We start from the raw sequence: 139,882 nt of genomic DNA on the forward strand, positions 1-139,882 counted from the left end.
TCTATGCCTTCGGCCTTTCTGGATGGGAGATATGCGAGGGTCTGTTTATTTAAGACATTGTATATGTAATTCAGGAGAAGTTGAGGATGTTGTCCATTATTTATTGAGATGCCCATTGTATAATGCACTTAGGCTCAAACTTTTTTCTCCACTCCGTCACGTGCTGTCAAACAGACCACTGCTGGAGCAAACTTGCGTTGTTGCGCAGGGAAATTGAGAGCTAGATATTTAAAGCAAGTGCCGTCCACCTCCCAGGTGTCCTTAAAGTAGTATTCTTAACTTTAAATCCTCCCCGGGGGTCTTAAGATACTCAAATGGGGTGTTATTGTCTTTTTATTATGTTGTAATGAGTTTATGAATCTTAGCCTTTCTTATCTTAGGATGCTGTACTTTTATCGCTGGTAATTTTAATGTGCTTTTTAAAACTTTCTTCTTTTTGTATTGTATTGTGCTGGCCTTTGGCTAAAAACAATAAAGATCATCATTCATTTATGTTAGATGCAATCCAGCATAGTGCACCATCAACTCACTGATGCCAGATGTGGAGGGGTTGGCCACTAGCTTCAGATGGCGTTAAAAGGGGGGGGCACACAGAGGAAAGTTGGGCCCTTCTTCTGGCTGCCTCTCACTTCCAACCGCACCCTGAGGAGACAGGTGAGCCTGTAGAATCTACTCCCAGATAGCACAGGTGAGCCTGTAGAATCTACTCATAGAGAGCACCTGCAGCAGGAGTTTGGAGCCAAGGCCTCAACTATGACCTCCTGGGAGGCTTTTCCCAGCAGCCAGGGTGGCCTAGTTGGGAAGAGCTGTGGGTAGCAGAGCCAAAGGTTGCAAGTTCAAATCCCATGGTGAGATCTTTTCTTTTCTAGTGGCCGCCCAGGCCCTTTGGAGCCTCAAATATTAGTTCCGAAGAGTTCCTCCCAACGGCTGGTGTAGCACGGCAGGATGAGAACTTGGCTTGGGAAGCCAGAGTTTGAGAGTTCAAATCCCCGCTTGTGCTCCTGGGTCTGAAGGGCCAGCCAAAGATCACCCCCGTGAGTGGCTCAGGGGTTACGTGCCCCGCCACCTGTGTAGCCCTGGGCAAGCTGCACAGTCCCCAGGAGCCCAGTTGCCCCCCAGCTGGCAGTTGTTGCGGACAAGGACGGGGGTGGCCTGTGCAGCCGTGGCAAGCTGAGCAGGTCCTGGCCAGCTGGGGAGGACAGCCTAAGTAACCTGGGAGCAATAGTCAAGCTCCCAGGTGAAAAAATCTTGGGACTTAGTCTCTTGGGACAAGAATACAGGCCGCCCCGGCCGCAAAACTCTACTTTTCCCCCCCCTCTTTGCTGCCCAAGGCTTCCCCCACCCATCCTTCGAACGACAGGGAGGGGCACTTCGCCTTGGCAGGGAGGGGTGATCTTTGGCTGGCCCTTCAGACCCAGGAGCACAAGCGGGGATTTGAACTCTCAAACTCTGGCTTCCCAAGCCAAGCTCTCATCCTGCTGTGCTACACCAGCCGTTGGGAGGAACTCTTCGGAACTAATATTTGAGGCTCCAAAGGGCCTGGGCGGCCACTAGAAAAGAAAAAATCTCACCGTGGGATTTGAACTCACAGACTCTGGCTTCCCAGACCAGCTCTCTACCCTGCTGTGCTATGCCAGCTGTTGGGAAAAGGTCTTCGGAACTAATATATGAGGCTCCAGAGGTAATTTCAGCAGGTGTAGCTTCCATGATAAGTCGCACTTGCTGAAAATTCTCTTACACGTGACTCTTAAAGGTGCAGCAGACTTGTTTGGGCAAGCTGTCCATCTGAAATGCTCCTGACATTTCGGATTTGGCTCCCACATCACCCAGCCTTGTCCCTAAAGTGGAACTGATGCATTAAGACACCTCCATTTCCTGTTTTTTTAATTTCCAAGCTTTGTACAAAAGCACTTGTATGTGCACTTTGCCACAACTTTCACTGCCGCTGTTTCCTTCGCTCGCTCACTCTCCCCCCACTCCCCCTCCATGCGCGCTGAAAAAACACAACCTCGTTGTGGTTCTGCATGCCCCTTGCACGGAGTTTCTTTTTGCGCAGTGATTTACCAAGTGCTTAGGAGCACTCTCTCCAACGCTAAAATGCCGTGCCGAAAGAATCTTGCTGTAGTCGTCACGCCTCCAAAGTCTGCAGCCTTGCAACCGACCGTCTCCGCCAGCGCTATTGCGATTGCTGAAATCTGCAGGAGGGATCCTAACCTCTGAGGCGATGCCTTGGGTGGGGCCCAGGCAACGGGGACGAGATGAAAGAGAGAGAGTAAAAACACCAGGCCGCTGGGGTTGCCTAGAGAGTTGTTCTTCAACCTTGGGTCCCCAGACATTGTGGGACTACAACTCCCATCGTCCCTGACCGCTGGCTGAGGAGAACGCGAGTTGCCGTCCGACAGCATCTGCAGACCCAAGGTTGAGGGACGCTGGCCCTCGGGTAATGGAGATGACAAGGTTGCCTTGGCCCTGGGTGAACAAGAGGCCTCGGCGATGGGGACAAGATGAAAGAGAGACACCTGGCTGCTAGTGTTGCCTTGGGAACTGGGCCTCAGTGAACAAGCCTCTGACGTTGCCTAGGGGCTGAGGTTAAAAAGGCGCGCTCCTTTCGAGGCACGATGACAGACGAGAGGCTGGCCTACCTTCCCGCTGCTGTGGCTGTTGCGGAGGAGGTTGCTGGGCTGTTATCGTGGCTGGCTGTTGCGGGAAGGCCGGGCTGCCCGGTCCGTAGGCAGTGGGCTAGGCGGCTGTGGAAGGAAGCGGTACAGAGTGACGGGCAAGTCCCTTGCGTTGGCCGAGTGGCGGGGCCTTAGCCCAAGAGTGAACACCAGGCCTCCAGTGTCACCTAGCCCGGAGAACGCCACGCAAACATCATGCTGTAGGCCAAGGATGGGGAATCTGCGACCGGGGGGGGCGGTGGGGAGACACTGGAGTTAGTTCACAGTGAAAGGCGAATCTACCAGGTTTGCACTTTCTGAAGCAAGATGAGAAAACAAACAGAGACACCCTTCGACATTCACATTCATCTGATGGTTGCAGTTCTCTAACCGACCCACGTTTGCAGAAATGCGTACATTAGGAGAAAGTATGCACAAGACTGAATATATTGGTGAAAATAACATACAAAGATGCACCACATTAGGGAAGGTTGTTTGCACATTGCGTAAAACTGCATACAAAAATGTGTTTATTGGGAGAAATCTGCACAAAAATTCTGACGAATTTCCGTGAGGACTACAATCATCATCATCATCGTTGCTGCAGCATTGTGGAGAACCGAAGACTGGAAAAATGAGGAACGGAGAGAACCGAAATGCACAGTGCCTTCTGTCCCAGCAATGGACCAATCTGTGAGTTTTGGTTGTTCCAGTCTGCTACATTTCCACATCTGTTGATGATTTTTTAAAAAGTCCTCATGAACATTTGCCAGCATTTTAGCATACCTTTCTCCTAACGTTCACATTTTTGTATGCAGTTTTACGTAATCTTCACGTTTTTACAAGCAGTTCTTCCTGACTGTGATGCATTTTTGTGTGTGCTATTTTCACCAATATGCATTTTTAATGTACACTTTCCCCTCACAGACACATTTGTTGTTGGAGACCTGCATCGTAAAATCCAGAGAAGTGCGGATTTTGAAGGATGGCTGCGTTTCAGGACTCGTATTGTTTCAGTGTGTGTGAATTTGATACATTTGGCTTTAAATGCAAACTGAAACGATGGCAACAACATGTCAGATGACTATCGACACATACGATATTGAAAAGCATGAGCCGCTGGGCTATTTCTACTGGATTGCTGCACTGAAATCCCGCTGTTTCCTCCGAGGAGCTTGTGGCGACCTACACCCGACCTACTCCCTCTCCCCATGTTGTCCTGACAGCAACCCCGTGAGGTAGTTTTGCCTGAGAGACACTGACTAGCCCCCAAGGCCAGGGGACGGGGACGGGGGGTGAATCCGAGCCTCCCAGGCGGGGGTGCTCCGTTTGGACTTATGTCCAATTTTATCCTCGCAACGACCCTAAGAGGTAGGCTAGGCTGAGAGACTATGACTGGCCCACAAGGTCACCCAGGGAACTTCACAGCTTCTTGAGGACCTTTTTCTGTAGACATGTCTATGTTTTTAATCAGCCAGTCACTTTAATGATTTTGTTTTTATTATGTTTTGTATTTTATTGTATAGATCATTGTACAGCGCCACGTTACACTGTATGAGCTGGTAGCATGTAAACACTTTCACAACAAACAGACAAGCCAAAGTGAAGTGGCTCCCACCTGGCTCCTCTGGGAGGATTTGCTGCGGTGGAGGCCTGTGAGTGGCATCCGTCTCCCTTGGGATCTGCAAGGAAAAGAGACCAGCAGTGACGCTTGCAAGAGAGGGTGGGAAGATCTGGAAACATTGGGTTGCACTTCCAACCATCTAGGTCAGCAGTGCCTGCACTAACCGGCAGCAGCTGTCCAGGGTTTTAGGCAGGGAGACTCTGCAGTCCACCCGGAGGGTCCAGAGATCAAACAAGAGACCTTCTGCACGCACGCAGATGCTCTGCACCTGAGCTATAGCATTAGCGCTCTAACCGTTCAACCCCTTCTAATCGTAAGACCGCAGGGAAGTGCATTTTAGTGTTGGCTTGCCCCCCCGCCCCGCCCCTGAGCCCAAACACACAACATACAGTCTCATACCAGGGATATCTTGAGGTGGTCTGGACTGATGTGCGGCATGGTTGGGCAAAGAGAGGGTGGGCTGCATTGACCGCACACAACTGGGAATGCCCCTGAGGCAAACAGAGCGGAAAATCTGGTCCCACGACATAGAGGACTTTTCTCTTTCAGGCCTGGGGACTTTGTCAGTCCCCATTGCCTTCTGGAGGCCACATGCAAGTGGTGTCCAGGGCCAGAGGCAAGAGTGGGCGGAGCAAAAGGGGTAGAGATGACCTTTCACGGTAGCTGATTTTCCACACACCCTCCCCCAAGTATCCTCCATCCAGACACAACCCGGCCAGGCACAAGCGGCCAAGGAGGTTGTGAAGAAGGGCCAGGGAGTGCGCAGCCCGGGGAGCGGCAAAAAGGCCAGGGAGAGCGGCCCGGATCTGCAAAAGCGGCTCTGCCTGCGTTCTTGCCCCCAGAGTTTGGCAATTCTGCGGCAGACCGTCTCTGAAAGGGAAGGCTCCGTTTGGAGGGATGCGTTTGCCACCCACAGCCCTGCCCTGCCGACGTCTGCTCGGCCTGAACATGATCTCCGTTTGAGTGGCTGTCCGCATCCAAAGAAGCTTCAAGCTGCGCGTCAACCGTTAAGCATCCGGACACCACACTCAGCCACGCACGCGGTTCTCCTGTTCAAGGCTGCGACAAGGGGGGCCATTCCCTGCCTTCGCAAAGTCTTTATCCCCTCAAAGGGTTTTAAAAATTGTCCCCACAGGAGGGCGCCATATCGCTATCTTCCCATGTTTTTATCCCCCACGAAGCGCTTCTCAATTGTCCCCACAGGAGGGCGCCATATCGCTATCTTGACATGTTTTTAATCCCCCCAAAGTGTATTGAAAGTCGCCGCAACGTTTGTCCGCGGTTCTGTTATTCTCCCCGACCCGTCCTCCCGGCAAGGAGCGACAGCCCCTCCCGCCCACGGCTGTGTGCGCGTGGGTCAACATGGGGGGGAGGAGGTAGACTGCGCTTGCACGTGGGAGCTCCTCCGCCCTCCCTCACCCACCTGCAGCAGCTCCTGGGCGTTGGCCACGGCGACCTGGACTTTGCCTTGCTCCGTGAGCGCTGCGGGGTCCCAACGCGACCCCGACCCGAAATCCCCGTTGCCCGCCGCCATCCCCGCAAGAGCGCATGCTCCGTCCGCCACGAAGGAGGAGGAACAGAGAGCGAGAGGCAAGGCGAGGAGGCTGGGGCGTCCCCGCGCGACACTTCCGAGACGCTTGCGCCACTCCGACAAGGCCGCGCCCGGGCGACCTTGCTGGGTTCTTGTCAGCCACCCTCATTCCCCTCCTGCGAGCTGTCATCTGGCAGACGACGCAGGATTTACAATGCGGGGCACCCTCCCTCCCCTCCCCTCCGCAACAATTCAGTCCCGCTCCCCCTCGCCCCCCAATCCTCTCTCGCAGGTTGCTAAGCAACGGGACTCTGCTCCTAAGAGGAACACGCAAGCGTGGTCTTGTTGACAAAAGCACCGGCTCCCTTTTCCTCTCCCTGTCCGCTGATTGGACGGTGTTCACCATAGAGTTGCGAAAAGAAGAGCGACTACCCCCCCCGCGGAGCCAAAGAGGAAGCGGGTTATACTACGTCAGACCGTTGGTCGATCTAGCTGAGTTCTTGTCTGCACCAAGATGCCGTAGGGGCGCATGCGCAGTGCGCCATGACGAAAGAGGGCGGTAGGACTACAGGCCCAGCCGGATGAAGACTTTAACTCCCAGCAAGCCCCGCTTGATCGTCACCGAAAGCGACGCTCCTAAAGCGACTGGGAATACCCGTAGAGATAAGATAAGAAGGCTGTTACTGGTCATGCTCGCCGCTTCCGGTGCGTTTCTGATGTTATGCGACTACATTGCCAAAGAGGGAAAGGGCCCGCTCCGGTGTGGATTTTAAGCGCCTGCAATGACAGCGGGGAAGGCTGCCCTCCTGTGGGGATTTTAAGCAACTACATTAATTGTGGGTTTTATTGTTTTATATTGTATTTTACTGTGTCAATGTACGTCGCCTAGAGTGGCCGTTAATTCGGCCAGATAGGACTCATAAATAAAATTTTATTTATTTATTATTATTACATTGCCAAAGCGGGAAAGGGCCCGCTCCGGTGTGGATTTTAAGCGCCTGCAATGACAGCGGGGAAGGCTGCCCTCCTGTGGGGATTTTAAGCAACTACAATGTGCAAATGAGTGTATACATGCAAAGGGTGCCATTGCTCAGTGGCATTTGCTTTGTGCGCAGTAGGTTGCTGGTTCGATCCCCGGCAACATCTCCAGGTCGGAGTGGGGAGAGACCCCTGCCTGAAACCTTGGGGAGCGCTGCTGCCAGTCAGTGCAGGCAACACTGAGCTAGATGGACGAAGGGGTCTGGCTCAGGAGAAAGGAGTTTCCTAAGTTCCACAGTCCACTCGGATCCTGAAACCCCTTTTCCACCAGCAACTCGCTTCTCTTTAGCATACCTTTGACTTCAATGTGGGTCAAGGGTCCGACCACCTCCCTAGATGATCTCCTGCTTTTAATGTATTTAAAGAATTTATTGTTGGTCTTTCATGTTTTTAGCAATGTGCTCAAGTTCTTATGTTAGCATCCTTCTCTGTCTTCTTGCAGTTATTTTGCCAGCGTTTGCATTCCTTTTTATTCTTCTAACTTGGACAAGACTTCCATTTTTTAAAAGAAGCCTTCTTGTCTCCAAGAGCATCTTTGATTCCGCTACTTAACCCTGCTGGCATCCCCTTGCCCTGGTGGCACCCTTCCTGATCTGCAGCGAACACGCCAGTTGAGCTTCTGATATTGTTAGGTTCAAACAGCTGCCAGGCGCTTTGCAGTGAGTACACCTTCTGGATTTTGGCCTTTCAATTTCCCTTTTTATCAATCCCCTCGTTTCCCTTTTTCCATCCACACACGAGAACAGGCTGTGATCAGTGTCCTATTTGGGTAACAACAAAGAACTCCCAAACAGGCAGGCGTGTCCTCTTCGGAGATAAGGCCTCACTGCCAAAATCTCGTGTCAGAGGGAAGCTTTGAAGGTTACGCAGTTGGGTCATTTGATCAGGCTCCATGAATGTTTTAAAAGCGAACACCGCATTTTTATTTTTGGCAGTCAAGATAAGCAGCCCAGGAAACTCTGCTCAGTATTTCTCAGCTTCCATCTGCAACTATTTTTTTTAAGGGTGCATGTGTGGAAAGAAAACTCCCAAGACCCAGAGGTGGAATCCTCAGGTCGGTCCCCTTGCAGACTCTGCCTCTACAGAACAGCACCATGAAGGCAGTGAATTATTATCCACTCCATCAACATGGAGACTTCCACCTGCTTGTCTCGTGTGCTGGTGAGATGGCAACCCCCCCCAGTTTGCACCTCTCCCCTCTTGGCTTCATCTCACGCCACACTTGGGACCCACAGCTACTCTCTGTGGGTTTCCCCCCTCTGCTACAGTAAGTGTAAACCTAGGCTGGCTTCCCACACATCACTTCACATTAAACATCAAGGTTCTAGTCCTCAAAGCTCCCATTCTCCCCAGCTGCTTCAATTCATTTTGTTTTTTTCATAGGTTCCCTCCTTAGCCCTAGCTCCGACCCACGCCTTGTTCCCCTCTATACCAAGAATGGCCGCCTTTTCCCTTGACCGAGTACTTCTCTAGTCACCTCCACCGTTTCCTCTCTCTTCCTCCTCTGCTCTTGGTTAACCTCTCGGCCTAGTCTTGCCCTTTTCAAGGTAGATTGTAAAGATTTGTGGGGCAGGCCCCGCATGCCACTTCACCTGTGTAGCCCAGTGCGCAGAACACCTGCTTTGCATGCAGAAGGCATCAATCCCCAAGGGCCACTTCAGGAGAGACTCCTCGCCTGAAATCCTGGGGTGCCGCTGCCAGCGAGAGTAAACAATATGCAGCTGGCTAGACCAAGTGGTCCGACTCAATTTAAATCAGCACCAGGACCGTGAGGACTGGAATGTTAATCTTTGAGGGGGGGGGAAGATTCAGATCCCCTGCCTAAAACCCTGGGGAGCAGTTGACAGTGAGCATAGACACTACGGAGCTAGGTTATCTGAGGCAGCTGGTGTCAGGGAGCGTTCGGTGTTCCTAACCAAGCAGTTGGGAAAGAGCTTTGGAGAAATTTCTGGACCAGAGAAATGTATAAACTCCACAGCAGGGGAAGAGGCCAGACAGAGGGGGAAAAAAGTGAGTCTGCTTTATTTGGAGCTCGTTTTGAAACAAGCAAAACTATTTCCAACAGTATCCGCACAAAGGGGGCCGCCCCGTGAATCTCTTCTCCTTTCAGGCTCTGGAGAGCCACTGAATGAGAATGGCCCAGGTACTTGGGGGTGTCCTGGTCCTAGCCGCTGCAGACCCCTGGGCAAGTGGAAGAAGCCATTTAACACCCCCCACTATCTGCCAGCCCCACAACAGTGCCACCACCAGCAGCAACAGATGAAAAGGAAATTAAATGCGTCAGCAACCCCCCAGCCCAGCTCTGGCTTCAAGCTTTGAGGGAACAGGGAGAGGAAATTGCTGCTCACTTCTGAGCCTCCATGGCACAATTATATGTACGTACTTTTTTGTAGGGTGGAAAGGGGTCACAGGAGAAAGCTGCAAGGGGTCAAAAGAGATTTTTTGTGACAGAAGGAGATACAAAGCTTTCTCCCTTTGCCTTTCGCTCCCTCCGTCTTATCCTGGCCAAGCGAGTTGCTGACCACCGGGCATGGTGTCCTTCCCAAACTTGAGAGTCATTCTTAAAAAAAGGGTTGGGAGACAAGCCTCACTCTACTGCCCCGTTGAAGTGGGACCACTTTTCAGCAGCTCCTCCTGTGGTTTGCAGCTAGAGAAAGAAGCCACTGACTCGGGGGTGGCAGGGAGGCCAAGAGAGGAAGGTGGACCTTAGCTGTCCCTTCAAACACACCTTCCGTCGCATGGATTTTCTTTTCCTAAGTTCCCTCCCCAACACCCGAGGCTCAACAGTGAGAATTGTGGCAAAAAGGACCAGAAATAAAACCACACGAAACAATAGGGGGAGTGTTAAAACTTATGGGTAAAAAAAGACTGGGTTTTGTTCCTTTTTTTAAAAAAGAAGAAGAAATCTTTTACTCTACGATTTTAACTTTCTCTTAAAAAGTGAAGTGAATTGATCTTTGCGACGATGCGCTAGAATATTCTTGGTGCTACCGCACAGTACGGGTGGAAGGTACACCGAAGCGATCTGCTTAGCTGTCATGTCACCTGAAAGAAAAGGAGGGAAGGCGCACAATTAAGCTTTGCTCACCACAGCATGCCACTCTGGAACAGACTGCCTTCACGTTGGGAAAATACAGGCAGAACGTAACCATGCTTAAGGAAAATAACCCATAATTTTTACGTCAGAAAAGCCAAAACCACAGTGAAGGATTCCCTCAAAACTAGTACGAGAAGCCATGGTTTGAAGAGTTTGCAAACCAAGGTTGCGCTGGACAAACCACGGTTAGGCAAGTCTCTCCTCCCAGCCCTCTGGATTCCCAGTCTGCAAGCTGACAAACGGGTCCTGCTGGTGTCTCCCCCGAAATACGCCCTCTGTGGCACAATTGGGATGTTAGCCAGGGTTAGGGCAACATAAGCCATGGTTAGCCCTAACTGTGCTTATGTCTGTATTGAGGGCAAGGGGAATGTGAAGACTTGTCATCGTTAAGAGCAGATGCCTAGTTTAATACAGTTGCTGGTATTTAGCTGTGTTAAAGGATGAATACCCTCCACCCCACCCAATTCCCGAAATTCCACCTTGGCCTCCTCTGCCCTCAAAGGATATTCCATGACTATGGCTTAGCCTATCAAGCTCAAATTAACTATAGATGCCTACTCATAGGCATTACGCCTCTCCCCATCTTACACAAGCACAGCTCAATCCACAACAGCATCGCCCAAGTCAGTGCCCCTATCTGTAAAATGGGCGTAAGCAAGCTCCTCCACAGGACTACAGCAACCCCAGGGAAAAACACTAAGAATGTATGAAGCATTGACTGTGTTATCGTCTGTGCCTGACCACCATCCATTAGCCCACGGGAGTGACCAACCACATTTCTATCTCGCCCTTCTCAGGGTGGCACACTTGTGAGGAGCAAAGCAGCATCACCCCACAACAACCCTGCGAGGTAGGCTGGGCCGAGAGATGGTGACTGGCCCAAAGTCACCCAGGGACTGGTGTGTGTGTGTGATGGCCGAGTGGAGACTCAAATCCAGGTCTCCTGGGGCCGAAATCAACTACAGCACTCTGCAAAGGCTTCTACTCAGTTGACCGCTGGAGTAATTTTCTACGCCAGAATGGGAGAGGGGGGATTGTTTTTGGTTCTGGAAGTGACTCTGAAAGCGCAGGCATGTCTGGGAGAGTCCACTGATCTCCCCCCCCCCCACCAGCCCAGACTGTACCCTCACCTTGTCCTCTGCTTAATTTGCGTTCCTCTGGCGCACGTTCTTGTCCTGATAATTTGTGGCATTGCTTTTCCTGGAAGGGGAAACAGGAGCAAGGGCACACACGTGAGACTCAGTAGAAATCTTGTCAAAAAAAAATAAAAACAAGCCCTGGACGAACCCAAAAGAGGTGTTGGTGCTCCAAGCAGAAACAGCCAAATATCCCACCCCCAAGTTGATCAATGCAAGTTCTCTCCCACACACACCCAGTCATACTGCTAGAACTTGGGCCCAGCCGAATGTTGGACGATTCAGGACAGGCAACAGGACAGATTTCCTTACACACAGGACAGAGTTAAAAATATGGAATTTGCTCCCACAAGAGGCAGAGTTGGCTACCAACTTGGATGAGCTTTAAAAGGGATGAGAGACATTCACGGAAAAAGAGGCGGCCACCGGCGGCTTCTAGTTCTACATCCACTGTTGGATCTGAAGCCCAGTTGAAAGTGGGGAGAGTGCTGTTGCGTTTAGGGCTGGGGTGGCCGCTGCGGCAACGGGCCCTTTGGCCTGATGTAGCAGCCAGGCTCTTCTGATGTTCTTCCAGAGGGGCGGTGCAACACCACCACCAGAAATACCAACGGCTAGGTCAGCCTTGCAGCTGCAGGCTGATGAAGGAAGAGGGATGGCTCCTCTGGAACTCAGGCCCACTTGATCGTTTCCATGCTGGCTGTGGAGGGAGGGGTTCCTCTCTTCCACAGCCAGGATAGAAAAGCACAGACTCCTTGTCAATCAGCAGGTTAGTAGCTTAGGCGGGCTCTTACAAGGCTGGGCTGGGGAGACAGATGGGTCTGACTCAGTTTAAAGGCCTCTAATCAAAACTGGCTCTTCTCCCACTCAAAGATCTGCCCTAGATTGCCTGTCTCTTCTACTGGCTTTCAGTCCAAGTAAACACTGATGCTACCAGCCTTGCTCTGTCATTTTTGGATAGGTATATCTTGGTATATCTCTGTTTACTGCTCCTCCTGCTTCTCTCCTCTGCTTTGCAACATCACTAAGCATTTAAAAATAAATAAATTGACAGAGAGAGAGAGAGAGAGGGAGAGAGAATATAGCCAAAATAACTCGGGGCTTTTGTAAGGAACTACGCAGCCCCCTTGGAGAGCCTTCAGGCCGCTTGAGTGGTGAGATTGTTTCTGCCCGTTTGACACCGTTTACATCATTTCCCACCCACAAGAGGCACAAATGATTCGGCAGGAAGAAAAGACAGGATCGTCTGGGTACTCACAGTGGGGCGGAACCTCCATCGTCATCTGTGGGTAGATGGAAGCGAGGGGGAGAAAAAAAGGGAAGAGAGTGTTAGGACACGAGTTTTGCACGCCTTCCCATCTCTCCCCTACCTCAAGGCCACCTTGAACACAAGCCTTCGCCAACCTCGTGCCCGCCAGATGGCTGGCAGAACACACACGCATGTGCAGCAGGCAAGACCACCGCCAATGATGCCGGGGGATGGACAGGGACACCTGGAGCTCTTCCACGTACCACAAGCAGGAAACATGCGGCAGAAGAAAGGAACAGCACAAAGATAATTGCAGCAAGGATGCCACACTCCAAGGTTTGTTCTTTTCTTAAAATCACACACAAACCTTCCTACCCATTGGGGGCTTCACCATCTTAATCCCCCCGTGATCAGACACTTGGCCTCCCACCCTGCTTTCAGCACTGGAGGGGGGGTGGTGAAATGCCTGAAAACAAGTCTGTATTTTAAAAGCATTGGTGGGGGCAGCCTGTGGCCTCCAAGTCCTGCCGCTGCCGCCGCCACTGGTCTATAGCTCCCATCATGCTCAACCACCGCGCCCATGCTGGAGCTGGTGAGAGTTGGGGGGCCCAGCAACCGTCCCCTGCATTGCAGGCTTCTTGAGGCAGACTCTTCAGCAGCCTTAGTCCCCAGAGATGGCTACAAAGTACTTGCGAAGATGCAGAACGTAGAGGTCCTGTTTTTAAAAGAATTAACGGCTGGATCTACCCTTAGACCTCAAGTGCAAAGGACTGTGGAGTTTAACAGGCAGTTAAAAAAGGTCACGCTTGCAGCAAATGCACAGTGAGGAGAGGGGAGGGGAAGGAGTGAAGGGAAGTGCACCAGAGCTGTACGGGTAAACGCTTCATTTTATGATGGGCAGAGTTGTTAAACAGGTACGATGGACACTTCCATAGTAGCTGCAAAAATAAACATCTCTGGCCCATTGTTTTGATCAGCCACTGGTCTGTCTGTTTCACGAGACCTTGGAAAGAGAAAGGGGAATGGGCCGAAACCTCAAGGAACAGAATGTTGGCGGCCCGTTTCCTCTCTCCACGCTCCTTCCTTTGCCTACCTATGTCATCCCAGACAACTGCTGAGAAAAGCGGCCAAGAGAGGCACGATAACGGCAGGTTAGCTAGCCAAAAGGAAGCAGCTGCAAAAGATCCAGGGCTCTTGGTTGCAGCCGCACTGAACTCTGGAAGGAGGTCCGTACTCCTGATGGCGCCCCGACTCACTTTCCCTGTTTTTAAGGATTCTTCCTCTCTCCAAATGCAAGGCCCGTCGTCCCGCTCGCTCCCTGGGCGACTTACCATCAGGGACCTGGTTGGGCTGCCTCCTCTTCTCATAGATGAAGATAATTGTGACGAGGACTAGCACTTCGGCCACGATCCCCAGGAACGGCCACAGGGCTGCCAGGCGGCTGCGCACCCGCAGGCCCACCAGAGCGCTCCCTTCGCCCAGGTCGTTGGTGCCGTTGCACAAGTACTCGCCCGGGTCCTTCTGAAGGTTTAGGGAGACAATCCGCAGTTCTGTCTTGTTGCCTTCAGATTGAATGAAGAACCGTTCCTCGGAGCCATTGACGATGAGCTGGGGGAAGGTGGGGAAAGGAGAGAGAAAGAAAAGGCGAGATTTGTCGGACAGGGCTGTGTTTTGGATTGAGGGGCCAGCAATGCAAGGTCCTTCAAAAACCACAATCCAGTGTAAGCTCAGCCTTATATTTCAGCAAAAGCCTGGCAGCCGGAGGGAACGAGGGGACAAGCGAACGAGCAAGCAACTCAAATCTAATTTATGATGAAACAGTGAATAAAAGATATAAATGTGCAAGACTTGCATGCGTAAGCAAATGGGTCCTGTTCACCACAGTTGCCGGGCCTGACTTGGTCTGCCTCTAACAAACATATGCCCTATTGAAATTCTCTAACAATACCCAGGTCCAGAAGCGCTGCTTCCTGTGCACGTTTAACATTTTGCCTCGGACGATCCTAGACGGTGGATTTGCCGAAGTTCCTCTCAAGGATCGGCGCTGCCTTTGCAACCTCTAAGAGCGTGAAGTGGTCTCTCGCGTGTTTCTCAATTGTAGAGTTTATCAAGGGGTTAAAGACCGCCTGATTTTCCCACTAATGAGGCGATTTCCTTGTCAAAGCCTTAGACGCCCTTTTGAGCCTCTTCCTTGATGGGGGTCTTAATAATTCTATTTTAATAATGCTATTACTGAACGGGGGGCCACTTAGCTTAAGGTGGTAACATCTCTTAGACCTGCTATGATGGAAAATGATGATGGACTGCCTTCAAGTCGATCCTGACTTATGGCGACCCTGTGAATAAGGATTTCGTGGTCATCGGCATTCAGAAGAGGTTTACCATTGCCTCCCTCTGAGGCTAGTCCTCCCCAGCTGGCTCAGCTTGCCACAGCTGCACAAGCCAGCCGCTTCCTTGTCCGCAACTGCCAGCTGGGGGGCAACTGGGCTCCTTGGGACTCTGCAGCTTGCCCACGGCTGCATAGCTGGTCCATTTGAAACCCCAGCATCGCCACCACATGCAAGAGAGCAGAAAAACTCAAAATGCTGGGATGTATCTGGAAACCTGTGCCTCCCCCCCGCCCGGGTGTTTCAGCACAGCCAATGAGTCAGAGTCCAGCAACATCCAGAGGGCCCTAGGAGACTGAGGCAGCAGAACAGAAGTGGTGAGCGCGCGCGTGTGCATGCTGTCAGCACCATTCCCGCTGCACAGAACCATTTTGCCAGGAGAGGGGCACGGGGGCGCAGAAGGATGGTTGCTTCAGCAAGAGACTCACCTGGAAGGCCTCGCCCTCCACCTTGAACCAACGCCAGTGGGTGACAGCAGGGTAGGAAGTGCTCTTGCACGTCAGCAGCCCCATGTCCCCCTCGTTCCCGTGCTCTGACTTCTTGTAGGCGACCACGTGCGGCTTGACTGAAAAAGGGGAGAAGAGAAGCGAGGTGGGCCCGGGGAGCAGCAAAGGCCAAGGAGAGCTGGTTGTTTGCAAACTATCTACTCGCCTATGGCAAGCAAAGGTTTTCCAGCAGGGGACCAGGGAGGTCTGTAAATTGGTCTCTGCCTCCTTCACCCCCTTGGTTCTTTTTCCTTCTTCTTCTTCTTCAGGCTACAGAGGTCACTAGCAGATGCAAAACCTCTGAGGGCTAACTTCCGCAGACTTATTTGCAAGACCGCAGGAACATAGGACGTTGCCTTACACCGAGCTTGACCACTCAGTCATCTAGCCCAGGATTGTCTATCCTGACCGGCAGCGGCTTCTCTAGGGTTTCAGGGCAGGGGGAAATTCCAAGCCGCTGTGGATTGAACCTGCAACTTTCTGCACTCAAAACAGGGGCTCTACCCACTGAGCTCCTGCCGTTCTCCTTCAGCCTCAGGGGCCGTTCTGATACCATCCCAAGCTTGTCATCAGAAGGACTTGGTAACTTTTCAGCACCAGTGCACGAGCTGGCTTCCCTCCCCCTTCCTTCTCTCCCTTTTTCCTTATGTGTTCCCTTATGTCTTGTCGATCGTAACCCTGAGGGCAAGCACTGCCTTTACGACTTATTTTCCCCTTAAGTTTCTAAGTAGTCATGTCCACTACCTGGAACAAAAACTAGCCCTGGGGCTGGATCGGGGCAAAGGGGGCCCACCTCGTCCAGCGCCCCGTTTTCACAGCGGCCAACCAGATGCCCCAAAGGGGAGCCCCGAAGCAGGATGTGAGCGCAGGAGCAACTCTCCCCTTCCTGCAGTTTCCAGCAATTGGGATTCCGAGGAAGACTTCCCCTCACCATGGAGGCAGAGCGTAATCGTGACGGCTCGTAGCTGTTGACAGCCTCCTCCCCCTCCATGAATGGGTCTAGTCCTGTTTGAAAGCCGGCCAAGTTGGTGGCCATCGCTGCCTCCCGTGGGAGCGAATCGCAGAGCTTAACTGCGCTGTCTTTCTCTTCCAACAGGCGGGGGGGGGAACTCTTATCCATTTTCCCCCCACGCCATGCATCATTTTATACACTTCTATCACGTCACCTCTTTCTAGCCTCTCTCTAACCTAAAAAGCCCCAAGTGTGGCAAGCTTTCCTCACAGGGTCTACTCTGAGCAGGGCTGATGTCAGATACAACCCTTTGGCACACCTCCATCACGGCTACAAGAGTAAGGGGGAGGCGATGCGTTTCATCTCAATGCGGACCCGAAGGTGAGAGGCCAGCAGCAGTTCAATCGCCAGCGAAGTGGCCACGCAATCATCATCATCATCATCATCATAAAAGTAGTACTAGCAGTAAAAACAAGCCCTTTGGCAGAAAAACGGCAGCAGTTTTGTGAAGGCAACTCACCTTTCACGTACACGGTCCCTTTCAAAGGGGGCACTGTGTCAAAGATGCAATGGTATTCCCCTGAGGTCTCGTGATCCACTTTCGGGATCCTGGAACGCAAAAACAAACAAGCAAACGAGTGAGGAGGAGGAGGAGGGCGAGCAAAGCACACACATGCACAGAACGTGTTACACAAACCGGCGACTCGGAAAGATGCCTTCGTGGGCAACGTGGGAGCTTTAGAATGGGGTGGAACAAAACTGATTGCGGGATCAGGGTAGATATTCTACCAAGTGCTATGAGAAGGAAAGAAAGGAAATCACAGGGACATCGTCCTCATGCAAGAATATCCAAGATTTGCTGGCTTTAGCTGGGTTTATCGTTGAACAGCCCAATCTTCTCCAAGTTCCCCTTTTGAGGGAGGTTGGAGGGCTGTGTGACAAAGGAGGGGACCTACTCAGTGGTGGCTCCGTCTGTGGAATGCACTCCCTGGCGAGGTCTGCCTGTCGCCTTTGTTGACATCCTTTCAGTGCCAGGTAAAGACTTATCTTTTTACCCCAGGCTTTCAAAGATGACACTGCTTGTTGTCCATATGCTGCCAAAGCTTCCTGGGGCTGTTATGAGAGGAGCTGTCATTTTGTTTTCAGGGTATGACGTATTTATTTGTGTTTCTAGCAACGACGTATGTCGCTTGGAGACTGTTGGGTAAGAAGTGACTAACCAATCTAATAAATAATAAACAATGCACGCTGCCCGGTCGATCCCCCACCCAGTGTGAGTGGGGCAAACGAAGCAGAAAGGCTCCCGTTAACACCTGACACGGGGCTCGTGGTTTATCGCTGCGTACCCAAGCCAACAGCAAACCACGGCTTCAGGTTGGGTTAACGAATGTGGCCTGTTAGGGAGCAAAAGGCCGCAATCCCTGGTGCGGACGCAATGGGAAGCCACGTTAATGGAATGTGGTGACGGCCATTAGCCTGGATGGCTTCCAAAACAAGGGGATTAGGAAGACTCATCCACTAGCAAATACTGGCCATGGTAGCTGAACAGATCCACCAGGTTTAAGGAGCAGTTTACCTTGGAAATACCAGCTGCTGAGGAGGAGAGGCCGACTGGCCTTTATGCCCTGGTTGTGGCCTCCCCAAAGGCGCCTGGCGGACCATGTTGGGGAAAACGGGGAGTAGGATTAGATGGGGGCTGTTTGTCTGATCCAGCAGGTCTCCTCCTAGGGTGGCTAATAGGAACATTCAGAGGCAGTCTACCCCTGAGAATAGGAGGCTTGGGCCAATCAACAGGAGAGGGCTGTTGCCCTCGTGCCCAGCCTGTGAGCTCCCAGAGGTATCTGGCTGGCCCCTGCGGAGAAGGGGATGCCGAATCTGAATCTGGCTGCAGAGGCAGGAACCAGGGGCAAATAAAAAAACACCCTGCTTGTGTTGGGCCTGAAGGAGTGCTTAGGCCCCCCTTAATAAATAAATAAATAAATGCACACAATCCTGTATGCTTGCGTAATGTAAACCCTGCTCCTGTGGTCCTCGTAGGTTTGAGTGCTTGTTTTGTCAAGAGGGATGAGATCTCCAAGTGAAAAAAAGCAGGTCAAAGAGAAAGGACCCGATATACTGTCAGGCCTGGAGTTTGTTCCTTTTTATTTCAAGACATACACACACAGACACACACAGCCAGGCCAGAGAATTGAGGGCACATGAGTGAGGCTGGTGTGTGTATGTATAAATACTCACCCACCTCCCTGCTGCTATGGGGAGAGGCACGTCGGCTCAGCCACGTGGGAAAGGACGTGATGCCTCTCCAGTCGGCTGGGCCCCTGCCAGTGGGGAGACAGAGACAGTGATGAGAAGCTGGAAGTTCAGTTCACGGGAACCCAAAAGGCCTGGTGCAGAGAGCCCTCAAGGGTATGCTCCGAGCACACAGGGCAGAGGAAGTGGTCTGCAGGGAAACAAGACTCGGAACGCAGTGGGCACGACCCCCTACGCTGGAAACTCCTGAAGGGCAGAGTGGCTGCATCATTCCCTCCCCAAAAAGCCCTCAACACTGTTTATAGCAAGGCAGGCAGAGTCGATCTCTTCTTAAAGGGGTTGTAGGAAGTGCTCCTTGCAGTGGGTCTTAATGGGTAGGCTGAAGAACTCAGCTCGTTTCCCAGGACACTGTTCCTGTGGCTCTGCATCTTTTTTATTGGGCACAAGGCATTGTTGTTTTAAGCTGGTGAGGCATGCAAAAAATATATATCTACAGACGACAGCGAGAATTCCTACCCCCACCCCCCAGGGACATTTCCCCTTTGCTTCAGCAAAGCTGGCTGACGAACCTTCAATTGTGTCAAGCCGTTGGCGAATACCAACAATGCACGGCCAGAGCGCCGAGTTGCACATGCGCTGGTTGTGAACAAGGCACGTGGGGGGAGGCGAGAACAGTCTGTGCTTCCTCAAATACAGCATGTCACCCCACTTTCTTTGCAAAACACTGCAAAAGCCTGTAACGCTGCAACTGGAGTAAAACCAGCCTGACAGAAGCCTTTAAGGGATGGGTGGGGAACTTCAGGCCTGGGGTCTGAATTTTACCGGGGGGGGGGGTTGTGCAAAGCTTTGACACACCAGGCAGGTGCCTTTGCAATATTCATTTCAGCACATGCTTAAAAAAGTCTCTGCTTAGGCAAGGCTATCCAGACACGTAGATACTTGTGTGTTGTCATCTCTTTTTAAGTCTACTGTTGTTTTTAAAAACATTTTTAAAAAGTTTTCATGTTTCTTGTAAACTGTTTAGAGGTTTTTCACAATCGAGCGGTGTGTAACTTCTGTTAAATAAACAATTCCCCAGACGCTCAGCTGGATGGCACTGAAACAAGCCCCTGTTCTCCTCCAAAGTTTGGAGTTGTCAAGAGGAGAGTAGGAATTTCCTGTAAAGGTGCTGGACGATGTCAAGGAGAAGCTGCAGCCCCGTGGATGCTTCCCAGGAAACAGGCCCCACTGAGTACAATGGGGCTTACTTGCAAGCAAATTTAAGGGTCTGGGGCTCAGTGGGAGGGCACAGGTTCCATCTTCAATGGCATCTCCAGGCAGGGCTGGGAAAGAGTCTGGAGACCTTGAGGAGCGACTGCCAGCCAGGGAAGACAACGCTGAACCAGAGGCCTGACGGCTTCCTGCGTGCATAAGATTGTGCTGCAGGGAAAGTTTAGCATGTGTTTTTAAATTGTTTTAAACTTTTAAATTGTGTTTTAAATTGTGTTTAAAAGACGTGCTTTAAATGTGTATATCTGTTTTTAATGTTTTTAGTTACTGTAAACCACCCAGAGAGCTTCGGCTATGGGGCGGTATATAAATACAATCAATCAGTCAATCAATAAAAGCAAAGTCTTGGTGACCTCAGAAGTTTGGCTCGACTTCTGCAAAACTGAGCGGGGGATTCCTTCTGGCAGCCTCAGTACGTGCAAGGCTTCCACAAGCTAGGTTTGACGCTGCCCTCGGATCCTTCTTGCGGGCTTCTCAGAAGAGGCGTCTGACTGCTCTTAACGACTGTCCAGGATGCTGGACTAGGCAGGACACTGGCTTGACCCAGCAGGGCTTTTCTCAGGTTCTTAAATAAGCTTAGTTTTGTCGTTCTGGATTGGGAAGCCACTGCTCTCCCAGAGACCGTGGCGACCCGAGAGACAGCATCCTGAATTTTACACAGACACAAATCAAAAGATACGTACAAGTAGGAGGTAAATTCCGGCGTAGTCTCATTTGAATCAAGCTTCGTTTCCCCCTTCATCCAGTAGCCTTTGGCGGTAGTCCGTGGTTCACTGATGTTGCAGGAAATGATCACGTTGGATCCCGCAGTCACCTCGGGAGTGGCTGAGATCTGGGGCCCTGGGGTTGTTGGGGAGGAGAAGAGAAGGAAGCCGGGTTAGGACAGGACCAAGACAGGCTGCTTTCAAACAAGGAAGGGGGTGAGGAAGAGAGAAAGGACACACTCGAGGCATGGAGCTCAGCAGAGGAAAAACAACCGAGTTGTCACATATTGGCTTATTTCTAGGCTTATTTCTTCCCCTACAGCTGTGCCTGCCTTCCAGATGCTTTGGACCACAGCAGTCTGGCTGGGGCTGATGGGAGTTGTAGTCCAAACCATCTGGAGGACATCAGCCTAGGCTTTGCATCGTCCCTCCCTTTAAAGCCTCAAGATTTCAACCTTAAACCCAGCGTGCCTGCTGGCCGTAGGCTTGTGAAAAACGCAGGGGGAACCTCAAGTGGGTTCCAGAGCTTAGGAGGCTGCGGCAACCACCGCCTCCTGCGCTCACTCCTATATCCCAGTGCCAGCCAACAAATGCCAAATATTGCTACCCACCTTGGAAATCTAAGTTAGTAAAATCTGGCCCATTTGCACAATTTGGACACAATGTCTGTACACGCACGCATCCGCTCACACCCTCCCAAACCCAAATGTTCTGGACACTGTGAAGAGGGTCTTATGTTCATTCGTCCAACTCAGTATTGTCTACACTGACTGGAAGCGGATCTCTGAGGATTTCAGGGGTCTGTGGGTGTCCTCCAGCCCTACCTGGAGATACCGAGGATTGAACCTGGAACCTTCTGCATGCCAACCAGATGCTCTAACACTCAGCTACAGCCCTTCTCCAAACAGAATTTGAAAATCACAAAGAGCGCGGACACTCCCCTTATAAAAACCCAAACCGAGGCACGTCAAATTCAATTTGTTTGTTCAGTGCTATGACCACAAAAAGCAAATCATTCCTCTTGTTGAACAATCTGGACCTTTAGCTCAGCATGGGAGGGGAAACACAGTCTAACTAGCCATTCCACAGCACAGACAATCTAGGCACGTTGCCAGCGTTAGAGAGAGACAGCACAGCCATTTCAAAAACGGTTGCAATTACCACAAGCAAAATGAGACTGTTTTTAACCCAGCCCACGAAAACTAGCACCCCTGGCAAGGTGGGGAGAGCGTCGGCAAAAGGAAAACATAAAATAATGAAAAAGCAAGACTGTGCAGGAAAAGAGGTTGGTTCACTGGCGGCAGCTGGAAGGGGCTATTCAAGCGGTTTGGGGTCCAAAGAAGCTACGTAAGGGATTTGGTCAGGACGGTGTGTTTTTGAGGGGGAAGTTACATCCCTTTTTGTGCAGGGCTGCAGCAGAGCACTCACCAGGAGTGGAGAGTGGGCCGGTCACAGGAGGGACAGAGGGGAGTCTTCTGTTTTCTACACAGTTAGGGGGCAGGAAGGTATGGACGGGTTCTTGGGAAGCCACGGGACACGGGTGAAAGGGGTGGGGTGCCGCAGGTGTGGCAAAGCTAAGAGACACGGCCCTGTCCAAGCAGATGCTGACCCGTTGGAGGGTTCTGGCGGGTGGGGACACTGCCACTCACGCTCAATGACAATCACGTTCGCTTGGGAACTGATCCACTTGACTTTGGGGTTTTTCGACAAGTGGTTGCGGTCGGGGTCGTTGCTGGACCGGCACTCGTAGGTGCCGGAGTCGTTCAGCGTGAGGTTGGCAACGGAGATGGCGCTGGTGGAGTGCTGCTTGTAGGTGGCGTTGATTTTGACCCGGTCCTGCCAGGCCCCATCCCACAGCTGGGCGGCCATCTCACTGGGCTGGGCCCCCTCAAACCACCACTGGATCTCGGGGATGGGGCTGCCGACGGCCTCGCAGTGCAGCTCCACGCTGTCCTCCGAGGCAACTTTATGAAGCTGGCTGCGAGGCCGCAGAGGGGGCCAGTGGAAAGTGTTAGTAGTACAAACGAACAAACAGACAGCACGTTCAAAGGAAGAAAGATATTAGCAGCTTTTAAAATGGTTATGAAAGGAAAAGCATAATGGTAACTCACACAGGCACCCCCCCACACACACTCCTCAAATTGTTGCCTCTGTTACAGGATGCTGAAAATATTGAAGGATTGTTATTCCCACAAAAGGCAATGGTTTGCGAGGAGTTCTTACATTTTTATGTTAACATGTCCTGTTCATATTTTTTCATAAGGACTTGGAACATACGAGGAACCGGTGGAAAACCTACGTAGGGCTTATTTCAAACCTTCTTGCGCTTTAACTTTCATCCAGCGGCGGCTACTGTGGCGCTCTGAGTAGGAGTCTTAGGTATTTTGGTCTGTGTCGGGTCACTGCGGCCTTATCCGAGTCACTCTGCAGCCTGACAAGCGCCAGAAGCGGTTACACAGACTTGGACAGAAAGGGCACAACTTTGCACATGCTTTAGAGCAGCGGTTCCCAAGCTTCTCCCCTCCAACAGACCGCCTGAAAATTGCTGAGGGTCTTGGTGGACGACTTCATGATTTTTGTGCCTGTCGCAGCCATGCTCTGCGCTAGAGGCTGTACACTTTGGAACTGTACTCATATTGCTTCGTTGGTTTCTTATCCTGCAGTTTATTGTGTTATAATTTGCATTCCACAGGCGTCAACGTACAATATCAGGAACAAAAGCAGCAGCAATAATAGAGTTGAAATTCAATGTGAACAGTCAATGTGGACACGTCGTAGACCACCTGAATGACACTCACAGACCTCCGTTTGGGAACCCGACTTAGAGGACGGTGAGCAACCCAAAGGTGCGGCTCCAAATGCTTTCCTCGCACAGTGGTGCGTCAAGGAAGAGGTTCTTAATCCACCTCCCCCACTTGAACATTGCTGGAGGTCGAAGTGGATTATTCCCCCCACCAATGAAAAAACACACATCTCTTGTATCTTAAGCGACACATGCTAACGTGATGGAGGAGGAAGAAGGGAAAAGATGTAACGTCCCCTTCAGTGCCAGCAGCAAGATCAGCGCAGTATTATCTCAAAGGCCAGGCTGTTGCGAAAGGGGCCCCTCTAAACTGATCGGCTTGTATCCAGCAAAGTCCTACTCAGAACAGATCCACTGAAATAAATGAACCTAACTTAGTCATGTCTATTCATTTCAGTGGGTCTGTTCGAAGTGGATGAGCACTGAGTACCACCCACAATTTCTTCATTTTTTAGGGAAGAATTAGTAGAGTATACCAGTACTGTATTATTAAAATCATGGTTAGGGTCTTGTTACACTATTCAATAATCCTGGCCCTCCCCGACCCAAAAAACCAAGCAGAAGTCTACATACAGATATCCAACACTTCTGCAAACATTCTACAGGCCACTGGGATGGAGCAAGCAGACCACACAGTTTAAGACCCAATACCTTAAACAGGAGCCTAAACTCACCCGAGTTTTGCATTCAGCCAAGGAAGTTAATATATTCCACACTCGTAATGGACACTTATCTGTCTCTGTACTTTTTTTAAAAAAGAAGAAACTCTTTTCATGTTTTCTGCAAAGTGTTTATGGGGAAGGTCTTGACTTAGACATCTGAGCCTCCAGCCAGAGGTCCACTTGAACTCCAGTCAAAAAATGTACCTCAACCCTACTTTTGACCCTTGTCTGAAATACACAGAGTGGAAAAAACCACATCCCAAAGTGCCTATGTGACCTTAAGCACAAAATCTACCCTTTTTCCCCCCTAACATGATGCGAGTCCTCACTCAACCCAACGTTGCCCTGAGGCGCCTCTTTAAAGCCTTCCCAACTTGCTAAAGAATCATTTCTAGCTGAACTAAATCACAGTCCTCCCTTCCCATCCAGGAGAAATTGCTTCACTGACGTGAGCAATAGGGGTGGGGTGTGGCATCATATCCTTGCAGTCACAGCTGCCTATGCAGTTCTCTGAAAAAGTCCCACATCACGGGCTGGGGGTCCGTGGCCCTCCAGACGCTGCTCGACTCCAACCCCCCCCCCCGTCATCCCCAGCCAGCATATTCAACGGCCAGTCCAGCAAGATCTGGAGGGCCACAGCTTCCCCATCCGCTACCTGACAAGCTGCCTAGAGTTGTCCAAAGGGCTTCTCTGAGGATGTCAGGAATAGGGAACCTCTGGCCCAGGGGCCAAATATGGCCCTCAGGATTCTGACTAGGCTGCACCCCTGACCCGAGTGTTTTTGCCGGGCTGGAATGTGTCTGAGACGATCGGAATTGCCTCTTGCATGCGAGGAAGGGCCGCGGCTCAGTGAAAGGGTGTCTGCTGTGAATGGCAGAAGGCCCCAAGTCTCCCAGGCAGGGCTGGAAGAGAACTCTGCCCAAAATCCTGCACAGCCAGAGCCAGGCAGTCTAGGTGGGCTAATGGTCCGACTCAGAATAAGGCCTATGAAGCAACCTTATTTTATATCAGTTGGTGAAAACTGCAGGAGGGGAGAGCGCTTTTTTGGTGTCAGCTTGAGGGTTAGTTTTTAAATATTTTTGTCTTGGCTTCGTTGTTGAGTTTTATTGCTCATTCATACTTTGTTGTATATTTTCTTTTTACTTAATGTTGTAATGATCATACCTTTTTCTTACGTGTTGTGCTACAGCAGTTGGCCTGATTGTGTGAACCGTTTTGAGCGCATGCGTATTTGTGGGAAACGTGGTATATAAATAAACTGAATAATAACAATAATAATTATGCCTTGGAAAACAAAGAGGCCCTGCTCCCAAAGAAAACCAGAGCGTGAAGTCACTCTGGGGTTACGGAGCTTATTTAACTTTATGGAATTGGTTTTCGTGATGATAAACCATCCTGCAAACAGTTTTGTGGCTGAAGGGCAGCGCAGAAATGCACTCAATAAATAAATAAAAAAGGTTAGAAGGGGACGGCCTCTTTTACGTGGCCCCGGGGGGCCAGACGACCTAGCTGCCGTTTCTTTCTCCCAGCACACCCTAGAATTCACAGGGGAGACGGGATCTAAAATAGCACATTCCTGACTTGGGGTACAAGATGTATTGAAAGTAAAGGCCAGGCTGGAAGGCAGGTTTCCAAGGATGTCCAAAATGGGCTGTTAGCCAGCAGGAGAAGGGAGCAGACAGAGAGAGAGAGAGACCTAGGCAAGCAGAGCTGCGGGTTTAGGAGCTGCTGACGGACAGGCGACAGCGCAATCCTCAGTACTAACACGCTTTGCCATAAGCAAGTGGGCAGAAGAAGTGGGCCAAGCTTTCATCTGACAGGAGGGGGAGAGAGAGAGAGGGAGAATGGCACAGTCCCAAGCATGCCTACTCAGAAGTAATTCCAGTTGCAGAGGTTGGGAATGCGGCCCACAGGCCAAACGCGGCCCTCCAGGCCTCTCTCCGGTCCTGCTCTGCACCCTGCTTGAGATGTGTCCTCGGCCTCTGAAAATGGATGGAGAGGAGGACGCATGCAGAAACCTCTGGCTTGTACTGTACAGAAGTAAGCGTCACACTTGTTGCTGCACCCATTTCTGTCTCTGCCCTACAGCCCTTGAGAGGTTGCCTGAGGGAACGAGGACCCCGGTTGACAAAAGGTCCGCACCGCTTTCCTAATGGATTCAGTGGGGCTTACCCCTCCTCCCCGGAGATAAACAGGGTTCTGATTACAGCCTGAAGTCTTCCGATTGCATCCCTGGTTGTGCAGTTCTGAAGATCGGGCAAAGTTGAAGAATTGGGGGTGGGCAGATGAGAGATGATGACGGTGAAACAATATCCGAATGCCCATATCTTGAAGAAGAATCCTGGCCTATCTTTCCCTCTGACATATTTGTTTTCTCCTGTCAAAGAGGGTCATTTGTGTTGTCTTCTGTTTTGCAATCCAGGAAGTTGCTTTGCAGCTGTCCAGAGTTTCAGACAGGGAGTTCAAATCCCCGCTCGTGTCTCCTGGGCATCAAGGGCCAGTGAGTGGCTCAGGGGTGACGTGCCCTGCCACCTGTGCAGCCGTGGGCAAGCTGCATAGTCCCAAGGAGCCCAGTTGCCCCCCACCTGGCCGTTGCAGACAAGGAAGTGGCTGGCTTGTGCAGCTGTGGCAAGCTGAGCAGGCCCTAGCCAGCTGGGGAGGGCTAGCCTCAGAGGGAGGTAATGGGAACCCCCCCCAATACCGCTTACCACGAAATCCCTATTCACAGGGTAGCCATAAGTCAGGATCGACTTGAAGGCAGTCCATTTTTTTTTCAAGAAAGAAGGGGGAGCGCAGCACTGCCCCAAGACAGAGGAGGATGCCAACGTTCCCCCCCCCCAAGCAGCTGTTTACACCCAGCTCAAGTATATATACCCAGCCCCATGGAAAAAACACATGATCTGCTCAGTGGCTCCAAAGTAAAGTCACCTTCAAATGAAAACAGACACTCCCCAGTCCGAGCTGCCACCGGTCATGGCCACAAGCCATGCCCTTTCACAGATACAAATCACAGGCTTTGATTTCTCCCTTCTCTCTCTCTTTCCCTACCCCACTTTTCAAAAAAGGTTTCAGCTACTAGGCTGGGCTCCTTTGGACAACCAGCTCTGGGTTTGGGAAATCAGAAGTACTTGACTCATGCCTTAAGAACATCAGAAGAGCCTGCTGGATGAGGCCAACGGGGGCCCATCTAGTCCAGCGTCCTGTTCTCACAGTGGTCAACCAGATGCCCCAATGGGAAGACGCCCACAAGCAGGACCAGTGTGCAAGAGCAACTCTCCCCTCCTGCGGTTTCCAGCCTCCAACCGTGCACGCAGAGCATTAGCCCTTCTGGCCAAAACAGCACTTTCTAAACCTCCATGCAACTATCTGTGTGCTTCGGACCGGATGCGCAGTTCAGATTTTAGGCCAAGGGAGCAGGGAACCTTTCTCAGGCTGAGGGCCACATTCCCTTCGGGGCAACCTTCTGGGGGCCACACGCCAATGGTGACCAAATGTGGGCAGAGCAGCAAATGTACATTTTACCATTGTGCAGCAGACTAGTTTCTATGCACACTCGCACACCTCTCTCTGTCTTCTATCCAGACAAGCAAGAGGTAAGTTCAGGGTGTAAGGATCCATCCCAGCTAGTCTAAAACCCTCCAGGAGAGTGCAAACACGGGCAGTGAGAGGTATGGCCTGGGAACAGTTCTGGGAGCCAGAGGGAACCTTTAACCTCATTTCATCAACACCCAGTCTCATAAAAAGTCTCATTTTTTTCAACAGGGTGGAGTGGAGGCTTCATGTTGCAACAGAGCGGATCAGAATTCGCCCAGGATTGCAAATCTAAAAGGCAGCCCTCCAATAAATACAGCCGTTTTAAAAAGCGGCTGTTTTGCCACCCAAAATCCGCCGTCTGAACCAGCTGCCTGCCCTACAATGAGGCCATCAGGGATAGCTCACCCTGAGCCAAGAGGAGGTGCAGATTAAAAAAGCATCCATTCCCCCTGCCCCTGGTAAATAAAATGAAATAAAAATATAACTATGTGTATATAAATCTGGAATTCCCTCCCACACATAGCAGTGACAGCCACCAACTTGGATGTCTTCAAAAAAGGGCTGGACACGTTCACGGAGGAAGATAAGGCTATCAGTGGCTACAAGCCATGATGGCTATATGCTCCCTCCACTGTTGGGAGGCACGATGCCTTTGAATGCCAATTGCTGGGAATCACAAGTGGGAAGAGTGTTCTTGTGTCAGGTCCTGCTTGTGGTCTTCCCAGAATAGGCATCAGGTTGGTCACTGTGAGGACAGGAGGCTGCACTAGATGAGCCCCCTTTGGCCTGATCTAGCACCCGGGCTATTCTGATGTTCTTATATATTTCTGGTTGGCAGTTCTGCCAAGCAAAGCTAGACAGGAGTGAGGAGAGAGGGCACACTTTCTTTCCCAGGCTGCTTTCACCTCCCACAGAGAATTCCTGTTTCCAAAGAAGGCCAGGAGAAGAGGCTGCCAAGCCCAGGGAGGCCAGCTCATCTGATTGGAGCCAACAACAGAATTTCAAGGGGCCTGATGGAGGCTAGAAAGGAACCCAAGGTGTTAGTATCGCTGAGCTTTCGGAGACAGCGCATGCTGTGTTTGCTGAAAGGCACGAGTTTCAACACCCAGCACCTCTAGTTAACAGGCCGCAGTGCCGGAAAAGGCCACAGCATCCTTATTTGTAGTTTTATTTTCAGTGTTCGTATACAGAATAACAAAAGTCCCCAACAACAAATGTTTTATGTGTGGTTTTTAGCCTGATACAAGGTGGGAGTCCCTGTGGCCCTCAAGGTGCTGCCGGACTCCCAATTTCCATCATCCCCAACGAGTGGCTAGGGTGACTGGGGCTGATGGGAGCTGGCTTCCACAAGAGGTACCAATGGCCATCAACTGGGATGGCTTCAACAAAGGGTTAGACAAATTCTGGATAAGGATAAGGCTACTAGCCACAATGGCTGTGTTTTACCTCCACTGTCAGGGGCAGGATACCAGTTGCTGGGAATCATAAGTGCACTTTGGTCCTGTTTGTAGGCTTCCCACTGGGGCGTCCGGTTGGCTACTGTAAGGACAAGAAGCTGACATAGGCGGGCCTTTGCTCTGATACGGCAGGGTGCTTTTTATGTAGTCCAACATTTAAAAAGCCACAGGTCAGCTAACCCTAGGTTAGGATCTGCTCCCAGGGGTGGATGAATTAATATCGTTTTGAGAGACAACGTAACTTTAAGTCACGTCTCCACGCCAGATTTGAGCTGACGAAGCCTATACTTCTTTGCAGGCTTGGCCAAAGGGTGGCACGGCACCTCTGAAGCACGTAGGCCACAGCAAGCTCTGCCTAGCATTACACAGCTGAAGAAAGCCACTGAAGTATTTAGCGTTGCACGTGACTTGCTGCTCCCAGCCTCCCTTTGCAGCTTTCTCCCACTAAAAGCTGCCTCGCATGTTCACTCTTGGAATAGCTAAGCTAATGATCTGCTCAAAGACTGGTCTGATCAAACATTAATCTGTGGGTTTGTACACAAAGGTCAGCATCTGCAAGAGGGTTGTTATCCCATTAAATGACTAGTCTTTGATATTACACAGCAGCCTCCGCCCGCCTGGCACCCATCAGCCCCAACCAGAAAGGCAAAATCCTGCCTGATCAGGGCAAACCGTTCCGCTTCAGCTGCCCATGCATAAAACTGGGAAGGGCAATTATCTCCCTTGCAAGGCTGTTGTAACAATGCACATTGAACACTTTGTAACCTAGCAGTGCTGCGTTTGCAGTTTCTACCACTCTGGAAAAAAAATAGTTAGGAAGGTAGTCACAACCTATGTTTCAAGACCTTCTGCAATTTCATCCCTGTAGGCCACACACATTTAGCTTCCGTTACGCGGTGGGCTGCACAGGTTCTAAGTGTCCACCTAGACTGCAGTCTATGTCCCAGAGAGGCACACTCAGAGCAGAAAGGCAATGCCCCTCCTTTTGCCTCAAGGGTCTAGTATTCGGAGATAGACTGCCTCCAAATCTGGAGGCTCAATATAGCCACTGTGGTGAAAAGCCACTGAGAGTTATCCCCCATGAATTTGTCTAATTCTTTTTTAAAAAGGCGTCTTACCCAGAGGCCATCCCCAAATCTTATGGCAATGAATTTCATTAAACCTGTTGCTTGTCAGTTTCACTAGATGACCCGGTATTCTCAGGTGGCATTCAACGCTAGTCCTACACAGAGTGGACCTACTTAAGTTAACAGACATGACTAACTTAGGTTCATTCATTTCAAGGGGTCTCTTCTGAGGACTTAGCTGAATACAATCCCTAGTTTTGAGAGGTGGCTGTTTTTATTTTTTTAAAAAGGGGGGGAAGCAACATACCTAACTTGCCCTGCAGATTATCTGCCTGCATATACACAAGCGGAGCAACTTTACTAGCAACGGAGGGCCATTCAACTTTTGCCTTCCACACCCACAAAATCACTTTCGTTTTAGCAGCTCAGCGGGGATGAAGAACCTGTTGACTTCCAGATGTTGGGCGCCAGCCCTCAACTGGTCAAGCACTCAGCAGGGCTGACGGTCGAGGAGTGTTGCAGTCCAACATCATCTGGATAGCCATGGGTTCCCCACCTTCCCTACTGTATGATGTCCTAAGCCATTCCAAGTCTATGGAACGGAGTGTGCGGGCACTTCTATTTAAATGAATAAAAACTACAGAACCGTGCAATGTTGAAAAGATGGCAAGCACCAGAGCCCCGAGTTTCAAGGGCTGGAAACACTGGCCAGATTTGCAGAGATAAACTGGGAAACCGCTTGGGATAGGCGTTGCCATTGTCGTCGGGAGGAGATACAGGAAGCCAAGGTTGCCCGCATGAGGAGGTTCTACGCCTCTCACGGGGAAAAGTCTTTCAGCAGACGGCTAATTACATACCCTGCTACATTTGCAAATGCTTAATCTTGAGAAGCTTCACTGGGCATTAATGCTAAGAAGCGTTAATAGACCTTAATAAAAATTTAACAAAAGGAATTAAAAACATACAAGCAAAACCCGTGCATGCGTGCGCACGCGTGAGATGGTCTAAATGCCAGCAGCAGTCTTTTCAGGACAGTCCCTTATTCCTTCAAGGGTTTTTTAGAGGATGGAATTTCTACAGAATAGCAAGCAAGAGGATTGTACCCAACCAAGTCCGACTCTGAGGAGACCCACTGAAATTAATGAACCTAAGTTAAGAACATAAGAAGAGCCTGCTGGATCAGGCCAGTGGCCCATCTAGTCCAGCATCCTGTTCTCACAGTGGCCAACCAGGTGCCTGGGGGAAGCCCGCAAGCAGGACCCAAGTGCAAGAACACTCTCCCCTCCTGAGGCTTCCGGCAACTGGTTTTCAGAAGCATGCTGCCTCTGACTAGGGTGGCACAGCACAGCCATCACGGCTAGTAGCCATTGATAGCCCTGTCCTCCATGAATTTGTCTAATCTTCTTTTAAAGCCATCCAAGCTGGTGGCCATCACTGCATCTTGTGGGAGCAAATTCCATAGTTTAACTATGCGCTGAGTAAAGAAGTACTTCCTTTTGTCTGTCCTGAATCTTCCAACTTTCAGCTTCTTTGAATGTCCACGAGTTCTAGTATTATGAGAGAGGGAGAAGAACTTTTCTCTATCCACTTTCTCCATGCCATGCATAATTTTATACACTTCTATCATGTCTCCTCTGACCCGCCTTTTCTCCAAACTAAAAAGCCCCAAATGCTGCAACCTTTCCTCGTAAGGGAGTCGCTCCATCCCCTTGATCATTCTAGTTGCCCTCTTCTGAACCTTTTCCAACTCTATAATATCCTTTTTGAGATGAGGCGACCAGAACTGTACACAGTATTCCAAATGCGGCCGCACCATAGATTTATACAACGGCATGATGATATCAGCTGTTTTATTTTCAATACCTTTCCTAATTATCGCTAGCATGGAATTTGCCTTTTTCACAGCTGCCACACACTGGGTCGACATTTTCATCGTGCTGTCCACTACAACCCCGAGGTCTCTCTCCTGGTCAGTCACCGCCAGTTCAGACCCCATGAGCGTATATGTGAAATTAAGATTTTTTGCTCCAATATGCATAATTTTACACTTGTTTATATTGAATTGCATTTGCCATTTTTCCGCCCATTCACTCAGTTTGGAGAGGTCTTTTTGGAGCTCTTCACAATCCCTTTTTGTTTTAACAACCCTGAACAATTTAGTGTCGTCAGCTCACTGCTCACTCCTAATTCTAGGTCATTAATGAACAAGTTGAAAAGTACAGGTCCCAATACCGATCCTTGAGGGACTCCACTTTCTACAGCCCTCCATTGGGAGAACTGTCCGTTTATTCCTACTCTCTGCTTTCTGCTTCTTAACCAATTCCTTATCCACAAGAGGACCTCTCCTCTTATTCCATGACTGCTAAGCTTCCTCAGAAGTCTTTGGTGAGGTACCTTGTCAAACGCTTTTTGAAAGTCTAAGTACACTATGTCCACTGGATCACCTCTATCTATATGCTTGTTGACACTCTCAAAGAATTCTAATAGGTTACTGAGACAGGACTTTCCCTTGCAGAAGCCATGCTGGCTCTGCTTCAGCAAGGCTTGTTCTTCTATGTGCTTAGTTAATCTAGCTTTAATAATACTTTCTACCAGTTTTCCAGGGACAGAAGTTAAGCTAACTGGCCTGTAATTTCCGGGATCCCCTCTGGATCCCTTTTTGAATATTGGCGTTACATTTGCCACTTTCCAGTCCTCAGGCACGGAGGAGGACCCGAGGGACAAGTTACATATTTTAGTTAGCAGATCAGCAATTTCACATTTGAGTTCTTTGAGAACTCTCGGGTGGATGCCATCCGGGCCCGGTGATTTGTCAGTTTTTATATTGTCCATTAAGCCTAGAACTTCCTCTCTCGTTACCACTATTTGTCTCAGTTCCTCAGAATCCCTTCCTGCAAATGTTAGTTCAGGTTCAGGGATCTGCCCTATATCTTCCACTGTGAAGACAGATGCAAAGAATTCATTTAGCTTCTCTGCAATCTCCTGATCGTTCTTTAGTACACCTTTGACTCCCTTATCATCCAAGGGTCCAATCGCCTCCCTAGATGGTCTCCTGCTTTGAATGTATTTATAGAATTTTTTGTTGTTGTTTTTTATGTTCTTAGCAATGTGCTCCTCAAATTCTTTTTTAGCATCCCTTATTGTCTTCTTGCATTTCTTTTGCCAGAGTTTGTGTTCTTTTTTATTTTCTTCATTCGGACAAGACTTCCATTTTCTGAAGGAAGACTTTTTGCCTCTAAGAGTTTCTTTGACTTTGCTCGTTAACCATGCTGGCTGTGAAGTTAGCTGTGTCCATTAACTTCAGTGGGCCTACTCTGAGTAAGACTAGCATTGTCTACAAACCAGAAACAGAGAATGTTGTATACGTTATTTCTGACAGCAGCTTTTCGACCTATCGTCCAAAGTTAAAAAAAATTCAAGGGTTGTCCACCCTAAACACAGGACAGACACCAAGATTCAGATACCACATCCCAGCTCCAGCAGAGATGCAGAGTACAATGCCTTCTGCACAGGGGAGCTCCTAATAACTTTCAGCGCCTGTGGCAAACTACAGTTCCCAGGATTCTTTGCAGGATGAATCTTCTTTGTTTACAGTGGTATGACATTGGGCTCCTACTGGGAGGAAAGGCGGGATATAAATCTAATAAATAATAAATACTGCTTTAAATGCACAGCACAGGTAAATCTTGTTAAAATAAAAAAAAGCAAACTCGATGCCATCTCTATCAATAAAAGAGTAACGACAGATACAGGAAAGAGCTACAATAATTGTCTTCACGTATACTAGTAGGGATGCTTTCTCAATGGTATCACTATCAATGTATCAATACAATAACAGGTACTCACTCCCCCCTCAACACCCTCCCATTCATAATAGGAGCATCTTTAGTCCCATAACACCAGTGGCACCATCTTCACATCCCCTCCCATTAGACAAGTGGCTTTCGTTCTCAGCACCCCCCCATAATAATAATAATAAAATAATAATAATGTAATTTGTGTGTCGCCTATCTAGCCGATGGCCACTCTAGGCGACGTACAATTCAATTGCAATAATGCATCACAATAAAAATACAAATAAAATACAACATGACAGTAAAATAGTAACAGTTCAGAGTAATAGGCAATTTGTCCTAAAAATTAACCCTCCCCGGAAGTCCCAAAGGCCTGTCTGAAGAGCCAGGTCTTCAAGGCTTTGCGGAATACGTTCAGGGAAGGGGCATGTCGAAGGTCATACGGGAGGGAGTTCCAGAGAGTGGAATATGACTGGAGCCCACCCTCTCCCCTCCTTGCAATAAACTTCCTCGTAATTTCCCACCCTCCCATTGTACAAACAGCAACAGTGGCAAGGGTGATCCCCCCTCACTCCTTCAATACAAGTGGGGGGCTGTCCCCCCTCTTCACACCGTCCACCCCACATAAGCCATGAAGGAAGACCCTCACCCGTCTCTATTTATTTTTCTTCTGATATTATTTGTTTTATCCACTGCCACATGGCTAGAGAGAGAGAGAGAGAGATCCCCCCAAGTGACCCCACATGGCTTGGGGTGTGTGTGTGTATCTAATTCAGTCCTTGACACGTAATGGACCTAAGCTAGTCATGGCTATGAAATTTTCAATAGATCGACCCTGAGGGGGACTAACATTGGACACAACCTGAAGGGAGAGTGGGAGCAGTCACCCCGCATGGCCCCTCCAGTGTGAGACAGGGGAGGTCACCTCGCATGACCCCCCAAGTGCCCCACATGTCCCCCAAGTGAGACAGGTGTCACCATAACGAGTTCCCCATGGCAGAACGAGCTCAGACGGCCCACATGACCCCCAAATGGCCCCACATGACCCTTAAGTGAGAGGGAGGGGCCCCCACATGACTCCCACGTGGCCCCCACATGATCCCCAAGGGAGAGGCTCCCACATGACCCTCAAATGACCCCTAAGTCGCCCCCACGTGAGGAGTCACCCCACAAGCGTCAGAGGATGGGGAGGGATCGATCACTCAGATAACCCCCCCGCGGCTCTTCCTTACCCGCCCCAGAGGCGACCCCGACGACAGCGCCGAGGAAGGCGCCCCACACCAGCATCTCCAACCTGGCGCCCATGGCTGCTTTCCCCGCCTGGCTCTTCTGCGGCTTGATACGACCGACACCGACGTGGCCGCGGGGCGCTCGCTCTGCAGGGCGGTTGGAGAGCGGAGAGGGGCCGGGGGAACTCGTCTGCGGGGGTGCTACGCGAGGGGTGAAGGGCATGCAGGCGAGCCAATCAGAGCACGGAAGCGGCCGAAGGGGGGAGTTGACGGCTGGTCGGTGAACGAGAAGGCGGGGCTCGAGGACGAGAAAGCGCCATTGTGGCTTGATTAACAAGCAGAGCGACCTATAGGGAAAGAGACTGAGGAGGGCGAACCAATGGAAGAGCCTAGAGGCGGCAACTGCTATGACGTTACCCTCTTGAAGGGCGCCGGGGCGGTCACGTACGCAACGCAGATGGGCGCAACTGCTTCAACCAATCAGAGTCCCAATCTCTCAGGGGGCACCATCCAAGAGCGCAAAATCATCAAACCGGCACTAGGCCGTACCAATCACGGGGCGAGTTTTCCCTCTGAGCACTATTAACCCCACCCACTGTGGTTGTACGCCTCGACCTACTGAGGTCAGCCGCCCACCCTCACCAGCCGCTACGGCTGCCGCGGAGGGACACGAGAATAAGAAAGGCGTTGCGATGATCTTTTTTAAATAACGAGAAAATAAATATTGCAAAGTGCAGCAGCGATTTGCATAACCCGAGCCAACTGCATGTTTCCAGAATGACACATGTAATGCAACTCCTTATTAAAAAAATAAAGAGTGATATTGAAATTAACGGCCCTAAATTAATGGGTCTACTCTGAGTAGGACCGAGTGGAATAGAACCCAAAACGAAAAATAGTAGACGTTTGAACTGCAAATAAAAATCGCCCCCCTTTCTCTCAAAACTTAATAATTTTATTTGTCACTTACTGCAAAAGAAAATTGTATCAAAAGCACAGTTTTTAAACTCCTAATATAAGGTAGTAGAAATGACTCTTAAGAAACAGCTTAGCCTTCAAAGGGCTTCTAAAATTCGCTAGCCCTTTTTTGTGGACCACCTCGCAGGGCTGTTATGAGGACAACATGGAGTAGAACCAGGAGCTCCTCAGAGGAAAGGAGGGGGAGATGAATGTATCAAATTAGTTAAACACAAATACAGGCCAGTGGTTAATGAGTCCAGCTCCAATATCTCTCCCCCCCTCTTTTACACCAAACTTTAACAACAAACAGGCTGCACTGTGGCAGTGGTGTTGGACAACGCTTCCTTTCAAAGTCCTTTTTATTAAATAGTTTCAAAAACCAGGAGGAAAAAAACCACAAAAACCAAACAAATAAAAAACAAATCACCCACACCCTGCTGCTAAAAAAAAGCCCAACCCCTTTCCGGCAAAAAACCCTCTACCTGATCCCACAAAATCATCATTCCCTCCCCTCCCCTGCCCAGGGGCTCTCCATCTCTTTCCAAACCAAAGGTTTCAAAACACAAGAGCCCTGGGGTTGCAGGGATCAAACTCTAACAAAGGGAGGGCGGTGGAAGAGATCTAGGGCACATGCCACCCAGTGGCTGCGAGTGCCACTGCAGCGCCAAGCCAGGAGAGGCTAGCTCTGAACTAAGACTTGTGATCAACAAGGGTGCAAAGTTTATCACTATCCTTCTCTCCTTCCCCCACCCCCCAAACTCGTGCAACTAGAGCCCTTGCTAAAAAATCCCAAAAGTAATGCGGTCTTTACAAAAACAAAACAGCCCACCCCATCTCCCCCCCCATCCAAAAAATCCCACCCACACCTGCTCTGCCACTCGGCTGCTCCTCAAGGGACTGGTGGCAATGTCCTTTTTCTTCCCCAGTCTTGACCGGGAGGCAGAAGCCAACTCTGGATTAAGAGATGGCTCGATAGGAAACACTACACCCCTCCCTCCCTTTTCTTATAAAAAACACACAAAACACACAGCATTTTAAGCCAAATTGTAGATTTGCCACCCCTCTCCCCACACGCGCAGAACCCACCCCCCTACCACCCACCCCACTTCAAGCAGAAGCTGAGTCTCCCTTTGAGGTAGAGTTCTTTTCTGTTTTGTTTTGTCTCATGGCCAAAGAGGGTTTTCTGAGTCTCAGCTGGGTGTGTCCTGGGTTCAAGTAAAGAGTCAGATAGTTTATTGCTACTATCGGGAACAGCAGCAGCAGGAGGCAGCGGTGGAGGAAAGGGGGCAATGGGGGGGAGGGGAAAAAGGAGGAGGGTGACGAGGGGGGCAGGGAGGGGACCCCTCGTCAAGATTCCTCGTTGCCGGAATCATCCTCGTCGCCGTAGCAGCTGTCGACTTCCTCTTCCATCTCGTCGTCCTCATAGTAGTCATCGTAGAAGAGGTCCGAGCCTTCGTCCGGCGCAGGGGTCTTGGTCTTGACGCAGTACTCAGCCAACGTCGTCGGGACCTTGACTCCGTCGCGTTCGGCATCCACCTTGGTTCCAAGGACTTGCTTCCTGGAAGGGTGGGGAGGGGAGACACTAATTTGTAACGTAATAGAGAAGAGCCCTGGAGCAGTTCGATTGGGCCAAAGGGTCATCTAGCATCTTGTTCTCAGAGCAGCCACCCAGATGCCCCAATTGGGAAGAAGCCCACAAGCAGGACCTGAGCACAAGAGAAAACGTGCCCCGCTTGGGAAGCCCTCCCTCTTTAATAAAATACTTCCGTCCAACCACTTTTGGTTATCGCGGCAGTGGGCGGGAACGAGAATATTTATATCTGTCAGATATTTTTACAGCACAAAAAATAAAGATTTTTAATAATTTAAAAATAATTAAGAAATATTTGGAAGGTTTCTAAAGCGCCTGTTATAAAATATATTATCTTACATGATATAGAATCATCAAAAGATAAGAACGTGATTTAAAAGCATACTTGCATATCACACACTACTCAAAGTTTTGACCACTAAATGAGAGTCAAACAAGCAAGCTCAATCTATTTAGGACACTAGGAAAAAAAAACTCTTCTGTGTGGCATAAGAACGTAAGAAGAATCCTGCTGGGTCAGGCCAGTGGCCCACCTCATCCAGCACCCTGTTCTCACAGTGGCCAGCCAGATGTCCCAATGGGAAGCCTGCAAACAGGACCTGAGTGCAAGAACACTCTCCCTCTGCGCTGTAGTTTCCAGCAACTGGTATTCAGAAGCATAACACCTCTGATCATGGAGTCAGGGCACAACCATCACGGCTGGTAGGCACCGATAGCTTCATCTTCCACGTACTTCCCTAATCCTCTTTTAAAGCCATCTAAGTTGGAGGCCATCGCTGCCTCCTGTGGGAATGAATTCTATTCTTTAACTATGTGCCCGATGAGGAAGTACACATTCAGCTTCACTGGATATCTGCAAGTTATTATGACAGAGTGTGAGAGACATTCACCACTCCATGCATTATTTTATACACTCCTATCATGTCACCTCTTACGCGCCTTTTCTCCAAACTAAATATCCCCAAATGCTGCAACTTTTCCTCATAGGGACAGATATTTTAAGATCTGTTTTCATGATGTTTTAAAGTGTTTTTAGCGCTTTGTTTGCTGCCCTGGGCTCCTGCTGGAAGGATGGTCGGGATACAAATTAAATAATAAATAAATAAAATATTTGAAGGCAGCTGCCACCTTGCTTCTAAATCTTCCCCTCTTCAACCTAAACATAATCAGCTCTTTCGACCATTTATTGTAGGATTAGACAGCGGGGGGGGGGGGGGGGAATGACAGCGAGCTTTTCCTGCTCCCGAGGGCCTCACAGAGCCAGAGGCAAAAGTGCACAGATGGATGAATGTAACTTTTTCCTTTCTACAACAGGGCGGCTCTTTTTGTCCCCCAACTAGGCGAGCGAGAATCATGATCAAAATTTCAAGGACACGCATCCCAGCCTGGCAAAAACTCAAAGCAGGGCCAGCAAAGCGTGTTGTTGGACGTGGGGCAAGAGCAACTCTTGTCTAGGTTCCAGAAGGGAGATAAGAGTGAGGGTCCTCCAGCTGGCTAGGCTTGCCTACCTTTACCTGTGCTCTCCTCTGCCTAACTCTGCCTAACTTCCTTCGGTTGTAAGCTGATATGCTCAGGGAAGCTGACCTGCACTTCCTTCACCTTCTTCTTCCACTGTCCGAGGAGAGAGGAATGATATCTCTGTCTTTGTTCTCTCTCCTGAACCAGGAGGGCAATGCCAAAGTCACTGAGCCTCCCACTGAGTTAAAAGTAGGCATGCCTTTCCTATCTACTATGTATTTCTATAAATAAAGTAGCTTTTTCATATTTTACTAAATCCTAAGTCTCAGCGATTTAAATGCAGGGTAAAAGCCTGCTTCTTTTTTAAATGCACATGCTGGCACACTCCAAGCTCAGACCGCTGAGTTGCTCTGCTTATGTGTAACAGGTGCGGCCTGCAGAAAGGGCCAGGAAGAGAGGTCTGGAGGGCCGCATTTGACCCTCCACATTTACGCTTGCCCCCCCCCCCGTGTCCTAGGACTTCAGTTCCGGATACCTCAGCACCCTGGTCACCCTCCTCTGGATGCGCTCCAGTTCTGACTGTGGCCTTCTTGAAATGCCCAGAAATGGATCCAATTCCTCCTGGTCAGCACAGAACAGAGGGAAATGGTTACTACTCATGGCTGGTTCCCGAGAGAGAGAGAGGATTTCCCACTAACCTGATGATGTCCGTGTACTCTTGATCCTTCCCTTTGCTCTCCTTCCACTTCCTGTACATCACGGAGGCGTCAACGTTGGCAGGGGAGAATGTGTTTGGTTCGTTGAGGAGCGAGATCACGCTAAGGAGTATTGTCCTGGTTTTTTTTGGGGGGGGGGGAGAGAGCAAGAGAAAAAATACCATCAGAGAGTGGAAGCGTCACCAGCACAGGTGGAGATGCTGCTTGGAACGAGGCCACATTGTACATTTATTCCACTCTATCATGGCTCCCCCTCCCCAAAGCATCCTGGGAAGCATAGATTGTGAAGGGTTCCGAGAGTCGCTGGTAGGCAACCCCCTATCCGCCTCACAGAATGGTTTCATTTTCAGAGTGGTTTAGCAGGCAGCTCCTGGGAATTGTAGCTCTGTGAGGGGGAATAAAAGTCTCCTCCTAACAACTCTCAGCACCCTTCACAAAGTACATTTCCCAGGATTCTTCGGGGGAAAGCCATGACTGTTTAAAATGGAATCATGGTGGAATAAACGTACGGTGTGAATGTGGCCTAAGTCAGAGGAGGTCAAAACAGATGGGAAAAGGAGGAGAGGGCTAACTCATGGGGTCAGGCCACCTCTGACGTAGGCGGGAGGGAACCATGCGGAGAGGCCTTGAAAGCCCTTTGCGATCCTCTCCGCTCCTTTCCTTTCCACCTCTGAGGGTGCAAAACAGAAGAGTGAGGAATATCGCGAAATCCTTTCCTGCTCTCCCCTTTTCAACCTCTGTTGTCAGGATTTTGACAGGTGAATGGGGCAACCCACCTGCCACTCATGTGCCATCATAATGGCACCATGGATTAGTGGGTGGGCTTATGACTGAGTACAAAGGGCAAAGACTGTGCTCTGGATATACGTCACTGTGGAGGCATTCAAGGGGCAGCTGGACAACCACCTGTTGGGGATGCTTTAATTTGGATTCCTGCATTGAGCAGGGGGCTGGACTTGATCGCCTTATGGACCCCTTCCAGCTCTATGATTCTGTGATCGTTGACATATCGAATGAACTGTGGGTGTGTCCAGTGGGAAAGGCTTATCTTTATTTTATCTATCCTAGTAGTTCCTTAACTTTCCCCTACCCATGGGCCACTGAAAACTGGCAAGGCTCTTGGCAGACCACTTAATGGTTTTTCTGCCGGTTGTAACAATTCGCATGCCCTGTGCTAGATGCCGCATGAATGTGAGTTGTTACACTGGAACAGAAACAACAACAGCAGCTATTGCGTTTGTGCCCCTCACAAATACAAGGGAAGAGGCCTCACCTCACGTTCTGGGTAGGGTTCCACCTTTCTGAAGGCAGCTCTCCACTTTGCGGGTCGTCCACTGGAGGATGGAGAATGGAAATGCAAACGTCTCCAGTCTGAAAGAGAGAAAATAGTTGTTTCAGATCACGTAAGCCTCTGCCACGCTGGTGCCCTCTAGATGTTTTGGGCTATAACCCGCATCATCCCTGGCCAGGGCAGCCATTTTGGACTCCAACTCCCATCAGCCCCAGCCAGAGCAACCATTTTGGGCTACAAACCCCCATCAGCCCCAGCCAGTGTGACAACATACCTCGTATATGTTTGGATGCCACATTTTGGTCAGGAATCTGAAGGCGGGTGGCGAATAAGGGTAGTCAATGGGAAACCTGAGACGAGCCTATGGAGAAAGACCGGGGGGGGGGATAGGAAGAAGGGTTAAAGATGGGGGAACAGCACAGGAACACCACACCAAAGTCCCAGAGGACAGTCCACAAAGATTGGACTGTCCTCGGCCAAAGCAGCATACCTGTCAAGAGTCCTAGATTAGGAGAAGGCACCCCGTCTCCCCACATCGAATTCAAGACCCACATGATCCCCTCCTACCTTGCAAGAGATTCTCGTGGCTTATTGTACTTTTTCCCCCAAAAAAGAATTGAAAGGCAGTACGATTAAAGAAAAATATCCCTTTGAGGCACTCTGCGTAAGCATAGGAAAGGTGCCTTAGACCGAGGAAGGCACTTGGGCTGCCTGGTTCTACCCCAGGGGTGAGCACCCTGTGGCTCTCCAGATGTTGCTGGACTATCAATGGCTTTTAGAAATGTTCTACCTCCACTATTGCTGGGAATCACAAGCAGGGAACGTTGCTGTTGTGCATTGGCCACTCTGAGAACAGGATGCTAGACTAGATGGGCCTTTGCTCCGATCCAGCAGCCAGGCTCTTCTTAGCCATGACAGCTGAGGATAAAGCCTCCATGCCCAGAGGCAGCCTATGTCTGAAGACCGGCTGGGAATCTCAGCAATTAAAAAAAAACACTCATGAAAACACTCCAGCATTTTGGTGCGAATTTCTCCTAACAAAACACATTTTTTTCTAAGCAGGTGTGACTAATGTACACATTTTTGCAAGCCATTTCTGATCATGTAACACATTTTCCATGTTCTTTCGACTCACATTTTAAGGCACACTTTCCCCTAATATATGCATTTTTGTAGACATTAGCTGGTGAACTGCATAGCAAAATTCTGAGTCGTGTGAATTTTGAAGGATGGCTGTGTTTGAGATTCTCATATTGTTTCGGAAAGGGTGAATTTGACAGATTCCGCTTGGAAGGCAAACTGAATCAAAGTTATCTCCCATCCCTACTCGCTGTTGCGCTCAGGTCCTGCTTTCCCATAACGGGCACTGAGCTGGCCACTGTGAGGATGCTGGGCTTGCTGTGGCCTCTTGTCACAGGGATCTCCTAACACTGTCGGATTAGCAGGTCAGGCTGAAATCGGCTTGGGGTTTACACCAATGACACACTTCGCCAGGTACGTTCGAGGTCAGGTGAGTCACCGGCACTCGCTTCCTTGCCAACCAAGCTCATGAAGCTCCTTTGAGAATCTCACAATTTTCCATCCCCCTGTCGAGCTGGTTGAGCAAAATCAGTCCCATCGAGAGCTGCCTCTTCCCCACCCCCAGGGCAAATACAGGGCAGGCTAATTTTGAGTTGGGGCAGGCCCAGCTCCTGTTTGGCTGGTCTGGTGGCCTGAAGCTGAACCTGGCCTGCTCACTTCCTCATCCAGACTCTGGCACAGAGGTCGGGACACCTCGGGAAGCAACTGCAGAGGACAGCTCAAAATTCAGCAACCAACCCTGAGTTCTGCTCAGAGTAGACCTATTGAAAAACAATGGACCTAAATTAACCAAGTTCATTGATTTCAATGGGTCTACTCTAACATTAGATGCAGCGCTCAGATGTCAGGGGTCTTAAGAGGTCTACAAGTCCACGCTTCCAATTGTGAAATCCAGCACCCCACACACCCCAAATTTGGGCTCTGGGCCACACTGCACATACATTGGGTGGCATTCCGTGCTAGTCCTACTTGGAGAGAATCCACTGAAGTTAATAGACCTGACTAACTGAAGCTCATTCATTTCAATGGGTTCTACTCTGAGCAGGACCTGGTTGAATACAACCCGTTGGAGGTCCAAGAAATTTCTGTTTCCTGGGTCCTGCGTGAGGGTCTCCCAAGACAACCCAATTCCTTCACCCAGCATGCTTCAGAACATTCCATGACATCACAGCAACTCAACCAATGGCTGGGAAAGGCTCCCAGGTGTGCAACAGCTCCTCTGTGTGTGTGTCTTCTTTTATAGCCATCTTTTATGGCTATTATAGACTCAACACCTCTTTCTCAGAAACAAAAGAGTTCCATTTGGTTCGTGTCATGCATACGGCGGAGTCATGCAAAGCAACCATCAAAACAGACACTCCCTGCTTGTCACCCTCCCCAAGCGCCCTGGGTATTTGTTAAAAGTTTCAAGCTCCACCCAAGTTTACAGCTCTGTCCTTAAGGAGCGCAACCCGCCCAGACTCGTCAGTGGCTCCTGGCCTGTTGGCAACCAAATATTGTGTTCGTTAGAAGAGAGAGGAACGGAGTTTCCCTTCTCTCATCTCCCACCTTTTAGGCCATCAGAATTTGTCAACGAGTAACGAAAAGTCTATACAGGCCACTTAATTTTTTTTAAAAATCTAACAGGCTGAATAAATGTTAATTTAACCTGTGCGTAGCAAGCTAGCTTCTATACACACTCGCGCATCTTCCTCTCTCCACAATTCCAGTTCTCCTTCCCTGGGATATGCAGTACGTAGGTAACCAAGGAAGCCACCCTACAGTGAGTCAGACCTCAGAGTTTCAGGTAGGTGTTTTCCCCCAGCCCCACCTGGAGATGTCATGGATTGGGCCTGGGTGTATGCAACGCAGATGCTCTATCACCTTATAGACAGGAAAGGCGGCTGGAGAACATGACAGGCTGTATTTTGTTATCATTACAAAATGTATGTATTGCCCACCTTTCACCAGCAGGTCCCAGACGGTGTCAAAAAGAGTTAAAACAAGTTCGGCACTGGTTAGGCCTCACCTTGAATACTGCGTCCAGTTCTGGACACTGCACTTTACGAAGGATGCAAACTGGAAAAGGTTTAGAGGAGAGCAACGAGGATGATCAGGGGACTGGAAACAAAGCCCTATGAGGAGAGGTGGAAAGAACTGGGCACATTAAGCATTCAGAAGACTGACGGGAGGTTGCCACACAGAGGAGGGCCGGGATCTCTTCATCCTGGAGTGTAGGACACACAATAATGGGCTCAAGTTACAGGAAGCCAGATTTCGGCTGAAAATCTTCCTACCTGTTAGAGCAGTACGACAATGTAACCAATGACCTATGGAAGTAGCGGGCTCTCCAACACTGGAGGCATTCAATAGTCAGCTGGACAACCACCTGTTGGGGATGCTTTAACCTGGATTCCTGCATTGAGCAGGGGGTTGGACTGGATTTCATTTCATTTCATTTATTTCATTTTTAAAACCGCCCATAGTGAATAGCTCTCTGGGCGGTGAACAAAACAAGATTAAAATACAACATTACAATAAAATTACAATAAAATCAGCAACAAGTTAAACGGAAAAAAAATTAAATGAAACACATTGAACATTAAAATGCCTGGGAGTATAGCCAGGTCTTAACCTGGTGCCTAAAAGAAAGTACCGAAGGCGCCAGGCGTATCTCCACAGGTAGGCTGTTCCACAGTTCGGGGGCCACCACAGAAAAGGCCCTAGATCTAATAACAATAGGCCCCTTTCTACTCTACTATTCTATGATTCTAAGTTACAGTCACTGGAATAGGGCGGCTCCTGAACACACATATCTCAGGTGTCAGAGGCCAAAGTAAAGAGGTGTGTCTTCAGCATTTGCCGAAAGTTGTATAGTGAAGGTGTCAGATGCACCTCCGTGAGGAGGGAATTCCACAACTTAGGAGCTACCACAGAAAAGGCCCTCTCCTGGGCCACCAACCCGTGAACCTCTGTGGGTGGCAGCAACTGCCAAGATGGTCCCCTCTGATAATCTTAACGAGCAGTCTGGAGGGGGAAGGAGGCAGCCTTTCGGCTATTTGGGGTGTAAGCTGTTTAGGGCTTTAAATGCTAGTGTGAGTGCCTTGAATCGGGCCTGGAAACAAACTAGCAACCAATTTTTAACAGCAGTCTTTAAAAGCTTGGGCCTCCCAGTCCCACTGGACTACAACTCCCAATCGGCCCTAGCCAGCTGAGCCAATGGTCAGAGCTGCTGGGGAAGCTGCAGTCCAGCACCATCTGGGGACCCCAAAGTTGAAGAAGCCTGCACTAAAGGGATAGGGTGGGAGGGAAAGCCAATTAAGACTCCCTCCCTCCAAAAAAACACAGAGCAGGTGACATAAAAGAGTGACTGAAGACATGCCCTGAAGTCATTGATTCAGTTGTCACATTAGCCACATGGGGTGGCCTTAAGCAAGGCTCTCCCAGCCGTCCCATCTGCAATATTGGGATAATACTACCGGCTTACCTTACAGGGCTGTTTTAAGGCTAATGCACATAGCGTAAACATCTTTGCTGGGAACACTAAAAAGCATGAGAGGGTTAAAGCTGCCATTTTACGTGTCCTTTCCTGAAATTAGCCCTATTAAACACAACCGGGCTTACTTCTGAGTAGACATGCACAGGATCGCACAGGTAATATTCTGATTTACACAGCCAACAAAGGGAAGCCGTGACTGCAACAGTTTTGCAGGTGGGATCAGGTGGGCGGCGTGCCCTGGGGTTTATGAGGTGCGCGGGGTGTGGGTGGGAAGAAGCTACTTGATCTCAGCAGGCAGACACAGCAAACTCCAAGCTGACTCAGACAGGTTACAGCTCCACCTAGTCCTGTCCGGACGAGGGCAAGCAGGAATCCGAGAGTTGCAAAACAAGCTCATAAACCTACCTGATGTGACTTCCTCGGGCCAAAATTGACCCGGAGGAAACAGCCTATTTGCTTGCTTCTCTTCAATCCACATGACCTACTAACCATTCACCCAGAAAAAACAAACTGCCACATAACGTTCAGCTCTGCCTCCTTCCACCAGCATGGAAGTTAAGCAGATTCATATGTAACACTAAAACCATAGTTTAGCGTTCTGAGGGTGAGACCGCAGGCCTCTATCCCCGCCCCCCCAAGCCCTGGTGCGGCCGTGTGGAGGATAAGAAGCTCCACTTATGTTTTAGATTTAAGATTAATTACGGTTTAGTGTTACACCCAAACACTAAACAATGGCTTGAACTTGCCTTGTTTCAACAAACTTGGACCTGGGCTCAAATCCCCACTCAGCCACGAAGCCCACTGGGGGACCGTGAGCCAGTCACAGCTTCTCAGCCTAACCTGCCTGATAGGATTGTTGTGAGGATAAAATGGGTAAGAGAAGAACCATGTACACCACTTGAAGGAAAGGTGGGATATAAAGGCAACAATAATAAAGATTCACAGTTTGTTTAGAAAATGTATAAACCGCTTGCTCAAAAAAAAGTCTCCAAGCAGAGTAGCAAGCTGTAGTTAATTTAATGGTTCAATGCGAACGGCACGCTGCTCAATAGCTCCGTTGCTTACTCCTGCTCTAAAACAATGAAGGAACCTGTGGCGCTCCAGATGTGCTACCTTACCCCACCCACAGGACAATGTGCCAGCCAGCTGTGCCCCATCTGTGGAGCTCAGAGAACCAATCTTCTTCTATTAAGAAGTATCCTAACCTGGTCACATGGAAACAACTTTTACTTGCTATACCAGGGAGGGAGAAACTCCAGATGCTACTAGACTTAATTCCAAGCAGCCAACGTGGCTGGTGGTCAAGGATGATGGGAGATGGAGTCCAGTGATAGATGGACAGCACCAGGATGCCCAATATGCAAAACTCTTACTAACCCTGGTGGCTATGCTCTACCATTCTCACTGGAAATAAATTAGAGGGCTGTTTTTGAAAACATACCTAGTCCAAACTAAATAACCAGTAAAAAAAGATAACACAGAAAAATACCATGATCTTTTTACCATAAAGTGATAGCTGTCCTAAAGTATATTTTCCTGTATTTTCCCCAAAGGGTTCCTTGGGAGTTTTGCTTTGCAGAGACAGATGTTTTCAAGCTGTTTACAAGCAACACGCAGGCTACTGTGTCTGTCTATGGAAAATGACATCTTTGGGGTTACTAGTAAGAATTTCCCCCTAAGAGTGTTTGTGAGAAAAATATTAATGAGGGTTTTATAAATGTGACATACGAGATTGTGTTCTAAAGATCTTTTTAGAGGTTTCAAACATGGTTTAATAATTGTCACCCTATCTTTTTGCAGAAAAGCCCCAGAGAAAGGTCTTTTGGGGCCGAAACATGTTGGGCATGAATAAAAAGCATTCCACCATCTTTCTTTTTTTTTTTGGCATTTCCACTGGATGCTTCCTGGTTTTTTTGTGCGCAGTGAGAGGAATTATACCTATTCATTAGGTCATTTCAGAAGAGAAAACCAAGCTTCACAGGGCATTCTTGTATATGTTTACTCAGAGGAGGAACTGCTTATCATTAGAATGTGAAATTCTAAGAATAGGAATTCATGGAAACGCATGTGCCGGGAATCCCTGCCCTGGATTGCAGCTTCAAGTACTGTTTACTTGATACACTTAATAGTCCTCCAGTTACGTACTTAATGTATGGATATTTCCTTCACATTTTGTTGCTATTTACAGCTCTATTCCATATTTATACTCTTTTATATTGATATTTACTGTTTATCCTTCCATTGATATATTTCCACTGGCCTTCACTGACCAACATTGGTCACACCTCCACTTCAGCTGTTATATTTTACCGAGGTTGCTGCCTTTCTGCTGTGTGTTCATTCCAGTCTGTATCAGATTTGAGCTTATTTTTACATATGAAATAGTTTTTAATGGTTCGCATTCAACTAAGTCCGACGTTGAAATTAACGAACCTAAGTTAGTCATGTACATTAACTTCAATGCATCTAGTCCAAGTATGACTAGTATTGGATACCACCCAATTTTCTATATATAGAGAATTGTTTGTTTTTACAGTATGTAACCATTTTCATTGTTGATAGTTTTTAAACTGCTTCTGATATGTTTCATGAGAAGCAATTTATAAACGGAATAAAAAAAACGGGTTTTGTTGTTGCTTTTAATGGTGATGATTAATGTTTGTTTTCATTATTGGTACACTGCCTCGAAGGCTCTCTGGGTGGAAAAACAGCCTAGATGTTTTAATATACATGAAATATACTTCTTATTTATACACTGAAATCTGTATTTACATACTTCCTGTCCACATATTTACTTGCATATTCAGTTCTGTGACAATTGACACTCCTGTTTCGTTACTTATACACTAGTTCTCTGTTAGAGGCAGTATACCTTTGAATATCAGTTACCGGAAATCAGAAGTAGGGAGAGTTGCTGTTGCCCTCAGGTCCTGCCTGCGGGCTTCCCATTGGAGCACCTGGTTGGCCCTTTGAGAACAGGACACTGGACTAGATGGGCATCCCTTGCCCTGAACCAGCAGCTCTCCTTGTATCTTTTAGCATCACTTCTGCCTTCCTGTAGAGCAATGCTATGTGTGCTGACGCAGAAGTAAGTTCCAGTGCATTCACCAGTGGAATATTCCTAGGAAAGCAGGCACAGGACCGCTTGAGAATTTATTTCTTTTAACACTGGCACTCCTGTTGAGCACGAATACACTGGGTTTTCTAAATTTCAAGGGGTCGATACTAGCATTTAAGGCCCTATACAGCTCGGGTTCTTTGATATTCCCAGCAGGTCACTAAAATATCAGAAGCCTGTTCTGTGGAACATCATCCCTGTTGAGATAAGACAGGGGACCCCATTATCTATACTTCCTGGAAACAATTAAAGGCATTTTTGTTTGACAGGCTTTTCCAGCTGGATGACTAGTTGTTCTCTTGCAATGTTTTTAAATCTATCATCAGGGTTTTTTTAAAAAAAAGAAACGGTGCTGTTTTTAAACCCGTTTTTAGCTATTTTTATGACATGTCTGTAAATTGCCTTGAGACACGTGTAAAAGTAGATTTCTAAATAAAACATTTTTACTCAAAAAGGAAACTCAAATTCATTAGGGTTTATCCCGAGCTAAGTGGCTACAGGATTGCAGTTCTATTCTGAGTAGACTCACTGAAATCAATGGACCCAAGTTAGTCATGTCCATCCCTTTCAGTGGGTCTACTTTGAGTAGAACTAACATTGAATACAACCCTCAGGTTGGAAACCTACACAATTTGAAAGTAAATCCCACTGAACTCAAGAGGGCCTGCTCATCAGTAGACATGCTCAGGTTTTTAGTTATTTATTTAATATTCACTAGTTATCATTTCAATTTATTTATATACCTAAGGTTGCACCTGACTAAGTCATTGGACTAGGACCTGGGAGACCAGGGTTCAAATCCCCACTCAGCCATGAGGCTCACTGGGTGGCCTTGGGCCAGTCACTGCCTCTCAGCCTAACCTACCTCACAAGGTAGTTGTGGGGATTAAATGAGGAGAGGAAGGACCAGGTTCGCTATCTTGAGCTCCTTGGGAAAAGGCTGGACATAAAATGCAGTAAAACTACTCTTATTATTGTTACTTAGAGTAGACCCACTGAAGTCAAAGGAGTTAAGTTAACCGTGACTCCAAGTATGATTTAATTGGCGACAACCCTTGGTTTTTAGATACTGACAAGATTTCTGTAACACTGGCCCAGTTTAGAATCTACACACCAGCTTCACATCTACATTTAGAATTTATATCCTAACTTTAGAATCTACACACTCATTTCACAAGCATGTACAGAATTTACATGCACGCTTCACAGGTACATACAGAATTTATGTTTCAATTTAGAATTCAGGTGCTGCCTTCTCACACACATTTAGAAGTCATACGCTCACTTCACTTGTAAACTTAGAAAATACAATGTGGCCTCCAGAGTTTGTAGACTAGTTTATGACTGACACACTCTCTTCACTTTACATTTAAAGCAGATATCTTAGTTTAGAATTTAGAGATTAGCGTTGGTTGTTCAAAAAGAATTATTTCTACTCTTAACTTTGTGTACGCATGCAACACTTACTGTATACTCTAGGACTCCATCAATGGACCTAAATTAGTCATGTTTTTTAATTTCAGTGGGTCACCTTTGAGTATGACTAATGTTGCATGCAACCCAGAGTTAGGATTATGCTGCAACTCATACTCTGTAAATTATGTTATGACTAACTTGAGATGATTTATTTCAGCGAGTCCACTTCAAGTATGAATTGGCCACATGCATTAATTTCAATGGATCTACTCAGAAAATAAGAAAATGCCTTACACAGAGTCAGACCCTTGGGCCATCTAGCTCGGCAGCAGCTCTCAGGATTTCAGGCAGAGTTCACTCCCAGCTCTACCTGGAGATGCTGGTAACTGAACCTGGGTCCTTCTGCATGCAAAGCAGATGACTCTACCACTATGGCGTTTCCCCAATTAACAGGGGTGATTAACTTAGGTCCATTAATGTCAATGGGTCTGCTTTAGTTGGACAGAACCTTAAGTTTAGAATTTATTCACTAGCCTCAATTGCATATTTTAATGAGAAAAGAAAAGATTAAAACATTTGGACATTTACAGAAAAGGTGAGCAAGAGATGTATACATGCATGGCGTGGAGAAAGTGGTCAAAAAAAAGTTTTATCCTCCCTCTCTCATAGCTAGATCTGGGGGACATCCAATGAAGCTGAACGTTGGAAGATTGGGGACAGACAAAAGCAAGGGTGTCTTCACGTGGAGCAGAGCTGAACTATGGGAATCACTCTCACAAATGGCAGTGATAGCACCAATCTGGACGGCTTTGAAGAGGATTGGACACATTCATGGAGGAAGAGGAAAAGGCTATCAACAGAAGCTAATAGCCCTCATATCCTCTGGACTTCCCAGAATGGGAATCTGGCTGGTCATTGTGAGAACAGGATGCTGACCTAGATGGGCCATCGGCCTGCCCTAGCAGGGCCCTCTTATTATGTTAATTGTGCCTAAGTTTGATTTCAATGGGTGTACTCCCCGAGGATGACTAACATTCAATACAACTCTTAGGCTGGATATAACTTAAAATCATTATTTTGAGCAGGCCTACTCAGAATATAACTTAGCTGGATACAAACTTAAATGTAAAACGTCAATTCACAGAGCATTCTTACTTAGAAGAATTCCTTCTTTCCCGTTTCAAGGCAGAGAGTTGACTCCAACTAAGTCCTATTCCAGAGCAGACCCACTGACATCGACTTCAATTATTACTATTGTTTATAAAATTTACATCCCACCCTTCCTCCCGAGGGAGTCCAGGGCAGCAAACAGAGCAAATGAACAGCAACAAAATGGTCCCACGATAGCCATGCCTAAGGGGTCTACTCTGGAGTAGGACTAACACTGCCTACAGTTAAGCCTTACTCCAGAATAGACCCCTTGAAGTTAACAGGAGTGGCTAATTCAGGCACACACGCTTCAATGGGTCTACTCAGGAGTAGAACTAACATTTCTCTATGCGCGAACGTCATTTCTGTTCCACCTCTTTCCTCCACGGAGCTCCAGGTGGCCTACAAACACGGTTCTCCCCCTCCCTATTTCATCCTCACACAACAACCCCATGAGGTAGGCTAGGCTGAGAGAGACAGTGACTGGTCCCCACGACCACCCCAGTGACAGCTTCATGGCCCAGCAGGGATTAAAACCCTGGTCTCTCCACAGGACCCAGTCTGGGACCCCTACATCATCATTGGCCCTCCACTGGGTATAGCTGTAGCCCCAGAGAAGCCAATGCCCCCAAACTAGCCACAGCCATCAGCTTCAAAGGGGTCTACTCTGGAGCAGGGCTAGCAGTGTCTGCTCCTACTAAGCCTTACTCCAGAGTAAAGTTAATTGGCATGATTAACTCGGGTCTATTGGCTTCACTGGGTCTACGGACAAAACTTCGCCATGCCCGTCTACTTCAAAAAGGTCTGGTGTAGGGCTGACATCGCCTGCTACTAAGCTTTACTCCAGAGCAGACTGTCCCAACCAGTGTGCCTCCAGATGTTGTTGGACCACAACTCCCATCTTTCCTGACCTTCGGCAGTGCTGGCTGAGGCTGATGGGAGTTGTGGTCCAACAACATCTGGAGGCACACTGGTTGGGAAAGGCTGCTCTGGAGTAAAGTTAACAGGCGTGGCTGACGTGGGCTTACTCTGGAGGAGTGCAGCAAACTCCTACTCACCTTGAAGTAGCCCCCCTCGTAGTGGGTGTTGGGGGGCCCGAAGATGGCCACCTCCCAGTTGTAGAGGTCCCCCTCGTCCACCAGGCTGACTCGGAACCCCTCCACGGGCTCCTCCTGCAGCCCTTTCAGCTCCAGCAGCAGCGCCTTCTGCGAGCTGGGCACGGACGGCCGCGCCATGTCGGAGGGAGGGTAGGCCTCGAGCGAAGCCGGGGGCTCGCGTGAGAGAGGCGGCCGAGGAGGAGTTAGGGGTAAGGGCGGGAGGAAGAGGAAGGGGGGAGAAGAGGCCGGGCTCGTGGGTAAGGCAACGAGGGCGACGCCGCGGTGGCGGACGCGAAAGAGCGCCGCGGAGGCTAGAGCCGCTGAGACGGTGCCGTCGCGACGACAACAGAGAGCGCGCGGGGACGCTTGGGAGGCGTAGTTCCTCCTGAGTAGGCGGTGCCGCCGCCATTATAATCATCGCCGCGGCGAGGCACGCCCTCTTTCCCCTCCCTCCCCCTCCAATGCGCGGCGGCCAATGAGAGGCGCGCTCTGAGGGGAAGAGGGCGGGATCGGGCGGAGCGCGAGGACTACAGCTCCCAGCAGGCCTCGCGACGAGCATCTTTCACGTTGAAGGCGGAAATACGTACACGCAAGCAAAGAAACGGATGTTTATTTGTGTGTATATACACACACACACATAGTATAGTGCGTGTATATAGATAGATGTATGCACACAAACTATATAAGTATGTGTGTGATATTTATATATCACGCACATCATAAAACATATTTTAGATAAATTAGATTGACGGATTAATAACATTTATATTTAATAAAACACAGATAATAAAATGTAAAGGATAAAATATGCAGTCACATCATCCAAGGAGCTCAAGGTGGTGTACACACTTATCCCCCTCTCTTTTTTATCTGCACAACGACCCTGTGAGGTAGGTTACTCTGAGAGTTGGTGACTGGCCCCAACGGCCACCCAGTGAGCTTCACGGCTGAGTGGGGACTTGAACATCCATTTCCCAAGTCATAGTCCAACACCTTGACACCACTAACAACAACATATTTGGATTCCCGCACTGAGCAGGGGGTTGGGCTCAGTGGCCTTATAGGCCCCTTCCAACTCTATGATTCTACGACAACAACATGTAACAATGTATACAGTGCACATACTCCACTTACAGAGGTTTATATATATATATAGAGTGTCCATACATACATGATACATCCATGGCTGCATGCACACACAGGTATACACAAAGATTTTTAATATTGTATTGTATAATTTTATATTGTTGTAACCTGTCCTGGGACCTTGAATGGTGAACGTAGGGAATCCAATAAATAAACAACAGGAGCCCAGCTGGCAAAAGCACTCAGGGAGGGGTATGGTCTGGAGAAAAAATAGAGGGCCAGAGGGCTGCATTTAGCCCCCAGGCCTGTGATTCTCTGCTTTCAATATAGATACATACACAGTCATGCACGCAGATGTTGGGCTGCCCGTTTTGCTGCTACAAATTTGCTCAGTTTTAAGATCAGCAAATAAAACCCTCCTGGTGACCTCTCTTGGAAACAGGGCCCGGGTAGAGGGGTGTCTCCCTGCATGTGGAATTCTCTCTCTACTGAGATCCCAGGCTATGGTCTGAAGGCACGTGAGGCCAGCACCCTGCTGAAGCTAAGCAGGGTCAGGTCTGGGTCAGTGGGAGACCGCCTGAGAACCATATGTAAGCCGCCTTGAGTTTCTATCATGAAAAGAATGGCGGGGTATAAATGTAATAAATGTCTTACAGTGATGTGTTATTTTCTGTGTTTTAATAGATTTTATATATTCTCATTTACATGCTCTTATTGTGAACCAGTCTGTGCAACGGGTGGCATATAAATCAATTACTCTTTCCCTTAAAACCTGGACCCTGAACTGTACTCCCAAATGGTTGATACGCTTCATTACCACACAGAAATCTGATTATATCTGTATCTCAAGAGACCCCCGATTTCTGGAGAAGACTGAAAGGGGGACATTGTTACATCTAAAAGTCAAAACTCTGGACACGGTTGGCCCTGCAATACACTCCAGCAGAGAATGAAAGCAGACAAGAGGGAAAGAGGGGTGTTCCCTCTTCCACACCCATTTAACACTTCTTGGACTGGAAGGAAGGATGATTTCCTAGTGAAAGACAAATGACTCATGTGGTGTAACTTAATAAATAAATAAATATCCCAGACAATTTGCAGTATTAATAACCAAATTTAAATACCTCCATAATCCTTCAAACCCATCCAGTATTTGCCATAAGATCTACTTAACCAACATACGCAGCCCAGCAGCAGTTTTGACATCAGTTATGCAGTTATGCAGAAGTAGTTCTACTGAAAGCAACAGGCATATATTGGGCCATATATTGATTTCTCTCCCTTGCCTACCCACAAACTCCAAAAACATGAAGTAGGTACTGTCTGTCTCTCCATCCCAGATGAAGATTTTGATCAGGTAACGTTTGCATTCTCACTTAGAGTTCAGTCAACAGGTTTCACTCTCGCAACAAAGATGGCCGAAGCTCTCTGGAGGAACTCTTCCTTCTTCATGGCCACGCCGGATTTCTGCTTGGCCAATGCCTGGTCCATGGCTAAAGCCAAGCTGTCGGGCCCAAGTTTGGACCCAGCCTCCAAATAACGAATGGGAACAGTGACGTTGGTGGTGCGGAGAGCATCTTCTAGAGCTCCAAGGACTGCCATGCATATGTGCTTATCTGCTGAGCCGGAGCCGCCATCCAGCGCGTCAAAGAGCATGTTCGCCTTCGCCAAGAACTCAAGGAGGACCAGGCAAGTGAGGGCCCCATAGCGGAAGATGTCAAATGGCACGGCCTCGTGGTCTCGGCAGGCGACCTTCTGCAGGAGGGGCAGCGCAACCTCTTCCGGGGTGCCTTTGGCCTGGCAGATCAGCTGCAGCAGCTCACTGTAGAGCTTCCCGTTGACACCAGGCTTCTTGCGCCTCCTGCTGGTGGCCAGGGACTCATACGCCATGCTCACATTGTTGTTAAAGGCGGTCCTACTGGAAGAAGGGAATGTGGAAAGGCACATATTATATAGCAACATAGGAAGTTGCCTTGTACCATTTCAGACCTTTGGCCCATCTAGCGCAGTATTACCTACACTGGCTGGCAGCAGCTGTCCAGGGTCTCAGGCGGGACATTCCCAGCCCTCCCTAGAGATGCCGGGGATTGAACCTGGGAGCTTCCGCACGCAAAGCAGTTGCTCTGCCACTGAACTATAGCTCTTTCCATGGGTTACATTCAGACATATATGGTCTGAAGGCATCTGATGCAACTTTCCCAAAGTAGGTTAGAAGCTAATGCATGTTTTGTTCTGTTTTTAGCTTGCTGCTGATTTTAATTACATTTTGAGATTCACCTCTTTTTAACTGTCTTTTATTGCCAATTTTAACGTTTGTCTTATTGTACACAGCCTTGAGGTCCCTGGAGGAAAAGGGAAAACAGAAACGCATGCAACGAAAACAAAAATCAATCATGAAATAAAAGGCTTCTCAATCTCTATGTGTGGATGTGAAAGTTGGACAGTTAAAAAAGCAGGTAAGAGAAAGATCAACTTGTTTGAAATGTGGTGTTGGAGGAGAGCTTTGTGCATACCATGGACCACGAGAAAGAGAAATAATTGGGTGTTGGAACAAATTAAACCAGAACTATCGCTAGAAGCTAGAATGATGAAACTGAGGCTATCATACTTTGGACACATAATGAGAAGACATGATTCACTAGAAAAGACAATAATGCTGGGAAAAACAAAAGGGAGTAGAAAAAGAGGAAGGCCAAACAAGAGATGGATTGATTCCTTAAAGGAAGCCACAGACCTGAACTTACAAGATCTGAACAGGGTGGTTCACAACATATGCTCTTGGTGGTTGCTGATTCATAGGGTTGCCATAACTCTGTTGGCAATTTTATGCAACTACGCTGTCAAAGGCCGGCAAGGGCTCCCTCCGGTGGTGATTTTAAGCAACTACACTGCCAAAGCAGGGAAAGGCCTCCCTCCGGTGGCGAATTTATGCAACTACACTGCCAAAGCAGGGAAAGGGCTCCCTCCGGTGGTGATTTTATGCAACTACACTGCCAAAACAGGACAAGGGCTCCCTCCGGTGGCGAATTTATGCAACTACACTGACAAAGCAGGACAAGGGCTCCCTCTGGTAGTGACGTAAAGGCACCTAACAACAACAACAACAAGAGCTGCATCACTTCAGAGCCAACAGCATTAATTTCTGAGGCATGTAGAAGGGGGGGACTCACAAATTATTACAACATAACGATATATTCATTTATTAAAAAGCTCTATTCCACCCCCACACTCCTTTTCCTGCCTGCTTTGCTCTCCAGGAAAACTAAAGGGACTTTATTTCCCACAATGCCCTGCGCTCCGAAGAGCAGCGGAGGCGCCCGCGACTTCCCCCGGTGCATTCTGGGGGCTGTAGTCTCTCGCCTTTCTTTCGGGCTGCCGTCTCCGCACCTGTGGGAATGGTGGGCCAGGCTCAAGTACCACAAGGCCCGGTCGAGGCGCATCTGGAGCAGCCGCTGCGAGTCCGCCACTCCGTCGGCCGCGGGCAAGGAGGCCTCCGCCGCCTCCGCCTCAGGGCTGCTCTGCATCAGGTTCTCGAAATACCCAGCCAGGAAGTCGATGGGCTCCTCCGGCCGCGTCTCCAGCACCTTCAGGAGGGCCTCGCGGACCATGTCCGTCACGCCGGCGTGTAGCAAAAACTCCGCCTCGCTCTCCGCGGCGCCGTTCGCCGAAAGGGCCGGCCGGGCCAGGTCGCTTCCCGCCGCCGCCGGGGACGGGCGCCGCTTCTCGCTAGCCGCCATTTTGTTTGAGGGCGCCGCTTCTCTCTGGCCGCCATCTTGGCTGAGGGCGATGTGTCCGTCGCTCCCTCGTCGCGGCATCATTTGCTGGCAGCCAATCAGGGATCGCCAAGGGACGGGCCTGAGCTGGGGGCCATTTTTGTTGTCGTCGAATGGTTTCCATACGGAGGTTTCGTCGGTGAGAGGAAATTGATAAGGAAGTGGCCACAGAGTCCCTGTTGGGCTAAAACTAAAAAGAAAAGCTCCGATTCAAAAGTTATTGAGGGTTTCACTATAGAGAGGGCGAGGGCTAGAGCGACGCATTTGCCCGTCATAGCTGTCCATTGTTACCGGAAGTAATGCCACCGGAAGTGTTGGCCGTGTGGGCCTCTAAATTTATCTCTTCAGTTGACTAGGCGGCTGTTCCATCATAGACACGTGAAGGCCTAGAGCGGCGCCGCTGTGCGTCGATAGGAGATATATAAATATATTTCTGTGGGAATCGCGGCCTATGATGGATATCCGGGGTTTTTGTTAACCATAGAGGTCTCCCGGAAGGAGAGCCTTCGCATCGGTTTTCAATTTCTATGGCGCGCCGGTTCCTTCTCCCGTTTCCTTCTGGTCGTGGGAGGAAGTCTCGCGCGAGTAAGCGGCAGCCAATCGGAGCATGGCGTCAAGACAAGGCGCGCTATGGAAGGCGGCCATCTTAACTAAAGGCAACGTGTCTTTTGCAGTAGCAGCAAAGGCTGGTTGTACTTCCGCCTTTGCTTGTATGTTTTGACTTCCGGTGCCAATTTGGCTCTCACCGTCCTTTAGCTACAGCTCAGTAAGTTTTGGTTTTGCAAAAGTAAGATTACTTGTGTGGGCTTATTTTTGGGGAGCGTTTATTGGAAAGGATTTGCTGATTGTACCAAACTCTTGGTGGACTTGGCAATGCTCACAGAGAGGAAGATTTCGTTAAGGGGGTTGCTGGATAATATTAAACAAACATTTATTTATTTAAGGGGGTTATTGAGTTACTTACCCAGTCTCTACTTTTGCCCACGCTATTGTTGTTATGTCCATAAGGGGGTTGCACTCGATGGCCATACAGGCCGCTTCCAACTCTACTATTCTGTGATTCTATGAGATGGCACTGTTCCAAATCAGCAATACAAGGCTAGATAGAGGAGTGATTAAGTGGACTAAGGGGTAGAGCATCCGCCTCGCACACAGGTCTCAGGTTCCATCTCTGGCATCTCCAGGTAGGGCTTAGAAAGACACCTGCCTGAAAAGCTTGCAGAGCCGCTGCCAGCCACTTGTCCACGACATTGAGGGCTGGTGGGCTGACAGGGAAACTTCTTACACTTCCAAAAAATGAGTTAAACATCCCCTGACTCTGTTTTCCACAGGTGATTTCATGGAGACTGGACCGAGCCCTCCTCCTAAAGCCCGTCCCCGAAAAAAGAGGAAGAAAGCAGTCTGGGGGACCCAACGAAAGCGCCCCAAAGCACCCTCCGCTGACCCGGAAGTCTTTCACTGCAACGTCTGTGGGAAGGACATCAAGTACCAGGCGAGCTTCCGTGAGCACCAGCGCATCCACACAGGGGAGCGTCCCTACAAGTGCAAGTGCTGCGCCAAGACCTTCACCCGCTGTGCCGACCTCATCAAGCACGGCCTGGTGCACTCAGCCAAGCGGCCGTACCGCTGCAAGGTCTGCGGGAAGCGGTTCAAGCTTCAGGCCGACCTGGATAAGCATGGCAAGGTGCACTCGGACGAGGCGCCCTTTGCCTGCCACCTGTGCCCCAAGCACTTCAAGCGCACCTCTTGCCTGGTCAAACACCTCCGCATCCACACCCAGGAGAAGCCCTTCGCCTGCGCCCACTGCGACCGGCGCTTCAAGTGGGAGGCCTCCGTTAAGGAGCACGAGCGGGTCCACACGGGCGAGCGCCCCCACTGCTGCGACCAGTGCTCCAAAACCTTCACCCACCGCTCCACCTTCCTCCAGCACCAACGCACCCACCAGTCATACCCAGCCTTCAGTTGCAAGCACTGCACCAAGGCTTTCAACCACAAGTCCAACCTCCTGAAGCACATCCGTGTCGTGCACCAACGCTAGGGCATGGCAAAGCTGCTCGGACCCAAACGCGGGAGACTCCCACTACCACCGCCCCCCTTCTTGCTCGGGAAGACCTTGCTGAGAGGTTCCCTTTGTAGCTGTGATGCTGTTCCTGTTCGATATAGGCCAAGAGCAGGAGGAACTGTGGGGAAATTGGCTCTCTGGTGTAGGTCCTGCAGGCGAGCTGGTGAGGACCTTTGGCTCTACAGATGTTGCTGGACTCTCTGTAACTCCCTAACCCTCATCATCCCCAGTTGGCGTGGTCAAGGATGATAGGCGTTGTGGTCTGGCAGCGTTTGGAGGGCCATGGGTTCCCCCTGCCCTGCCCTATGGACAGAACGGATGAGAGTCGGTTGTAAAATGTTTTCACCTTCCATCTTGGCTGCTAGCCAAGATGGCTATGCTCTGCCTCTATAGTCGAGGAGGCACGCCTCTGAATATCTGTTGCTAGGGGGGACAGTTGCCCTTGCGCTCAGGTCTGGCTTGTAGGCTTCACACAGGCATCTGGCTGGCCACTGTGAAAACAGGATGCTGGATGGGCCACTGGCCTGACCCGGCAGGGCTCATCTTAACATCTTATCTAGTCAATATTGGAGGCAGGAGCAAGCATGGGGAGGGAAAAATTGTTATCCAGAGCCGGATATAGATCAGGACCGACTGGTTTTTGTCTTGATGACTCCCTCCCCCCAAACAATTCAGTCAGCAAGGGTTTCTGATTCCTGACACTACAGTAGATGGATTGATGGGGGAAATCTCTGGCATAAAAGAGACAAAATAATGAGTTGTTACGTTGCCCAGACAGTCTGAAATTCTCTGTGGGGAAAGAGCGTCGGACCACACTTGCCAAAAATCACTAGAAAGGCCTTAAACACAGGTGGCTTCTCTCGCCCTTAAGCAGTAAGTCAGTGGATATCCATTTGTGGTTGTTCCTCCCCTCTTCCCTCACCTGCCCACCATTAAACTTGGGGAGTTTTTGGTAAACCCTAGTGGGTTGCATTTAAGTCCTCCTCAGAGCAGACCCATTCAAATGAACAGAGTTAAATTAGTTGTGCCTTTTAATATCGTATTGAGTATGACTAAGGAGGGATTCAGACCAGTGAGCAGGATGGAGGAAATGACTGAAAGCAACAGCACCAGGGTCTAAACTGGCCTCTGCTAAGCTGGTGTTCTCCAGCTGGGTTGGACAACTCCCATCAGCGCCAACCAGTAGGGAGTGGTGTATTCTGAGCAGTGACAGAATCCTAACTGCCTTTAAAATCTGGGCACAAGCCACAGGCTGAGTGGATAGTTTTTTGTTTACATGTGGCAACTGATGTTTTCTTTAGTGAGCCAAGACACAGGCAGCGGGCTCCTTCTAACCTTCTCCGTCTCCAGGGCTAGCAGTGAGAGAGAGGCCTTGGCAGCACCTGTTGCGCAAGGGGCCAGAGCCTCCCACGTGCATTTCACAAGCTTTTTGCTTCTGCGTGGAGCAAGATGCTGAGATGCGTTGCCACAGCAAGAGCCTCCCCTTGGCTGTCCGCACTGCAGATCAGGCTTTGAAGAGACCTCTTGGCTCTGTCCTGCCTTGAAACTTGGAGAGATGTGTAACAGTTTATGATGGGTGATGAATCTCTGGCCCTCTGGATGTTGTTGGATCAAAGCTGCCGTCACTCCTGCCTATTAAGCTTGCTGGCCAGGGGTACTAGGAGTTGGGAGTCCAGCAACATCTGAAGGGCCACTGGTTTCCTTTCCCCAATTTATGGGGTGGCCCCCCCTCAAGAGCAAGGAAATGGCTAGATTTGCCTTTCCCCGCTTGCAAAAAAATCCATGTTTCTCTGGGCTAGGTCTATTTTGCTATATCTTAAGACAATTTTAAACATTCGGGGGGGGGGGGAAATGAGCATGTTTGTGGCTTACAGTCCAAAGTTTATTTTGAGGGTGAAGCAGTGGGACATGTTTTGCAATGAAGACAATATTAAGGAACTTTGGAATGATTAAACAGAGATTAAAAAATTTTGATGACACAAATATAAATCAATGTGCTGCTTTGTAACAGCAAGGGATAGGCTAGGATGGGAATCGTAGATATGAATTCATTCAATAAATTTTTGTTTGTTGGAAATAACCTTGTGCTTGCCCCTAGCCTGCGAAACCTATTAGCTGTTGGTTGAACTGCTCTGGGGCCATAGAATGTTCACAAACATTCTTAGAGTGAAGAGACTTTTCCGATGGTGCCCCCCACCCTTGTCCTGCTTCATTTTGAGGCCCCAAGGACTAGAAGGTCCAGGCAGATGGTGGATTTAGGAAGGAAGCTGCGTTATATCAGGCCAGACTCATTTGTCCCATCTAGTTCAGTACTGTCTGCTCTGCCAGGCAGCAGCTGTTCAGGGTTTCCAGCAAAGAATGGCCGCTCCCACCACCAGATCTTTTTTCCGGATTAAACCTATGACCTTGTGCATGCAAAGCAGGTGCTCTGCTCTGCCACAGTTCTGGCCCTTCCTCAAAGGAATGTAGAGAGCAGCCTTGTAAACAGCTGGGGAACTGATCTCCCGGTTTCCCATGAGAGGAGACCTACTGCCTACAGCAAGCTCACTAGAATAGCATAAAGCAGCCATGACGGAGAAAACAGATGTTTAATTACAGCTGTGGTAATTTCTGTACAAAAAACACACTGTATGTACAACAGACCGGGCATCCATACAAAGCAATCATCTTAGGGACATTGCTGTAGCTGAAAAGGTCTGCACTGAATGCAAAAACTCACTGCACAGCCGGAGTAAAGATTCATGCAGTCCCGTCTCCTGTTTGCAGCAGATGTCCCAGGGAAGCAAGGAGGAAGGGTGTCAAGTTGGCAGCCATTCCTTGGCTGGCTGTCTTCAGTATTTTACAAGCCAGAAAGCCTGCCCCTGATGCTGAAGGTTCCATTTGTGGCTACCGCAGCCAATTGATAGACCTACCCTCTGTAAAAGTGATGAGAAGAGACTCTCAAAAAGTTCTGTAAACGGCCATCGCTAAAGTGTCTGGCAATCAGGTCCGTACGTCTAATTATGGGCTACATGAAAAAAATACCTGGTTTTGTTTGTACTTGGTCTGTTTCATTTCATTTAGCGGTTTCTTGAGTTTAAGAGCTCGGGATGGTGGTGGTGGGGAAAGAAATAGAGGAGAGGTGGGCCAGCAGGACCAGAGGTGGGCAGAAAATAAATTGGAAGCTATTGGCAGTCAGCTGAGGATTTGTGACAGATTGCCAAAAGGTTCCTGCTCCCAATGGCTTGATGCTGGCAATAATAATGAAACAGTCACTGAGGCTGTTTGCTCAGTAGCCGCTGCACATTTGGGACTGGCGGGGAGGGGGGAGGCGGGGAGCCCAGACAGAAGGCGGAACCAGACCCAATGAGAGGCGGAGCCAACTCACTAGTTTTGCCCCAATCTTCCTCCTCCCTGCTGAGTTCTCCACTTGGTGCCACCCCCTGGACTGGTTGTAATGAAGGAGGTTAGTGGGGCAGGGTCCCATCCAGTGTAAAAGACCAGCCTCCACTGGAGGGCTGCATTTGGCCCACCGGTTTGAGGTTTCCGACCTCTGCTTCAGAGGGTAGGAACCGAACCAGCGGGTTGAGATTGCACGGGAACGGCTTTCAACTACACATACCGGTTGCTGGAAACAGCCGGAGGGGAGAACGCTCTTGCACTCAGGTCCTGCTTGCGGATCTCCCATGACAGGCATCTGGCTAGCCACTGCGATAGCAGGATATGAGATAGTCCCCCTTTGCCCTGATCCAGCCCTTCTTGTGCTCTCAGATGACCTTTGAGCTGAACAGTTCTCCAAGAATAGTTTCTGTACACTTGGCAGCATTCAAGACAGCATAAGCCTCGATCACGGCCTACCTCTTACAGCCCCCACCCTAAAGAGGTCAACTCAAACATAATTTCCACTGAGTTCAAGGTGACTAACTCTCAAAGTAAGTTGTGTTTTTAGGGTTGTGGCTTTAGTCGCCTTGTCCTAAAGGCAAATGGCAACAGGGAACCAGCTTTAAGCAGGCGACTGACCTAGATGGCCTCCAAGATCCATAAAAACTCTATATGGTTTTAGGTTATGGGTTCAGTCTGGCTGGGATTGCTAGTGGGGAGGCGGATGAATGGGTTGATTACCCTCCCCTCGCATGGTGCGGAAAGCTGCAATGGACATCTCTCTTCCAGCTCTGTGATCCTTGGAAGTGCTGGAAAAAACTGTTTGAGTCTTCCTGCGTGTCACTCTAGCAGCAGGCAATGCGATGGTTCCATCCTCCCTCGGAGGCCTCACCACCACTCCCCAAATTCATTTCATTTGCCCTGGCAACGACAGCAACAAAAAAGTCATTGGGGCAGCGTGGGAGGAGATGGATCGCGATAGAGTTGTCTGCCCCTAGCCGCCTCGCCTCTTCAAGCGATGGGACACGTACCCGGTGACGATCAGCCCTAAGAGGGAGCCTGCTGTCCCGATGGCGATGATTGAGTCCGTGCTGAACGCACCTGGGGAGAGAGAGGCAAAAGGAAGATAAGGTGAGCCCTCGATACAATGCAGTGATTCACATAACTGGATGAACACTAGTGAAATCTGTAATGAGTGTGCACCAGGGTGGACAAACATTCTACGAGGAACAGCTGAAGCGTGGCACAAAACACAAAGGCACTACACTGGATGCCCCCCTGCACTGTATCCTGCCCCAACACTAACACAACCAACCAACCAGGCATCTGGTTGGCCACTGTGAGAACAGGATGCTGGACTAGATGGGCCACTGGCCTGATCCAGCAGTCTCTTCTTATGTTCTTACCCTCTGCTCACCAGGAGTGTAGTTGTTCAGGGTCTTGGGGGTGGGTCTTAGACCTCTTACTTTTTTGGGAGCAGTCCCAGCCAGCTCCCTATGTCTCCAGAGTCCTGTGAGCCAATCACCATGAACGGTTTTCTCACATGCTTCCTTGTCCTTTCCTGCTGATTGGAGCCAGTCAGAGTGAAAGGAGGCGAATCAGCCACTGAGAAGACTCTTCTCAGTAGCTGACACTCCCTTTTAATGCTTAATGGCTCCTAGGGACGTCTGTTGTTGTGGGAGAAGGCATTGACAAGGATAGAAAGCAGTATTCAAGCTTTCCATAATCTTTGAAGGTTATATAATCTTAGAAGGGCTTGTGGCTGTGAGGGGGTGGTTGTGACTGTCACAAAGGGAACCTGCACTTCTGAATTTGCCACAACGCTATTGCTGCTGACATATGGGGAAGTCCACCATCCAAAACCAAGTAACAGTGTGTGGGCAGCGATGCAAAAGGGTGGGTCAAGGGATGGGGGCACCCCATTAGGCTCATCCCAGGTCTTCCCAGAAAATCCATGGCGCTGGGATGACCTGCGCACAGAGTATACATCTACATGCGCCTGACAGAGATTCCAACCTAAAACTCCAAAGCCAGAACTGGTTAAAGAGCACCAATTAATACTCCTATTTTAAGGCAAGGGGCACCGAGATTGAGACAGATAACCAGTTTGTACAAGTGCAGGTTTTTGAGAGACGGGGTGGTGGTGACCGCTTGCAATTTTAAAGAGGAGCAAGTTGCATCAGTGTAAGTAAGCATACAGTCTCATTTTACAGGTGGGGAATACTGAGGCTCAGAGCCACACAACCCAACAGCGGAGCAAGCATGCATTTGTTGTTGCTAGGATTAAACACCCTAGAGAGTCAGAAACCCTTTCTGATGTACTGCCAATCTCATAGAAGCCTACCAGGAGATCCCCATCTACCTTTCCCCTGCCTTCAAAAGGATCCACTGGGATTCAATGATCAGTCTGCCTAACAGGAGCTGGGGGGTCTCTATTCCAAACCATGAGGACTAGACTCTTACTTTATTCTTCCTTCCTTTAGCCTCTTCGTTGCACCCAGAAGGTCCCAGGTTCAACCTCCGGCATCCCCAGGCACAAGCTGGGAGACAATCAGTGAAGACCGGTCGCTCTGATGTCAGCGGGGCAGCAGATCCTCTCTAGAGTTTAGGCTGAACTAGCAGGGAGCTGTCCACGGTGCTGAAACCTATTCCCAAATTAGGTTGAGCTCCTTTGACAGCTCCGACTAAAACACAGAGCAGATTCCACTGTCCCACTGACCAGGAAGCCTCCAGTCTCCACTGTAAACAATACTGTGCTACAGCGGCCAATGGTCTGACTCAATCTAAGGCAGCTTCCTATGTTTTCTACCATCTCCCCATCGTCAGATCTCAGGCTGTCCCCTCCACTTCCGGATTCCACCCCTGTGCTGGCTTTGCCCTCTGACCTGCCTAAGGGCTTGCATATTTTCCAGTGTCCAACCCCGATCTGCTCACCATCAGAGACAACGACGCGTAAACTGGCTATCTGGGGCCGGCTGGCCATCACAACACACCGGTAGACCCCTTGGTGCTCCACGTCAACACTCTGTACCATCAGGGTGGATCGGCCCTCGGCTTCTTCCTGATGGTATCGGGACTGATCCACTGGAGTTTCCACCCATCGGATCTGGACGTCTTCGCTGCAGCCCACAGCGTGGCATGTGATTTGCAGGGCGTCGCCTGTGGTACCTTGGGCTGGGCTGGGGCTGATCACAGGGCGGCAGTGGTTTTTGGAAAGCATTGGGCTTAGGAAGGTGGAGCTGCGTAGCTTTTCCGTGGCCACCTCAATGAGGCGGACATTGTTGTTGGAAACCGGCTGGGTGGCAGTTTGTCTGTCTGTCGAGTGAGAGGCTTGGGAAGTCGCCCTGAGTTTGGCCAAGGTCTCTGCCGACGGTGACAAAGTCGAGGTGGGGATCCATTTGGTGTTGGCCCCTGTCACAGATTTCTGAGGCCTTGTTTGCATGTGATTCTTTGCTGGAGAATGGCTGCTTGTTTGGGGAAGGGGCTCCAGTGTGGGGGGAGCTGTCGGTGCCACCACTGTGGTGGGATGCTCTGTGGGAATGAGAAGAGGAAGGCCACTGGTGATTGCCACCAATGAGGAATGCGAGCCAGAGGTGGTGGCTGGCTCGGGAGTAGCCACGTGGCTTGTGCTTTCCATCTTGAAGATAAAGGCAGCCTCCGCTGTAGTGCTGGGCATCTGCGTAGCTGTGAATGAATGATTTTACAACTTCAATAGGTGCATTTCTAAGGCTTTCATTGCTAGATTAATCAACTTGGGTTTAGTTGATTAATTCAAGCCATTTCTTTTGAAAAAATCAGCATTGTTATGAGTTAATGGCACTTTTAAAATTTCTGGAGGCTAATGCAGTTCTGGTTACAAAAAAAGATTTTTTAAAAAGATCCTTCTAACGATATGTGGGGAGATTAGCCACTTTAAATTGTAAGTCATCTTCCAGGTTATGTGGGTATACTGCAACCCTAATGGAGTGAGAGAGAACAGGGATTTCTTGGCGGAAAGCGTGAAGCTCAACCTGCAATGTCACTGTGCACTTGTAGGCACCGTGCTGCCCAGCTGTCGGAACCTCCAGGACAGATAGAAACACAGCTTATCAACCCCTCTTTGCGGCAGCTTGATTTTACCCTGTATTCCGCTGCCGCTTCTGTTGTGTTATGTTTGCTGTCGATTCAGGAAGTATGTTCATCTTGCTTTGCACTATGTGATGCCAACCGTGTAATAACTTAACAGGGAGGTGGCAGTAATGGTCACGTGCACGTTTTTTGAGAAATCATCTGTTAATGACTCTGGCAATGAATGACCTAGACCAGCCTTTCCCAACAGGTGTGCCTCCAGATGTTGTTGGACCACAATTCCCATCTTTCCTGACCATTGGCAATGCTGGCTGAAGCTGATGGGAGTTATGGTCCAACAACATCTGGAGGCACATTGCTTGGGAAAGGCTAACCCCACAATGAATGACCCGGGCTCCTGCCGGGAGGAAGGGCGGGATATCAATCAATCAATCAATCAATCAAAATGCTTTACTCAGTTTAACCACCTTGCTTTATTGAGCAGGGATCTCTTTGGGAAGAAGGGCAGGCTATACACTGAATAAGTAAGTTATTATTATCAATATAATGATGATTATGATGTTTGGGGGCTAGATTAACCCGCAAGCTCTAATGCAGGACCCCCAAATCCAGCGCCGAAGGAGCAGCACTGGCTGCATATCTCCTCACAGACCTTTCGCTCCACAACTCCTGCCTTGACCGATGATGAAAGTCGAGCCAAAGGGTGGAGAAAATGAGCAGCAGTCCAATGTACACTTACTCGGGAGCAAGTTCCATTGAACTCAATGGGGCTTAAGAATATAAGAAGAATCAGGCAGCGTGATCAGGCCAAAGGGGGCTCATCTAGTCCAGCATCCATTCTCACAGTGGCCAACCTGATGCCCCCGATGAAAAGCCCCAAAGCAGGACCTGAGTGCAAGAGCAACTCTCCCCACTCATGATTCTCAACTCCAGTATTCAAGGCAATACTGCCTTGGACAGTTGGAATTCTACCCAATTTTAATTTGGTACTGAATTTTGCATTAATTTGCTTATTCTCTATGGTTGCGGATTGGATTTTTATGTAGCAATCTTCCACAGCTATTTTGAAAACCCTTTTTTTGGTAGCAAAAATCAGCTTCCAAAATATCAATATTAAGAGCAATATTTTCATCAACATTTCCTTTCTCTTGTCTGCATTTCCTTTCAAAATATCTATATTTCCTTTCAACAAAAACATCAATGTTCATATCAATGTTTTTTTGTGGGTAAAAGCCGCAGCTAGCAGACAAAGAATGAACTTAAATCGATACTGGCCTGTTAGGTTGGCGAAATGCTTTCGAACCGGCACCGCCCAACAGAACCCATCCCTATGTCTGAGTAAAAATGGAAATGGACTGCCTTCAAGTCAATTCTGACTTATGGTGACCCTATGAATAGGGTTTTCATGGTAAGCGGTATTCAGAGGAGGTTTACCATTGCCTTCCTCTGAGGCTGAGAGGCAGTGACTTTCCCAAGGTCACCCAGTGAACTTCAGGGCTGTGTGGGGATTTGAACCCTGGTCTCCCAGGTCATAGTCCAGCACCTTAACCACTACACCGCCCTTGAAATTCTCCATCCTATTTATGGACGGAGAAATGAGGGAGGACCGTTTCCCAGAAATTTCCCAGGGGGAAGACAAAGGGAGAGTTTGTCGGGGCTGTGGGTGGTATCATTAGTAGAGACAGGGTCAGTTTCTTTTTACTTAAAAGTCTTTTTTGGGGGGGGGGACTGGCAAAACAGGAGCTGTGTCCTCACTGCTGAAACTTACTTTGAGTGCTCACGATGGCCAGCCTTTCTTGGCGGAAAGCGTGAAGCTCAACCTGCAATGTCGCTGTGCACTTGTAGGCCGCGTGCTCCATAGCTGTCGGGACCTCCAGGACAGAGCGATAGGCAAACAGCTGCTCTTGGGAATCTTCCATTTCCTCCTCCTCCTCAGACGCCGCCAGCCTCTCCACTCCCCTGAACCAGCTCAGGGTAAGGGCACCTGGAGGGTACACCTGCCTCAAGGAACAGATGAGGTGGCCTGGCTGCCCGGCTGTCAGCGTTTCCGGCTGGGAGTCCAGCTGCAAGTTGTCGGGAAAGGCTGGAAAGTGAAGAACAGGGTAAGAACATTAACAAGATCCCTGTGGTATCAGATCAAAAGGGTCCGTCCCATTCAGTTTCCAAACCGAAGGTTACCAGAATTATTTTTTTTAACTCTGTTAGGGGTGGGGGAGAAATTCGATTTGGTTCACATTAATCAAATTAGCATTTTCAGAAACAATACAAGACCCAAAACGCAGCCGCCCTTTGAAATGTGCACTTCTATGAAGTGCGGTTCTCCAGGCAATATGTGTTTACAGCAATGCACGCATTAGAGGAAAGCATTAGAGGAAATTAGAGGAAAGTATAAAAATGAACACACAACGTACAACATGCGTTACGTTAGGAGAAATTGCTTGCAAAGATATGTGCATTGGTCAAAACTGCAACCCAAAATGTGTTTAGAAGGAGAAATTTGATTATTATCTTTTTAAAGTCTCTGCAGAAATGTGGAGAACTGAATTTATAATTGGGAAAACGAGAAACAGAGAAGCAAAACAGACAGATCCTTCAACCTCTAAATTCTGTGGTGTGGAACGTTTTTGGCCTGGCCAGTCAGAGCCTGATCTCCCTCTGGGGACCAACTTTGACAGGGACAACCCACCTGCCAATAAATTGACATCGTAATGGCATCAGGAGGTTGCCACCTGTCAGAGTCCCTTGCACAGAGCTTCCCAAACATGAGAGAACCAGCACAATAGATGACATCAGACGTAGAGTGGGGGACTTGCCCAAAACAGCCTCAAGGGCTAAATGGGAAGGCTTCGCCGGTTGGATGAGGCCCGCAGGGGTGGGAGGTTCCTCATCCCTGCTTTGACTGCACTGCCTCTAAGAAAGCCAATGCAAGGAACATAGGAAAGTACCATAGGATGAGTCAGGCCCACTGGTCCATGTAACTCAGTATTGCCTACACTGGCTGGAAGCATCTCTCCAAGATTTCAGGCAGGACATTTTTCTAGCCCTACCTGGAGATGCATTTGGGGATTGAACTTGGAGCCTTCCGCATGCCCAGCAGATGCTCTGGCACGGAATTACGGCCCTTCTCCGTGCCCCTGCTGCGATCTCAAGGTCCGCAGCACCATGAGAGTGACTTTGCATGCTGAAGTTCCCACATCACTTCCACTCTGGACTTACAGTATACTTGCAACTCCACCCTGCTCTGGTAGGAGGCCCTGCGACATTGCCCCGTGCAGATCTTCATGCCTTCCATGCTGATGGCCGCGTTGGTCACGGTCAGGACGCTGTGCGTGTGGTTGGAGACTATGTCCCCCAAGTCTGTGTCCAGGCCTTCCCATTGCACCTTCCCCCCTGGGCAGTCCATGGAGCAGGTCAACTGGATGGAGCCCCCGCGTTCCACCAGCGGTTTCAGAGGGTGGATTGTCAGTGTGGAACTGGGAAGACCTGCTTGGGGTGGGAAGAACGAGAGGTTGGCATTTTATTTATTTACTTATTAGATGATATCCAGACCTTCCTCCCAGAAGCAGCCCAGGAGGGCAAGCAAGCAACAAAATACTAAAAAATAAGTATTTACAACATCTTGTTGTTATGTGCCTTCAAGTTGATTACGACTTATGGTGACCCTATGAATCAGCGACCTCCAATACCATCTGTTGGCATCTTTAAACACAACTCAAAAACAATTCCAACATAGATAGAGACGAGGATAAAAGGTCACTACTTAAAGGGCTTGTTGAAAGAGGATGGTCTTCAGTAGGCACCAAGGGACAACAGAGACGGCGCCTGTCTAATATATTTAAGGGGAGGGAATTCCAAAAGGGAGGGGGCCACCACACTAAAGGTCCTCTTCCCATGTTGTGCGGAAGGGACCTCCAGATGAGACAATATCTGCGGAAGGCCCTCATCTGCTGAGTGCAGTGACTGACTGGGTATATAAGGTATATTATCAGGTATGCTGGTCCCAAGCTATATAGGGCTTTATATACCTTGAACTTAGCCCGGTGCTTGGTATAGTGGCCCAACCGTCTCCAAGCAGGGGTTGAATGATGGACCTTTGATCTGATCTGGAAGGGATATTCTGATGTTCGTAACCTTTTTCCTGACTGATGCTTTGCGCCTTTAAACAACATAATATAAGCACCTAAAAAGATCCCCGCAGCTGGATCAGTCCAAAGGGGGTCCATATAGTCCAGCATCCTGTTTTCACAGTTGCCAATCGGATGCCCCACTGAGAAGAAGCCCAGAAGCAAGACCTGAGTGCGATAGCAGCACCCTTCCCAACGGTGAATCCCAGCAACTGGGATTCAGAGGCATACCACCTCCGACAGCGGCTAGTAGGCAATGCTAAGGGTTCTCCTCCATGAATTTGTCTCATCTTAGAATCATAGAACAGTAGAGTTGGAAGGGGCCTGTAAGGCCATCTAGTCCAACCCCCTGCACAATGCAGGAATCCAGATCAAAGCATTCCCGACAGATGGCTGTCCAGCTGCCTCTTGAAGGCCTCCAGTGGCAGAGAGCCCACTACCTCTCTAGGTCATTGGTTGCATTGTCGTACGGCTCTAACATCTTTTTTTTTCAAAGGCATCCAAACTGGAGGCCAAGTTGGTGGGAGTGAATTTCAGAGTTTAGGTTTGGGCTGCATGAAGAAGTCCTTTTGTCTGTCCTGAGTCTCCCAACGTTCAGCTTTATCGGATGTCCCCGAGTTCTAGTGAGATGAGAGAGGGAGAAAAAAACTTTTCTCTATCCACTTTCTCCATGCCATTTCATGTCAATGTTTACTTGCCCTTTCTCTAAATTTAAAAGCCCCAAATGTCATCAATCCTTCCTCATACGGGAGTCACTCTGTCCCCTTCATCATCGGGCAGAAATGAGCAATGGGTCAGGCAGAAACTCAACAGGTTTCCTCCCACAAAAAAATGTCAGAAGTGTCAGAAAAACATAGGAACCTAGAAAGCCGCCTTACACCGAGTCAGACCATCAGTCCATCTAGCTCAGTATTCTCTGCTGTGACAGGCAGCAGCACTCCAGCATTTCAGGCAGGGATCTTTCCCATCCCTCCCTGGAGACGCCATGAGGGATTGAACTTGGGGCCTTCTGCATGCAAAGCAGATGCTGTAACCACTGAGCTATGTCCCTTTCCCCAAACAGGGCCTGCAAGCAAGACCTCTCCCCAGTTGTTTGTTTGCTCCTAGATTCCAATAATCAGAGGTAGGCTGCTTTTGAGCATGGAGGCTCTGTTTAATCAATTAATAGCAGGTATTTTTAGCCCGCCATCTTGCAAAATTGTGGGCTTTCAAATATTTCTAGCTTGCCTTTCAGGGCAATCTCAGATCAAGTTCAAATGAAGGGGGGGGGAAAGATAATCCCAATAAAACACGATTAAAGTTGAAATGGCATTTTGCACTCACATGACTTTAAACAGTTCAGAACTGCTGACAAATGCGGACAAGGAGAGCTTAAAGCCAGCAGCAGTATTAAATGTTTTAATTAAGAAGCTGGGTTGTATTTTAAAAAAAAATAGCTTGAAATAAATGAGTTTTCAAAGGTTGGCAAGAAAAGCCAGTTCTGAAGGGGTGAGATGTTACATCCCTTGGCAGGTTGTTCAATAGATATGGGGGGCTGGGTGCTAATATATCTACAGATAGGAAGCCAACCAATGAACTCAAGACGGCTCACAGATAAGGCTACAAGAAAACATTAAAAAAACAAAAGTTATTGCCTCTTCCTCACATATTTTTCCAGTCCCCCTCCCCTGCATTTTTTAAGCCTCTCTGTGCTACAATGGTTCACACATGTAGTGGCCATGAGTTCCATAAGGTATCACAAGACTTAGTGGGTTCTGTCAAACTAAGTCCAACTCAGAATAGACCCAGTGAAATTGATGGACCCGAGTTAGTCACATCCATCGGTTTCAACAGGTCTACTCCGAGGAGGACTAATTTTGGACACACCCCTGTGTGTTATTTTTCCATGAAGTGAATCATACATCCTTGATCTGATGCCTTTTAAAAAAACAAACAAACCCTGTCCTTGAACCACCAACAGTGCTGGGCAACCTCATTCCATTAAAAGGCACAGGAGTCGACTTGCTTTGCAGGGTGGGGGGAAGCAGCGGGCTACATTTGAATAATTGGAATTATTATTATTAAATTTCTGTTCTGCCCTTCCTCCAAGAAGGAGCCCAGGGCGGCAAACATGAAGAGATAAAAACAATAAAAGCATCTTAAAAAGCAATTCAGACACAGATAAGATCTCTCCTTAAAAGGCTTGCTGAAAGAGGAAGGTCTTCAGTAGGTACCGAAAAGATAACAGAGAAGGCGCCTGTCTAATATTTAAGGGGAAGGAATTCCAAAGTGTCAGTGTCACCACACTAAAGGTCTGCTTCCTATGTTGTGTGGATTGGACCTCCTGATAAGATCGTATCTGCTGGAGGCCCTTTGGGGAAGGGTTGTAGCACAATGGTACAGCATGTGACTTGCATTCAGATGCCTCCAGGTTTAATCCTGGCAGCATCCTCAGGTAGGACTGTGAGCGATTCTCTGCCTGAAACAATGGACAATGCTACGCTAGGTGGTCCAGTGGCCTGGCTTACCCTATTCCCATTCAAACTGACCGATTATTTAGAACCATGAGGACTAGAATCTTCCCATAATTAAATGGTAGAACATGTGCCTTGCATGCAGAAGGCTCCAGGTTCAATCTCCGGCACCATCTCTAAAGACTGGGAGGGACTCCTGCCTGAAATCCTTGCAGAGTGCAATGATCGGCTGGGTGTATTAGGGATGGGGTGGGAAAGGAATTTGATTCACTTCTAATTTGAAGCTGAATCCATCAAATTTGGACTCCCTGAAACAGTATGAGGACCGTCATCCTTTGAAATTCAACTTGTCCAAATTTTGCAATGTAGTTCTCCACCCAACCAATGTTTACAAAGATACAGCTATCAGGGAAAAAGTGTGCATAACAATGAATATATTCATGAAAATAACACACACAAATGTAATTGCTTGCAAAAATGAGTGCATTAGTAAAAAATGCATAGAAAAAGGTGTTTGTTCAGAGCAATTCACACTAAAATGCTGAAGAATTTTCGTGTGGATTTTTTTTCCTTTTTGGTAAAAAAATTACAAATAGCTGCACAAGCCCGGAGAACTGAATTTAAGGTTGGAAAAAAAATGAGGAACAGAGAGAACCGACAGATATTGACAGATATTTCCATCCCTAATTAGGGGTGAGACAATCTGTGCAACAAGTCTGTTAAAGAACAGGCACACCACACCTCAGTCATTTATCGGGACAGTCTGACTTACCCCAGCTGTGCCCTATCAAGCCAAGCAATAGCCCAATGTGGATCGTTGCCATGCTTTCTGTACGGGGATTTTATATCTCCACACTTGCACAGATCTATTCTTGCGGCAACGGCTTGTCTCTTTTTAATTAGTTCCTTCCTTCCAGTAGTGCAGGCGACCTCAAGACACGATCTTCCCGGCGCCAGTTCTCTGTCTGGTCCAAACTCCCTGGTGCTGACACCTTTTAAATCTAATGTGGGTGGCCCCACCCACACCCAGTGTCAGGGAAAACAAGTATGCCCTTCGCAACTCACCTTCTGCCTCTTCCCTTAATCCCAGCAGTGAGAGAATCCCAGCCTTAGCATTTTTCCAGTAAGAGATTGAAAAAAAAATTGAAGAGGAAAAGAATCTCGTTCTTCGATGCACAAATCCAGCTGTTTATTGGAGGTGCTGCTTTTAGGGTGGGACTTCAGTTCATCTAGGACTTCAGTCATCACAGTGATGTTTTTTAAGCTTTTTAAAAAAAGATTCTTCAAAGCTTTTTAAAAAAAATGTTTTTAAGGTCGTTTTGTTTTAATGTATTTTAAAGTCTGTTTTTATCATATCTGAAAGTGTTTCTTAGTGCTTTCGTTTGCCGCCCTGGGCTCCTGCTGGGAGGAAGGGTGGGATATAAATCATATAATAAATAAATAAATAAATAAAGAGGCCCCACCTCCTGCCCCCAATAAGACCATTAAGTCAGTGTAAAATGACCCCACTGTGCCGTGATGGTCATATTGGCACATTGCAGAAGGAAACTTTAGGAGGAAGAGCAGGGTGTAAATTTAATAATAAATAAAATAAATCAAGTAATTCTTTTCCGGGCAACTTTCCAGGGGCAGCGTGCCCGTGGTGGGGCGAAAGTGGGCAGAGCAACAAAGGCAAATGTTACCTTTGTTCAGTCCACTAGTTTTTAGACAACCCTCTCTATGCACCATTCAGTCAGGCAAGCGGCATTATTAGGCTTTGAGGGCACATTCTAGCCAGGCACAAACACGCAGGCCTGGCCTGGCCTGAGTTCTGAGGTCCAGAGAGAGAGAGAGAGAGACCTGCATTCATTTCCTGGGCTTGAGGTACCCCACCCTTGGATTAAAACGGAGGCCAGGGGAAGCCAATCCAAAATGTGCAGAACTCAGCGGGGGAGTTGAAGGCGGCTGAAATGTAATTCAGACAGGATTGCATTTGCTCAGAGGTAACCCAGCCTTTGAATAGAGTATCCTGAAAGCAAGCATAGCTAGAACTCCACGCTGCAACATTTTGTTGCAGGTCCCACTCGTCATTGCTGTCATCATTCATCATCATCACCTTTTTGATCTCCACTTCTTGCCTCAAAGCACAAGAGTGGGTTAAAAAGAACATCACATAAATAAACCAATAAAAATTAAAGGGCAGGCAGGCCAAAGGGAGTCCTTAAGCAGCTTTCCCTGGCCTGTGCCAAGTTTCGTTCGTGCCACCTCGTCCCTGGCAAATGCGCAAGAATGCAGCTCCTACAGCTTTCCATAATAAGCAGAGCAAAAAATAAAATAAAAATTAATTTCTAAAAATCCCACGCCCTCTGAAAGCGTACAGAAGGGTTTTACTAGAACGGGTTGGAACCACGCTAAGGTTTTCAGGTGAGAAATCTACGCAGCTGCCTGCCTTGCTTCAACTACTAGGGATCTGTTGCCATCTTTAACATCTTTTTCCAGCTAGTGCAAGTCAACTCCCACCCCCCTGCCCTCCCCTGGTTGCAGGACCATGCTCCCTCACAAAGCAACCTGACTCAGATACAAAACTGCTTTGAGAACACTTAGGCAGGAATTTGGTCTGTGCAAATACCAGCAACAAATAAAACAGTAACAATCCCATCACAGTGAGGGGTTGTTGTTGTTTTATTTATTTTGCATAACTTGACCACCCACCTAGCCCACGGCCATTTCCCTGTCCTTGCCTCTGCCCCATGGTGAATCTTGCAGGGCTGGGGGGGGGTTAGGGATAACCTTCTCCATGTTACTAATCTGTCCCTTTTGGCCTCTGGTGAAACTGACAAGGCTGGGGGAGAGGAAGGGATTCACAGATGCTGAAATCCTTCAGCCTTGCTACTCTCTGGGATTCAGTGAAACTGACATGCACGGTGGGCAAAAACTGTCAATTTCACATATTTGCCCTGGCTAGTTGCCAGTGAATCCTGAGAAGGAGAGGTTTGTGGTGTTGAGAGTCGTTAGGGGAGCCCCTGTTCCCCTCACAGAGCTAATTCCCCGAGTGGTTTAACTGTCAGCCCCTCTTCCCAGGGAACTCTAGCAATTATAGCTCCATGGGAGGGAACCAGCAGCAAAAGTTTCCACTTCTTCAAATCTTGTGAGACACTTCTCCAACTTTTTTAAAAAAGGGGAGTTCATGCAAAACAGCGTTTACTGGTCAAAGCAATGTACGAAAATGCATCCCACCGCTGGCAGAAATGCATGCAGTTACACAAAACCGCATACAAAAGAGAGAAATGTACATGTTGCATCATACAAATTTTTAGGCAGTCTTTTATTTTTAAAAATGGCACACTGATGCAGGAATGAAGCAAAATGGAAACCAGAATAGAAAAAGATGGTTTATTCTGAGTCAGATCATTGCTTCACCTGACTCAGTATGGTCTTCACTGACAGGTAGCGACTTTCCAGGGTTTCAGCAGGATTCCTGAGCCCTGCGTGGAGACCTTCTGCATAGAAAGCAGGTGCTCTGCCACTGAGCTACCTTCCCCAAGATTCTAGTCCTCATTATTCTGGATGAAGAGCTGATTCAGACAGGAACCCAGGAAACTGCCTTGCATCAGGTCAGGCTGTTGGTCCATCTAGTTCAGCCTTGTCAACACAGACTGGCAGCAACTCTCCAGGGTTTCAGGCAGGAGGATCTCCCAGCCCAACCTGGAGATGCCAGAACTGAGGACCTTCTGCATTCAAAGCAGCTGCTCTGCTCCTTAATAAATAAAACTTTTTACGGAAAGAAATGGAAAGTCACAGATCAAACTATCCCTAAATCCTGCATACATCCGCATGCTTCCCATAGGAAGGACAAGGCTATCAGTGGCTGCTAGCCACGATGGCTATGCTCTGCCTCCATTGTGGCTTCTGAATGCCAGTTGCTGGAAGCCGCAGGAGAGGAAAGTGCTCTTGCACTCAGATCCTGCTTTTGAGCTTCTTCCCATTGGGGCGTCTGGCTGGCCACTGTGAGAACAGGATGCTGGACTAGATGGGCCACACGCCTAATCCAGCAGGCTCTTCTTATGAGAGTAAGCCCCATTGGACTCAATGGGATTGCCTTCGGAGTAGACACACAAAGGATTGCAGGTGGTGCCGCCTTGCTTTACGTGTCCCAAGTGTAATGACGAATGACAGCCACTGGGAGGCTGATGGCTTCCTGATCCCAATTTCCGTGGAATTCAAAAGGCCTGGTATTCCCCACTACTGCATTCTTGCAAGCCTCCCTGCTGACCTCCCTGACTCAAGTGCACTTCCCGTTTCTACTTGATTCCAGGAGGGAAATTCATCTCCCAGGGAAGAGGATTTAACCCACAGCACACACACAAAGGTCTGTGGAATTTAGGAAATGTTTCAGCAAACACTCCACAAAAATCCCCGCTATTGTCTGTGCTTCTGTCGGACATATTTTTGGATAGGGGAAACCAAATCCCCCCCCCGCTTCAAGACAGTCTCCTGCCAACTACAGAAGAGCTTCCCACCCAAACCTTTAGCCTTCATTTTTCCGCATAAAGCCAGATTTGCAAATCTGCTGATTCCAGAAAGCCGGCTGGGTGTTTAGCTAAGGCTGCATTTTTTTCTTAGATCATATCATCAGCTAATCAGCTTTAATCGGTTTGGGAAGCAAGGTTAAAAAGGCCCATTTGTTTTCTTTTTCAGAGCTATTTCTGCTCGATTACTGGAACAACAATGATGAATCCTGGGGCATCTTAAAGCTTGACAGAAAGGAATGCCTTTTTCTGAGTCACACCTCTGATCCATCTATAGCTCAGCACCGTCTGCACTGACTGGCAGCGGCTCTCCAGAGTTTATCAAGAGATCAAACTGGGACCTTTTGCATGCAAAGCCTACCACTGCGCTATGGGACTTCTCCTAAAAAATAAGATTCTAGTCCTCACCGTTCTGAATAAAAGGCTGATGTGAATAGGAATACTGGAAGCTAACAAGTCAGTGCACTGGCCCATCTAAGCAGTTGATGAGCAAAGGCTATCCAGGATTTCAGAGAAGGTTTTCCCCACAGCTTTACCTGGAGATGCCAGGGACTGAAGTGGGCCCTTCTGCATGCAAAACAGATGCTCTTCCACTGAGCCATAGCCCCTCCCTTCAAAGGGGAACCCTTATGTGGCATAAACTTTCATGGAATAACACCATTACGTTCACCACACTTGTTTGTGCAGTGAGACTAGGATGCACCATTTTGTTGTTGTTATGTGCCTTCAAGTCGATTACGACTTATGGGACCCTGTGAATCAGCGACCTCCAATATGACCCTGTTCAGATCTTGTAAATTCAGGTTTGTGGCTTCCTTCATGGAATCACTCTGTCTCTTCTTCGGTCTTCCTCTTTTTCTTCTGTTGTAACCAGCATGATTGTCTTTTCTAGTGAATCACGTCTTCTCATTATGTGTCCAAAGTAGGATAACCTCAGTTTCAGCATTTTAGCTTCTAGCGATAGTTCTGGTTTAGTTTGATCTAACATCCAATTCTTTGTCTTTGTCGCGGTCCATGGTATGCACAAAGCTCTCCTCCAACACCGCATTTCAAATGAGTTGATTTTTCTCTTATCCGCCTTTTTCACTGTCCAACTTTCACATCCATATATAGAGATCAGGAATACCGTGGTATGAATGATTCTGACTTTAGTGCTCAGTCATACATCTTTGCATTTGAGGACCTTTTCTAGTTCTCTCATAGCTGCCCTTCCCAGTCCTAGTCTTCTTCTGATTTATTGACTGTTGTCTCCATTTTGGATAATGACTGGAATGCACCCTTTACCTGGGTTCAAGTTTTCTTTGGAAGGAGGTCATTTAGGTATATGGCATTTTGTGTAGCAATTGACTTTACTGTCCACTATACTGGCTGAGACTAACTGGAGGCACAGCTCAAACCAGTGATGGGAAACCGTTTGTTTGTTTGTTTTTAAACTCAAGGGCCACATTCCCTTCTGGACAATCTTCTGGGGGCCACACACCAGCGGTAAGCAGGCCAGAAGCGAAAGTGGACAGAGCAATGAAAGCAAATTTTGACCTTTGAACAGTTGGTTTAGTATCAACACACACACCCCTCTCCATCCAGGCAAGCAAAGAGGTATGATCAGAGGCAAAAAAATAACAATAAAACCACTCAAGGAAGGTGCAAAGCAGGGCCAGTGAGGGTGGGGAGAGTTCCAAGGGCCATACAGAGAGGCCTTGAGGGCCACATTTGGCATGAGCTTCTCCACCCCCGGCATACAATGATGCGGGGGCCTCCTGTATCCCGTCTCCTCACAACAACCCTGCATTGCGTGAGCATCTAGTCGGCCGCTGCGGGAAGAGAACGCCAGTTTAAATGGGACTCTGGTCTTGCCATCCATGTTCCCCTCTCGCCCATTTAGAATCTTAGGAAGAAGGGGGGAAAAGGCAGGGAAGAGGCAGAGGGTCTCGGATAAAGGCCACCAGATGTTCCAGGCCAACACAGCTCACCCTCAAGGTTTAAAAAGGGAATGGTGGTCTCAGCATTTCTCTCAGAAAGCGGCAAAGTGTCAAGGAGCGGAAGGCAGGAAGGGAAGGCATCCCTCCCCAAAGAATAGGACCCCAGCCCCTCTTGAGGAAAACAATGGGCTTTCACACAAGGCCTGGCAAAAGGTGAAGGGCAGAGAGTTTCAAGGCTGGCCTGGAAGCTTTGCAAAAAACACCAAGGGCAGCAACAGCTGAGAGTCACACAGCGCCAGGATCTGTGGGGACTCAGCAAACAGGAAATCCAGGAGTCCACTTTGTTTTGGTTTTGAAACGTGGGGCAGGGGAGGGGAAGAGAAATCTTTCGATTCAGAAGTGCAATGTTGTAAAACACGCATTTTTTAGAAGACAAACAAGCACCTCGCATCCAAGGATGTAAACATCCCTTTAGCGTTGAAGGACAGGCTGTGCTGAGGGGGCTGTAAAGATGGCCCGGGGTCATCCCGGTTGCCGTTCAGTGGTAGAGTACCCGATTTGCATGCAAAAGGGCCCGAGTTCAGTCCCTGGCATCTCCAGGCAGGGCTAAGGCCACTGCCTAAAACCCCAGAGAGCTGCTGCCAGTCAGTGCAGACAGGACTGAGCTAGGTGGACCAGTGGTCTGACTGGGTATACAGCAGTCTCCTACGTCCCTGAGAGTGCAGGAGTTCTGTGCCACTTTTGAACGTGTGCTTTTAATGGGATAGCGTTGGGCGATTCCCTTACTGTTGAGACACAAATAACCTCCATGATGATGAGGAGTGTCTTTTACCAGCTTCAGCTGGTTTAACAGATCTACAGCCGTTCCAACAGAAGGGGATGTCTGGAGCACTGGTAACCTCAAGGCTGGATTACTGCAATGTGCTCTACGTGGGGCTGCCCTTACGGCTGGCTCCAAAGGTTTGGCTAGCACAGAATGTGCCCGGTTAGGCAGTGAACTGCGACAACCATCCAGCAACACCACTTAGCTACCGAGTCAAGGTAAAGGTGCTTGTTCTGACATCTAAAGCCCTTCACACTGGTCTCCGAGTACAAGTCCACATCCAAGTGTTAGGGTATACAGCTTGAGATGCAAGCATCTGGAGGAAGAGTGGGCAGTCTGTGGCCCTAAAGCCACATACGGCCCTTGGCCTCATTTCAAAACCCCTCTGCAAGTGATCGGTTTAGACTTCTGGCAAGAGGTATCTGTTCCTCCTCCAGCAGCCTGCTTTCTAGGTGGGGAGGAAAAGAGAGTGGCAGGGGTGTCAGTGGGGAGGGGAGAGAGGTCTGTTGGGGGGTAGCAGAAAGCAAGACAGAAAAGAAACGACCCCCCCACTTCTGGATCCGGTCCTGTCCACTGCTGGCTTTGGCTCTTCCCATTGTCAGTATGTAGCCCCCTGCCCGGAAGGAAATGTAGCCCTCGCCAAAAGAAAAGGATGCCCTCAACTTATCTAAAGGATCTTCTATTCTCATAGAAACCTGTTTGATTAGGACGTGGGGGGGCACCCGGGTTCAAATCCCTCCTCAGCCACAACACTCGCTGGACGACCCTGAGCCTGACCTATCACACAGGATTGTTGCGAGGATAGAAGTATGTGTGGGAGAGCCCACATACACCACTTTGAACTCCTTGGGGAAAAGGATGGATATCGTGACAAAAAAGTAAACTCACTTATTTGTTCTCAGGGTGCTTTAGGTGGGCGGTGACTCAAGAGGGCCGTGTTTGAGCTGTGGTGCTTTATCTGTCGAACAGTTCACCTGCAAACTCATCACGCTCCCCTCCCCTTTTAAACTCTGAAATGCCACGGAAAAACAAACAGGGAAAGCACCAATCACAAGAAGAAAAAAAGAGGTTTATAGGAAAAGGTGAATCAGGCTCAATGTGTTTTGGAAGAAAACGTCTTCAGCGGTGCTCTTGAGTAACAGTTCTTAACGTGGGGTGGTAGCCCATTAAGTCCTACTCAGAGCAGACCCATTGAAATTAATGAACCCAAGGCAGTCATGCCCATTGTTTTCAGTGGGTCTGCTCTGAGCAGGACTAACATTGCCTGAAACCCATGGTCTGCAAACAACTGCTGCTGCTTGTGTCACCCTGCTTAGCTGGTGATGGGCAGGTGGGGGGCGATGGGAGTTGTAGTCCAACATGCACAGGTTGACAAAGGCATCTTTTAAGACTGGCAGATAAGAACATAAAAAGAGCCTGGCTGGATGAGCCCAAAAGGGTCCCATCACCTCCAGCTTCCTGTTTTCACAGTGGCTGATCAGATGTCCCCATGAGAAGAAGCCCACCAGCAGCAGTTGAGCCACACAGCAATTCTCCCCTCTTGCGGTTCCCTTTTCCCCAGGGAATTCAAATCATAGAATCCTAGAATAGTAGAGTTGGAAGGGGCCTATAAGGCCATCAAGTCCAACCCCCTGCTCAGTGCAGGAATCCAAATCAAAGCATTCCCGACAGATGGCTGTCCTGCTGCCTCTTGAAGGCCTCCAGTGTCAGAGAGCCCACTACCTATCTAGGTCATTGGTTCCATTGTTGTATGGCTCTAACAGGTAGGAAGTTTTTCCTGATGTCCAGTCGAAATCTGGCTTTCTGCAACTCGAGCCCATTCTCCCGTGTCCTGCACTCTGGGACAACAGAGGAGAGATCCCGGCCCTCCTCTGTGTGGCAACCTTTCACATACTTGAAGAGTGCTATCCTATCTCACCTCTGTGTTCTCTTCTCCAGGCTAAACATGCCCAGTTCTTTCAGTCTCTCCTCATAGGGCTTGGCTTCCAGTCCCCTGATCATCCTTGTTGCCTTCCTCTGAACCTGTTCCAGTTTGTCTGCATCCTTCTTGAAGTGCGGAGACCAGAACTGGACGCAGTACTCCAGATGAGGCCTAACCAGTGCTGAACAGTTCAGAAGCATCCTGCCTCTGACAGAGGAGGGAGAACGTAGCCCTTGTGGCTAGTAGCCATCAATCGCCTTATGCTCCATGTGTTTGTCCGATCCTCTTTTCAAGCCGTCCAAGTTGGTGGCTATCACTGCCTTCTGTGCCAGCGAATTCCGTAGCTTAACTCTGCTCTGCGTGAAGTAGTCCTTTCTTTTGTCAGTCCTGAATCTTCCAATGTTTAGCTTCATTGGATGACCCTGTTGGGTTTTAGTGTTATGACAGAGGGAGAAAACCTCCTCTACACACACCAGGCGTAATTTTATACCTCTAGCCACACCATGCACAACCAGCTCTTTGGGGAGCAAAGTCAGAATGTAAATTTAATAAAATAGCGCACACCTCTATCATGTCCCCCTTATGTGTCTTTCCCCCCCCCCTTTAATGAAACCTTTTCTGAATTTCTTTCTAAGCTGCATGTTGGAGCGGTTGCCCATTCCAACTTGTCGGTTTGACTGATTCCGCCACCCACCCACCCTGAAATCTGCAGTAAAAGGCTGGCCCCGAAACAATCAGGAAGGATTAAAAATAAATTCAAAAGGCACCACATCACACACTTTGTCTTTTCAGTTTGAAGGATTCCCCCATGGCTATGAAAAAATGTCACCTCTGCACAATCCCCCCATGCCCGAAAGAAGCCTTCCGAGTCCAACAGATTGCTGGAAAAAAGGGAGATAAGTTTCGCTCCCTTACCCGCTTTCCAGAGAACCCGGGATTTAGAAAATTCCCCATGGAGAAGCGGTAGTGAGAATTGGGTACTTTTCCCCCCTTTGGAATGGTACAATGATTAATGGGCCACTTGGAGTTGATTGCCTCTCAAATGGGAACGGAAGCCCTACGTAAACAAATAGGACTCTGGCTATGCACAGAGAGGTTAGAACCAGGCCAAAAAAATGAGAATGACAGATGGTTGGAAGGAATTTTTTGCCCTGTTCCATTCTAGGATAATACATTCGCTTTCCTTTTCCTTTGGCTTCTTTGCCAAGAGCAAATTTTCTCTGTCTCCCTCCTCTGTAAGGTCAACGGGACTCACTAATGTAATTTGATTTCCTCACGATACCGTGCGCCCCTTCAGGAAAACTTCGCTGTTGGTGGGAAACTTATGTTTTCTTTCTTGGGAAATGAGCTCATTCCCAGCATTGCTTTGCCACTGTCAAACCTTGGAAGGACTTCTAAAACCCCTCACTGTTGCCTGCACCCCCAGCTCCCAAAAGCCCCCTACCAGCATGGCCAATGGTAAGGGATAGGGATGGAGAGATCTGCCCATTTTGATCCTCCCAGTTTCTCATTTTTCCAATCTTAAATTCTCCACATTTCTGCAGCAAATTGCGTCCCCCACCAAAAAAAATCCTCATGAAAATTCTCCAGTGTTTTATTGTGTGTTTCTCCTAATAAACACATTTTTGTAGACTTCTTGTCATACAATGCCTTTTTTGCAAGCAATTTCTGGCTACATAATGCATTTTTGTATGTTATTTTTCCTCATAATCCATTGAAGTGTCCAGAGCGCGGTCTTGTCCTTTATTATTGGATGAATTTCAGTTGGTACAGCTCGAGGAAGTGGACAAGGTGCTTGGAATGGTGCGGGCGACCACGTCTGCTCTGGACCCTTGCCCATCTTGGCTAATGAAGACTAGCAGGGCTGTAACCGCCGGCTGGGCCAGGGAGGTAATAAATGCCTCCTTGAGAGAGGGAGTAGTCCCTGGTAGCCTCAAGGAGGCAATAATAAGACCTCTTTTAAAGAAACCTTCTCTGAACCCAGATGTTTTGAACAACTACAGACCGGTGGCGAATGTCCCTTTTTTGGGCAAGGTTCTGGAGCGGGAGGTTGCCGGCCAGCTCCAGGCGCTCTTGGATGAAACCGATTATCTGGATCCGTTTCAATCCGGTTTTAGGTCCGGTTTTGGCACTGAAACAGCCTTGGTCACCCTGTATGATGACCTTTGTCGGGAGAGGGACAGGGGGAGTGTGACTCTGTTGATTCTCCTTGATCTCTCAGCGGTGTTTGATACCATCGACCATGGTATCCTTCTGGGGAGGCTCGCGGAGTTGGGAGTTGGGGGCACTGCTTGGCAGTGGCTCTGCTCCTACTTAGCGGATCGTCGCCAGAAGGTAGTGCTTGGGGAACATTGCTCGACACCCTGGACTCTCCATTGTGGAGTCCCTCAGGGGTCGGTTTTGTCCCCCATGCTTTTCAACATCTACATGCAGCCTCTGGGTGCGGTCATCAGGAGTTTTGGAGTGCGTTGCCATCAGTACACTGATGACACGCAGCTCTACTTCTCCTTTTCACCTTCCACAGGTGAGACTGTTGATGTGCTGAACCGTTGCCTGACCGCGATAATGGACTGGATGAGAGCTAATAAACTGAAACTCAATCCAGACAAGACTGAGACACTGTTGGTGAGCTCTTTCTCTGCTCAGATGGTGGATGCTTATCCTGTTCTAGATGGGGTTACACTCCCCTTGAAGGAACAGGTTCGTAATTTGGGGGTCCTTTTTGACCCTTCCTTGTCGCTCGAGGCTCAAGTGGCCTCGGTGGCACGGAATGCGTTTTACCACCTGCGCTTAGTAGCCCAACTACGCCCCTATCTGGACAGTGATGATCTCGCCTCGGTTGTTCACGCTCTGGTAACTTCTAGACTGGATTACTGTAACGCGCTCTACGTAGGGCTGCCCTTGAAGACTGTTCGGAAACTTCAGCTAGTGCAAAATGCGGCAGCCAGGCTGTTGACAAGGACCAATCGGTCTGCGCATATAACACCTGTCCTGGCTCGCTTGCACTGGCTACCTATTTGTTTCCGAGCTAGATTCAAGGTGCTGGTGTTGACCTATAAAGCCTTACACGGTGTGGGACCGCAATACCTTGTGGAACGCCTCTCCCGCTATGAACCTACCCGTTCACTTCGTTCAGTATCTAAGGCCCTCCTCTGGGTACCAACTCACCAGGATGCCCGGAGGACTGTTACTAGATCTAGGGCCTTTTCTGTGGTGGCCCCCGAATTATGGAACAGCTTACCGGAGGAAATACGCCTGGCGCCTACGGTTCTTTCTTTTAGGCGCCAGGTTAAGACCTGGCTATACTCCCAGGCATTTTAATGTTTAATGCTTTATTTTATTTATTTATTTAGTTTAATTTATATACCGCCCTAAGCCCGAAGGCTCTCTGGGCGGTGTACAAAAAGATAAAAACAAGCACAATATATAAATACAATAAATACAATAAATAATAATAAAAAAACAAACAAACAAACAATAACGAACCAAACAACATCCAAAATACGGAAATGCTGTTTAAAATACACTTTAAAATGCCTGGGAGTATAAAAAGGTTTTCACCTGGCGCCGAAAAGATAGTAGCGTCGGCGCCAGGCGCACCTCATCAGGGAGACTGTTCCACAGTTCGGGGGCCACCACTGAAAAGGCCCTGGTTCTAGTCATCACCCTCCGAGCCTCTCGATGGGATGGTACTCGGAGGAGGGCCTTAGATGTCGAGCGTAGTGTACGGGTAGGTTCATATTGGGAGAGGCGTTCCACCAGGTATTGCGGTCCCATGCCGTGTAGGGCTTTATAGGTCAAAACCAGCACTTTGAATCTAGCCCGGAAACAAATAGGAAGCCAGTGCAGACGGGCCAGAACAGGTGTTATATGAGCGGACCATCTGGTCCGCGTCAATAGTCTGGCCACTGCATTCTGGACTAACTGTAGTTTCCGAACTATCTTCAAGGGCAGCCCCACGTAGAGCGCGGTGCAGTAGTCCAATCTAGAAGTTACCAGAGCATGAACAACTGAAGCGAGGTCGTCACTGTCCAGATAGGGACGTAGCTGGGCTACCAATCGAAGATGGTAAAAAGCATTTCGTGCCACCGAGGCCACCTGGGCCTCAAGAGACAGGGAAGGATCAAAAAGAACTCCCAAGCTACGAACCTGTTCCTTCAAGGGGAGTGTAACCCCATCAAGAACAGGATGAACATCCACCATCTGAGCAGAGAAGGCACTCACCAACAGCGTCTCAGTCTTGTGTGGATTGAGCTTCAGTCTGTTAGCTCCCATCCAGTCCATTATCGCGGTCAGGCAACGGTTTAGCACGTTAACAGCCTCACCTGAGGAGGATGAAAAGGAGAAATAGAGCTGCGTGTCATCAGCGTACTGATGACAACGCAGCCCAAAACTCCTGATGACCGCACCCAGCGGCTTCATGTAGATGTTGAAAAGCATGGGGGACAGTACCGATCCCTGCGGGACTCCACAATGGAGAGTCCAGGGTATCGAGCAATGTTCCCCAAGCACTACCTTCTGGTGGCGATCCACCAAGTAGGAGCGGAGCCACTGCCAAGCTTTATGTTTAATGTTTTTAGTTTAATGTGTTCCTTTGTTACTGATTTTATTCTATATTGTATTTTAATCTCGTTTTGTACACCGCCCAGAGAGCTATTAGCTATGGGCGGTCTAGAAATGAAAATAAATAAATAAATAAATAAATAAATAATATTCATTTTTATACACACTTTACCCGATTATACATAGTTTTGTATACATTGCTCGGTTGGAGAGTCGTGTCGCAACATTTGGATAAGTGTGAATTTTGAAGGAGGGCTGTGTTTCAGTTCTCAGATTGTTTCAGAAAGTGTGGATTTGATCGGTTCAGCTTGAAATGCAAACTGAATTGAATTTCTCCCTCGTCCGTAGCTAGAGCTGATGGAAGTCCAACAACCTCCAGGGGGCACAAGTTAGCTATCCTTGCTCTCCATCAAGGGTTGCCATCTTTTTGTAGGCACATTTTCATGGGCGCATTTGGAAGTTTGAGTCAGTGCCATGGGTGCTAGTCCCTTTGGTCACTTCAGAGATTAGCCCCCACCCAAGACACAGAAAGAGAGACAGCGTTGCATGCACACACTTTGCAAGGGATCTGGGTAAAAGTCAGATCTGGTAGAATTAATCTGAGACTCAAGAAACCCATAGAGCTGAAAGAGGAAGTGGGAAAGAGTGTCCCTTTTCCAACATCTGCCTTCAGCTTCCTGTGCTTTTCAATCCAGGAAAAGGTAACCACCTGCATCACCTTGATATGAAGGAGGCAGTGAGTGGGGTGGAGGAGCTCAGAGGTTTTGTGGGCCCCAGTTAAGACTTCAAGGGCATCCTCGTGCCCATGAGCACCATGTTGGCAACCCTTGCTCTACATTCATATGTAGATCTTGCCCATAATGATGGGCGACGGTAAAGATACATTGGGTGGTCACTGCTCTGCCTGTCACACCTAGGTCTGCAATAACCTTGCACTTCTATTTCAAAATTACCACACAGCTCCAGATTAATATCGGAGGAAGATCGGTCACACATCACCTTTTTACAAAAATGGTGAGAAAAATACACACAGAGAGACAGCATGGTCTTCGAGCCAAGTTTGCTAGAAATAGCAGCAGGAGCCTGCCGCTGGGTCCATCACGTCAGGCCCACAGGACAGAACCGCCTGCCTGTCACGACTCAAGACTTCCAATTAGCCAAATTGGGAGCAGCGCCGGCTGAAACCAAAGCTGATGGGAAAAAGGGGGGGGGAACCCACAGGTTGCTCAAGCAAGGTGTTTTAAAACTTTTAATGAACGGCTCCGGAAAGAAAAGAAAAAGAATAGTTTTTTCAGTTGGAGATTGGCATTAAGACTTGACAAAAACTGCTAATTGGAAGCTACTCAAGCAGCGGTGTGGCTGCCAAGGGGAGGCAAGGAGTTACACCAAGCTGCAAGATTTGGATTCCCAACTCCCATCAGCCCCCAGTGGTGCTTCAGTCATACAGGCTGGCGCTGATGGGAGTTGGGACTCCAAAAGGGTGTCAGATGTTAGTGGGAAACCTGGTGCTAAATCAATTGTATTTCTTTTCTTTTTATATATATATTTGTTTTATTTATTTATTATTTCATTTATATCCCACCCTTCCTCCCAGCAGGAGCCCAGAGTGGCAAACAAAGCACTAAAAACACTTTAAAACATCATAAAAACAGACTTTACAATGCATCAGAACAAAACATCCTTACAAGCATTTTTTAAAAAGCTTTGAAGACATCTTAACAAAGAAAAAAAAAGGTTAAAGACATTGTTTGTTTGTTTCTTTAAAAAGTTTTAAAAGCATATTAAAAAAGCAATTCCAACACAGACGCAGACTGGGATAAGATCTCAACTTAAAAGGCTTGTTGAAAGAGGAAGGTCTTCAATAGGTGCCGAAAAGATAACAGAGACGGCGCCTGTCTAATATTTAAGGCTAGGGAATTCCAAAAGGTCGGTGCCGCTACACTAAAGGTCCATTTCCTGTGTTGTGCAGAATGGACCTCCTGATAAGATGGTATCTGCAGGGGGCCCTCACCTGCACAGCGCATTGATCGACTGGGTATATAAGATGGTCTTTCAGGTATCCTGTTCCCAAGCTGTATAGGGCTTTGTACACCAAAACTAGAACCTTGAACTTGGGCTGGTAGCAAATGTTACACGCTTTGCTCACCAAAGTGACTTACATTTTAAAAAATGGATAAAAACACCCATAGTCCATAACATCTAAAACTCATCAAGGCATTAAAAGCCAAACAAAGAGGTACATAGTAGCCATTAAAGAGTTGCTGAATGTACTAAAAACATGAAAATGGAAATGGACTGCCTTCAAGTCGATCCCGACTCATGGCAACCCCATGAATAGGGTGTTCATGGTAAGCGGTATTCAGAGGGGGTTTGCCATTGCCTTCCTCTGAGGCTGAGAGGCAGTGACTGGCCCAAGGTCACCCAGTGAGCTTCATGGCTGTGTGTGGATTTGAACCCTGGTCTCCTGGGTCGTAGTCCAACACCTTAACCAGGTGCCAGGACTCTGACTCACCCTTTCTACTAAATAAATAAATGCAACTAAATAAAATTTCTCTAAACTAAAAAGCCCCCCAAATCCTGCAGCCATTCCTCATAGGGGAGTTGCTCTATCCCTTTGATTATTTTGGTTGCCCTTTTCTGAACCTTTTCCAATTCTACAATAGCCATTTTGAGGCAAGGCGACCAGAATCATAATCTGCATTCCAAATACACTCGCACCATAAACAGTATTATGATCGTAACAGTTTTATTTCCAATTTCTTTCCTAATGATCCCCAGTAGAGAATTTGCCTTTTTTACAGCTGCTGCACACTGGGTTGACATCTTCATCAAACTATCCACTACAACGCCAAGGTCTCATTCCTGGTCAGTCACCCAGTTCAGACCCCATGAGTTTACATGTGAAATTAAGATTTTTCAGCCCCAACATGCATCACTTTACACTTGTTTATATTGAATTGTGTTTGCCATTTTACTGCCCATTTGTTCAGTTTGGAGAGGTCCTTTTGGAACTCTTCACAATCCCTTTTTGTTTTAACAACCCTGAACAGTTTCAAACTGGAACAGGTGCAGAGGAGGGCAACAAAGATGATCAGGGGACTGGAAACAAAGCCCTGTGAGGAGAGACTGAAAGAACTGGGCATGTTTAGCCTGGAGAAGAGAAGACTGAGGGGAGATATGACAGCACTCTTCAAGTACATGAAAGGTTGTCACATAGAGGAGGGCTGGGATCTCTTCTCTATCGTCCCAGAGTGCAGGACATGAAATAATGGGCTCAAGTTGCAGGAAGCCAGATTTTGACTGGACATCAGGAAAAACTTCCTAACTGTTAGAGCCATACGACAATGGAACCAATTATCTAGAGAGGTAGTGGGCTCTCCAACACTGGAGGCCTTCAGGAGGCAGCTGGACAGCCATCTGTCGGGAATGCTTTGATTTGGATTCCTGCATTGAGCAGGGGGTTGGACTCAATGGCCTTGTAGGCACCTTCCAACTCTACTATTCTATGATTCTATGATATCATCAGCAAACTTGGCCACAGCATCAGTGCCCTACCTTACAGGAGGACAATCAACAGTGACCCACTTCATAGGGTTGGCGTAATGAGAGTCTACCAAAATAATGTACGTGAAGCCATTTAAACGTTCTGTATAAATACCAAGTATTAGTTGTACTAATTAGAATTAATAATACTAATTAAAATTAAATTAGAGCTGAGAAAGCATAGCTTTGACAGTTGGTGAGCTGAAAACAAGAGCAAATCTCTTCAGAAGGAAATAATTAGGCATAACAAGGAAGGCGTAAATGTCAAAATAAAGAAATGAAATACCAGCTAAGAGACTACACTACAGATCAGTTAGCATCCACTTTGATAATCGGGCAAATTGCTCTCTCTCAGTCTCTACCTCAATAACAATAATATCAGGGCACTAACACTGGTCTACCTTACTGGGGTGTTGTTAAGGAACAGCTTTGTAAGATGTTTTATTTTATTATGTTTTGAAGTCCTTTGTTTTCAAGATGTTTTGGAGTGCTTTTCGTGTTTTTGTTTGGCTGCCCTGGGCTCCTTCTGGGAGGAAGTGCAGGATATAAATAAAATAAAATAAAATAAATAAGGATCACAATGAGATAATGTAAGCCAGGGGTTGCCAGTATTTTGGGGTCTGAGGGGACATTTGCAAACAGGAGAAATTGTGATAGGCGCCATCAGTAGGATAGTGGCAAATTCAGAAGTGCAAGGTCCCTTCATGATAGTCACACCACACACCCCTTCTAAGATTATACAATAAAAAGACCTTTCAGTCTCTTACTTTGTTTGGAGTTCTGCTGAGCGACGAATGCAGGCCGTGGGTATGACTTCCTGAGGTTCAGCAAGAAGAACGCAATCACAGCTTCCAGAAGACTCTTCTCAGTGGCTAACAAGCTCCCCTTTCGTGCTGATTTGTCCATAGCATGCTGGAGAAATAGGGACACTGCTCCCCAAAAAGGAAGGGGTCTATGACCCCCCGCGCTGCCAGATGACTATACCTCTGGGCACCATACACATGCACATACTCTGCAGCTACTGTGCTACAACCATGCGCACACACTCCCAACCCCCAGCAATTAAATGTGAAAAAAAGGGTTTTGCTTGTTCTCAAGCCTAATGGGAGGTGACATTCTTGGAGAATACAGCTGAGGGCACCAGAGGGCTCCTCAGTTGCAGTCTCTCTCTCTCTCTCTCTCTCTCTCACTCACTCACACACACACACACCCCAATTAGGAAAGGGGGAGAAAGCTTTCTATTAGAGCCTATTGAAGATTTCCCCCCAAGCCTAAATGCAGAGTGCCAGAGTGAATTTTAGGGTGGGGTGACAACTGGGGTGGGGAAAAAATGGAAATGGGTTGCCTTCAAGTGGATCCTGACTTATGGCGACCTTATGAATATGGTTTTCTTGGTAAGCGGTATTCAGAGGGGGTTTCCCATTGCCTCCCTCTGAGGCTGAGAGGCAGTGACTGGCCCAAGGTCACCCAGTGAGCTTCGTGGCTGTGTGGGGATCTGAACCCTGGAATCCAACACTCTAACCACTACACCATACTGGCTCTCAGGTTGGGGAAAGGTGAACCCTTATCCCTCCCATCACGACCCCCCAAACGGCCCCTCTTTTGCTGCAATTCCACTTGTGGGGGGGATCCCTTCTGTTGTAATTTCAAGCCTAGTTGCTGGGTTGGGGGGGAGAGAGAAGGCGTCACAGCTGGGAAGGGGAGAGGTAATGCAACCCCACCAGCAGCCACCCCATCCCCAGAAATCATCCCTCTTACGTTTTAATTAGATTTCAAATAAGCCTCCTGTTGCATAGAAAAACAGGACGCTGCGTTATGTAGAGCCAGTCGCCTTGGTTCATCTAGTTCAGTGTTGTCTACACTGGCTGGCAGCGGCCCGCCAGAGTTTCAGAGAGGGAGCCTTTCCCAGGAGTAGCTGGCTGGTGAGGCTGTTCGGGACCCAGCCAGCCTTCTACATGCAAAGCAGGTGCTCGGCCCCCGAGGCTAGTGATCCCGCAGCTGAGGCAACAGCCAGTTCGTCTCAGCTGTGCCCTGAACAGTCTTTAAAGCCTGGGCAGGGTTGCGCTCACGAAGGAGGGATTGCCGGGGAAGGAAGCAAGCAAGCAAGCAAGCAAGCGGGCGGACGAACGAACGAACGAACGAACGGCTGGACGGTTTTTGTTATTTCCCTGTCTGGAGGTTATATGCTAGTATATGCCACATGTGGGGAGTTTGGAGACCCGTGGGGTGGGGAGCCGGGCGGGGTGTGGTGGAGAGAGCCTGGAGACCCGTGTGGGGTGTGAGAGATTGCAGACCCGTGTGGGGTGGAGGGAGCATGGAGACCTGTGTGGGGTGGGAGCTTGCTGATTTATGTGGGGTGTGGCATGAGGTGTGGTGGCGGGAGTTTGCCAAGGCTTTTGGGGTGTGCGGTTGGAGGATGATGACCTGTTTGGCGCAGGGCGACTTTTGAGCCTTGTGAGGGGTGGGAGCTTGGAGGCGCGTTTGGGGCTGGAGCAGGAACGGGAACTTGCTGATTCATTTGGGGTGTGGTGGTGGGGGCTTGGAGAACCATGTGGGGTGTGAGTTTGGAGCGCTAGTCATTATTTATTTAATTTTTATCCCGCCCTTTCTCGCAGCAGGAGCCCATGGTGGCAAACAAAGCACTGAAACACTTCAAAACGTCATCAAAACAGATCTTAAAATACATTAAAAGAGAACAGCATTAAAAACGTTTAAACAAAGCACTAAAACATTTCAAAACGACATAAAAACAGATCTTAAAATACATTAAAAGACAACAGGGTTAAAAACATTTAAACAAAGCACTAAAACACTTCAAAACATCTTCAAAAGAGATCTTAAAATACATTAAAACAAAACAGGATTAAAAACATTTAAAAACAATATTAAAAAAGGGTGAAAAACATTATTAAAAACATATTAAACAATTGTGACACAGATGCAACCTGGGATAGGTCTCAACTTAAAAGGCTTGTTGAAAGAGGATGGGAGTTTGCCAAAACCTTTGGGGTGTGGGGTTGGAGCATGGCAACATGTTTGGCGTAGGGCAACTTTTGAGCCTTGTGAGGGGTTGGAGTTTGGAGACCCGTGTGGGGGGTGGAGGGGGGGAGCTTGCTGATTTGTGTGGGATGCGGTGGAGGGGGCCTGGAGAGCTGTTTGGGTGTGAGTTTGCCAATGCCTTTGGGATGTGGGGTTGGAGAATGATGGCATGTTGGCCAAGGGTGACTTTTGAGATGTGTCTGGGTTGGCATTGTGCTGACTTATTTGGGGTGTGGTGTAGGGGGTCTGGAGAGCTATTTGGGGCAGGAGTTTGCCAAAGCCTTTGGCGTTGGAGCATGATGAGAAGTCTGGTTAAGGGCGACTCTTATGTCTTCTGTGGCGTGGCAGCTTGGAGATCCGTGTGGGGTGTGGGGTGGAGGGAGGTTGGAGAGCCGTGTGGGCTGGGAGCTTGGAGACCCCTTTGGTTGACCCTTCAGAGCTCCTGGTGGCGGCAGATGCGCTGGGCACAAACGGGCTTCTCTTTTTTCTTCTTCCCCGTGTTTTGAGTCTGGTCTATGCAGAGGAAGAGAGAAACTAATCCCCATTTTGACTGTCAAATTGTTTGCCTCTAACCAGCAGCGGGTGTCCTTTTTGGGGTGGGCAAAGCAGAAGCGAAGACGTCTCACCGGCCGTTGATGAAGGCTGTTTCCGAGAGGGACGTTCTTTGGAGAGTTTGAGTTCCAAGATGGAAAACCCCAAGATGAAAAAGGCACCAACCATCGCTGCTCACAAGACGGGTATGGAGGACATAATTGTATTTATACTGGGTTGTATTTCAGTGTTAGTCCTGCTCAGAGTGCCCCCATTGAAATGAATAGACGAGACTAACCTGGGCCCATTGATTTCAGTGGGTCTCCTGTGAATAGACCTTGGTTAAATGCCTTCAATCCTGGAGAGCCCACCACATCCCTACATCACTGGTTCCATTTTTGTACTTCTGGGACATGTTCTTGTATTCTGAGGAGATGAAGCTTCTCAAGTATTATTTTGTTCACCTATCCTGACAGGACCTGGACCTGGGTGCTACAGTCTGCTGCCTACAGTTGGGTTTGTCAACCACGACTACACTCGCTTCGCCAACCCGGCTTACTCCTTCCACCAGAGGCTCAAGAATGGGAGTGAGTAGTTGAACTGCTGGGTGGAGGGTTACTTGTAAGTAGGGAGCAGGGAGAAATGAAATTAAGTTTATATCGCAAGCCAAATCCATCAAATTCGCAACTTCTGAATCTTTGCTGTGAAAACTGACACAGAGCCCTCCTTCGAAAATCGCACGTCTCCAAACTTTAGGAATTTGCCGTTCTCCAGCCAAATGAGGTTTATGAAAATGCACCTCTTACGGGGAAAGTGTGCATAACACACATCTGTAAGTGAAAATAACACATTAAGGTGGACTGGGATAGGAGAAACAACTTGCAAAAATGGTGCCTGAGGCAAAATAGCATGCAAAAAAAAGGTGTTTTATTAGGAGGAATTTGCACAATAAGTCTGGAGAATTTTTAAAACTGGCAACATGAGAAATGGAGGAAATTGGAACGGATCCACCCATCCCTTCTCCAGGGGAATGGTGGGAGAATGGTTGCCGTCCCTTGGCAACTGCTGTCTGTGGTTTCTGCCTCACTCTGCCTAATGGTAGGGCAACCATGTGCATTATGTGTCCTTATGCATTCAGTTATGCACATAGGTGGGCATATTCCTGTATGCAGCCGTGCTGTAAAGAGGAGCTTGCTGTGTTCACCGCAACCCTGATAGTCCTGTGGTTTTTGTTGTTGTTTCTTTCTCTTCTCAGTATATTTGAAGGATTCAAGTCGCGGCCCCTGTTACTATGTGGAACCTGAGGTGACGCGCTTCGGCAGGGCTTGGGGTCCTTCCTATTCCATGCTGGCCCGACTGAAAACTCCAAGTAAGCTGGGAGAGGGAGGTGAAATGAGGAACACACGGATTTATACACATGTACATTTCCCCCTGGTGGCGTGTGGCTCCGAGGGGTGTGGGGTGTGAGCGGGATCTTGCTGACTCATTTGGGGTGTGGTGGAGGGGGCCTGGAGAGCTATTTGGGGTTGGAGCTTGCCAAAGCCTTTGGAGTTGGAACAAGATGGAAAGTTTGGTCTAGGGTGACTGTTGTGATTTGTGTGGTATGGGAGCTTGACGACCGGTGTGGGGTGTAATGGAGGGAGCATGGAGACCTGTGTGGGGTGGGAGCGTGCTGGTTTATGTGGGGTGTGCCATGAGGTGTGGTGGCAGGAGTTTGCCAAGGCCTTTGGGGTGTGCGGTTGGAGGATGATGACCTGTTTGGCACAGGGCGACTTTTGAGCCTTGTGAGGGGTGGGAGCTTGGAGACGCGTTTGGGGCTGGAGCAGGAACGGGAACTTGCTGATTCATTTGGGGTGTGGTGGTGGGGGCTTGGGGAACCATGTGGGGTGTGAGCTTGGAGCGTTAGTCATTATTTAATTTTTATCCCGCCCTTTCTCGCAGCAGGAGCCCATGGCGGTAAACAAAGCACTGAAACACTTCAAAACATCATAAAAACAGATCTTAAAATACATTAAAAGAGAACAGCATTAAAAACGTTTAAACAAAGCACTAAAACACTTCAAAACGTCATCAAAACAGATCTTAAAATACATTAAAAGAAAACAGCATTAAAAATGTTTAAACAAAGCACTAAAACACTTCAAAACGTCATCAAAACAGATCTTAAAATACATTAAAACAAAACAGGATTAAAAACATTTAAAAACAATATTAAAAAAGGGTGAAAAACATTATTAAAAACATATTAAACAATTGTGGCACAGATGCAACCTGGGATAGGTCTCAACTTAAAAGGCTTGTTGAAAGAGGATGGGAGTTTGCCAAAACCTTTGGGGTGTGGGGTTGGAGCATGGCAACATGTTTGGCGTAGGGCAACTTTTGAGCCTTGTGAGGGGTTGGAGCTTGGAGACCCGTGTGGGGCGTGGAAAGGGGGAGCTTGCTGATTTGTGTGGGGTGTGGTGGAGGGACATTGGAGAGTTGTTTGGGTGTGAGTTTGCCAATGCCTTTGGGATGTGGGGTTGGAGAATGATGGCATGTTGGCGAGGGGCGACTTTTGAGACATGTGTGGGGTGGGATTGTGCTGACTTATTTGGGGTGTGGTGTGGTGTAGGAGGCCTGGAGAGCTATTTGTGGTGGGAGCTTGCCAAAGCCTTTGGCGTTGGAGCATGATGAGAAGTTTGGTTAAGGGTGACTCTTATGTCTTTTGTGGCATGGCAGCTTGGAGACCCGTTTGGGGTGTGATGGAGGGAGGTCGGAGAGCCGTGTGAGGTGTGGACTGTGAGCTTGGAGACCCCTTTGTTTGACCCTTCAGAGCTCCGGCGGTGGTGGATCCACTGGGCACAAACGGGCTTCTCTTTTTCTTCTCCTGTGCTTTGAGTTTGGTCTGTGCAGGGGTTGCAGCATGATGACATGTTTGGCGCAGGGTGACTTTTGAGCCTTGTGAGGGGTGGGAGCCTAAAGACCTGTTTGGGTTGTGGGGTGGACGGAGCTTGGAGACATGTGTGGGGTGTGTAGAATAATAGAATAGTAGAGTAATAGTGGAATAAATGTACTGTGTGAATGTGGTGAAGAGCTGACACCAACCTCTGATGCAAACTCAGGCAGGAGGGAGGCCTTCGCAGCTTTTTATAGGCCTGGCCTCAATAACAAAACATTGCATGTCTCTGTGTTTATCTGCCTTGAATCCAACGCAAAACTGTCGTAGATGCAATGTTTGGGAACATAGAACCAGACCGTTCTGTCACCCTTGAAGCATCCCACACCAGCAGAGCAGTTGTGTCTGCCTAAAGCGATGGAGCTTTTCTGCTACGATAACACTCTTTGGGAAGGAAGGGGAAGATACGTTTACAGAGACAAATCCTCCTTGGCCACCTGTTGTGTATCTCCTTTCAGAGCATCCTTTTATCACCAGGATCACCGACACCTGGTTCACCTTTCAGAGCTCCTGGCGGTGGCAGATGCGCTGGGTACAAATGGGCTTCTCTTTTTCCTTCTTCCCCGTGTTTTGAGTCTGGTCTATGCAGAGGAAGAGAGAAACTAATCCCCATTTTGACTGTCAAATTGTTTGCCTCTAACCAGCAGCGGGTGTCCTTTTTGGGGTGGGCAAAGCAGAAGCGAAGACGTCTCACCGGCCGTTGACGAAGGCTGTTTCCGAGAGGGACGTTCTTTGGAGAGTTTGAGTTCCAAGATGGAAAACCCCAGGATGAAAAAGGCACCAACCATTGCTGCTCGTGAGACGGGTAGGGAGGACATAACTGTATTTATACCGGGTTGTATTTCAGCGTTAGTCCTGCTCAGAGTGCCCCCATTGAAATGGATAGACGAGACTAACCTGGGCCCATTGATTTCAGTGGGTCTCCTGTGAATAGACCTTGGTTAAATGCCTTCAATCCTGGAGAGCCCACCACATCCCTACATCACTGGTTCCATTTTTGTACTTCTGGGACATGTTCTTGTATTCTGAGGAGATGAAGCTTCTCAAGTATTATTTTGTTCACCTATCCTGACAGGACCTGGACCTGGGTGCTACAGTCTGCCGCCTACAGTTGGGTTTGTCAACCACGACTACACTCGCTTCGCCAACCCGGCTTACTCCTTCCACCAGAGGCTCAAGAATGGGAGTGAGTAGTTGAACTGCTGGGTGGAGGGTTACTTGTAAGTAGGGAGCGGGGAGAAATGAAATTAAGTTTATATCGCAAGCCAAATCCATCAAATTCGCAATGTCTGAATTTTCTCTATGAAAACTGACACAGAGCCATCCTTTGAAAATTGCATGTCTCCAAATTTTAGGAATTTGCTGTTCTCCAGCCAAACAAGGTTTATGAAGTGTTTTGTTAGGAGGAATTTGCACAATAAGTCTGGAGAATTTTTAAAACTGGCAACATGAGAAATGGAGGAAATTGGAACGGATCCACCCATCCCTTCTCCAGGGGAATGGTGGGAGAATGGTTGCCGTCCCTTGGCAACTGTTGTCTGTGGCTTCTGCCTCACTCTGCCTAATGGTAGGGCAACCATGTGCATTATGTGTCCTTATGCATTCAGTTATGCACATAGGTGGGCATATTCCTGTATGCAGCCGTGCTGTAAAGAGGAGCTTGCTGTGTTCACCGCAACCCTGATAGTCCTGTGGTTTTTGTTGTTGTTTCTTTCTCTTCTCAGTATATTTGAAGGATTCAAGTCCCGGCCCCTGTTACTATGTGGAACCTGAGGTGACGCGCTTCGGCAGAGCTAGGGGTCCTTCCTATTCCATGCTGGCCCGACTGAAAACTCCAAGTAAGCTGGGAGAGGGAGGTGAAATGAGGAACACATGGATTTATACACATGTACATTTCCCCCTGGTGGGGTGCAGCTTCGATGGCAGTGGAATCTGCTCTGGGTTTTCGTCTGAACTTCCAAGGATCCATCCAAGGTGCTGAAACCCTTTGGACAGTCTATGTTTCAGCACCTTGGACAGCACATTTGAAGGTCAGGTTAAGCATGCTGGACAGCTCCTTGAAACTTGGGCTGAAACCCAGAGTGGATCCCAGTGGCCCACTGACGTTGGCGTCACCAGCAGCCCGTACCTGGTGGTGAAAATTAGCTGGTATGATCAGAGATTAAGGAAATAGGCAGCGGTCTTATATATAGTCAGGCTTCTTGGTCCATCTACACCAACTGGCAGTGTTCCATCAGCTAGATTCAGGTGGACTACAACACGTCTTTGGAGAACACGTATAGTTTGAAATCTATGGGATTCAAACTGAAATGCAAATAAATATGAAAGAAAAGATAGCAATATCAGTAAAAATCAAAGAGTGTTACAATTGCTACAACAGGCGGAAAAGTATTAAGTAGCCTGCCAAGTCCCTCAGTTGTCCATGGGGGGGGAGAGAAATTTAGGAACCACTGCCTCATACTGAGTCAGATCATTGGCCCACCTAGCTCAATATTGTCTGCACTCACTGGCAGTGGCTTTCCAGGATTTCAGGTGGGGCTGCGAGAGACCCCTGAGTCTGAAATCCTGGGAAGTCACTGCCAGTCAGTGCAGATGACACTGGTCTAGGCAGACCAGTGCTCTGGCCCAGTGGAAGGACACTTCCTGTGGTCTTACCTTAGTCCTGCACTGTGACCCCTACACCATACTGCCTCTATGCAAGGCTGCCTTTATCGCCTTAGAGTCCCAGTTCAACTGTGTGCATTTCCCTTCCTAGGTCTCCCTCTGACCCCTGGACCGGGTGCGTACAGTCCAGAGAGGGCCTTGCCTACATCCCAACGGAGGCCACTGTCCTTCTCCATGGGTGCCCGCACCAAGTACCGCCTGGTGGACCCCATTCCTGCCCCCAACAGTTACACCCTTCCCTCGCTGCTGGGCCCATGGGTCCCCAACAAACCCTCCAGCCCATCTTTTACTTTTTCCGGTTGCACCACCAGGGGTAGCTACTCCCAAGATCTCTCCCAAATGCCTGGCCCAGGACATTACAAAGTCACAGACTCCAGTGTCTACTTGTGCCATCCTCCGTCCTTCTCCATGCTGGGGAGGTTGAAGAAGCCCACAAGGGGCCCTCATACTCCAGGCCCGGGGGCGTACAGCCCTGAGAAAGTGACGGCTCACATGGCGCGAGCCCCTGCGTACTCCCTCGGCATCCGCCACTCGGAATATCTCCTGCCTCTCATCCTAGATGTTCCAGAATGGTAGCGTCACCAGAGGTGAGGAGAAGACAGCAGCATGGCCTGGCTGCTGGCTCAGGCCCCAGCCTCTTGTTCTCGCAGTGGCCAACCAGGTGCCCGTTATGGGAAGCCCGCAAACAGGGCTGGAGTACAAAAAGCAGCTCTTTCTAGCAGCCAGTCTCTTCTTATGTTTTTAATTTTTTTTAAAAAAAATAAAATGTGTTTTTTAAATGTGTATATTTGTTTTTAATGTTTTCAATTGTTGTAAACTGCCCAGAGAGCTTTGGCTATGGGGCGGTATATAAATGCAATAAATAAATAAATGCAATAAATAAATGACAGCCAGCCATGATGGTTATGCTCTGTCTCTACTATGGTATGCCAATTGCTGGGGAGCACCAGTGGGGAGAGTTGCTATTGCGCCTGCAGCCTGCTCAAGGGCTTCCTATTTGGGCACACAGTTGGGAGTTCAGGTGCTGGTCTCGATGAGCCTTTGGCCTGATCGAGCACCAAGGCTCTCCTTATGTTCTTCAGGACAGCAGCGTTTGCTCATCAACCTTTCGCAGCCTCAAGAGCAGTGCTGCACACAATAGCCAGCAGAGGAATAATTTGCCCTCTGCTTTCTCCGTCTCTTTTGAACTCCATACCTGCCAAAGGGTGGAGTGCTTGCCTGTTCTTGGCCTGCCATGGTGCAGCCAACAGGTGTCAACTCCAAAATCTTCTGCCATCTTTTTCTCTCTTGACTCATGTTTAACCTGGAGAAGAGTAGACTGAGGGGAGATATGATAGCACTCTTCAAGTGCATGAAAGGTTGTCACACAGAGGAGGACCGGGATCTCTTCTCAATCGTCCCAGAGTGCAAGACACGGAAGAATGGGCTCAAGTTGCAGGAAGCCAGATTTCGACTGGACATCAGGAACAACTTCCTGTTAGAGCCATACGACAATGGAACCAATTACCTAGAGAGGTAGTGGGCTCTCCAACACAGGAGGCTTTCAAGAGACAGCTGGACAGCCATCTGTTGGCAATGCTTTAATTTGGATTCCTGCATTGTGCAGGGGGTTGGACTTGATGGCCTTATAGCCCCCTTCCAACCCTACTATTCTATGATTCTATGACTTGGCCAGAGGATAATCCGAGCCTGTTAGGAGGGACTTGACAAGCTCAGGAGAGCACTGGAGCATGCCCAGCTCTTTACTCCAATCCTCTTTAATGAACTATTTTGCTTTGCCGGGCTGGAGCTAGCTGGTGGCTTAGCAAGCCACAGACAGAGTTTGGCTGCCTTCAGAATAAATGATGCCCATCTTGCAGGCGATGGAAGACGCAAGTGGAAACTAGCCCTGGTATCCAAAATCAGAGGCTTAGAATGGCTGCACAGTTACCTTCTTAACTGGGGGAAAAACAGGAGTCTCTTACAGTGGTGTCGCAATCCTGTGCCCCACGTAGCAAGCTGTATGCTGACCCACACTCTGAAAACTTTTAGTATTTATTTATTGCTGAGCAGCATTGTGAGTTCCAGGCTCCTTAGGAGTTATGCTTTCCTAGAGATCCTGGTTCCTAATCCTGCTGCCTAATGAAGTCCACAGCAGGTGTTTATTTTGGGAGGGGAGGAGGGTTAGAGGTGGGATGGGCACTTTAGTGTTTTCACAGTGATGTGATCTGGAGGACCACATGAACCCGAGCTTGAACTGGGTTTGAGTTCAAAATGAGCTAATTTGGGCCTAATCCGAACCGAGCCAAAAAGAACTCATTCTGAATTGGGCCAGTGAAAGCTTGGTGGTCACTGTGTATTGGTGAGAAACCAGATTTTGTTTTCATTTTAATGAGAAACAACTAAATTTATACTTTTTTGAACCAAACACAGCCTTCCTTTGAAATTTGCCCTTCTCTGAATTTTGCAATGCAGTTTTCTCCAATGAAAGAATGTTACCAAAAATGGGCATGTTAGGGGAAAGTGTTTGTAAAAATGCATAATCTGTTGAAAATAAAGTACAAGAACGCATTAGAGCAGCAGAAGTGTGTACGTTATTCAAAACTGCATAAACCCACATGTTGGCAGAAATTCGCACTAAAGTGTTGATGAATTTTTCATGAGAATATTTTGGGTACAAAATAAAATAAAATCCCAGATTGCTTCAGAAGTAAATTTAAGACTGGGAATATCAGATGCAGAGTGAAACCAAAATAGACAGATTTGTCCACTTGTAGTCACCAGTTGAAATCCTGCTGTTGGTTCAAATCCTGATCCTTACTATTCTGGCAATCTTCTTCCCAGAGCACAATCCTATTCATGTCCCATTAAGTCCTCTACAGGCCTTACTCTCAGATAAGTGGGCGTAAGATTGCAGCCTGTTTGTTGTCAGAAGCCTTTCCATGCTGTTGCGTGGCCTCAGGCCATTTGCCTTTAGCCATTTATTTATTGGTATGTTTTTAGTTTATTGCATTTTTTTTTAAAAAAAATGTGTCCGTTTGACTCATAAGACCTCTGGGAGGCTGGTTGGCTTCAAGCCAATGAAGAAACCACCAGAAATCAAATAAATTAAGTCCGAACACATGGCTCCTTGGGAGCAATTTGCATTCTTCCCCTCACCCCTTTTGCACTCAGAATCGTTAATGTTTCCACCATGCAAGACATGCTTTTTCTCCTCTCTTTTCTTCCCCCCCCCTTGGGAGCATGGGGTCTGGGGTGACTGCAGAAACAGCCAACCTCACTCTCGTTCTTGCCTGCAAATATAACTCGGGGGCCCGGGGAAGCGTCTTGACTTCTGCAGCTGTTGGCTGGGGAGGAGGGAAGCCAGAGCACCATTACATCATAGCGTGTGAACTGATCTTCCCAAGGGCTGGGTGGGGGTGGAGGAACTGGGAGGAGGGATGGGTTTGTTGGAGGTTTGTGTATGTGCACGGGCGGGTGGGGGGGTTGGCGTGGCGGCGATGATAGGCGAGCGAGAGCAAAGTGATCGGGAGCACTCTAAAACCACTTAGCCAGACGCGGCGGGGCTGGGGATGTTAGCGGTACCCAAGTATGATCGTTTTTGGAACGACTCGCTGACGCCCTCGGAGAAGCCAGCCATGAGCAGCAAGGTCGCCCCGGCCACCCCGCTCCCTTCCCCGCCGCCCCCCACTCCCGCTGCCCCCTTGAACCCCCCTTGCCCTCCTCCCCTGGGCGAGGAGCAAGAGGTGGTCACCACCTTCTGCATGCTGATCCCAAAGATGCCCCAGTGGAAATTCTCTAGTCCATCTAGCTTCCTCAGCCGCAGCCCCTCGAGTGCCAGCAAGGAGCTTTCGGCCGCAGCCAAAGCAGGAGAAGCCAAGAGCACCACTGCCGCCTCCTCAGGCCTGGCTGCTGTCCTCAGTGCCTGCGAGCCGGTCTGTGCCACGCCCTGCAACCTGCAGGTGATGAGCAGGTTGAGAGGAGGGACTGGGGGTGGGAGGAAGGCCCCACGGGCCGAGGGGGCCCAACTGGCTGGGGAGGAGTGGAGCCGCAAAGGGAGTTTCATCAGCAAACCAGTTCAGGGCTGGCTCCATCCGGACGAGAGGATCCTAGGCCCTGGAGTCTCCTACATCGTCCGGGTAAGTGCTGTTGTTTCCTTGCCCCCTTTGTCAGTAAGTAGAGCTGGTTGCTTGGGGGGGGTGGCAATATCAGGGTCTGATGGCACTGCATGAAGCCATAGCTGGCAAATGGCCCCAAATATATGTTAGTGATGGAAGCGTTTGGGGACGGTGGAGACTGGTGGCTCTGACGTCAGTGGGGCAGTGAATCTGCTCTGGGGCTTAGCCTGAACTTTCAAGGAGCTATCCAACGTGTGGAACTTATTTTGGGATTACGTTTCAGTACCTCGGACAGGCCCTTGAACGTGCAGACTAAAGCCCGGAACAGATTCGCTGCCCCACTGACATTGTAGTCGCCAGTCCCCGCTGTTGGAGGGAAGAGATACAGTAGTGAGGGGACTCTCTAGAAGTCAGATGTCTTGTCTGCCTGCCTGAGACATGTGGTTGCAGTTACTTGGTGGTGTGGGAAGTACACTTTGCACATGTTCAGAGGCCATCTTGAATGTTAGGGCTTTGTGTGCCACTGAGTAACTCCAGCCTGCCCTCAGACATTTTCAGTAGAGGCAGGGCTTTCGGAGTGACGCTTCCCGGCAAGTTTGAGCTTGTTTAGAAGTTAACTACTGGCCATTACTAGTTTGACGCATTTGGTCATATTAGACCTTATCCCACCCCCTTATGGACTGGAATGATGTCACAGAAGAGCACAGCAGGGGAAAAAAAGCCTTCTATATTAAGTCATCATTTTGAATTGATTGGGGCAGGAGGAGGGAAGGGACAGGGAGAACTGAAGGCAGTGCAATCTGTAGGTTTTCTGGAATACATTTTATTCCCCAACACAGGTTATTAAAGGCATGATCGATGGCAATAGAGAGGATTTGTAATGGGTGCAGGATTTGAATTGGGGGCAGTTAATCTGGAACAGCAGCCTTCTGAACTCAATGTCCTCCAGGAGTTAAATTGGGGGTTGGAAAGAAATGAAGAACAAGCCAACCTATTGGCCAGATCAGCAATTCTAGGCTATCTTTAAAAGAACAGAACAAAACAAGGTATTAAATGATCACCAGGGCTGGTGTTGCATCTTGGAAGTCTTGAGTTGAAATCCCTGCTCAGTGATGAACCTCATTAGGTTGCCCTTAGGCCAGCTGCGGCCTCTTAGCTGAACCTACCTCACAGGGTTGTTGTGAGGGTAAAAGGGATGAGCAGGGAACAAATCATTTTCATTATCCTGAACTCCTTGGAAGGTTTTTTTTTAAAAAAAATTATGATCAAAATGCTAGGAGCCAGGAAACAGAACTCAAAAATCGGAAACTGGAGTTATGTCTCTGAACAAAGACTCCTTTCTGGAGAGACCCCTCTCAAGTCAGTTAGGAAATGGGTACTACTTACTTGATTTATCTGAACGATTTTTACCCTGTACTTCAGCTTAAAAAGAGCAGCTTAGGAATAGCAGCAATAAGACAGTTTCTGTCTTCAGGTTTACGACTGAAAAGATACACAACACAAAAGGGAAAAAGTTTCAGGATGGAGGAGGAGTACTTTTGCTAGCCTCTTGTTCTTGATTCATTTAGGGATAATTTATCTTGAGAGATAAATTGCAGTAGGAAACTGTGTGTGTGTCTTTGTCTGTATGTGTGTATCTTAACTTCCTCATCAGTGGGCCCTGCCCAGGAACAGATTATAAACCATCCCTTGTTCGGCTGGTTTTCTCAAGAAAAAGGATCAATTGTTCTAACTCTCCATGGGCTTATATATATGGATATGGACTGCCTTCAAGTCGATTCCGACTTATGGCAACCCTATGAATAGGGTTTTCATGGTAAGCGGTATTCAGAGGGGGTTTACCATTGCCTCCCTCTGAGGCTGAGAGGCAGTGACTGGCCTAAGGTCACCCAGTGAGCTTCATGGCTGTGTGGGGATTTGAACCCTGGTCTCTCAGGTCGTAGTCCAACACCTTAACCGCTACACCACCCTGGTTTAGCCAAGGACAAATGGCATGACGCAACGATGGATGCAAAAGACAGGGTTGCCTCTGACTGAGTTCTACTTAGAATAGACCTTTTGGAGAAAATGGCTTAAGTTAGTTTCAATGGGTCTGCAGTGGAGTGAAGCTAACACTAGCTACACAGTGTTGTATTCAACCAGGTTCTACTCAGAGTAGATCCATTGAAATGAATGAAGCCACATTGTTCATGTCTGTTAACTTCAGTGGGTGTCTTCCCAGTAGGGCTGGCATTGAATATCACCAACAGCTAGGGATGGGCGAGGAATTGGATGCAGTTTGCATTAAAAGGCAAATTTATCAAATTCGCACTTTCTGAAACAATATGAGAACCATCAGCTGAAATTCGCCCTTATCTGAATTTTGTGATGCAGTTCTAAAACAAACCAGTGTTTACAAAAAATGTATATATTCAGGGAAAGTGTGCGTAAAAAAGGAATATTAGTGAAAATATACAAAAATGTATTATGTTAGGAGAAATTGGTTGCAAAAAAATGGAAGAAATTCGCACTAAAACGCTGAAGATTTTTTTCACAAGGAACCACGCAAATTGCTGCAGGAATGTGGAAAACTAAAAAGGACAGAGCCTTCCATCCCTAGTCATAGCTTAGGAGTTCAGCACTTACTTTGCATGCAGACGGTCCTAGGTTCAACCCCAGGCATCTCCACGTAAGGCTGGGAGAGAGCCCCGCCTGAAATCCCGGAGAGCTGCTGCCAGCCAGTGCAGACAATACTGAACTAGATGGACCCGATGGTCTGACTCAGTGCAAGGCACCTTCCTGTGTTCTTATGACATGACTAGCTGGTCGACGGTCTAGCGTGCTTGTGGTGCAGGGCTGTGCGCCCTACTTTGGAGACCCTACATCTAGGGTTCTGTCCTTCATAAGACTCTCCTTGGCTTCAGAATGGAAGGGGCATTTTAAGAAGGCTGACACCACCACCCCCAGAAGATGTTGGGACATATGTGGGAGACAGAGTTTGGCCATTTTTCCTTAGGTAATACCTGGCTTTTTTCCCCCCTCACCCTGCTTCTCCAGTATATGGGATGCATAGAGATACTGCGGTCGATGAGGTCACTCGATTTCAACACCCGGACACAAGTCACTAAGTAAGCACTCCCCTACTGAGCTTTTTCTTACATGTGCGTGTGTGTGTTGGGGTTCATTTGAGGGAACTACAAATGAAAAAGGACAGAGGCGTGACTTGGATTTTGTTCTTGCTACGGATGTCCTGGATATTCCGTAGTACAGCAGCTAAGAGGCTGAGCTGTACAAATCGGGGTGTTCCCTAGTTCGAATCTCATCTCTGCCCTGAGTTCACTCAGGGAAGCTGCTCCCTCTGAGCCTCAAAGCCACCCGCCCTCCAAATTTGGATTATGGGGAAGGTCTGTAGCAATGGCAGTCACTAATGGCATCTAGATTCAGTCCCCAATGGCGTCTCCAGGTAGAGCTAGGGAGAGAACAGGCTCAGTCTCTGTTGTTTTTTTTGGTGCCTCCTGAAGACCTTCCTCTTTCAACAAGCCTTTTAAGTAGAGACCTTTATGCCAGTCTGCACCTGTGCAGGGCTTACTTTTTAAGATGTTTTTAAAGTTGTTTTGTTTCAATACGTTTTGAACTCTTTTGTTTGTACAATGTTTGAAAGTGCTTTCAGTGTGTTTGTTTGCCTCTGCTTCTGAGAAGAAGGGTGGGGTATAAATTTAATAAATTGTAGTCACCACCCAGTGGGGCTCTCCTTGAATGCTTACATCCAAGACAAGGTCAGCCCTACAAAGAAAAGGATGTAGGAGGAACCACAAGAAAGTGCAGAGCACCGATCGATGGTGGGTAACCAGAGAAAGGAGGTGGCTCCTCAGGGGGCCGAGAGGGCCATGCATTATTGACAAGACTCTGTCCTTCCCACCCTCTGACCCCAAGGACCTTGGAGTCAAATGCACAGGCAGGGACGCTGCCCAGAGAAAGGAGGCTGGATTAAGGAGAGGGAAGATCTGATAGTACTCTCCAAGTACATGAAAGGTTGTCACACACAGGAGGGCCGGGATCTCTTCTCCATCGTCCCAGAGTGCAGGACACGGAATAATGGGCTCAAGTTGCAGGAAGCCAGATTTTGGCTGAACATCAGGAAAAACCTCCTAAGTGTTAGAGCCATACAGCAATGGAACCAATTACTTAGAGAGGTAGTGGACTGTCTGACACTGGAGGCGTTCAAGAGGCAGCTGGACAGCCATCTGTCAGCAATGCTTTGATTTGGATTCCTGCATTGAGCAGGGACTTGATGGCTTTATAGGCCCCTTCCAACTCTACTATTCTATGATTCTAAGGACACCAGGGCACCAGAAGAGCCTGCAGTATCAGGCTTAAGGGCTCTGGCCTAATGTTCTTGCAGTGGCCAACCAGAAGCCTCAAATGGAAGGGGGGCGGGCGGGCATGGAAACTGACAGTGCGGCCCTATTGGAGGCCCTGCTTCTATAGCACTTCCCCACCTCCCCAAGTCTTTATGTCTCATGTTACAAATTGAAACCAGCTACGGGCCTGTTGTTTGACAGCCTCCCGGCATTGGTGACACCCCCAAGCTGCCGCTCAGTGGTGGAGAACCTGCCTTGCATGCTGCTTGCATTGCGTGATGGTTGGTCCCTCTTGCTGTCTTTGTCCACCCTGTAAGGCTGTAGCTCAGGGGTAAAGCTTTGCCTGCAGAAAGCCCCAGGTTCAATCCCCAGCATCTCCAGGTAGGTCTGAGAGAGACCCCTGAGTCTGAAATCCTGGACAGCCCCTGCTAGCCGGTGTAGACAGCACTGAGCTGACTCTGTCTTAAGGCTGCTTCTGGTGTTCTGATGTGAGCGGAAAGACCTGTCTAGGGTATCCTGGAGAGCGGCTGCCGATTAGAGTACACGATATTTCACTAGATGGACTGTGGTTAAGACTGAGTTTTGTATATGACATTGATTTCCTGGGATTTTTGGGTGTCTCCCTCCACCCCCCTGCAGGGAAGCAATCAACAGGCTCTATGAGGCAGTCCCAGGTGTCAAAGGGACCTGGAAAAAAAAGGTGGGTGTTAACATCTCCTCCCCGCAACCCCCTAGATATTTTATTTATTTAAAATATATCTATCCTGTCCTTCCACCCTATAATAGGGCACTCAGGGCGGCTTACAAAAATAAAAATAAAAATGTACATAATAAAATTGTAAGCAGTAAAATCACAAAAATAAAAAATAAATTTGTAAGCAGTACAATCACAAAAACATTAAAATAAATTAAAATACATAAAATACAAGATATAATTGCGTATAGCAATGATTCGAACCAGGCAACTTCCATGGGTGCTTTGCCTGCAGAAGAGTGCAGGTTCAGTTTCCAGCATCTGCTGGTAGTGCTGGAGAGTTGCTGCCGGTCAGCGCAGACAATACTGTTCTAGATGGACCAGTGGTCTGATTCATTTTAAAGCCGCTTCCTAGGAAAACTCATTTGGAGGGGCTGCAGTGGTCCCTTCACAACCCTTACTGCCCTTATATTGGGACAGGGTGTGGTCCACCGGTAGAGCAGCTGCTTTGCCTGCAGAAGCTCTTAGGTTTAGCCACTGCCAGTCAGGGTAAGTAACCGGCCCAGATGAAGCCTGACCTTGCATAAAGCAGCTTCTGGTGTTTCTTGTCTTGATGTTATATTTGAGTATATTTTTCAAGACAGGGGAGGATTTAAACATGCAGTCAGTTTGCCTGTAGTTTGAAGGGGGGCTTAACTCTGTGGCAGAGCATCTGCCTTGAATGCAGAAGGTCCCAGGTTCGATCCCCAATGGCACCTCCAGGTAGGGCTGGGAATGACCCCTGGGTGAAATCCTGGAATGCTGCTGCCAGTCAGTGTAGACAATACTGAACTAGATAGATGGACAGTCTGCCTCACTATAAGGCAGCATCTTATTTTCCTACGCTTCTTCCACCCCCAACTTGATTCTGCTCAGTTTGGAAAATTTGCATACCACCCTGCAGTTGTCAGATGAAGGGCAGTCTAGCAATAAAATTATAATTAAAGTTAGCGGGTTTTCGATTTGGCTGGCATGAACCTCCATCCTCCCCCCTCTCTCCCCCAGGCACCTAACAAAGCTCTTTTCTCAATTCTTGGCAAGAGCAACCTCCGTTTTGCTGGCATTAATATAGCTGTCAACATCTCCATCGATGGACTGAACCTCATGATTCCTACAACCCGACAGGTAAGCCCCTCACTGCCTGACTGTTCTCCATTTATGCCCTCTGCCTCAGCTGTGGACTGAAAGGTGTCAAGGACTCATTTTGGCATGGGGGTGATCCTTGTCAATCAGCGATCACATACTGAATGGGTTTGCTACTGAGGGCAAATGAAGCTGGAGCGACAGCAACACTTCCTGGACTGGCCAGATGGGTGGTCCTAGTCAATCAGGGATGACATGGTGTATGGGTGATGTTGCTAAGGACAAAGGAAGCCAAGCTGGAGCAATGGCAACATTTCCTGGACTGGCCGAACGGGTGGTCCTAGTCAATCAGGGATCACGTGGTGAATGGGTGATGTCAGTGAGGGCAATATTACCTTAGCTGAGCACACAGACAATCTAGTCCATCAGGGATCATGTGATGAATCAATGATTATGACCACAGGCGAATGAAGCCTATTCAGCAAATCCATTCTATTCTGTTGACTTTTGCAGCTACCTTGGGGAAAATGGTGAAAGGCAGGTGGCACCTTTTAACGACTGACATTTTTTTTTAATGAAAATCATCCCCCCCACTTTTTTGGCTCAGTCAAAATTTAAACATGCTGTAGGAAGAGCCAATACTCTAAGCAATTATCATCAGGGACTTTGTGTCTTGGCCAGAAACCTCAGGGCTGGACTGGGGTTTATCCAAGAGAGCTGTCTGGGAGTGTATGTCCTCAGGCCTGAAACACGTCCCTGGATTGACTGAGCCTAGTGCCGGACTGGACTGAAGGGATCTGTAGTTCAAGATATAGGGAGCATAGGTTTCAAAAAGGCTATTCTAGGGTTGGGATGAGTGAGGAATCTGGTTCAGGTTGCATTTAAGGCTGAATTGATCAAATTTGCACTTTCCAAAAGTCATGGGAACTGAAGCACAGCCATCCTTTGAAATTTGCACTTTTCTGAATTTTGCAGGGCAGCTCTAAAACTAAGCCATGTTTGCAAAAAGGGTACGTATTAGGAGGAAATGTGCAAAATAAATAAATAAATAGAAACGAATGTCTTAGTGAAAATAACATACAAAAATGCATTACTTTAGGAGAAAGTGCTTGCAAGAATGTGTATGTGAGTCAAAACTGCATTAAAAATGTGCTTATTAGGAGAGGGTTGCTGTAGAATTTCCATGATGTGTTTTTTTTAAAGAAAATGCAGATCACTGCAGAAACTTGGAGAACCGAATTTAAGATTGGAAAAATGAGCATCTGATCGAACCAAAATGCACGGATCCTTCCATCCCTACTCTAGGCCAGGATTTGGCCTGGGCAGGGCTCTGAGAAGAGCCACCATCTGGCCCAGGAGTTGCGTCATCTAACAGGGCAAATGGTCTTGACAGTATTTGCTGCCTTTCGCTACCACATCCGCAGCTCCTAGGCTGGGATGGGGCTCAGTTTATCTGATCCGAGCAAGCTCCAAATGAAGTCTTTGCAAAATCCATCAGGGATGCATTTCCCCAAAGCAGCCCAGGCCCCGCTAACGTTTGTGAGGAAGGCCTTCCTTCCTCAATAGGCATGCACGCAGGATTGATCGCCGCACGTCCTCTCTCCCACCGGTCTATCGACCCAGGTGCTGAGTGATTGCTAAATTCTCTTGCTGACCTTCCTCCCCTCCTCCTCCTCCTCAAAGCTGTTTTCAACCCTTCCCTCCCCCTCTCATTTTTTGTTTTCATCGTAGATCATCGCGAATCACCACATGCAATCCATCTCCTTCGCTTCGGGGGGCGACACGGTAAGGGTTAGGGTAGTTTGCAAGCCTCGGTGCGGGTATATCTCAGGCGAGGTGGTGGATTCTCACATTTTTTGGGGTGTGGGGAGAGAGACACAGGTATTCATATTTGGAAATAATGACCTGCAGGGTGATCATCATGAATTACGCTTTTCTGAGGGAAAAACCATACGAAAGGACTGTAGGAAGTGACAAGCAAGTAAACAAGCAGAAAAATTATTATTTAATTTTAAAAAAAAATACATTATTATTTATGAAATTTAAAAAACAGCAAGGGAAGGGCCATAGCTCAGTGGCTCTGCATGTAGAAGGTTCAATACCCGATGAGCTCCCAGGTAGCGCAGGGAGAGAATCCTGCTTGAAATCCTGGAGAGCCGCTGCCAGCCAGTGCACCCAGTACTGAGCTAGATAGACTGATGGTCTGACTTGTTATAAGCCAGCCTCCCATGTCCCTAACAGAAGTGAGGAATCTGTGGCCCACCAGAAGTTCCTGGACTCCCAACTCCCAATGGATGATGGGAGTTGCAGTCTAATAGTGCTTGGTGGGCCACAGGTTCCCCACCCAACTAAGACTGATCTGGTCATGAAGCTCCCTGTGTGGCCTTGGGCCAATCAGTGGGTCTCAGCCAGCCTACATCACAGGGTTGTTGTGAGGAGACGATGAGGATGTTGGACAACCATGTATGCCAAGGGTGCCCCCCCAGGCTTTATAGGAAATGGGTGAGCTGTGGTGGGGGCAGGTATGGAAGGCTACAAGCTAATGAGGATCTTTTGGGGGGGCACGGGACAGATAGAGGAAGGGAGGCCCCAATTCTAAGCAGTCTGTAGGATGAGTGGAAGCATCTTCTCTAACCTTTGGGAAAAGATCATGGTTACAATGGAAGAATGCTTGCTATTAGTCTTTCCATATTCATTATTGAAAAACATGATACATTGCATTATTCATTTATTAAAATGACATTCATTTTGTTGTTAATATTACATGTTGAATACTGCATCCAGTTCTGGTCTCCGCATTTCAAGAAGGATGCAGACAAATTGGAACGGGTTCAGAGGAGGGCAACAAAGATGATCAGGGGACTGGAAACAAAGCCCTATGACGAGAGACTGAAAGATCTGGGCATGTTTAGCCTGGAGAAGAGAAGACTGAGGGGAGATATGATAGCACTCTTCAAGTACATGAAAGGTTGTCACATAGAGGAGGGCCGGGATCTCTTCTCGATCGTCCCAGAGTGCAGGACACGGAATAATGGGCTCAAGTTGCAGGAAGCCAGATTTCGACTGGACATCAGGAAAAACTCCTAACTGTTAGAGCCATACGACAATGGAACCAATGACCTAGAGAGGTAGTGGGCTCTCCGACACTGGAGGCATTCAAGAGGCAGCTGGACAGCCAACTGTCGGGAATGCTTTGGTTTGGATTCCTGCATTGAGCAGGGGGTTGGACTGGATGGCCTTGTAGGCCCCTTCCAACTCTACTATTCTATGATTCTATGTGAGTTCCTTGTTCTGAGGTCTCCCATCCACCCCCCTTTGTCTTACTGTGGCAGTTGGCGCTGGCCCCAGATCTGGGTTTCAGTGGCCATCCCCCAGTGGCTGCCATTTTATTTTCCCAGAATCCCCTGGATATTGTGTCGTTCCACAGCAAAATGTCGTACTGGGGCAACAAGTCTTTTAAACTCCCAGAATGCCCCAGAAGGGACGTGATGGCTTGTCTCCATTGTTAGTCCTGCTTAGCGGTGACCCCTTGGAATCAACAGATGTGACAATAGGGTGTTGTGGTTTTTTTTTAAATCACTAAGGAAATTAAAAATGCTTCAAAACTCTCTTGGATGCTCCAGATAGCAGTTTGTTTTGGTTTGGCACTTCAGAGTGAAATTTATTTATTTATTTTATTTATATCCTGCCCTTCCTCCCAGTAGGAGCCCAGGGCTTTCCCTTTGGCTTGGAGTCGAAGGTTTTCCAAAGCAAAACCCGCAGAGAAGACAGGGCATCCCTTTTTTAAAATAAAAAAAGAATCACTCACTCATACACTTTAAAGGCTCCTTCCTCACACACAACCCCCTCTTTGCCTGTTTGTCTGTCAGTTAGGAGACATCAGACCTCTAAGGGGCTGTTTTGCCTGCAAATTTCATCTAGATCTGCCAAAAGGTTATTGCAGTTTCTTGATTTCCACATTATATTGTCAATGGTGAGACATCCAAAACATGGAAGTCAGACAATGGCAATAGCTTTTTGCCAGAACTGGATGAAATTTGCAGGCATAGCAGCTAGCTAACATTCAGACAAATAGTCTCTCTCTCTCTCTCTCTCTCTCTCTCTCTCTCTCTCTCTCTCTCTGTGTGTGTGTGTGTGTGTGTGTGTGTGAAAGGAGCCTTTCAAGTTTGTGAGTGGTTCTTTTTTATTTCATTTTTTAAAAGGGATGCCCTGCCCTGTCTTCTCTGTGAGTTTGTGGGCAACTTGACTACACTCAAGAAGAGTGAGAAAGTTGATAGCATGGGAAACAGCTACATTCAGTGAAAGGTCATTTTTTAAAAAAAAATATGTTCAAATTTTGCAGTATACAGATATTGGTAAAAGTTGATGATTATCATAATAATAGAATTCAATGGTCTGAATATTTTCAATTAAGGTATTTGTTAAATTATCTTGGGAGGCATAATGAAGTTAAGAGACAGCTAACTTGGTCTGAAAAAAATAATTTCACTATTACAGAACACTAAAGGATTATTATCTAAAATATATTGGGGCTTAATGACAGAGGGGGTGAGTTAAACAAAACAAGGTTTAAAAGCTAGATGGAATTATCATTGTGGGATGGCGATTACTGGGAGTGTATAGGAAACTATTTTTGTAAATGAGCTTAAACTTCTCAATTTCTACCCTTTGGAGGGAAAATCATTTGGAAGTTTTACATAATTGGTATTTAACTCCTTTAAAATTAAGCAAGAATGAATAGGTTAACGGCTGAGCTGTGCTGAATCTGGCTTTCATGTGTAAAAAGCCCAGACTTGTGGGAAGGAAATTGTTCAGATTATAAGAACTGATATAGAGATGTTAGTGTTGTCGCTATTAAGATTCCTCTCCCTAGGAAATGCTGAAGATGTAAGCTGCTCTAGACCTCCATCTCCATTGGTGGAGGCTTCTCTCACATGGCAGAGGAAGGTTTCGTGGCCATTGCTCTACCAGCTTTAGGGAACAGGCACTCCAGGGGTGGGTTGAGGAAGGACTCCAATCCATTGGACACCAAAAAGCCTTGTAGTCCTGACACACACACCTCTGAAAAAGCACACCAGCCCTACACCTGCCTGCTTATATTTTTGTCACAGCTCACAGGGGTAGGAGGACTGATGGCTCAAAGAAGGGGAAGGCCTGCAGTTCCTGGCTCACAAGGCAAGGCAAGGCAGCGTTGTGCAAGGCTCAGGATCAGTACTATCTTGGAGGGAGTGCAAGGTGGGAGTTCAGGACCACGGACAGCGCTTTTGGCCATAAGAACCTAGGAGGCTGCTTCATAATTGAGTCAGATCATTGGCCCATCTAACTTAGTATTGTCTACGCGGACTGGCAGTGGTTCTCCAGGGTTTCAGGCAGGCGTCTTCCCCAGCCCCCGCTGGAGATGCTGGGGATAGAACTTGAGGCCTTCTGCATGCAAGCCAGATGCTCTACTACTGGGCTATGGCCCTTTGGTAAAAAAACCATAAGGTTCTGGTCCTCTTGCTTCTGTATGGGTTGAGTTAAATTGGAATGGTAGCTGAAGCCAAGCACCCAAGTTGTCTCAGCGAGGTCCTTGAACTGCCAACTCAGTTTTATAACAGGGCTAGCTAGTTATCCACCGGAGTCTCTACCCCCTCAGTGGTGCTTGCCAGCCAGATGCCTTCTTCTGCAGCCGTTGGCTCTTTTGGGGTAATTATTTATGTAAATGAAGAGATGGATTGATTCCATAAAGGAAGCCACAGACCTGACCTTACAAGATCTGAACAGGGCGGTTCACGACAGATGCTGTTGGAGGTCGCTGATTCAAAGGGTCGCCATAAGTCGTAATCAACTTGGAGACACATAATAACAATGTAAATAAAGGAATTCCGGGAAGGAAAGCTACACAGCCCCAGATTAAGCCCCTCTTCTTTGTAAAGAGCCTCTGACAGCCAGCGTGGTGTCGTGGTTAGAGTGCCGGACTAGGACCTGGGGGGGGGCAAGGTTCAAATCCCCACTCAGCCAGGCAGCTTACTGGGTTGACCTTGGGCCAGTCACTGTCTCTCAGCGTAAGTCTGCATCGCAAGATTGTTTGTGAGGATAAAATGGGGAGGGGGAGAACCAGGTTTATATGCCGCCTTGAGCTCCTTGCAGCAAAGGTGGGATATCAGTGTTAGGCTATAAACAAAATAAGTGCAGGATCCCCAACTTTGTTTTGCAACTGGTGGCTTGATTTATGAGATCCCTTGTGTAGATATCTCCCACTGGGCAATGCTGCCCCTTTCTCGTGGACAAAGCCTGCAGGAATCAGGAATTGCTCTTGTAATAATGTCATCTCTCAGGAATGAGTTGTTGTTATTATTATTATTATTATTCCACCTTTCCTCCAAGGAGCTCAAGGTGCCGTACAAATATGGTTCTCTCCCTCCTGATTTTATCCTCACAACAACCCTGTGAGGTAGGGTAGGGCTGAGAGATAGTGATTGACCCAAGATCACCCAGCGAGCTTCCTGGTTGAGCGGGGATTTGAACCCTGGTCTCCCAGGTCCCCAGTCTGACACTCTAACCACTACACCACCACTGGTTCTACATTCCGTAATAATTGTAACTGCCTCGAAGAAAACAATGGTGCCGCGTTCACATCAAAATTGCAAAAAATTCCCAATGGAAACAAACATGTATTTCTACCCCAGCTCTTTTCTTCCTCTTCAGCCATAATTTCTGCCCATGAGCATCAGCCTCTTCAACTCCAAAACTCTCATTTTTTTTAATGCATTCTTATTTTTTTGCCAGGATACAACTGACTATGTTGCATATGTCGCGAAGGATCCCATCAATCAACGAGGTGAGAGCAGCTCCACAATGTGGGGCTTCAAGAAAGCTTTTTAAAAGGATTAAACCAGGGATGGAGTACCTCAGGTCTGGGAAGGGGCAGATGTGGCTCTCCAGAGCTCTCTGTCCGGCCCTCGGGACACTCGCCACACTCCTCACTGGCCCTCCTTTGCGCCTTGTGGGATTTGTCCTTCAGCTCTGATTATGCCTTGCTTGTCCAGATGAAGGAGAGAGGGGGACGTGTGTGTAGAAATTCACCTACGGTGCAAAGATGAAATTTACATCCATGGCCCTGCCCTCTGTTGCATCTGGCACCAACCACCACAGCCAAACACAGAGCTGAGTGCAAGGAAATCTCCTAGAGATGCAAATTGTTGAATTAAAATGAAAATATCTTCCTTAATATGTGGCACCTACAACTGGGCATGGTACCCCAGATGCCTTCCATGGGCAGTACAGAAGAGAGTGGGACTTTAACTGCCATCTGCTTCTGTTGATGCAACCTAAGATTGCATTCGCTTTTCTGGCCGCTGCATCACGCGGCTGGCTCATGGTGAGCTTGTAATCAACTTGAGTGTCTGTTGCGTAACTCCTTCCTCTCTCTGACTTGCAGCATGCCACATCTTGGAGTGTTGCGATGGGCTGGCGCAGAGTGTCATCAACACCGTCGGACAAGCCTTTGAGCTCCGCTTTAAGCAGTACCTCCACAGCCCTCCTAAGACACAACAGGACAGGTAGGGGGGCACATGGGCCTCATCTGCCCCACAGATTTAAAGTGGTACCATACCACTTGAAACAAGCATGGCTTCCCTGGGAACTCTAGTTTGTTCAGAGTGCTGAGAGTTGTTAGGAGACCCTGTATTCCCCCCGCAGGGTGACAATTCCTAGAATTCCCTGGGAAGAAAGACTGATTGTTCAACCACTCTGGGAATTGTCGCTCTGTGGGAGGAATAGGGGTATCTCCTAACAACTCTCAGCACCCTGGACAAATGACAGTTCCCAGGATGCCTTGACTGTTTAAAGTGGTATGATACTGCTTTAGATGTATAGTGCAGGCACTTGGAGGCACTTCAAGAATTCACACTCCTCCCAGTTTTGCAATGGAGTTCTCCAACAACAACAACAACAACAACAAAAGAGTGTGTATTGGGGAAAACATGCATCCCAAATTGCCCATTTAGCAAAAATAACAAGCAAATGTGCATTATATTGGAGAAGATGGCTTTCAAAAATGTGCCTATTTGGAGAAAACCTGCACTAAAAAGCTGGCAGATTTTCACAAGAAAAGTGAATATTGGCAGGCTTGCCCATCCATAGCCTCCAGGTAGCTCAGCTGTTGCTGGAATAATGATGAGAAGAGTAAATGGCGCCCAGCTTTACAGGCCAAGGTGGAATCCTATTGGTCGTTTGTGTGTCACATGACCCCCCCATTGAAAGATCAGCTCTACTTCCCTCCTCTCCTCCATTTGTCTCTCCGGCCAGGGCAATGGGAACGGAAGACTCCACTTGGGGACAGGACGAGGAAGGCTCAGAGCACAACTATTACAATAGCATCCCAGGAAAGGAGCCTCCCCTCGGAGGGGTGGTGGACTCCCGGCTCCAACTTGGCAGCATCTTGAGCCGTGCGCACTCGCAGCTTTCATGCACCAGTCATTTCAGCCAGGTGACGATCAATTGCTCCTGTAGGGCTGCAGCGTTCAGTCCAGGGGAGAGCAAATCTGTGGCTTTCCTGATGCCATTGGAATGTCATTCCTAGCAATCGGCATGGCCAATGGTGGGGGGGGGATGATGCGAGTTCTGGCCCAGCAACATCTCTAGGGCCACAGATATTCCTCATCCCTGGCTTGCTCGATTAAGGCTGTGATTCTATGAACACTTACTTAGGAATAAGCCACACTGAACTCAGTGGGGCTTACTTCTCAGTAGGTGTGTGTAGGATTGCAGGGTGTTGACATTAAAATCCACCTTGATCAATCTAAAGGCTGCTGGTGGGCTGTGAATCCACTCCTTGTTTTAGTCTCAGCTTTCAGAGAGCTGTCTAAGGTACTGAACCTATTTTGGGAAAAGGTTTCAGCACGTTGGGCAGCTCTTTGAATGTTCGGACTATACCCTGAGTGGATTCACAGCCCTGGGGACTTTGGAGCTACCAGCCTCCAGTGTCTAAAGGTATACCCTTGATTAATTAGTGTTTTTTGTTTTGTTTAAACCAGAGGTTCCCAAACTGTCGTCCATGGACCATCCATGGTCCAGGAGCTTCGTTCAGGTAGCCCATGACATGTGCACCTTGAATATTCATATTGATTTTTAATTGTATACTTTGTTTTTGCTTCTTTTAACTGTTGTATTTGATTGTATTACAGTCCAAATTCTATGGAATGCCACTTGTTATACAATAAAGTACAATATAGGCAATAAAATTGCAATTAAAAATCATGCAGTGTCTAGCACAGTTGGTGCATTACAATGGCTACAACAGGCAGGGGGGGAATCATTAAGAAAATTAAACAGTTTTCAAGTGGTTTAAACCTTTGTATTGGGTAACCCCCCCCCAATATATTAATTTGGAACAGGACATTTGGAACATGATTAAGGGCAATCAAAATGATCAAGAGTAACTCCCTTATGAGGAAATGTTACAATAGTGGGGATTTTTTTTTTCATTTAGAAAAAGGCATGGAAGCAGGGACATGATAAGAGACGTATGAAATTATCCACAGGGTTGGGAAATTGAACAGAGAAGATATTCTCCTCTCATAACACCAGAATCCATTGGGGATCAAGTTGGGAGATTCGGGACAGACAAAATAATTTTTTTCCTACAGTTCATAGTGAAACGATGGAGCCTGTTCCCGCAAGAGGCCACCAACTTGGATGGCCTTAAAGAGGTTTCAGCAAAACCATAGATGAGTCGAAAGCTATCCTGTCAATGAATACTAGCCATGATAGCTATGTTCTATCTCCACTCTAGGGCATAACTGGGAATGGGTTTTTGTGTGTTTGTGAACACAAATCCCTGCTCTTAGCCGAAGCACAAAGTCGATGCAGCAAGCCTGAAGTCTGCCCTCTCTGGACCGGAAACATCCTCTGAAAATGGTCCTGTTGGTGAAGAACGTTCTGAACATGGAGATGTATAGTGGTGGCTAGTGCCCATGGGGGACGGGAAGGGTGGAAGGCAGGGAGTCCAAAGGGGTGGTGGACCCAGAGCCATTGCCAGGCAGAGCCAACTCGTTCTGGTCTTGTTCCTGTCTTCCTCCCTGTTGTCTTCTAGAAGGTGCAACATGGAGATGGAGGAAGAAGTTGACAGTTGGCACCACCCCTGGGCTGGACGCAAGGCTGTAAGGCAGGCAGGCAGGGGGAGTAGGTTCAGGGCTGACAGCTATTGGTGGGGCAGGAGCCCCACTCTCCCCAAGGAACCAGCCTCCACTGAAGATATATTGCTAATTATTGCAATCTGCTCTTCCCAAACCTCACTCGTTCCTGGAGCCCCGTGGTCATCTCTGAACAATACCCCATGAGATACAAACCTCTAATCTTGATTATCTAGCAAGGCCTTATTTTGGCCTCACAGACCAAATGTGACTTCTCTCTCTCCCAAAACGTTTGCTCCCTAGGTTGCGTCTCCTGCCCGGAGGGACCACAGCAGTCACGCAAACTTGAACTGGGATGCTGATCCTCATGGTAACCATGATCTTATAATTCTCCTTCTGATTCAATTATCTGAGCGCTGCTGCTATAATAATAATAATAATAATAAATCATCTCACCTTTCCTGCACGGAACTCAGGGTGGCGCAAATGGTTCACTCCTCTCTTCATTTTATCCTCACAACAACCCTGTAAAGTAACTTAGGCTGAGAGGCAGTGACTGGTTGAGGTTTATAGCTGAGTGGGGATTTGAACCCTAGTCTCCTAGGTCTTAGTCCAACAGTCTAACTGCTACACCACACCCAGAGACTTGGAGGGACTATAAAGTTTGCAGACTTATAACTTTGTTTAGAAGTGTCAGTCAGCATTCCGCAGCCACTGAGTGCTTTACATTTTTTCCACCTCCATACGGAGCTGGACACAACTTCTACCACTGCCAACTCAGCTCGTGCCACTGCAGCTGACAGGTTCGTGGTTCCCCTCTAGGGTTGAGCGAGCAATTTGATTCAGTTCGCATTTCAAACCAAATCTATCGAATGCACACTTTCTGAAACAATATGAAAACTGAAGCACAGCGATCCTCCAAAATTAGCGCTTGTTAAATTTTGCAATGCAGTTTGCTAACCAAACAACATTTACAAAAATGTGCATGTTAAGTGTGTCTAAAAATGAATAAAGGGTTGAAAACAACCTACAAAAATGCATTTTATTAGAAGAAATTGCTTGCAAAAAATGTGCATGAGTCAACACTGCCTACGAAAATGTGTTTCTTAGGCGAATTGCACATTAAAATGCTGGAGAACTGTCACGAGGATATTTTTTTAAAAAATTGCAAATTGCTGCAGAAATGTGCACTGAATTTAAGATTGGACAAATAAGAAATGGAGAGAACTGAAATCGACAGATCTTTCCATTCCTATTCCCCTCCCACCCGTGCCAAATGGTACGGACGAGGAATGTGTTATGATGAAAACACTGACCTCATACATGTCTTCTAGGCCAGAGCTGTGATGGCTACGTCCAGGCTGATGGAAAGCCTCTGGGCACCCAAGACTATGAAGAGCACATGTATGTGAACACGCAGAGCCTGGACAACTGGGAGGCAGATACTGGGGGCCACCGAGCAATTGACGAGAGCCCCCCAAAAGACCTCTTTGACATGAGTAAGAGCGGGGGGCGGGACTTGGGAAGAGGGGAGGGTTCCATCGTGCCAAGTTGCCTTTTGCAAATCCCAGGAGTGCAAATATGGACAGATGTGTGCTTGCTACTCCCACCCTGCAAAGCTGAATAATAATTTTGTTTTAATATCGCCTTCCCACTCCGAATGATGCTTGGGGTGCATTGCATAAGAACGGCGACAGAAAATAAATATAGTCAGAACCACAACATGCCGAGGCCAAGAGGGGAGCTTTGGTGAGAGGGAGGAAAGAGTTTGTATTTGGCAAGTAAAGGTTGTGGCACATTCTCTCCCCCCTCCTCCTCCTCCTGCCCGGCACTCAAACTGGATGGGGCCATTGTCAAAGGTAAACTGAGCGTCCGGATTCTGCATTCAGAAAAGCCACATTGTTTACAACCTGAAACAAATAGGAACTGAGCAGATTAAAATATATTGGCATATTAGGCATGATTTCCACCTTCCCTTCCTTCATGTCCATATATTCCCCTTTCATGCTGATTGGCTCATAAGACACTGGAGACATTGGGACCCTGCTTCTAAAAAAAGTAAAGGGTCTAAGACTCCCCGAGACCCTGGATGACTACAGCCCTGTGTACAGTAGGCTACCGTCTACACACACACCGCTCTCCGTTCTTCATCTAGGCAAGCTAGAGGCTTGATGAGAGTTCAAGCCTGGCCTGATGTGAGTCTGACTGGTTGCTTCACCCATTTGTCAGTCACTGCCATATGGTCCCTGGAAGATTTTCCAGAAGGCAGTGCGGCCCTTGAGCTGCAAAAGCCCCCCCCCCGTTTTAGTCAAATAAATCCCTTCTGTTGCTCACAGGGCCGTTCGAAGATGCTTTAAAGCTTCATGAATCCATGTCGGCTTGTGGTGTGGGGGGCGGCCCCCGCATCGAGGACCAGTGGCCCAGCCCGCCTACCCGGAAGGCGCCCATTGCTCCCACGGAAGAGCAGCTGAAGCAGGAGCCCTGGTACTGTGGGAAGCTGAGCCGGAGAGACGCGGAGAAGCTGCTGCAGGTGGACGGTGACTTCTTGGTGAGGGACAGCATCACTAACCCGGGCCAATACGTCCTGACTGGGATGCAGAGTGGCCACCCCAAGCACCTGCTCCTGGTGGACCCAGAAGGAGTGGTAAGTAGCTTGGGTCCTCAAAGCAGCCGGGTTTGTTCTGATGTGCGGCTGGATGCTCGTATTATCTGGCAAGGGGTGGACGTCTCGTGCAGTTGGGTTTTGAGCTTCGGGGTGGGCGGAAGGTCGGCCGGGACCTACCAGCAGATCTGCAAGGGCATTGGCTGCTGGTGCCTATTAGGACCGGTGGGGCAAAAGGCAGGCCATGACAGGCTGAGCCAGCAAATGCTACTTTTGTCTCCATCCTCCTCCCTGGCTGAGTTCTGCAAAGGGAGCGCTGGATGTAAGTAAGAAGGCAGGTAAGTGGGGGCTGGCTGACGGCAGGCTGTGTTTGGTGGGGCAGTGTCCTTTGTGCCTGAATGGACTAGCCTCCCGCTGCCTCCACCTGCTGGTGGCCTCCCAACGCTCATCATCTCTGACTGTTGATCATGCTGGTCCAGCCCATTCGTCTGTCTCAGAGTTAGACCTGTTGAAATGGATGGGACCACGTTGGTCATGTCCAGTATTTTCAGTGGGTCTGCTCTGAGCAGGACTTCTTTGAATATTAATCTATTTATTATTTGATTTATACCCCGCCCTTCCTCCCGGCAGGAGCCCAGGGTAGAATGCAACCTCTTTCTGACCATACATTTTAAGCACTGTTTTTACCCCTTTAAACAACCGTGGCTTCCCTCCCCAAAGAATCCTGGGAACAGTTGGTTTGTGAAGGATGCTGAGCATTGCCAGGAGACCTCCTACTCCACCGCCACCCCGAGCTATTCCCAGAGCAACCTGGGGAGAGGGATTGACTGTTAAACCACTCTGGGAACTAGATCCACTGGATTGTATCCAGCTAAGTTGTACGCCAGAGGTTCCCTTCCTCTCCTTTGCTTGTGCACCCACCCCCCAGTCTGCTCTGGGAGTTCCCCCCAACCCTCTGGAGCAGATTTGAGGGGAGGGTGCAGGGTGGAAGGAGAAATTCTGTTGTGCCCATGGAAGTTTCATGAATGCCATGACTTAGTTGCATTTGCAATCAGCAGGCTTTAAAAGTTAGTCGCATCCATTGATCTCGGTGGGTCTGCTCAGAGCATGGCTTATCCCTGAGCATAACTTGTATCACTTTGCAGAGGAGAGGGAAAGGCACTCGCCACATGCTCAGAGGTACTTTGAGTTTATTATTTTTTTTAAGGTATGGAAATGGACTGCCTTCAAGTCGATCCCTACTTGTGGCGACCCTATGAATAGGTTTTTCATGGGAAGCTGTATTCAGAGGGGGTTTACCATTGCCTCCCTCTGAGGCTGAGAGGCCGTGACTGGCCCAAAGTCACCCAGGGAGCTTCATGGCTGTGTGGGGATTCAAACCCTGGTCTCCCAGGTTGTAGCCCAGCACCTTAACCACTATGCCACACTGGCACCATAATAAAAATGTATCCCAGGGTAGTTCCAGCCACATAATTAAGGTAATGCAAAGCAATCACACACATAGCTAGCGATGGAAGGATCTGTCCATTTCGAGTTGTTCAGCTTCTCTTTTTTTCCAATGCATCTTGGCATGTTATATTCATAAACATATTCATCTTTATGCCCATTTCTTCCTAATCCGTGCATTTTTGTCAGTGTTGTTTGGTTGGAGAACTGCATCTCGAAATATGGAGAAGTTTGGAAGGATGGGCTGCATTTCGGTTGTCACGCTGTTTCAGAAAGTGCAACTTTGATAGTTTCGGCTTGAAGTGCAAACTGGATCAAACTTCTCACCTTCCCCTACACACAATAAAGCCCCTTTCCAAATTCACCACATCAGAAGCAATCAGGTCACAGCAGAATGAGTAGGTAGATTTTTTGAAAACAATGTTTTCATTTAAAATTCCCAAGAGAATAAAAATCCTTGCCTAAAAGGCAACAGCTTTTTTATTACATAACATATCTTGTTCATCTTGCACGGGTATTTTCTGCCTTTTTTCTTTGGATGAACTCTTTTACATTTGTATGGTTTCATTGAATTTCTTGAGTGTTTGGCATTTTGCTATCCTGAATCGCTCTGGGATGCCTCTGGTTGGGTGAAGTGGTATATAAATGCAGTAAACTAAACTAAACTTGTGGCCTGTTGCTTGAAGGAAGGGTGTGGCCACAGATGGGAGGGGACTGTGAGGAATGGGTGTGGCCAAAGAAGCAGGAGGTGGAGCTTCAAGCTCTATTCTCTTCTACCTGGAAGATATCGCTGTTCTGTCCCCCCCATGGCCCACTTTGAGCCCCAATTTCAAAAACATAGCAGGATGCAGGAATGATTCATTTTCTCCATCTGTTGCTTCAGGTGAGAACCAAGGACGCCTTGTTCGAAAGCATCAGTCACCTCATCAATTACCACCTGCAAAACAAACAGCCCATTGTCGCTGCTGAAAGCGAGCTCCATCTGAGACAAGTGGCAAGATGGAAACAGTGATGATCCTACGTGGTATATACCTGTTGCTGTTCCTCCCGTGACCTGGGTGGGGTGATGGGACTTTGCTTAAAAACTTGCATAGCTTGCTTGTGGAACTGACCGCCACAAGATGTTGACATGGTCACGAGCACAGATTAATAATAATAATTATAATTATAATTATTATAATAATAATAATAATAATTATAAAGGCTTATATATAAACCTCAGGCAGGCCCAGGGAAAAATGGAGAACCTAAGCCACCGGACAAATGTGGCCCTCAGGCCTTTCTATGTGGCCCTCAGGACTCTTTCTAGCCACACCCCTCTCCCAGGCCACCCCTCTGATTTTGCTTCACACTCTCCTTGAGCTTTTTTGCTTGGCTGGAATTTGTCCTTGAAGTCTGATTATGCCTTGTGTTTGCTTGGATGGGGGATAAAAACCAGTTTGCTGTACAAAAGTAATAATGAGCATGGGAACATAGGTAGCTGCACCAAAATCCGTATCCTAAAGTGTGCAGGGACATTGTGTATATGAGTCAAAATTGCATTCAAAATGGGCCTCTTAGGGAAAATATGCAGAGACAAAGCAATCCAAATTATAGGATGCCACTATAATGTACACTCATGTGGGGGATTTACATGGGCAGGGCCAAATGCACGCTGGTGTAGGGTATTTATGCCAGAGTAGGGCCAGTTCAGGTGGGGTGGCCCAGATATGCTGTGTATCCAACCCCCTCTGCAATCCAGCATTATCTGTGGTGCAGATTGCACAGTAAGTTGCTGATGAATTGTCATGAGGACTTTTATTTAAAAATAAAAATGGGGAAAATTGAACATAGGATAGGAAAAATGAGCAACCAACATTGGCAAATTCATCCATGTTGTTTTTTTAAATTAGGGAGTGGATCCCCATATGAATATTTGGGACACGGGTGGGTCCCCATAGCTCTGAAAATGCCAAAAGGCTGAGGCTGTAACCACTGCACCATCCTGCATGTAATGCACAAGGCTCTCCATTTTTTGAGGAATGAGTTACTAGCAGTTAACGGTCTGCACTCAGGTTCTGTCTACTTCATTATAGCTTTTTATTTTTATTTTTGGACAAGTGCCTGTTCTTTTCTGCTTCCTTCACACCTCACCATGCAAATACACTTTAAAAAAACCAAAACAAAACATTTTCTCCCTCCCCCATCTTCTTGACACTCTTTCCTTCTTAATGACAGCTTGATGCTCCCTTGTCAATCCTGAGAGAGCCTCAAGTATGGGGTGGGATAGAGAAATGTCCAACATCTTGTTCTCAGTGGCCAACTAGGTACCCACTATGCAAGCCCAAAAGCAGAACTTGAGCACAACAGCAACTCTCCCCACCTGCAGTTTCCAGCAACTTATATCCAGAAGCATGAGGCCTCTGATAGTGGATGTAGAAAACAAGAAAAGTCTGGCTGCTGGATCAGGTCAAAGGCCCATCTAGTCAAGTACTGGAGCAACTTGCTCACTGGAAGCTATCCATGGTGCTGAAACACCCTGGAGCAACGTGCTCACTGGAAGCTATCCATGGTGCTGAAACACCTAACCTGCCTTGCCCTATGAGCTCTTCCACTGCACCAGAACAGAACATAAGAACAGCCCTGCAGCTGGTTCAGGCCAAAGGGGGCCCATCTAATCCAGTGCAACAGAAGTGCAACAGAACCCCTCCCATGGTTTCCAGCAGCTGGTATTCAGAAGCATACTGTCTCCAACCATGGGGGTAGAGCAGAGTCGTCATGGCTAGTAGCCATTGGTAGCCTGTTGAGTTCTGCAGGGGCAACACTGAGACTGAGGAGGAGGAGGGAGCTGATAGGTAGTGCTACCCCATAGTGAGGGGCATGGCTTGGAGAGAGTTCTGAGGCCCCAATCAAGAGGCCTGGAGAACTGCATTTGTGTCTATTGTATTCCTTCATTATTTACTACTGATGGTATAGAAGTTGAGCACTGTAAGATGGTGGATGGCTGGGATCCCAAATGGCAATGAGCGTTCACTCTTAGCAACCTTGGGAGCTAAGTAAATGGGGTTTTCTTAAAAGAAAAAGGAGGGAGGGAAAGCAGATCTGGGGGCCACTGCAAACGCCCCGAGGGCCTGAGCTACCCCCATCACAACTCCTAATGCTCCCTTTCCTGAAATGTCTTTCTCCTTAGGAATCTGGCCCTCTATGTAGAAGCTGCCTCCACACTTCCCATGAGCCGATTGAATTCAGGTCTGGCCGCCCTGTGAACAGCTTTGCGGAAATGACGCTCTGTTGGCGGAAGAGAGCCAGAGCGACTTGTCCATTCTAGAAAACCAAAGAGAAGTCAGGAACCCTGGATTGCATCTCCAGAGCCACCCCTCTCTCTTGTCATCAGCTTCTACTAGCCTGCCTTCCCACCCCCCACTTTTTAATAATTCCTCAGTGCTGTTGACTTCCTTCTCCCACCTCAGTTGGTCAGGATGGCCTACACCACAGGGGTTGGCTGTGGGATAATTAGCGGAGGCCTGCATCCAACTTCCTAGGAAACGAGTTCCGATTACAAGGTTTGCTGAACGCCTTTAGGGACAAGCAAAAAAGAAAAAAGGGGGAGGGGCAGGAAGGCAAGGGAGACGCCAAAAGAGGTCTCTCCTTCTTGGGAAATCAGAGATTGTCAATCAAGAGGGAGCACAGTCCATCTGTTGCTGGAACCTGCCTTCATCTGACTTGAAAAGGACAGCAGGGCTTTGTTCGATAATTATCTTTGCTCTGATGGCGCTCAATGCCCCACTAATGCAGTCGGGCCTTTTTGCACGTGGCGGGGAAGAACAACCATTTGGCTCTGTAAACTTCTTTTCTGTAAAGGATCTCCCCATCTCTACCTTCTAGGACTTTTTACTTTGGAACTGGGGTGGGGAGAGGAGGAGGATGGGGATCTTCTGGAGCCCTTTGTCTGATCTGCGGAGTTTTTTTCTTCCTATAGGTACTGATATTAATTTCAGTGGATGGGAGATGAGATGGCTGCGTCGTCATGAGTGGATATGCAAAGTCCTCCTTTAGGTCTGGCTGCTACGGTGGTGGTGCCTGGGAGGAATTCCCTCGTGTGCCACCAGGGGGCGCTGTGATGTTAGGACATCATGCCCAAGAAGCTTCTCCTTTACTGCCTGACATTTCAGTTAAAAAGTACCTTCTCTAGGCGTGCCCCACATGCTTCTCTCTGATCTATTGCACCGCCGCATATTGCAATTTTTTTTTTAAAAAACCCACTTCTTTTGCCTATTCCCTCCCCAGGCGAATGTCTGCAGAATTGTTAACACCTAGATATATAGATATATGCCCTATTCTATAATAACGCAAATATCCATGGGAGCACTTGATGTCCAGAAAACAGTGGCTGTTTTAAATATGTTTCTAATTAAACACGGAAGTATTTACTGTTGCCCATAGTCTTTTGCCTGTTTGTTTTTTTGCTGTTTAGTAATTACTTTATATATGTGTGTGTGCAATTGCTAAACAGCAATGCATATATATAAACACACATGTACGATGAAGCAATATTTTAAAAATTGCTGAACAGCAACACATACACACAATACAACCTGCAGCAAGGTTCAAACCGGCTGACACATCTTGAGAATGTCTTAAAGCATCTTGAGAACGAGGCAGGAAAATGGAAGCCCCTTTCTCAGAGGCGGAAAGACTGTCCACAAATTGGAGGACTGGTTTTGTCAGAGTACAAGGAGAGGCCCTGCTCTGCCCGAGAGCCTGTAGAGCTTCTGCCCGTCAGAGCCGACAACCCTTGCTGAGGTGGTTAAATGGTCTGGCTTGGTTTTAAGGTAGGTTCCTGTTTTCCAGCTTGATTTGGCACCTCAGTGGTGATCGGCAGATAAGTCGTGTTCGGTTCCTCTCCGTTTTTCATTTTTCCGTCATTTTTGTGTGCAAATTTCTCCTACAATAGACATTTTCGTTTGCAATTTTGCCTAACATACAAATCTCTGCAAAGCCGTTTCCCCTAATGCGATGCATTCTTGTGTGTTTACATTCATCACTGTATACATTTTTGTCCATGCGGTGCTGCATTGCAAAATTTGGGGACGTGCAAATTCTGAAAGATGGCTGCTGTTTCAGTCCGCGGGAGTGCAAATTTCATAGATTTGTCTTCAAATGCAAACTGAATTGAATGTCTACCCCCATCCCTAGCCACAAGAGGGTTGACGCTGCCCATAGCTTTTTATACCACACCTCTACAGAGGCGCCCTCCAAATATTTCTTAATTTGCTAAATTCACCTTTAAATGTGAACCGGATTGAATTTCTCTCTCATCCTTGCTGCTTGGTTCATCAACTATGCTGGTAAATGTCCTTCTGATTGCCTAGAAGGGTGATGAGTTGTGTATTTCTGAGACTCTCTCTTCCCTCTTTCATTGTTCCACTGGGCTGTAGCGCTTCTGCCGAGATAATTGCATCGTTCTCCGGTGTGGGGGCTTCGAAAGGCTTCCAGAGAAGGCTTCCTTGTCTTCCTCCGAAGAACCTTCAGCCAATTACGGCAGGAGTTTTATAGCTCTGGCCTCTGCCTAGCTTCCAGGATCACTGCCATTGATGGTCTTAGAGGGCTCTCTCCCTGGCAACCACCTCCACCCAGCTCACATTTTTGTCGGGTTTAATTGCCTAGAAATTCTGTGCGCTTTGGCAAAGGTCCCTGTCGAAATAAAACATCAAGTCAGTTTGTGACAGAGGGAATAAAGGTACAAGGATATGATGGAAGGGGAGACATTGATGTTCACAATCTGCACGACTGTGTCCCCAGCCTCCTTTTCTACATGTCGCTTATAAGTGTGTCAACACTAGCTTTGGAACTATCAAGAGTTTTTCTCTCTCATTTTGCTGGAGGAAATAATTCAGCATTGCAGTTTGCCGGTTATCATTTGATTTGATTTGCTGCAACCTCGTTCCCTCACACACACGCTTTTCTCCCTGCGGCCTTTTCCAGGAGCTGATGGAATCCCAGCCCCCCCCCCAATTTCCATAAATTCATTGTTATACTTCCACTCTCACACTTGAAGGATCAAATGGAGGCAGGGGAGGATGGCATGCAATTGGGAACTAAGGTATGTATGCAGGTTCTGTGGGGCAACAATACCTTGCCCCACAGAAGTTGCACATACTTCTCTTTGTCCCACACTGCATGCCCCCCCGTGATCTCCACTTGAACCTTTCATCTCTCATCTGCTGTGAATCCCCTTCCTTTGGGTGCAATCCACTCTGGTTTGCAATCCAGAAGGACCTCCAAACCGTCAACCTCTCAAGCTAGAGTGCCCCCTATTTTGTCTCTGGATGCCTCGCTATTCCTCCAGCACCCTCCAGTGTTTCTTAGTGGTACTGCGCATTAGGGGTGTAGTCATCCAGGGTCTTGGGTGTGTGTGTCTTAGACCCGTTACTTTTTCAGGAGCAGGGTCCCAGTCGGGTCCCTATGTCTCCAGTGTCCTATGAGCCAATAAGCAAGCAAGGGGAGTGTGTCAGCCAATGAGAGGAATCTTCTAATGTGCTTTCTTGATTTTGATTTGATTTTAATATTTATACCCCGCCTTTTGGCCTAAAGGCCCTCAAGGCAGCTTACAAAAGAAGAGTAGTAGTCCTTTTCTACTGATTGGAGCCAATCAGAGTGAAAGGAGGTGAGTCAGCTACTGAGAAGACTCTTCTCAGGAGAAACCACAAGAAACCACAAATCTTCCAGGATTTCAGAGGAAAGTCTCTCCCAACCCTACCTGGAGAATGCTGGATATTGAACCTGGGACCTTCTGCACCACCACTGATTTCTTTTATTGCATGTTTTAATTATGAGCATTTTATGCTTTTGCCATCTGTGCTGTTGGTTTGGATACTTGTGATCTGCTTAGAGGCCTGCAGTAAATGGGTATATTCATTAATTAATACGAATACCAATGAAATCGTCCTCGTCACAGCGAAGGAAATGAAAGGAACACATTGTCCTTTGCCCACATTTTGGGAATAACCTCCCTGCCCCCCCATGCACACACATCAAAGGGTTCTCAGAGCAGAAAAAAGCAGCCCAAATGATCAAGGGGCTGGAACAAGTCCCCTATGGGGGGAGGTTTACAGCCTCTGGGGCTTCTTCTGTTCGGAAAAATGGCCACATAGCTAAGAGGAGAAGGGATCAAGACAGATGAAGTTCTGCACCGTGGGGAGAAAGTGGGTAAAGTTTTTTTCCCTCCACCTCTTATAATACTCAAAGGAGGGGGGTTCATCCAATGAAGCTGAACATTGGAAGATTCAGGACAGACGAGAAAACACCACTTCGCAGAGCAGAAAGCTAGATAAAAGAAATGGTGCCCAGGAGAGGCAGCGGCGGCCACCAACCTGGATGGCTTCAAAAGAGGGTGAGACAAATTCATGGAGGATGAGGCTACCATTGGCTACTAGCCACCATGGCTGTGCTCTGCCTCTGTGGCTGGAGGCAGGAGGCCTCTGAAGGCCAGTTGCTGGTAACCCGCAGGAGGGGAGAGTTGCTCTTGCGCCCATGTCTGGCCCGTGGGCTTCTCATCGGGGCATCTGGTTGGCTACTGTGAGAACGGGATGCTGGACCAGATGGGCATTTGCTCTGAACCACCAGGGCACTTCCCAGCCATGATAGCTGAGAATGGAACCTCCACACTCAGAGGCAGTCTACCTCTCAATATCAGCTGCTGGAGAATGCACGTGGGGAGAGTTGCTGTGGCACTCAGGCCCGGCTTGCGGGCTTCCCAAAAAGGGCATCTGCTTGGCCACTGCGAGAACAGGATGCTGGACTCGATGGGCCCCCTTGGCCTTATCCAGCATTGCAGGGCTTTTCTTACATCCTTGTGTAATATATTAGGTCTACCTTTGGAAACAGCCCTAGATAACTCAGTTATTGTTGTAAACCGCCCAGAGATCTTCGGCTATGGGGCGGTATACAAACGAAATGAATAAATGAATTAATCCTCCTCCTCCTTCTGCTCCAAAAACCCTGGTAGAATTTTGGCCCTGGAGGATTTCAGAAGCATTATGAGAGAGGGATGCTGGTGGAGGAAGTTCTACCATCGCCACATCCCTCGTCATTTTCCAGAACTCTACGGTTTCCCTACCCCCCGAATAACTTTTCCCCTCTCTCCAAAATTATAAAGCCTTTGCATTTCCTCGGAGGGAAATGGATCCAGCCCTTTTGAGCATTCTAGTTTTAATTTCCTCCCCAATACCTTCTTCCCCAGGTAAAAGGTGAGCAATGAATAAGAACGGGCTTCTGACTTGGATTTATGCCTCCTATTTTCTATTTATCCAGCAACTTCTCTCTCTCTTTTCACTCTGCCATTGTGCTAGGAACAAAGCCACGATAAAAAGGAGACCAGCCGGGCTGGAAATAGCTTCCTGGCAATGAATGAAGGTGCTGGCCTTATGACGGCAAGAAGAACAAAAGGCTTGGTGTTTTGTGGGTGGTTTTCAGATTCCGAGTGAGGGAGGGAGAGTCTCCGACTGCAGAGACTTCCTTCCACCCTCCCCACCCAAGCTGTCTTCTGTAGGTCTGGCTTGAGGCAGGACATCCAAATACTCCCCCACCCATCCTACTAATTATCATGGGAAAGAGTGTGTTGGGTGGGGAGTTCTCCTGAGCATGGATACCCCATTTAACCTGAGAGCCATCCAACTCAATAGAGGCCCACTATTTAGGGCAGGGGCCACAGCTCAGTGGCATGCAGCAGGTCCCCAGTTCAATCCCCAGTGGCATCTCCAGGTAGGGCTGGGAGAGACTCCGGCCTGGAGCCTTGGAGAGCCAGCTGCCAGTCAGCGTAGACCATATCGAGCTAGAAGCAATGGTCTGACTTGCTGTTAAGGCAGACTCCTATGGCCCTATGTCTTAAGGGAAGGGACGTTGCTCGATGGTAGCAGATCTCTTTTGCACATAGAAGCTGCCTCCCCAGGCAGGGCTGTGAGATCCTGGCGGGCAGCTGCCAGTCAGTGTATGCAGTACTGAGCTAGATGGACCCGTGCTCTGACTCAGTAGGCAGATTCTGATGTTCCTCTCTGCTTTCCAACTAGACACCACTGTTGTTGAGCACGGAGAAGAGGGGATTAAGGGAAAGACGCTCTAAGCGGCCCAACTTCAAATATCCTGGAAGGGCTGCCAGTCCCACAGAAGGTAAGGAGGTGCAGATCAGAAGGGAATTATTTCCCTGGGTGTTCTGAAGTAGTCCTCGGCTCAAACATAATATTGGTGCGTGTGTGTGTGTATAAAAATGCATATTTTGAGAGCAAGTATGTTTTTAGATGGGTTGTGCTTAAACGAGAGTTTTTGTGCAGGTTTTTTAAAAATGTGAAACTTGGAAGCGAACAGATTCCTGAGTGAACACACAAACGTCACGTGGGGTGGACATAGGGCATTTGTCCACTTCTACATGAATTAATTAATTTATATACTGCTTATTGCCAAAATAGGCTTCTATGCACATAATTATAATTATACATTTTATTGTTTAATGCCAAAATAGGCTTCAAAGTGCATTGTTATAATTATTAATCATATGGATTTATATACCGCTAAATGCCAAAACAGGTTTCTAAGATGATGATGATGATGATGATTACTACATTTATATAAAGCTTAACGTGAAAACAGGTTTCTAAGTGGTTCACAAAGCATTTAAAAACAGTTACACAAACCCTGAAGGGCATTTATACTGTCTCATAATGAAAAGGACACATTCAAACCGTCAGAAGTTCTGTGCAAGCGGATGGGTGGAGTTCCCCCTGAGGTTCTCCAAGGAAGTTGGGCACCAAGGCTAGCAGTGGCCTGTTCCTGCTCCTGCACATCTGCTGGCAGCCGTGCAAGGCACCAGATGCTTGCCAAAGGCTACAGCTGGGGCTGGACCTTTTCCAACAACGGGTGTTTATCCAAAAGGAACCTGTTTGGTTTTGCCATTTGTTTTTCCTCTCCCCTCCCCCCCCCCGCCGAATGCAAACACTTTCCTTTTGTTACCTGCCCTCCTCGCACACACAACCCTTCAACAGGCCAGCCGTTACCGTACTGTCTGCAAAAGAGAGCCTCAGATGAGGCTCGCTGAACTCTGTAAAAATCAGGCTGCTGTTGGGCTGCGATCATGCAGTGTTTCTCAGACTTGGGGGGCAGAACCCTCTCGCTTGGGGGCACTGGAAGTGGGGGGCACTGAGAATTGCTCAGTGGGGAGAGCACTTGCATCTAAGTTGATCATGTCCATCAACTTCAGTGGGTTTGTTCTGAGTAGGACTAGGGTTGAATGACATTCTTAACCTTGAGCTGAGGCCGTGATCCACAGCTCTGAAGAGAGCCAGCCCGATGCAATGATTAAGTACATTGGATTCAGACGGGGAGGGTGAACCTGTATTCAAATCCCCCCAGCCTTGCCACGAATTCAGCCTAAAACTACCTCGCAGGGCTGTTGTGAGGATTGAGGCAAGGGAAGGATGGGGCCACGGATGCTCTTTGGAGAAACAGGGGGATAAAAATAAAAGAGACAATTGTGTCGCTGTACCTAGTGACAGACAGCAAACAAGAATCTCTGTATGCTTTGCTGCAGAGCGGATGGTAAGTGCTGGCATTGGGGGGGTCAAGGTAGACTTAGGGGTCATCCAGACGACTGCAAAATGTGTGACACGTGCGCTATGTGTGTTTATTATTTTTCGGTTGTCCAAATGACGTCGCTCGGTGTTACGCATTTTTGCAGGTTAAATCTGCTCCTTCCACTACTGGCAAAAATGCGATTTGCTGCTTGAAATCAGGAATCTTGCTATGCCACAAAAGAAGCGTCTTTTCCAATGGGAAACAGCAGGGGGAAAAGGCAAAGTGAGGACTATCAGCTGACAACCCGAATAGGAAACAGTGGATTATCCTGCTCTGTTTGGATAAGCCCTAAGGCTGCATTCAGACATGGGAGTTATTGAATTAGTTTTACTGATTATTTGCCCCAATTTCTAACATTCCTTTCACATTGTCATATGGAACGGGGGCTTTTTGACTGATGTGCCACCACGTCGCGCAAGATTTCATTCTCACCAGCGAGAGTGTTGTGCCACAACAGTGACTGCCATTGGTCATGCTGCCACTTCCCCCGCGCTTTCCGCACATGCGCATTTCTGTCCCCCGTCCTTCTCTCATGAAAGCAGCGGGAAAGAACTGTAGGCCAGAATAACCGCTCCCAAATTTTGTCACTTTACTCTTTGCGGTTTTCTGGGTTGAATGGGTCGCAAGCGGCTTTTATCCCAGAAGATAAAGATCTGTTACCCCAGATTTGAGGATGATGCAGAAACGAGCGCTGAATGCCCACAATATTCTGCTCAGTTTCCAGATGTGACTTTTACGTTGTGTGAAAGATCAAATAAAATGTGGACATTATCAGGTAAGGTAAGTCGGGAGAACAGAATAAACTGTTGTCTGCATGCAGCCTAAGTGTCAAAACAAGGGTAAACGCTCCCAGATTTGAAGATAACATTTCAGTTAAGCAAGTGGCAATGTCTCTCTTGCGAAGGGCCTTGTCACAAGTAGGCATTTGCCTCCATTGGTGCTCTCTCCTAGAAGTCAAAAGGAAATAATATTACATTACATTATATTCCACCTTTCCTCCAAGGAGCTCAAAGCAGATAGAATATATACACTTCTACCCTCTTCCCTACTGTATCCTCACAACAACCCTGCAAGGATTTATCCTCACAACAGCCCTGCAACTTCCGCCCCACTGTCCTAATTAGCCCCAGCGTGGGTCTCTTTGGCGTTGTGAAGGGAACTGTTGGTTTTTCCTTTGGAAGCAGGGCTTGCTGTCAGTGCCAAAGAGTTGGCAGGTGGTGACAGCGAGCCCTGCTGGAATTGGCTGAACTATGGAGTTCCCAGTGCATCTGAGGAGGCCTCACGATCCATGCCAATCAGCTGATAGGGGCTTCCAGCAAGCCCCTTTGAAGGAGTACTTTGTCAGTTAGCAGATGCAGTATGGGTTCAAGCCATGCTTGCAAACAAACTTCAAAGGGGCTCACTCTAACCGCAAGTTAGTGGTTACAACGAGCCCTTTTGAAGCTGTTGCCTGACATTATGATGAATCAGACAACCATCTAGTGGTTGGATCCAGTTCCCCACCCACCGACATGTCTTCTATCCTGCCTTGGTGTGTGTTCAGGGCAGTAGATCCCAACTCCCCTGCTCTCTCCCAGTCCTCCAGCAGGGGGAGACGTTGACTTGCTCTCCACCACACTTGAACACCACTAGTGGTCAGAAGGCAGAAGTGCAGCTTTTGACTTCCAGGTTGTTGGATGACACCAGAAGCCTACGGGAGCTCTCCCGTCCCTAAAAGGCCTGCATAGGTGCCCTGGGTCCTTGGCCTATACAGTGAGACATGGGAGAAGGCTAGGTGAGGCCTGTTCAGGCTGGCCTTCGCTAGACATCTTACCCACTGAACGACCAGCCACCTTCCTGGCTGGCTCTCATGTCCTCCGACTCCTGCTTCTCCGTTGCATGCACTTCAAACCCACCTTTCCTGCCCCCCTCGGTCGGATTTCACGTCTTCATGAAATTTTGGTGGCGGCGCTCTTCCAAGCCTATTTTTGGAATCTGCTTGGCGAGCGCTCACTCTCCTTTCTACCTGCTTGTCAGAGGGGCATCTGCTCTGCCAGCCGCGTGTAAGTTATGAGATGTCCGTGCCTGCTGTGCCGGCATGGTGGTGAAATGCTGCTCTAATGAGCGGCGGGCCTTTAACGAGGCGAACGCCGGAGGCATGCATCTTTTTCATTTCCTCTAGTGTGACGGGAGATGGAGCCTTTCACACCCCTCCCTTCCTCCCCCTTCTCTTTTGTTTTCACCTATCAAAAGGCATAGGAAGAAATTAGGATTAGGATCTTGGGGGGGGTCTGTGGGTGGAGCCGGGACTCTGGGGGCAGAGTCAAGGCAGAGCTTGGTTGTGTGTGGGTGGAGCCAGGCCCTGTGTGGGCAGAGTCAGCAGTCCCCTGTGGTGGCGGAGCCAAGGAGGAACAGGGTGCCCTGAGGGCAGAGCCAGAATGGATCTTGGGTTTGTGCTTGTCTCCATCCAGGCATGGTTTCCTCTGCAAAACATCGCTACTTGGTTAGACCAATAAAATAGCAGCTAGTTAACAATCCCCAACCCCTGCAAAAGCATGCAAAGTTCCTGGGTGGGGTTCTTTATCTGGGGGTCACTGCTGACAGGAAGAGGTTGCATTCGTCTCTGCTTTCCAGAGGAGGGAACTCCTCCCTTCTCTCTGCTGTGTTTCACTCGGCCAGAAGGTGGCACCACTGTTACCACCTCAGTTTTGGTCAGATGACAGAAAAGAGCCTATAGGGCTCCAGCTGGCCTTATAAAGTCCTCCGGCTGGCTGCTGGGCCACAGACACAGTTGCCCTGAGAGCACCCTGCCCCTCCTTGCCGGGGAGTAAAATACCCCTCGTGGCAAACCACGGCCATCAGATCCTGCCTTGTGCCGGCTCTCGTTTTGCTTCGCTTACTCGCACCGTCTCCGGCCGTTAAGATTTCTGCCAGACAGGATATCATTCTGTGCCCCCCACCCCCTTCCATCCCATCCTGCTTTGGCTCTTCTCCTCCTCTACAATATTAAAGCACTTAATGCACTCGCAAAGCCCTCAAGCGCCTCCGCCTCTCCGTGGAGTGCCCTTGGCTTTGTTTGGCGCATTGTTGGAACGAGATGCTCAGGTTGGGGATGCATTATGCGCCTCTCCTCTCAAGTACCCTTCAACACAATACCAGGTAAACGCAGAGATCTCCCCGGCTTTGGATCTGGGAAGGGCGTGCGCCGTCGGCACGCCTGCCCACACACCGTGGGTAGCCCCCAGTCCATTAATCTTCCACTGCCAAGCTGGGATTCAGAAGGACGTTGTGTCAAAGCCCAAAGAGGAGGCATCACAATGCCACCCCACTCATTTGCCTCCTCTTCAAAAGACAGAGAGGGGATGGCTAGATGCAAAATAATAAGTGTATGATTTCCTTTATCTATTGGGAAGTTGCCTCCTGAAGTGTCTCCCCTTTCTCCGACAGGTGCGATTATAAAGGTATGAAACCAGGAGTGGTGAACCTCCGGCCTGGGCAAGATTGGGGGAGAGATTCAATGCACTTCTGAAACAACATGAGCACTGAAGCGCCACCGTCCTTCAAAATTCGCACAGCTCTGAATTTTGCAAAGCAATACTCCATCTAAAGAATATTTACCAAATGCATTTCTTAGGGTACAGATAATACATAAAAACAAATCTGTTGGTGAAAGTAACAGACAAATGCATTATATTGGGAGGAACTACTTGCAAAACTGGGTTCGTTAGGCAAAGTGCATACCAAAAAAAGGTTTATTAGGGGAAATTTGCTGTGATCACTGGTTGTTTGCCATCCTGGGATCCTTTTGGGAGGAAGGCTGGGATCTAAATTCAATGAATGAATAAATAAATAATGCATTTTTGTGTGCTGTTTTCACTAATATATGCATTGCAAAATTCAGAGTCGTGGTTTTGCAGGATGGCTGTGTTTCCGTTCAGGTAATGTTTTGGCAATGGGTTTACTCTGAGGAGAACAAGCATTGAATATCACTCTATGTAATTTTTTTTAAAAAAACCCACGATTTTTGACATTTAATATATGTGATAAAATAAATTGTAATAGTATATATATGATATGGAAAGCTGCAATAAATTGCATGTACTATACGCAGTTGTTTTAACTGTTTTTTATATATGTAACTGTTTTTATTGTATTTGGAAATGCTTCTTATGAAATGATTCATTAATGAAATTAATAATAATAATAATAATAAATTCCCTACAGACCCAGGAGAGGGCTTTCCTTGTGAGTTAAGGCATCATTTTTCATTCCGCCCTGTATTTGTTGCATGCAGTCCTGTTTCCGTTCCCCAGCAGTTCACCTTCAGCCATTTGTTGTTGTTATGTGCCTTCACGTGAATTTCGACTTATGGCGACCCTATGAGTCAGTGACCTCCAATAGCATCTGTTATAAACCACCCTGTTCAGATCTTGTAAGTTCAGGTCTGTGGCTTCCTTTGTGTAATCAATCCATCTCTTGTTTAGTCTTCCTCTGTTTCTTCTCCCTTCTGTTTTTCCCAGCATGATTGTCTTTTCTAGTGAATCCTGTCTTCTCATGATGTGTCCAAAGCATGATAACCTCAGTTTCATCATTTTATCTTCTAGTGATAGTTCTTGTTTAATTTGTTCTAGCATCCAATTCTTTGACTTTTTTTGCAGTCCCCATAACTTACATTGCCTTCTCAGTGCAGAGGGCCTTCTCAGTGGTGGCCCCCAAATTATGGAATGATGTTTGTGACAAGGTGCACCTGGCGCCAACACTGTTATCTTTTCGGCGCCAGGTCTAGACTTTCCTCTTCTCCCAGGCATTTTAGCATGTGTTTTTAAATTGTTTTTATATTGTTTTGAATTTTAAAATTGTGTTTTAAATTGTTTTTAAAATATGTTTTTAAATTGTGTATTTGTTTTAATGTTTTTGATTGCTGTAAACTGCCCAGAGAGCTTCGGCTATGGGGCGGTATACAAGTGCAATCAATCAATCAATAAAATTTAGACATGGGCAAGAAATTTTATGCACTTTGCATTTCAAGCCGAATCTATCAAATCCGCACTTTCTGAAACAATCTGAGAACTGAAATACAGCCATCCTTTGACATTTCCACTTATTTGAATTTTGCAACCAATTTTGCTCACAATGCGTATGTTAGGGGAAAGTATGCCCAAAAGTGAATATGTGAGTGAAAATAACATACAAGAATGCATTATATTGGGAAAATGTGTACATAAGTCAAAACT

The 139,882-nt window shown here is 48.2% G+C and overlaps 7 protein-coding genes across 10 annotated transcripts; 3 read left to right on the forward strand and 4 right to left on the reverse strand.

The window, feature by feature from the left end:
• Positions 1-8,847: 8,847 nt before the first annotated feature.
• LOC133372859 (basigin-like) lies at positions 8,848-35,187 on the reverse strand. Its single transcript, XM_061601955.1, has 8 exons — positions 34,926-35,187; positions 20,356-20,512; positions 16,674-16,762; positions 15,145-15,281; positions 13,661-13,937; positions 12,339-12,363; positions 11,078-11,147; positions 8,848-9,895 (listed from the first exon to the last, which is right to left on the reverse strand). The coding sequence occupies exons 1-7, from the start codon at positions 35,143-35,145 to the stop codon at positions 11,090-11,092; spliced, it is 963 nt and encodes a 320-aa protein (XP_061457939.1). The 5' UTR covers positions 35,146-35,187; the 3' UTR covers positions 8,848-9,895; positions 11,078-11,089.
• Positions 35,188-35,855: 668 nt separating this feature from the next.
• CDC34 (cell division cycle 34, ubiqiutin conjugating enzyme) lies at positions 35,856-52,673 on the reverse strand. Its single transcript, XM_061601956.1, has 5 exons — positions 52,238-52,673; positions 41,213-41,299; positions 40,921-41,018; positions 39,630-39,764; positions 35,856-37,440 (listed from the first exon to the last, which is right to left on the reverse strand). The coding sequence occupies exons 1-5, from the start codon at positions 52,412-52,414 to the stop codon at positions 37,230-37,232; spliced, it is 708 nt and encodes a 235-aa protein (XP_061457940.1). The 5' UTR covers positions 52,415-52,673; the 3' UTR covers positions 35,856-37,229.
• Positions 52,674-52,872: 199 nt separating this feature from the next.
• Positions 52,873-57,641, reverse strand: TPGS1 (tubulin polyglutamylase complex subunit 1). 2 transcript variants are annotated; one of them, XM_061601128.1, is made up of 2 exons: positions 56,750-57,641; positions 52,873-55,277 (listed from the first exon to the last, which is right to left on the reverse strand). In XM_061601128.1, the coding sequence occupies exons 1-2, from the start codon at positions 57,178-57,180 to the stop codon at positions 54,746-54,748; spliced, it is 963 nt and encodes a 320-aa protein (XP_061457112.1). In that variant the 5' UTR covers positions 57,181-57,641; the 3' UTR covers positions 52,873-54,745. The 2 variants fall into 2 exon arrangements, with proteins under 2 accessions (XP_061457112.1, XP_061457111.1); XM_061601127.1 differs by having other exon boundaries at positions 52,873-55,280; positions 56,750-57,640.
• LOC133372472 (oocyte zinc finger protein XlCOF19-like) lies at positions 57,195-61,277 on the forward strand. 2 transcript variants are annotated; one of them, XM_061601130.1, is made up of 2 exons: positions 57,195-57,274; positions 58,467-61,277. In XM_061601130.1, the coding sequence occupies exon 2, from the start codon at positions 58,475-58,477 to the stop codon at positions 59,171-59,173; it is 699 nt and encodes a 232-aa protein (XP_061457114.1). In that variant the 5' UTR covers positions 57,195-57,274; positions 58,467-58,474; the 3' UTR covers positions 59,174-61,277. The 2 variants fall into 2 exon arrangements, with proteins under 2 accessions (XP_061457114.1, XP_061457113.1); XM_061601129.1 differs by lacking the exon at positions 57,195-57,274 and adding an exon at positions 57,300-57,901.
• Positions 61,278-61,459: 182 nt separating this feature from the next.
• MADCAM1 (mucosal vascular addressin cell adhesion molecule 1) lies at positions 61,460-74,158 on the reverse strand. Of its 2 annotated transcripts, none has more exons than XM_061601125.1 (5): positions 73,975-74,158; positions 69,842-70,111; positions 68,394-68,708; positions 65,492-66,241; positions 61,460-63,658 (listed from the first exon to the last, which is right to left on the reverse strand). In XM_061601125.1, the coding sequence occupies exons 1-5, from the start codon at positions 74,024-74,026 to the stop codon at positions 63,552-63,554; spliced, it is 1,494 nt and encodes a 497-aa protein (XP_061457109.1). In that variant the 5' UTR covers positions 74,027-74,158; the 3' UTR covers positions 61,460-63,551. The 2 variants fall into 2 exon arrangements, with proteins under 2 accessions (XP_061457109.1, XP_061457110.1); XM_061601126.1 differs by having other exon boundaries at positions 61,461-63,658; positions 69,842-70,108.
• A 23,424-nt stretch (positions 74,159-97,582) lies between these two features.
• CIMAP1D (CIMAP1 family member D) lies at positions 97,583-100,229 on the forward strand. The gene is made up of 4 exons (XM_061601514.1): positions 97,583-97,789; positions 98,060-98,170; positions 98,709-98,822; positions 99,740-100,229. Exons 1-4 carry the CDS (start codon positions 97,738-97,740, stop codon positions 100,222-100,224), a joined length of 762 nt encoding a protein of 253 aa, XP_061457498.1. The 5' UTR covers positions 97,583-97,737; the 3' UTR covers positions 100,225-100,229.
• Positions 100,230-103,199: 2,970 nt separating this feature from the next.
• Positions 103,200-127,302, forward strand: SHC2 (SHC adaptor protein 2). The gene is made up of 13 exons (XM_061600879.1): positions 103,200-103,766; positions 106,782-106,852; positions 108,725-108,785; positions 109,824-109,943; positions 111,633-111,686; positions 116,670-116,721; positions 117,322-117,442; positions 118,191-118,371; positions 120,320-120,386; positions 121,351-121,515; positions 122,353-122,660; positions 124,948-125,088; positions 127,234-127,302. Exons 1-12 carry the CDS (start codon positions 103,200-103,202, stop codon positions 125,074-125,076), a joined length of 1,896 nt encoding a protein of 631 aa, XP_061456863.1. The 3' UTR covers positions 125,077-125,088; positions 127,234-127,302.
• The last annotated feature ends 12,580 nt before the right edge of the window (positions 127,303-139,882 follow it).

This window comes from Rhineura floridana, chromosome 18, assembly GCF_030035675.1.
Source record: "Rhineura floridana isolate rRhiFlo1 chromosome 18, rRhiFlo1.hap2, whole genome shotgun sequence".
Lineage (NCBI taxonomy): Eukaryota > Metazoa > Chordata > Lepidosauria > Squamata > Rhineuridae > Rhineura > Rhineura floridana.

What these genes read in the sequence shown, in the direction of transcription:
- MADCAM1 (XM_061601125.1), bottom strand. Translation starts at nt 74,026, where the DNA reads ATGGCAACGATCCACATTGGGCTATTGCTTGGCTTGATAGGGCACAGC. An exon ending in CTTGATAGGGCACAGCTGGG is followed by an intron (nt 70,112 to 73,974) that starts GTAAGTCAGACT and finishes TCCCACCCCAAG; the next exon opens with CAGGTCTTCCCAGTTCCACA. An exon ending in GGTGGAGTTGCAAGTATACT is followed by an intron (nt 68,709 to 69,841) that starts GTAAGTCCAGAG and finishes TTCACTTTCCAG; the next exon opens with CCTTTCCCGACAACTTGCAG.
- TPGS1 (XM_061601127.1), bottom strand. Translation starts at nt 57,180, where the DNA reads ATGATGCCGCGACGAGGGAGCGACGGACACATCGCCCTCAGCCAAGAT. An exon ending in CTGGCCCACCATTCCCACAG is followed by an intron (nt 55,281 to 56,749) that starts GTGCGGAGACGG and finishes CCCTTCTTCCAG; the next exon opens with TAGGACCGCCTTTAACAACA.
- LOC133372472 (XM_061601130.1), top strand. Translation starts at nt 58,475, where the DNA reads ATGGAGACTGGACCGAGCCCTCCTCCTAAAGCCCGTCCCCGAAAAAAG.
- SHC2 (XM_061600879.1), top strand. Translation starts at nt 103,200, where the DNA reads ATGTTAGCGGTACCCAAGTATGATCGTTTTTGGAACGACTCGCTGACG. An exon ending in GAGTCTCCTACATCGTCCGG is followed by an intron (nt 103,767 to 106,781) that starts GTAAGTGCTGTT and finishes CTGCTTCTCCAG; the next exon opens with TATATGGGATGCATAGAGAT. An exon ending in AAGGGACCTGGAAAAAAAAG is followed by an intron (nt 108,786 to 109,823) that starts GTGGGTGTTAAC and finishes TCTCTCCCCCAG; the next exon opens with GCACCTAACAAAGCTCTTTT.
- CIMAP1D (XM_061601514.1), top strand. Translation starts at nt 97,738, where the DNA reads ATGGAAAACCCCAGGATGAAAAAGGCACCAACCATTGCTGCTCGTGAG. An exon ending in CCAGAGGCTCAAGAATGGGA is followed by an intron (nt 98,171 to 98,708) that starts GTGAGTAGTTGA and finishes TTCTCTTCTCAG; the next exon opens with TATATTTGAAGGATTCAAGT. An exon ending in GGCCCGACTGAAAACTCCAA is followed by an intron (nt 98,823 to 99,739) that starts GTAAGCTGGGAG and finishes TTCCCTTCCTAG; the next exon opens with GTCTCCCTCTGACCCCTGGA.
- LOC133372859 (XM_061601955.1), bottom strand. Translation starts at nt 35,145, where the DNA reads ATGCCCTTCACCCCTCGCGTAGCACCCCCGCAGACGAGTTCCCCCGGC. An exon ending in CGGGGTCGCCTCTGGGGCGG is followed by an intron (nt 20,513 to 34,925) that starts GTAAGGAAGAGC and finishes CAACAACCCCAG; the next exon opens with GGCCCCAGATCTCAGCCACT. An exon ending in CCGGAATTTACCTCCTACTT is followed by an intron (nt 16,763 to 20,355) that starts GTACGTATCTTT and finishes TTTGCGTTCCAG; the next exon opens with GATCCCGAAAGTGGATCACG.
- CDC34 (XM_061601956.1), bottom strand. Translation starts at nt 52,414, where the DNA reads ATGGCGCGGCCGTCCGTGCCCAGCTCGCAGAAGGCGCTGCTGCTGGAG. An exon ending in ACGAGGGGGGCTACTTCAAG is followed by an intron (nt 41,300 to 52,237) that starts GTGAGTAGGAGT and finishes CTTTCTCCATAG; the next exon opens with GCTCGTCTCAGGTTTCCCAT. An exon ending in AACCCTACCCAGAACGTGAG is followed by an intron (nt 39,765 to 40,920) that starts GTGAGGCCTCTT and finishes AAAAAAAACCAG; the next exon opens with GACAATACTCCTTAGCGTGA.